General features: G+C 39.9%; 15 protein-coding genes and 1 long non-coding RNA gene across 30 annotated transcripts; 12 read left to right on the forward strand and 4 right to left on the reverse strand.

The window, feature by feature from the left end:
• The first annotated feature begins 2188 nt into the window (after nt 1–2188).
• Nucleotides 2189–4532, forward strand: LOC112198373 (probable carboxylesterase 11). Its single transcript, XM_024339486.2, has 2 exons — nt 2189–3052; nt 3677–4532. The coding sequence occupies exons 1-2, from the start codon at nt 2397–2399 to the stop codon at nt 4212–4214; spliced, it is 1194 nt and encodes a 397-aa protein (XP_024195254.1). The 5' UTR covers nt 2189–2396; the 3' UTR covers nt 4215–4532.
• A 530-nt stretch (nt 4533–5062) lies between these two features.
• LOC112198372 (GRAS family protein RAD1) lies at nt 5063–7082 on the forward strand. The gene has a single exon (XM_024339485.2). It carries the CDS (start codon nt 5306–5308, stop codon nt 6836–6838), a length of 1533 nt encoding a protein of 510 aa, XP_024195253.1. The 5' UTR covers nt 5063–5305; the 3' UTR covers nt 6839–7082.
• An 8147-nt stretch (nt 7083–15229) lies between these two features.
• Nucleotides 15230–16719, reverse strand: LOC121052873. Its single transcript, XM_040518804.1, has 2 exons — nt 15726–16719; nt 15230–15486 (listed from the first exon to the last, which is right to left on the reverse strand). The coding sequence occupies exons 1-2, from the start codon at nt 16717–16719 to the stop codon at nt 15446–15448; spliced, it is 1035 nt and encodes a 344-aa protein (XP_040374738.1). The 3' UTR covers nt 15230–15445.
• Nucleotides 16720–17913: 1194 nt separating this feature from the next.
• Nucleotides 17914–20205, forward strand: LOC112198444 (protein HHL1, chloroplastic). Its single transcript, XM_024339569.2, has 6 exons — nt 17914–18286; nt 18414–18551; nt 19099–19185; nt 19335–19382; nt 19606–19751; nt 19928–20205. Exons 1-6 carry the CDS (start codon nt 18011–18013, stop codon nt 19938–19940), a joined length of 708 nt encoding a protein of 235 aa, XP_024195337.1. The 5' UTR covers nt 17914–18010; the 3' UTR covers nt 19941–20205.
• Nucleotides 20206–21555: 1350 nt separating this feature from the next.
• LOC112198445 (small heat shock protein, chloroplastic) lies at nt 21556–22700 on the forward strand. Its single transcript, XM_024339570.2, has 2 exons — nt 21556–21874; nt 21969–22700. Exons 1-2 carry the CDS (start codon nt 21661–21663, stop codon nt 22454–22456), a joined length of 702 nt encoding a protein of 233 aa, XP_024195338.1. The 5' UTR covers nt 21556–21660; the 3' UTR covers nt 22457–22700.
• A 4426-nt stretch (nt 22701–27126) lies between these two features.
• Nucleotides 27127–30933, forward strand: LOC112197749 (protein WVD2-like 4). 2 transcript variants are annotated; one of them, XM_040518597.1, is made up of 9 exons: nt 27127–27450; nt 27916–28542; nt 28627–28995; nt 29129–29205; nt 29293–29367; nt 29536–29632; nt 29726–29797; nt 30250–30351; nt 30438–30933. In XM_040518597.1, the coding sequence occupies exons 1-9, from the start codon at nt 27382–27384 to the stop codon at nt 30639–30641; spliced, it is 1692 nt and encodes a 563-aa protein (XP_040374531.1). In that variant the 5' UTR covers nt 27127–27381; the 3' UTR covers nt 30642–30933. The 2 variants fall into 2 exon arrangements, with proteins under 2 accessions (XP_040374531.1, XP_024194335.1); XM_024338567.2 differs by having other exon boundaries at nt 27128–27450; nt 29147–29205.
• Nucleotides 30934–31163: 230 nt separating this feature from the next.
• Nucleotides 31164–35695, reverse strand: LOC112197748 (two-component response regulator ARR11). 2 transcript variants are annotated; one of them, XM_024338566.2, is made up of 6 exons: nt 35297–35434; nt 34478–34566; nt 33745–33897; nt 33260–33646; nt 33006–33082; nt 31164–32487 (listed from the first exon to the last, which is right to left on the reverse strand). In XM_024338566.2, the coding sequence occupies exons 2-6, from the start codon at nt 34485–34487 to the stop codon at nt 31459–31461; spliced, it is 1656 nt and encodes a 551-aa protein (XP_024194334.1). In that variant the 5' UTR covers nt 34488–34566; nt 35297–35434; the 3' UTR covers nt 31164–31458. The 2 variants fall into 2 exon arrangements, with proteins under 2 accessions (XP_024194334.1, XP_024194331.1); XM_024338563.2 differs by lacking the exon at nt 34478–34566 and having other exon boundaries at nt 35297–35695.
• Nucleotides 35696–39805: 4110 nt separating this feature from the next.
• Nucleotides 39806–42425, reverse strand: LOC112197931 (E3 ubiquitin-protein ligase AIRP2). Of its 2 annotated transcripts, XM_024338907.2 has the most exons (5): nt 42011–42415; nt 41351–41513; nt 41167–41233; nt 40546–40759; nt 39806–40449 (listed from the first exon to the last, which is right to left on the reverse strand). In XM_024338907.2, exons 1-5 carry the CDS (start codon nt 42091–42093, stop codon nt 40242–40244), a joined length of 735 nt encoding a protein of 244 aa, XP_024194675.1. In that variant the 5' UTR covers nt 42094–42415; the 3' UTR covers nt 39806–40241. The 2 variants fall into 2 exon arrangements, with proteins under 2 accessions (XP_024194675.1, XP_040373631.1); XM_040517697.1 differs by lacking the exons at nt 41167–41233; nt 41351–41513 and having other exon boundaries at nt 42011–42425.
• A 2800-nt stretch (nt 42426–45225) lies between these two features.
• On the forward strand, nt 45226–50593 carry LOC112196017 (probable LRR receptor-like serine/threonine-protein kinase At1g67720). 2 transcript variants are annotated; one of them, XM_024336274.2, is made up of 14 exons: nt 45226–45716; nt 45831–46368; nt 46501–47012; nt 47098–47227; nt 47855–47926; nt 48026–48094; nt 48197–48268; nt 48427–48495; nt 48677–48837; nt 48909–49286; nt 49396–49461; nt 49543–49714; nt 49820–49952; nt 50066–50593. In XM_024336274.2, the coding sequence occupies exons 1-14, from the start codon at nt 45647–45649 to the stop codon at nt 50390–50392; spliced, it is 2769 nt and encodes a 922-aa protein (XP_024192042.1). In that variant the 5' UTR covers nt 45226–45646; the 3' UTR covers nt 50393–50593. The 2 variants fall into 2 exon arrangements, with proteins under 2 accessions (XP_024192042.1, XP_024192041.1); XM_024336273.2 differs by having other exon boundaries at nt 45228–45716; nt 49543–49729.
• Nucleotides 50594–51225: 632 nt separating this feature from the next.
• On the forward strand, nt 51226–53318 carry LOC112196018 (E3 ubiquitin-protein ligase AIRP2). The gene is made up of 5 exons (XM_024336276.2): nt 51226–51679; nt 51997–52159; nt 52257–52323; nt 52430–52700; nt 52862–53318. The coding sequence occupies exons 1-5, from the start codon at nt 51600–51602 to the stop codon at nt 53076–53078; spliced, it is 798 nt and encodes a 265-aa protein (XP_024192044.1). The 5' UTR covers nt 51226–51599; the 3' UTR covers nt 53079–53318.
• Nucleotides 53319–54342: 1024 nt separating this feature from the next.
• Nucleotides 54343–59609, forward strand: LOC112196020 (transcription initiation factor TFIID subunit 7). 8 transcript variants are annotated; one of them, XM_024336278.2, is made up of 8 exons: nt 54343–54599; nt 56420–56509; nt 56613–56660; nt 57381–57494; nt 58003–58136; nt 58231–58350; nt 58607–58676; nt 59133–59609. In XM_024336278.2, exons 2-8 carry the CDS (start codon nt 56425–56427, stop codon nt 59306–59308), a joined length of 747 nt encoding a protein of 248 aa, XP_024192046.1. In that variant the 5' UTR covers nt 54343–54599; nt 56420–56424; the 3' UTR covers nt 59309–59609. The 8 variants fall into 8 exon arrangements, with proteins under 8 accessions (XP_024192046.1, XP_024192047.1, XP_024192048.1 ...); XM_024336279.2 differs by lacking the exon at nt 56420–56509 and adding an exon at nt 56954–57128; XM_024336280.2 differs by lacking the exon at nt 56420–56509 and adding an exon at nt 56954–57128 and having other exon boundaries at nt 56626–56660.
• A 16296-nt stretch (nt 59610–75905) lies between these two features.
• LOC112199612 (late embryogenesis abundant protein At1g64065-like) lies at nt 75906–76307 on the forward strand. Its single transcript, XM_024340597.1, has one exon. The coding sequence runs from the start codon at nt 75906–75908 to the stop codon at nt 76305–76307; it is 402 nt and encodes a 133-aa protein (XP_024196365.1).
• A 3091-nt stretch (nt 76308–79398) lies between these two features.
• On the reverse strand, nt 79399–79848 carry LOC112199613 (cell wall / vacuolar inhibitor of fructosidase 2-like). The gene has a single exon (XM_024340598.1). It carries the CDS (start codon nt 79846–79848, stop codon nt 79399–79401), a length of 450 nt encoding a protein of 149 aa, XP_024196366.1.
• A 14464-nt stretch (nt 79849–94312) lies between these two features.
• LOC112198035 (myosin-11) lies at nt 94313–102857 on the forward strand. Of its 2 annotated transcripts, XM_024339049.2 has the most exons (8): nt 94315–94762; nt 94858–95010; nt 95128–99345; nt 99824–100688; nt 100802–101454; nt 101760–101907; nt 102012–102093; nt 102429–102857. In XM_024339049.2, exons 1-8 carry the CDS (start codon nt 94661–94663, stop codon nt 102532–102534), a joined length of 6327 nt encoding a protein of 2108 aa, XP_024194817.1. In that variant the 5' UTR covers nt 94315–94660; the 3' UTR covers nt 102535–102857. The 2 variants fall into 2 exon arrangements, 1 of the variants encoding a protein (XP_024194817.1); XR_005810009.1 differs by lacking the exons at nt 102012–102093; nt 102429–102857 and adding an exon at nt 101584–101659 and having other exon boundaries at nt 94313–94762; nt 101760–101900.
• Nucleotides 102858–103008: 151 nt separating this feature from the next.
• Nucleotides 103009–106694, forward strand: LOC112198036. Of its 2 annotated transcripts, XM_040518364.1 has the most exons (10): nt 103009–103220; nt 103354–103412; nt 103509–103763; nt 104142–104202; nt 104426–104550; nt 104799–104861; nt 104945–105069; nt 105326–105931; nt 106061–106225; nt 106355–106694. In XM_040518364.1, the coding sequence occupies exons 1-8, from the start codon at nt 103154–103156 to the stop codon at nt 105471–105473; spliced, it is 903 nt and encodes a 300-aa protein (XP_040374298.1). In that variant the 5' UTR covers nt 103009–103153; the 3' UTR covers nt 105474–105931; nt 106061–106225; nt 106355–106694. The 2 variants fall into 2 exon arrangements, with proteins under 2 accessions (XP_040374298.1, XP_024194819.1); XM_024339051.2 differs by lacking the exon at nt 106061–106225.
• Nucleotides 106695–121031: 14337 nt separating this feature from the next.
• LOC121052616 lies at nt 121032–126600 on the forward strand. Of its 2 annotated transcripts, none has more exons than XR_005809633.1 (3): nt 121032–121448; nt 122728–124497; nt 126444–126600. It is a non-coding gene; the product is annotated as an uncharacterized LOC121052616 (long non-coding RNA). The 2 variants fall into 2 exon arrangements; XR_005809634.1 differs by lacking the exon at nt 126444–126600 and adding an exon at nt 125660–125813.
• The last annotated feature ends 2602 nt before the right edge of the window (nt 126601–129202 follow it).

The following is a 129202-nucleotide window of genomic DNA, read 5'->3' on the forward strand; positions in this document are numbered from 1 at the left end:
GTGTTAATTTCAAAAGTTTCTTGAATCAAAATGGCATACTACATCAGATTTCTTGTCCCTACACTCCTGAACAAAATGGCATCTCAGAAAGGAAAAATAGACATGTGAGGGAAACAGCAGTAACTCTGATGCAAACTGCATCTTTACCTCCCATGTTTTGGTATCATGCATGTGCTTTGACCACATATCTCATCAACAGAATGCCTACACCAGTGAACAATATGGAATCACCTTTTGCAAAACTCTATCACACTCAGCCTTCTTTGGAGTTGTTGAGAGTGTTTGGTTGTGCATGTTATCCACTACTGACACCATATAGAAGTGACAAGCTGCAATCAAAGACTGCAAAGTGTATCTTTCTGGGGTTTGCTGCTGGCTACAGGGGGTATATTTGTTATCATTTGAGCACAAAGAAATGTATTATTTCCAGGCATGTATTTTTTGATGAAGATTCTTTTCCTTTTGCTCAAGTGACTCAACATTTGTCCAGCTCTCAATCTTCAAGTGATTTGCAAAGATCATCATCATCCAAGTTTTCACTGTCAATGGCACAGCCTTATCTTCCTCAATCTCAGTCTTTTACTCAGTCTATTTTGCCCACACCTGTCCACCATACATCACCAGCTGCTGTGAACACTCATACAGGTCCATCTCCTAACTCTATCACTTCTTCACAATTTGATAACTCTTATTCAGAACATAATGCATCCTCTGATGGTTTACCTAATTTGACGCCTAATCCCTGAGGTATGATAAACTAAGGTCAAAATACTTCCCTTGACACGATTTGTACGCTTGCGAGAGTATATGCATCAAGTCAAGCTGGCTCCAAGTACAGTCCCTAGTTTAAATTGTAGACTGTAGCTCACCTAGCTATGTCTTAGTAATCGAGATTGAGGTATTGTTCGTGAACCTCGTACACTCCCTGCTAAGTGTCAACTCAGTCCCAATCGTCGGTTTCTTCATCGGATCCATTATTAGGATTGACCGCCTTGATTTTAAAGATATTTCACACAAGCAACTAAAATCTACTTATTGGTTAATCAAATTCAGATAGAGATCGAAAAACTTATGTAATGATAAAGATTCCGACCAGCATTCAAATAAGAAGAAAAAAGCAAAAAAAAAAAAAAAATTAAGAACAACGAGCCACTAATCAGTGTCATTTGTTACATTGTTGGTTTGTCTAACCAACTGAATGGTCCAAACCATGTTGACACTGAAGGTGTCGAAAGGTGAAGAACCAGTGACAATGTTCGGGTCTTTCAGTGCCAAAAGTGCACCTTTAGGGGAAAGATAGTCTCTTGTATATTCGTCATGCCACATACATGGTATGGCAGACTAATGAGCATTAGCAAAAGATCAATGAAGGTGGTTTTAGTATTTCATAGTGGATATGTAAGAACAATTTCAGAAACATAATAGAAATTGTTAGAACACACCATCTATGTGCCACGGCTGCCATATTGAAGACTTTCTCCACCCTTAGGTACCCATTGACGTACTAGAACGTCATCTGCCCAACATCTCAGTCCATTGGTATACACAACATAAACCTCAAGATATCCTAGGCTGTGTTCGATAATATTGTTCGCTAAAACTGTTTTCTATTCTACAAAATCAAAAAAGCATGTAAAACGCGTTCGGTCGTTCATGAGTAAACTTGAAAAACATATATACCACGTTTTCACCGTTTTTGAAGAATACGGGATATAACATTGAAACCACGAAGAAATATTCAGCAGTTCTTGTCGCGACACAACAAATTTAAACACCTCCTCTCTATATTCATTGATGTGTGCCACCAATTTCAACTTTGGCAATCAATTGATATCATCCATGAAATAGATTTTTCTGTTGAAAATTGGAGAAAGCTGTTCATACCGCTAGATTGAAGCTTTAAGTTGTTTAGTTTTCAATTTTCGTGAAACTCTTTTACAGACACGTTACCAGACACAGATTCAAATCCTAAAAATGCATAATTTAACCATTCATTTTCATTTTGTAAAACAATTTTTGAAAAAAATGACTTTGTAAAACATGGGCCCTTAAGAACAAGCCATATCCCAAAATCGGCCCAATATTCCGGCCGATAATTAACTCTGCCAGCGAAGAGACACACGTCAGCCTCCAGCCAATCATATTCCCCTCTGCTTCTCCTGCTTGTACCTTCAACTCTTAACTAAAGTACAAACACCTGATGATATCATAGCTCTCCTCATGCTCGAAGCTTCTACTCTGACCACCTCATTTCAACACGTCTGAAAAATCCAACCCAATCCAAGAACAACCAACGCTCTTTCAATGGCGGCCACCACCATAAATCTTTAATCTTTAACTAAATAACCCAAAACCCTCTTCTTCACCTGTGACCTCTGTTTTCATTTCCAAACTCAATGATGCCAAGCCTAAGCTTGCAGCTGCAGAGCTTGTTCTTCAAGTACCACCTCCGCCACCAACTACAGACTCTAACCCAAACTCAAACCCAAGAAGAGACCCGCGACCAATTCGGCACCACTTCCCGACCCCACCACCCGTCCTTTCCCGCCAACCCGACTTTCCAAAACGGCGTCGCCACCAAGGACCTCCACATCGACCCCTTATCCTCTCTCTCCCTCCGCATCTTCCTCCCCGAAACAGTCCTCGCCAAAGACTCCACCTTCGGCTCCGACGGCGTTGTCTACGGCGGATACTCTCCCCCGATCGGAAAGCGCCACCGCAAGCTGCCGATCATGCTGCAGTTCCACGGCGGCGGCTTTGTCATCGGGAGCAACGGCACGGCGTGTAACGATGCGTTTTGCAGGAGGATGGCGAAGCTGTGCGACGTGATTGTGGTGGCGGTGGGTTATAGGCTGGCGCCGGAGAGTCCGTACCCGGCGGCGTTTGAGGATGGGATGTTGGTGTTGAACTGGCTGGCCAAGCAGGCCAACTTGGCGGCGGTGAGAAATCGCAATGGGAGGAAGGGAAATGGTTCTGGTCATCCGGGTATTTTCGATAGCTTTGGGTCGTCCATGGTTGAGCCTTGGTTGGCTGCTCATGGTGAACCTTCTAGGTACTTGTTTTCTCCCCAGTTACTATTGAATTGTTGCTTATCGGTATTTATTTTTGTTTAAATTACATGTATTTGCTGAATTTGCACACTGTAAGCTTGTTTTAGTTGCTGAATTTGTGTACTCTAAACCCATTATGCATCGAACTTGGTGGTTCGGAAATGTTTGTCAGGTGTTTGTTCTTGGAGTTGAAAATAATCCCAATTGAAGTGCACATGTATTTGCTGAATTTGTAGAGTCTAAACTCTGTTATGTACATGAATGTCATGATTTACAGAATGTGTGTGTGTTTATGTGTGTCTATGTGGTATCGATATTTTTGGTGGTATAATTTTGGAAGTAGAGAATTCAAAATGGGAGGGAAACTATAATTGAGATTGGTGTTGTGTAATTACAAAATGTAATTGAACCTTTGAAGGAAAAAGATTTATGGCCTAGAAGCCAAATGATGTCATGAATAAGACAATTGCAGTGGTATTTCTGAATCAATGGTTTTTCCTAGCCTCTAAATAATGCATCCCTCTCTTATACAGATAAAGCTGGTTAGATTTGTGTTCCTTTTGTATGATGGAATTGATGACACTGTCACTAATTGGGTTGTTGGCATGGTTTTGATATCAGAGCAGGTGTATACTCCTCGGAGTGAGCTGTGGTGCTAACATAGCAGATTATGTAGCTCGGAAGGCTGTGGAAGCGAGCAGCCTCTTGGATCCTCTAAAAGTGGTGGCTCAAATCCTGATGTACCCTTTCTTCATTGGAAGCGTTCCCACCAAGTCCGAGATTAAGTTGGCAAATTCCTACTTTTATGACAAGGCTACTTGTATGATGGCATGGAAGCTATTTCTACCCAAGGAAGAGTTTTATTTAGACCACCCAGCTGGCAACCCTCTCGTTCCTGGGAGAGGGCCGCCCTTAAAGACCATGCCTCCCACACTTACAATTGTTGCAGAGCATGACTGGATGCGTGACCAGGGAATTGCTTACTCAGAAGCATTGCGGAAGGCTAATGTGGATGCACCTCTTCTTGAGTACAAGAATGCTGTTCATGAGTTTGCTACTCTTGATGTGCTCCTCCAGACACCCCAGGCCCTGGCTTGTGCTGATGATATCACAATATGGGTCAAGAAGTATATATCACTCAGAGGTGGTGAGTTTTCTTATTGATTTGTACAGAGAAAACATAAAAAAGAATGTTGAAGCTTGAGGAAGCACATTTATCAGCTTTGGGAGAACTTTTCGGTGTACAGCATGATGTTACTTCCATTTGTTGGGATCTCTGTAGTGGTCCACTCTACTCTTCACTCAACATAGCTATAGTTTTTTTGCCTGAACATATATTGCCTTTGCTAGGATTTGTAAATGTTCATTAGCACAATTTTGAGATGTAATATAGTGATGCCTGGCACGAAACTTAATTATTCAAATTTTTTATTCTTTCATTCTAATAATAAAGATCAGTTCTGTTTCTTGCTCTGCCATCTTTATCAATTGTGCATTTGAATGCAGTGGTTCATGAGCAGACCTTGCATCACATATTTGTCTAGTCACCTGACTCAGCTAAAAATTTATTATGGTTGTTATTCTTTTGGAGTTATTCACATGACTGCCACTTAATTCCAAGATTATCCAAATATATGAATGTTGCTGTTTCCAGTTGAATATCCTGTACAGGTTGCCTTGTACACTATGCATATATAGTATTCCCATAACGACAGCATCTAATCTGGTCGGCAAAGACAGATTGGTGGCTTTACTTGGTCATACTACACAACCTAGTTTTTCAATATGTTGAGCTTATTCTAGATATTACAAGACTATTACAGGCCACATTACCTGGTGGCCGGACTTGGTGAAAGGAATGTCTAGAATAAGATTAATGACCACAAGAAGCATGCCAAAAATTCTTTATCTGCGAAAATTATAGTCACATATCGATAAACCCCCTAGACTATGGACAAAGACAGGTTACAATACTCCCAAATCCTAGGGATTCCGTGAAAACGATGGCAATGTGTGTTCCCTGATTAGTAATTGCTCTATGCATGCATTGCTCTATGCCTGCTGGAAGTAAGACCACTTCTTTAAGTACTTACCTTTCTACATGCTTGTCTGTAGGTTCATTTTAAATACTTTACAACATAGTAATCGTCATCAATTCGAACAAGGAAGCTTCAAGTTACAGTATATATGCCCTGCTGAGTAAAGGGTCTTTAGACTTGATTGCCGAAGCTTTTGATACATTAGAAAGCTACAATATGACATCTGGTTTCTATGTGCAACCTTGTGAAGTCTATGGCAATAACAAATGTGATGAGGTTATTGGTCTTGATCTCAATCTCTCATCCATGTCATGCCTTCCCTTCCCTTCTCTTTCGACTCTGGAGAACAATTCCGCTGTCTGGGAGATTCCGTTCATAGATGAAACAAGAAATCATAAGAGGGTAAAGCTTGAAGATAGTGCCAATGAATCCATTATAAGTACTAATTATAGTCTTTACAGTGGCAGTGGCACTGGCAGCATGTATACTAGTGGCTTCAATAGCTTGTCAAGAATTCAATTCCGGGATCACATATCAGCTTACACCCGGAGATACTTGGCAGCAGAGAAAATGGAAGAAGAAGCTTCAACCTTGCTGGGAGGCGAGCCCGAGGAAGAAGGAAGTGGAGATGGAATGAAACTAGTTCAAAAACTCATTTCATGCGCTGAGGCTGTGGCTTGTCGTGACAAAACTCATGCTTCAGCATTACTTTCTGAGCTTAGAACTAATGCCCAAGTCTTTGGGACATCATTCCAGCGAGTAGCTTCCTGCTTTATCCAAGCTCTCACTGACCGTCTTGCTCTCGTTCAACCACTGGGGGCTGTGGGAGTTACAACAAAGATGATTGCTGTTTCCTCAGAGAAGGATGAGGCTTTGCACCTTGTTTATGAGATTTGTCCACATATCCAGTTTAGTCATTTTGTAGCAAACACATCAATATTGGAAGCCTTTGAGGGGGAGAGCTATGTTCATGTCATAGACTTGGGCATGACCCTAGGCCTCCTTCATGGCTACCAATGGCTCAACTTGATGGAAAGTCTAGCCAGCCGAACGGGACAACCCTTACGCCGGCTTCGAATAACTGGTGTTGGTGACTCTGGTGAACGCCTGGAAGCGATTGGTAATGAACTAAAGTTGTATGCACAAAGCATGGAGCTGGATTTTGGTTTTTTAGCTGTGGAAAGCAACTTGGAAAACCTGAAGGCCGAAGATTTCAATCTCATTGATGGGGAGGTTTTAATCATCAATAGCATACTCCAGCTGCATTGTCTTGTGAAAGAGAGTAGAGGAGCATTGAACTCGGTTCTACAAACACTATATGACCTATCACCAAAGCTAATGGTTCTAGTTGAGCAGGACTCGAGCCACAATGGGCCTTTCTTTCTTGGGAGGTTCATGGAGGCATTACATAATTACTCTGCCATCTTCGACTCCTTAGATGCAATGCTGCCCAGATATGACACAAGGAGAGCTAAAATGGAGCAGTTTTATTTCGGAGAGGAGATTAAGAACATAGTAAGCTGCGAGGGACCTGCGCGAGTGGAGCGGCACGAAAGAGTTGATCAATGGCGCAGGAGGATGAGGCGCGCTGGGTTCCAACCGGCACCCCTGAAGATGATTACACAGGCTACAAAATGGCTAGAAATGAATGCTAGTGAGGGTTACACAATTGTGGAAGACAAGGGTTGCTTTGTTCTTGGGTGGAAGTCGAAGCCTATCATTGCAGTTTCTTGCTGGAGATGTTTTTGAATCAAACCTCGTTTAACATTGTGACTTTGGAGGCTTTCTGCCTCTCTTAATCTCCAGTTTGCCAAAAAAAAAAAAACATTGTGACTTTGTTGGCCGTAAAAAACTTGTGAAACTCACTATGTTCCTACCTCTTGTCAAGGTGGGTTAATTGCCGTCAACGTTGTACCTGAATTCATCTGTTGTATAGTTATACCTCTGGTCCAGGTGTTTGGGTATCTATTTGAGTTTGAATTTGTGTGTATTGGATGACGTGTTTGTATTTTGTTATGCTTCTTCCCGGGTGCAGAGGTAGGTTCACTAACAAAGCTTTAATAAAAAGTTTCTATGTGGTCTGACCTTAATCAAAGGTAGAAGTTTGTGTGTATTGGATGACGTGGAAATCAATTACCTCTTTTGTCTTTTGTTAATGTTGTTGCATGGTACAGAGGTTGCTTTGCTAATCAAAGGTTTTCTTTTTCTTTGGTCTGACCTTGATCAACGGTTTATCCGAATATGGATCCGAATACAAGCTCTCGAATGAAGACCGGGACTTGCTTATCTGGTTGGGAGATAACTCTGTTGAACATTTTCCTATAAGATCTAACAAGGAATGTCCACAACAAGATTCTGGAAGCTAATGTAGGCATTTGTTGTTATTATTAGCAATTCAAGTTTGTGTTAATACGAGCTTAACATAGTTGGTTTGCATTGTACAGTGTGGATTGTGAGATTGGAGTGATGTACATTGTCAAGAGATTATCAGAAGGGGGAGTGGTGGAATCTACCTTTACCAAAGGTATAATGGCGAATATGAGGGTACATCTTTTAGAAAGATTCTTAAATATGCCGAATGGTGCCTAGAACTGTGAAAAGAAGTAAGGAGTGTAGCTTGAAGGGATTTTTTAGCATGTTGTTTATTTTAATTTTGGTGAATAATGTATCCCCTTAAATTGGAGGGCAGCAATTTGAATTGCATGTTTTTGGAAACTACCTTTGTTTTTAGTTAATAATACTTGAAGATTGTCCAATTGTTGCATGTGGTTTTCGTGTGATCTGGTTTCATCTCTCTCTCTCTCTCTCTCTCTCTCTCTCTCTCTCTCTCTCTCTCTCTCTCTCTCTCTCTCTCGCTCTCTCTCAATATATATATATATATATATACATATATATATCATATCCAGAGCGGAGTTCCGCTTTGAAATTACGGAGTGAACTTCGAGTTTTGGGTCACTTGTAGGTCTCATATCGCATATCCACATCTCGACCATTCAGTTTTTAGGTACTAGTGTATAGATCATCTCAGCAAATTTTCAGCCAAATTGATGATCGTAAAGGCATTGATAACTACCTTAAAGCTAGTACGGTTCAGGTTGATAGATTCAGTTCGTCCATTGGTTTAAACGAGTTAGATACTTTAACGATCATCAATTTTGCTGAAAATTTACAGAGATGATCTATACACTAGAACCTAAAAACTGAACGGTCGAGATATGGATATGAGACCTAAAAGTGACCCAAAACTCGAAGTTTACTCCGTAATTTCAAAGTGGAACTCCGCTCTAGATAGGATCTGATATATATATATATATATATATATATATATATATATATATATTGTAGCCCAACAGAGACACGCATCTATATATATTGTATCTGTAGTCTGGTGCATAGATAGTGTGAAGCCATATTGAACATTGTGAAAACTATTGCAATGCTATATATACATGACTGGATGGCTGTTAACTCCTAAGAGCAAGTTCAACGGAGGCCCTGGGGCCCGGGCACCACGTCAAACGGTGACCCAAGTCGCCAAAATTCTATTGTTGTTCCTTCCATCGGGGCTGGGGCAAGAGAGCAGTGGGTGACCCAAGTCAAGAGCTCGGGCAGCATGGTGACTGAGTTGATGACCCAGGTCTCCACTGTGGTGACTGAGGATAGACGCGCCTGGCAATGGAGGTGAGCTGCAGTTTCTTGTCGTGTAGCGGATAGGAGGCTGCTTGCGTGTGGAAGCCCAGAAGCTGTCGGCTAGTGGCAAGTGGAGATGTGACGTGGCAATTAGCCATTGGGTGCTTTGCAAATTTAAATGCAACGGTCCACAGATCTGGACCATTGGTTCTAATTATATGAGGGATCCTATGGTATATAATTAAGGAGATATTTACATTATTTGTTGCGGTGATTTAAAAAAAAAAAAAAATTATTAACGATTACATTTACAACGGTAACAAAAAAATATAACCAAAATTTTCTATAAATACCTCACCTCCTATTTTACTTCTCACACCAAAAAAATCATCTTTCTTCCTTAAAAAAAATAAATCAATGAACAGTAACTGACTGGTGACCCTAACCCAACTGGTGGAAGCAAAGATCCAGTGGCAGTGAATAGTTTCCTGCCCTGGTGACCCAACAGGTGAACTTGCTCTAATAGTGTGTTGAGAAAAGGTAGTTGTTGGGAGTCTCGTGATGTCGGTAATTAGAGTGGACCTATAATATAGGAATGGTGATCCTAATGTAGAGGTATAGCAGCTGTAATATTGTCTTGAAGAAAGGTTGGTCGTTTGACCTCGTGAGTAAATTTCTGTTACCTACAAATCTACAATCTAGAAAGAGGTAAAATCTTGGTTGATTGTACTGAAGCTGGATACAGCAAGTATTGATTCCACACTATTAATTAGAGTGGACCTATAATATAGGAATGGTGATCCTAATGCAGAGGTTTTGCAGCTGTAATATTGTCTTGAAGAAAGGTTGGTCGCTTGACCTCGTGTGTAAATTTTTGTTACCTACACTTTAGAGAAAGGTAAAATCTTGGTTGATTGTAGTGAACTTGGTGTACAGAAAGTATTTTTTCCACACCATTTAGGTTTGCAACTTTGACAATATTTAGTCAACAAATAGTGCACGTTGAACACATTCAATCAACATCCCACTCAACAACCAAAAATTAGCTGCGAAGAAGTGAAAATTAGACCAATGGAATTCCTATTGTCGTTAAATTGGATCTAAGAAATAATTATTGGAAAGATTTGATTTATAGAATAACCAACATTTTGATGTGTTAATTATTCAAAAAGCAATGCAAATGCTAACAAAAGTATACACAATATGGAAGTTCTTATATTGCAGATGTGCAAGTTTTCCGATTACGTCGTCCATTCACTAGACAAAAAAGAAAGAATATAAGCATTACAAAACACATACCTATATGGTAGACATATATTAATTATGAGATAAGAGAACCATTACCTCAATTTGACTTGGAAGATTTACTGATTGAGATGTAACATATATATTACATATATATAGAAACAAAAGATAAATTATATCATAATTGTAGACACTCAAATCATGGAATTAATTGTAAAATTTGTGATTCAATTGGCATATGATGTTGCCTGACATGAATCATGAATGTGTTTTTGTCAATGGTTGTGATTAGAAAATATCATAATTGCAGATCACTAATTATGGAACGATTATAAAGTTTACGTTTTTAGATTGAAGGTAATATACTTTAGTTATTAATTTCAAGTAATCAATTGGACAATAAAATAGTGCTAATGTTACGTTTTTCCATAAATTTCAAAATATTGATTACATTGAAATTAATCAAGAATACAATAAATGCCTTTAAACTTAGTATTTTCAGCTTTTAAGGTATTTAATAAGGGTATATTTGGAATGCACGAAAATGAAAATTGATATTGTTGAGTCAGCAAAATATAAATGGAAAGAAATCCAATGTGGCAGTTGAGTCATAGGACCGCGATTAACAAAAAAAAATTAACCGGACTATATCTAATAAGGGGTGTGGATTTTGTACTTAGATCTAAAGTAATACTGATGGTGCTTGGGGTAGCTGAGTCACTAAAGTAATACTGATGGTGCTTGGGGTAGCTCTTCTGGACATGCGGGTTGTGGTGGCATCTTTGGAGATTTGAGAAGTGGTATTATGGATGTCTTTTGCTCTAATCTTAATATTCCGAGCTCTGTGACAGCGAAGGTTATGGCAGTCATCAAGGCTCTTGAGTTAGCTTGGGTCCGGGACCGGCATGGAAACATATATGGTTAGAAGTGGACTCGGCTCTTGTTCTTTCATTTCTTCATTCTCCTCACTTAGTACCTTGGTAGTGACGAATTGAGTGGCATAATTGTTTGCTTTGTATCTCTCAGATGCATTTTCATTCTTCACATATCTATCGTGAAGGAAACCAAGCTGCAGATGCTCTTGCTAACATGGGTCTCTATTCTGATAGTTTAACGTGGTGGGACATGCCCCTGGATCTTATTCGCTTTTATTGTCGGAAGGATTACTTGGGGTTGCCCAATTTTCGATTTCGTTAGTTTCACTTTCTTTTTGTATTTATCATATGTTTTTTTTTTTTTATTACTTTCTCTTGAGGAGTTTGGATTTTTGTCCCCTCCTCGCTCTTGTACTTTTTTCTTTTCTTATTATTCGGAATAAAATTCAAGAGGAGATAAGCCATCTAGGGCTCTAGGCTACTCCACTGTTTATTAAATAAATAAAAAAACAATCAAAACAATGTTGATTTCGAGCTTGTATCTGATCTCAAAATGCACCATTTTGGTGATTATAAAGCCCTCACTTCTCAAATATTTGGTTATAAAAACACAACACTATAGGTAGTGAGACATGAAAATGTAATTAGATGCCACAAAAAAAAAAATCATAAACACATACAAAATAGTAGTGACTTAATTCGTGGTTCTTTTACACTAGAAATGTGTCCATAGTCTTCATTTTCTATTATCGCAAGTATTACTACAACACATTTCCTTAATCATGTTTGATGGCTTGACAATAATTCCGTTCTACTCAAATCGATTGAGCTCACTCATGAGATCTATTGTTATAACTTGTAGCGTTTGTTAATAAGAAAGTGGTGAGTCTTATTAGACCATCTCTAATGGATATGTCAAATCTATGTGGAGATCTCTACTGGTAACAAAAGACATACCAAATTACTTCAACCCATGTGTCATATCCTATGTGTAAATGACCTATGGACTTGGTCTGTCAAATTTGACAGAGGCAAAGAAACTGTCATTTTATTTTTTTATTGTTTCTCTCTCCTCCCTCTTGCCCTCTCTTCTTCTCTTCACTCTCTCTTTCTTCCAGACCGAAGCGCCCCTTTCTCATTCTCTTCTTCCTCTTCACTCTCTTTCTTTCTATCAGAACCCATACCAAAACACAGCTACTGCAGCTGCCCAGAAATTCATGGATTTAGAAAGAAAAGCTCATCAATTCGACTGAATTAGATCAAGCTCCTACCATCAGACAAGAATAAATTGATGGGGAAGATTCTTACCTTGGTGATGGGTTGTTGGTATTGGTGTTGAGAAAGATATGATTGAGCTCAAAACCACACAGAATGCTTGTGGGTTATGTGATGTATTTATATTGATATGTACACGAGTTACAATAGAACTCAATCAACAAAGCGATAACTGAATACAAAGAGATAAGATATGTACAACTGAACAATTATCTATTGTTGATAATGACTAATCTAAGAAGCTTCAGGTGACTGTGGCAGAGATACATCTAACATGATTAGCTTGAGTAACTGAATCTTTATCATGTGAAACAACCGAAACACTTGGAGAGAGAAAGGTAGATAAGGACAAAGGTGAATCAGATGATGATGAAGAAGATTGTCTCTTATCATGCCCCCGCAAGCGAACAGGCCGAGGACGGACAGGAAGCTTGGAGACCAGAAACTCAAAACGAGGAGTTGGAAGGCCTTTTGTGAAAAGATCAGCAGTCTGATCGTCAGTGCAGACATAATGCACATCAAGTTCCTTGTGCACAACCTTATCTCGAACATAATGATAATCAACTTCGATGTGCTTGGTTCGAGAGTGAAAAACCGGATTAGATGCCAAAGAGATAGAACTGATATTGTCACACCATATTCTTGGAGTAGTGAGATAAACATTTAAATCTCGAAATAAAGATCGTAGCCATGACAATTCAACAGCGGTGTAGGCAAGCTGGCGGTACTCTGCCTCTGCACTGGACCGCGAAACAGTTTTATGTTTCTTAGAGCTCCAAGAAATCAGATTGGCACCAAGGTAAACACAATACCCACCGGTAGAATAACGGTGATCGGGATCACCGGCATAATCAGCATCAGAGTAGGCAGTGAGCCGCATAGTCCCAGGTTTATAGACCAAACCATGATCAACAGTTTTCTTAAGATAACGCAAAATGCGTTTAACAGCAGTCCAATGCACAGTAGTAGGAGAATGCATAACTGACAAACTTGGTTCACAGAAAAACATATATCTGGACGAGTAAGTGTTAAGTACTGAAGAGCTCCAACAATACTTCTATATTCACTTGGATCAGATAACAGATCTCCCTCATATAAACTAAGCTTTGTGCCACATTGAACAGGAGTAGACATTGGTTTAACATCATGAAGCTTAGACCGTTTTAGAAGATCAACAATATATTTATGTTGAGTGAGATGTAACTGATCGCCATTGTACACAGCCTCAATACCCAAGAAATAATGAATGGTACCCAAGTCCTTCATGGAGAATAAGCTACTCAAATTTGTAATGAGATGAGAGATGTGAGTAGAATTATTACCCGTGACTAAGATATCATCAACATAGATAAGAAGGATGAGGTAGACACCATGCTTGTTGAATGTGAACATAGAGTAATCTGCCCTTGATTCTTGAAAGCCCAAGTCTTCTAGATAGTCTGAAAAGCACTGAAACCAGGCTCTTGGAGCCTGCTTGAGACCATATAAAGAACGATGCAATCGACAAACATGATTGGGAAACTGAGAATTAACAAACCCAATTGGTTGCTTCATGTACACTTCTTCATTTAAGTAACCATGAAGAAATGCATTTTGGACGTCCAACTGTCGAATTGGCCATTTGTGACTAACAGCAATAGCAAGAACAAGACGAATGGTAGAATGTTTGACAACCGGGCTGAAAGTTTCAGTATAGTCGAGTCCTTCTTGTTGGTGAATCCCATTTGCCACTAATCGAGCCTTATAGCGCTCGATACTGCCATCAGATCGTCGTTTAATCCGGAAGACCCACTTGTTGGGAAGAATGTTCATGCCAGAAGTAGGTGGGACAAGGGACCAGGTGCCAGATCGTTGTAGTGCATCAAACTCATTACCCATGGCTATTCTCCAATCCTTGTGCTTGACAGCTTGACTGTAACTAGTAGATTCAATATCAGTAGCAATAGCAGATGCAGATAAAGCATATTTAGGATTGGGTTTACGAATCCCACCCTTGCCACGAGTAACCATCAAATGATCATTAGTAACATTGTTGACCACAGGCGAAAAAGTGGGTGGTGATGGCAGTAATGATTATGGGGCTGAAGAGGTGGGTGACGAGAGATTTGGTAGTGAGAGATTTGGAGAAGAGGTGTGAGTAGGTGATGAAGGGTTTGGAGGTGAGAGATTAGCAGAAGATAGAGTTGGTGGTAGAATAGGTGACGTGATATTAATGGGAGAAGATAGAGTTGGTGGTGAGGTAGGTGACAGCATAGGGGGACTAGGAGGATGGGTCGAATTTGTGGGGTGAGATAATGTAAGACGTGAAAAGAGAAGAGTAGGGTGATGGAATGAAGATGATGGTGAAGAGGCACGTGGAGATGAGGGAAGAATGGGCTCTGAGAATGGGAAGGTTGCTTCATCAAACAAAACATGACGAGATAAATAGACACGACCAGTAGAGGGATCTAAACAACGATAACCTTGATGATTAAGAGCATAGCCCAAAAAAAGACAACGTTTTGACCGTATTTGCAATTTTGAATTATTATATGGACGAAGATACGGAAAACAGGTACAACCAAAAACTTTAAAGAAATCATACTGAGGAACTCGATGAAATAGTTTTTGGTATGGAGACACATATCCTAGAACACTTGATGGAAGTCGATTGATAATATACACAGCGGTGTTGAAGGCATCAACCCAAAAATTTGAGGGCATGTGTGCATGAGCTAATAGAGTAAGCCCAGTATCGACGATATGTCGATGTTTACGCTCAGCCAATCCATTTTGTTCAGGATGTTTAGGACACGAAAATCTTTGATATATGCCATGAGTAGATAAATAAGTACGGAAAGCATTACTCATATATTCACCACCTTCATAAGTTTGAAGTACTTTAATTGGACGATTGAATTGTTTTTCAACATGGGTAAGAAAGGTGATAAATAGATTAAACACTTCATGCTTATGTTTCATAGGAAATAACCAAGAATATCTAGAATAATCATCAACAAATAATAGATAATACTTGAAACCTTGATTGGAAAAAGTTGTAGACGACCAAACGTCAGAATGGATTAATTCCAAAGGAAAATTTGAAACAGACTCAGACAAAGCAAAGGGAAGTTTTGTACTCTTCCCTAATGGACATGAATGACAAAAAGACATTTTGTTTGAACCTAATACAGGGACAGCTGTACTGGCTAAGACTTTATTCAAAATGGACGACGATGCATGACCAAGACGTGAATGCCAGACTTGAGCGGAATCTCGGGCACCAACAAAAGCAAATCGACTAGATGGACTCAAACTCGTTTGATGAAGTCGCAACGGATAGAGCCCATTTTCACTCTTCCCTCGGAAAAGCGTCCTCTTGGTTGTGAGATCCTTGACACAAAAAGAATCAGGATATAAGATAAAATAGCAATTATTATCAATGGTAAACTTGTTGATGGAAAGTAAGTTGGCAGAAGCAGATGGACAATGAAGAATATCATGTAAGGGAAAGGTGGAGGAACGTGTGTGAAGAAGAGAAGAACCAATGTGTTTGATGGAAAGGCTAGAATCATTACCAATACCACCAAGATTGTCGATACCGTGATATGGCTTAGGAGAAGCAATGTTACCTATATTAGGAGTCACATGGGTATTGGCACCACTATCAGCAAGCCAAGTCACACCATCAGCCGAAGAGAGAGTATTAGAAGCAGCCATTGCAGTGAGACGAGATGAGGGAACACGCCCTTCAAAAGCCATGTTCATGCGATTGTAATAATCAAGAGCAGAGTGTCCAGGACGGCCACAAATTTGGCAATGGATGCGACTTCCGGAATGAAAAATGGAATGACCTGTGTTAGAAGCTGGAGCTGTAGGTGCAGGACCAAGAAGAGAAGAGGAGCCACGTTGACCAAAATTGTTATTAGTGCCACGAGAACTAGGAAGACCACGACCTAACAATGAGGACCCGCGACTAACAAAACTATTACCCCGAGAACCATAAGAGCCACCGCAACCAGGCCCAATGAGTGAGGAAGGACCACTACGGCCACGACCGCGAGATCGTGAAGCATGAAGAGCGGAAGCTTGACCACCAAGATCAAGGGAAGGAAGACTATGTTCAGCATAACGGCGCTCGGCATTGAGTAGAAGAGCTTCAAGCGAGTCATAGGTTATGGGGGTGTCTCGGGCTTGTGCAGAGCTGACGGTGGTCTCATAAAGAGGACCAACATTATTCATGATTATGCTAACAAGATCATTATCAGACACAGCATCTCCAACAAGGGCTAAATTATCAACAATAGCATTAATTTTGTCAAGAAAATCAGAAATTGACAAATTACCACGAACAGTACAGAGAAGATCACTACGCAGCTGGAGGATCCTATTGTGAGACTTGGAGGCATATCTGGTAGCCAAGGAATCCCACGTAGCAGCGGAAGAAGTAGAACGGGCAACGGTCGAGAGCACGGTTGGGGTCAGAGAGCCATTAATCCAACCTAACACCATTTGATCTTTTTCCATCCAGTTTTCATAACATGGATTAACCGTCTCCGTCAACTTGCCTTCTTTGTCTGAGAGAAAGCAGGGAGGGCAGGGTTCAGTACCATCAGCAATACCCATCAGCTAGCGGCTTTTGAGAAGGGGGGAGATTTGAGCAAGCCATAAGGGATAGTTGGGTTGGGAGGAGTCAGAGGAGGGGGCCATTGGAAAAGAGAGCTTTGGTATGTTTTCTTTCTGTTTATGTCGTCAGACGTTTTGTTCTCTTAATACCATGAAAGATATGATTGAGCTCAAAACCACACAGAATGCTTGTGAGTTATGTGATGTATTTATATTGATATGTACACGAGTTACAATAGAACTCAATCAACAAAGCGATAACTGAATACAAAGAGATAAGATATGTACAATTGAACAATTATCTATTGTTGATAATGACTAATCTAAGAAGCTTCAGGTGACTGTGGCAGAGATACATCTAACATGATTAGCTTGAGTAACTGAATCTTTATCATGTGAAACAACTGAAACACTTGGAGAGAGAAAGGTAGATAAGGACAAAGGTGAATCAGATGATGATGAAGAAGATTGTCTCTTATCAGGTGTTGGTGAGATAAAGCTTATTGTGTTGACTGAAAAAGAAGTGGAAGAAGATGAAGAGCTCGAATATGGAGGATTTTATTTGTCTTGGGTTGTTGGATCTGTTCTTGGAATGGGCATTGATGTTTCTGGTAAAAAAAAACCGAATGGAGAGTTGAGAAGGAGAAATTATTTAGAAATTAAGGATTCAATTGAGGCATCTGATGATGTTTCTGGGCATCTGATATTTCTCGTCAAAGAACCAAAAACAAAACCCAGAAGGAGAGGATAATTAAGGAATTAAGAAGGAGAAGTGGTGAAGGAGATGAAGAACATAAGGAGAAGAAGTCGGGAAGGAGGATGAGAGAGAAAAAAGAAGGTTCATTATTTGTAGATAAAATAATTTTAAAAAGAAATAAAATATTGATATTATTTGACATATCTATTGAAGAAGAAATTGAATAAAAATAACATTGACACATCATCCTTCAAATTTAATTTTAACACATTTCAATTGACTATATCATTAGGGATGCTCTTAAGTTCAAATCTCCTGGATGGCGAATGGTGCATGAAACCAAACATCTATTACGCTGAGCACCATCGTGGCACAATAGATGGCCACATCAGCAGCTTCCCATGTGGGCCCCGGCATCTCCTATCCCATTCATTATGGGCTGCCACGTGTATGGCGGCAAAACAACTGTCCTTCGGAATCGAAAACCAGAGTCTGAAGAAGAAGCTGTGGATAAGACCTTGAAGGTTTCACTGGGACATTTCCAGCGAGCTCTTTTTCTGAAAAACCAAGACTCCTAGCAAAGTCGAACTGAAAATGGAAGTGGGTATGTCTTTGTCTTTAAACGCAGTGGTTCGGCTTCCACTAGCGAATTCAAGAACCCATGAAGACGGTTTGGTCAGGCACTCACTGGTGTCCTCAAAAACGACCCAGAAAGCTTGTAAGCAAAGCCATGGCCAAGCACTGGTGATTGAAGCAAAGGGCAAAAAGGGAATGCAAGATCGTCAGTTCCAGAGGCGTCAACCTCCTCCAATGCCCAAGATTGAAGACGATGGCAACCCACGTTTTGTTGTGTTTATTCGAATGGCCAATGTTTGTTCTCTAACTTTAAGCTTCAAAGCTCATTGCTTTATCCTTTTCAATTGCAAAAGTTGTCAACTTTCTGTGTTCTTTGTGATTTTGTTTGATGGTTTTGGATTATATTTTGGGGTTGGAGTAGGTTTACCTATGGTACCCACTTAGTGTGATCTCTGGTGGAACCACCGCAAAAATCATGCTTGCAGCGAAAGATAATTTTCTGGGGAAATATATTTACAAAGATACACTTGCTAGAAATCTTGCAGCAGTTATTTACCGAGTAAGTTATGTTTTCTTAATGTAAATAGATTTCAACATTTTTGCAGTCTAGTTGGTTTATTACTAATTCATGGCTTCATGCTCATCTCTCTGTAATTTACCACTTTCTCATCTCATTACTCGTTGCAACTTTTGTGTTGATTAGTTATGTTGTATACATACAAATGGTTTGACAGAGCAATGTGAAGTTGAAACTCTATTAACAATTGTAGAGACTTGATTAAAAAAGCTGATTTTGAGCATATTTAAAGATAATCAATGTTCTTTCATGCCTCATTTGTTTCACGGATTTGAGGCAGGGAAATGGGAGTGCTATGAATTGGAATAATTTGCGAAAATCTTTGAACAGTCTCTGTTGCTATGAATTGAAGCAACTGATGCATGCCTTGTTGTGGTTGAAACCTTTTCTCTGATTGTAGACCAATCCTCATTTAGAGGATGTATTCTGTCTTCATCAACTGAATGTGATGGTTAAACATTTTGTGCATAGGAATTGTAGTTTCTCATTTACTGTTTTTCTTAGTTGCTGTTTCTTTTAACTTAAACAGGATGAGAAGGAAATACAGAAGACGGCGTTCAAGCAGTATCGTGTATTGCGGTCAGCGACTGAGTTTAGATATGGCTACAAGATTGTGGTAATGCTCTTATAATCTCACACACTGCATTGAAACTTCATTTATGATTTTATCCCTTTCCCACCATTGAAGTGGGATGAAAGTTAACAAATATGACAAAGTTAAAATATGTGATTTTGGTGTCTTAAGTATAGTTTGCCAATTTGTAGGAAAATGGTAATATGAGAGCAGCACTTTCAACGTCAGATGTAATTGAGGTAATTGTTTTATATTATTGGTTATGCTTGCGTATGCCATTGTCTTTGTCTTGAGATTATGAAGCATTATACATTCGGATGCTCAAAAGATTTGAGCTTTGAGCTGGAGGTCTCCATCATTCTTCATGAGCTAATAGTTTATGCTGAGTAAATTTATGTTCTCATCAAATTGTCAGAATATTGTTTGCGCTAATTTCTTTTTCATTCTGAAACCAAATTGTAGCTTCCAACACCAGACCAGCTTAGAACCACTCTTGATAAAGTGAAAGATTTTTTTGGGGAAGCAAAGGAATCTTTTGGCAAGCTGACGGCTATAAGTTCATCCGAGTCTGAGGAATCAGAACAAAAAATTGAAAAACCCAAGGAAAAGTGAGTTATAGTTTTTAAGTTTTGTTTTCCAATTATACTAGTAGAATTTTCTGTTATTAGACAATTCTCAAACTTAAGACCTGCTCGAATTGATCTCGTTCCTGTCAACATCCTTTTCGTTTGTCTTTTATATCAATCACTTTACATGGCTAAAATGATTGTTGGTTATTTGCCAGGGTTAAACGCTGAAGAGAAGAAGCAATCACTCGGCCTGTTGCAGTGGAAGATAGAGAAGCCTAATCTGCTGCATAGACATTTCCTTAAAAGGTGGTTTAGGATTCTACACACGGTTTTGTTCATAGTTCTATGTTCATCCCAGAAATTTATGTTATTTTCCAATAACATCTAATACAAATTTAGCCCTGTTCCATGCTTGTATTTTTCACAATCTCTTGAAAGCTGAATTTAAGCAAAAACGCTTTAACCAAGATTCATGGAACACCTTTTGTAGTCTTCTTTGTTGTTGTTTTTATTGTTAATTACTAGAATTGCAATACTAGGTAATTATACATTGCACTAGGATATGCTTTAATTTGGACTGGATTCTTCCCTGAATTGGCTTGTTGGCTGTTGGGACTAGAACAAGAACAGACTTCTTTCTTGTGGCAAGGCCGAAAATCTCATCAAGGTCTACCTCATCTGGTTCAACTCATTGATGCAATGCCCAGTCAAAGTGATACAAGAGGTGAGCTAATGCAATCTCTAGGTACAGTTGCAGTTGCAGTTGCTAAGCCAAAAACCAGAACAAGGACAACCTCTTCCTCTCCCAAATGGTAGAAACCTGGAATCTAGATCTTTGACATTTTCACTGTTTCCATCCTCAAACCTCTAGGGTTGTCCCATGCTTCTGCTGGGTCTCTTCCTATCCCATAGGCGTTGATCAGAACCCGAGTTTTTTCAGGTATTTCATAGCCGTCCAGAATGCACTTCTCTATTGATTCTCTAGGAACCAGTAGAGGAACTGGTGGTTGCAATCGCGTTGCCTCCTTTATTACAGCTTTCAAGTGATGAGTGTGTGGAAGGTGGGATTCATCAACTTTTCCGGCAGCGGATGCAACTTTTCGAACTTGTTCCTGTGTTTCTTCATCACTTTTGGGTATCTAACCAGCTCCATTGTCCATTCTAGTGTGGCACTTCTAAATCTTCTCTTTGTTGCACTGTTAGCAAACATCCACAAAGTCTTCTATGCCCTTTGTGAAAGTCATTATAGAGTGAGAGCCTAAAATGAAATCATGATTCAACGTGGTCTTTGCATTTCACCATTCAATGTGCCCACACTTACCAAGCTCCAACGACATCGATGGACGAACAGAGGTCCGTTCCCGGCGACCCCAATAGTTTTCCGATGAAATCCGTGACTTCAGTCAATGTTAACAGTAAAAGAGGTGTCTAACAAATTTTAGGCTCGTGTTTATGGTTTACCGTTTACGTGTTTATGGCCTTGGATTTTCCAGCATACGATTACAAAATGACACTGTGTGACAGATTGATGCATAAATTTTTCCACAATTTTTTTAATGGAATTAGTGCATTTTCACGCCGATCCAGACACGTCAAATGCATAGATCACGTGGAAACTAAACACTACACAAACTTCTCCCTCAGAGTAATGCTCTTAAAAAATCTAAAAGACAAATCATACCCTACCACAAGTTGTCAACACGTACCATTCTACAGATGACCCTGACCTTAACCAAGGGAGGTTTCTGGACTCCTCCAGAAATGGTCCGAATATTTCTTCATCCCTCTATTCCTCTTCTGGAAATGTCCACTCTTCCCTTTAAATCATGGAAATCCCATTCTCCTTTTCACAGAATGCACTCTCTTTCTACTACAATTCCATCCCTACCAAACAGATCACCCTAGCACGTACAGCTCCATTTTCGCTCAAACAGTTTAACCGGCAACAATGTCACAAGCTCTATCCAATTTCAGCCTCTTTCTCCCCTTGTCACCTGGGAGAAGAACCAAAACTCTTCCAATCAATGGTGGAGGTTTGAGCTTGAAGGCCATGGCAAACGAAGCCAGAGACAACCTCGACCACTTGCAGAGAGTCACCAAGCAACACCAACAACCACAGCAAAACCAATCCAAGAAGAGAGTCGCCCCTACCCCGCCCGTAGGTAATCAACCCCTCATCGAACCCAAAACTCCCACCTCAAAAAGTTTCAAACTTTTTCGCCAAATGATTAATCTTTCGAGTTTCATCTTTTGCAGGACTATGGGACCGGTTTCCAACTGCAAGGACAGTTCAGCAGATGATGGAGACCATGGAGAGGATGATGGACAACCCGCTTGTCTATTCGGGTCAGTCGGGCGTGTGGGCTCCGCCGTTGCCGACCGAGACTGGCGGGTACAGCAGGGGAAGGACACCGTGGGAGATCAAAGAAGCTGAAACAGAGTACAAGATGAGGTTCGACATGCCCGGAATGACCAAAGAGGATGTCAAGGTTTGGGTGGAGGAGAAAATGCTGGTCGTTACGGCTGAGAAGGCGGTCAAGAAGAAAGATGGTGGTGGAGTCGAGGAAGAAGAACAAGGTGAAGAGTGGTCGGCTAAGAGTTATGGAAAGTATAGTAGTAGAATTGCATTGCCGGAGAATATTCAGTTTGAGAAGATTAAGGCTGAGGTTAAGGATGGGGTTTTGTATATCACTATTCCTAAAGCTATGAGCAGCACCAAGATTTTGGACGTCAATGTTCAATGATAGAATCACATGTAGCAGAGGATTAGGATTATGTTTCTCTTGTATTTAATTCAAGTTTTGAAATTGTTAGAACTTTGGAAGCATGAGCTTTTGTGGTTGCCTCTAACTAGTCTGTGAGGTCGATGTTAAAACTCTATGACATGTAATAGATATCGGTGTTCGATTCGAGTGACTGCGAATGTGACCAAATGGTAAAGAATCGGTTCTATGAAATTTCAGATAATAAACAGGAACTTGTTTTGAATTATCAGGGTACACTGATTCATACGATAGCTCAATTTTGCCTCAAAATGTCAAAACGTAGATTGAAGATTGCATACATTTGACTGAAAAAAAGAAGAGAACTCTTTTCCACTTTGTCAATTGTCATTTAGGATATGAAGATCTAGCTCCACGTTCTTAACTTAGAGCCGAACCCTAATTCTAAGGTTGTGATTCCAACTAAAAGAACGAAATATACATTCTCATGTTCAGTTCATTTTATTTCATTTCCTGTTGTAGTAGATTTTTTTTTTCTTTGGTAATGGTTGTAATAGATATTTTTATAGATTAAAGATTCCTCATGACGAACGGTCTATTGGTGGTGCACTCCAAAAATAAAAATATTCATATTTTGCTTGGTGGGCAGCACCATTTAGTTCTAGCTCTTCCGCTTGCTGGTGTCTTAAAGATGACTTATTTTGTTCCTATGATTCCATACTTATGAGTCGTTGTGTGATTTTTCGTTCTCAATTGCAATGTGCATTGAGAATAATTTAATGAAAAATGCTTTGGCACATGGTTTCTATTAAGCACTTGGATCCATTATAATAACATAATCGTTTGTGTTAGTCTACAACTCGAATTGAATAGAGATTTATACTGCTGGACTAAATATCATCATTTTTCTTAATTTATTTGTTAGTACTATGGGTGATAGTAACATTTATGATTTGGCTAAATAATGATTACTATCCTGTGGTTTAGGTCCAAAATCAATTAAGTCCCTGGACTTCTAATTTTATCAAAAACACCCATGCAGTTTCAATTTTGATCTAATAGGTCCAATCTGTAGTATTCCGATAATTGAGTCATTTAACTTGTTGACGTGGCTCATATATGGCCTATATTTTATGATGTGGTGTTAAAGTGGCATGCATAGTCAATTTAGGAGTGGGTCTCACTATTAGAAATCTATCAAATAAAAAGTTTTTCATCAAATAATCCAATTATAAGTTGAACCTATAGCAGAATATTAACGAATTGAACCTATTAGATCAAAATTGAAAGTACAAGGGTGTTTTTGATGAAATTAGAAGTACATGGACTGAATTGATTTTCAACCTAAACTACAGGGTAGTAACTAGTATTTAGCCCTGATTTTTCACATGGAAAAGGAAATGCTAGCTATACGAAAATAGTGTCATACCAAACATCCTTAGACCAAATATTTTGTCTGGCTACTCATTAAATATTTTTTCATTCTCAATTATACTGTGTATATTTTTGAATGAAATATTAATATATGAGTTTCTATAATTAATTGAAGGGTAATTGAATTCACTATATCAGCAAACAACGGTATCATACATTGTACTTGTAAATGATAAACTTATAACTTTTTGTTCTATCGTATGAATCATGAACATATGACTTTCTACAAGTACTTAAAATCACTACAATAGGATAACATAATATTCAATTTTTTGTTGTCTATTCATATATAAGATATCATTTGTTGAACTTTTCATTCTCACTTACAAGTGTATTTCTGAGCGAATGATTTTTGAATAAGGGAAAATGTATATTCGTCACAAGCCAAAATATGTCGTTACATACTCTTCCGCTATCATTTAAGGCCATAGACAGACAATAAGCTAGTGGTAGTACCCATAAGTGGTAGATACATATAGTCCTACTCATTATACATTCAAATACGTAGAGGTAGTGGAGATCTTCTTTTGGTACTACTTCAGAGATGCTAAAATGATTAATATATGGCTTTCTATAAGTACTTAAAATTCAATAGAATAGAATAGCATTGCAATCAATTTTGAGTCTATCTTCTCATAAGATGTTACATATTAAAATTTTTCATTTTTAACTACAACGTGTGTTGTTGAATGAATCATTGATATATGGCGTTCTTTAAGTACATAAAATCCATCAAAACATGATAACATTGGCTTCAATTTTTAGTCTGTCAATCTCATAAGATATATCTATTAAAACTTTTCATTCTTAACTACAACATGTATTATCGAATGAATCATTAACATCTAATTCTATATAATCCAATAAAACAGGATAACATCACATTCAATTTTTAGTCTGTCTTCTCATAAGATATAACGTGTTAAAACTTTTTATTTTTAACTACAACATGTATTTTTGAATTTATCATTAATTTATGACTTTCTATAAATACTTAAAAGGGTCCTTGCTCAAAAGCACCAAAATGAGCCAAACTTTTCCCACTTACCCAACAACAAATTTTGATTCTCACTAACCCAATTTAGAGTACAATGACAAATATACCCTCAGTCTAATTAAACAACTTCATTTTATGCCATTCTCTCATCTCTCTCTCTCCAGCACAGCACGATTCTCTCTCTCTCTCTCTCTCTCTCTCTCTCTCTCTCCATAATCACGTACAGATCACCAGCCACCTTCACCGGAGAAAGTTTCACGGTGACATGGAGATCTATTCTTCCCGGACGGCGACTAATTCAACCGCGGAGGTGACGTAGAAGACCCATGGCTCTACATTGTTCGACGCCATTTGATTTGGACCAGACGATTTGCAGAACGGCAGCAGGGATCTGTCTGACTCGCGACATCATTGAGGAGATCATCACCGGCTTCGATGAGATCGATCTCCACCGCTCGACCCTCAGACCAAATCCGGCGAGGGCCTTAGCTTCGTTTTGCAGAACCACCAGCCGCCGTCATTTCAGCCTTGGGCTCCGGCGAGTTTGGATTTGTTTCAGTGACCAGTCAGATCGAATTCGATTCAAGCCTCGTCTCCAATTCGATCCTTTCAGCGCTAGAGGAGGAGTCGTGGACGAAGGTCCGGTGCTTTAGAAGGTGAGGCTGAAACGAAGAGTATGGTTTTCAATAGACTGGGGGATTTGGTGCAGCAAGAAGAGAGGGTTCCGGTCAATCGGGGAAGAAGAAGATTGGGTGCCCAAATTAGATCAGATCAGATCAGATTTTTTTTTTTTTTAAGTAACGGGACAGAAGGAAAGGAAAAAAGAAGTTTTGAATGTCTATTGGGGGGCAATAAACGGAAAGGAAAAAAGAAGTTTTGAATGTCTATTGGGGGGCAATAAAGGTTTATTGCCCCTCTATTGGAGGGCAATAGACGGCTATTGGGGTGCAATAGACGGCTATTGGGGCGCAATAGACGGCTATTGGGGCGCAATAGACGTTTTGAATTGATGTAATCTCCTTTTTTTTTTTTTTCCTTTATCAAAGTTGTATTTGTCTAAATTTAGGGAGATTAGTTTCCATTTTGGCGACTGAAAGTCCTATTGGGGGGCAATAGACGTCTATTGGAGAACAATACATGGCTGATAGTTGTCTATTGGGGGGCAATAGACGTCTATTCGGGGCAATAGACTATTGGGGTAATAGACGTCTATTGGGGGTAAAACAACATTTCCGGTGAGATTTTCAGCAAATTTAGGTAAGCGGCAGCCGGTGACCGGAATCTGACGACAGGTGACCGGAATCAGGCGAAAGTTGGCCGGAATCCAGCTGCCGATGACCGGACTCCGACGAAGTCTTTATGGTTTCTCTCTCTTCCATTCTCTCTCTCTCTCTCTCTAAGTAACAAAGGGGTGAGGGCAAAATGGTATTAAAAAAAATTTAAAAAAAAAAAATCTTAATGGGGTATTAGGGAAGACCTCCTTAGAGTGTTTTGGGTAAGAGGAAATTAAAAAAACTTAATGGGGTAAGTGAGAAAAAAATCTCTAAAAATGGGGTAAATGGACAAAAACTCTACTTAAAATCCACTACAACAGCATAACATGTTATCCAATTTTTTGTCTATCTGCTCATAAGATGTCACCTGCCAAACTTTTTATTCTCAACTACAGCGTGTATTCTCGAATGAATGATTAATATATGACTTTCTTCATCTAATTTAAATCCACCATAATAGGATAACTCGCATTAAATTTTTAGTTTGTTAACTTTTCATTCTTATCTAAAACGTGTTTTCGAATGAGTCATTAACATATGGCTTTCTATACATCCTTAAAATCCACCGGAACAACATGACAATGGACAATGATACCATACAATGTATTATGCAACTCATTCAATAAATGTTTCGTTTTGTTTTTCGAAAGAAAAAAAATGTAAAGAACAACACTAAAAAGTCGTTGAAAAACCTCTAGAATTAGACTTCTCTTGAAACAATTAGAAAAGGGTCTTGATTGTGATTTTAGATTCGAAATCTACCATTAGAATGTAAAATATGGTGCTAAACTAATCAAAATAGCTAACAAAAATCCAATTTCAAACCGAACGGTATGCAAAAGAGGAACTAGACGTTGGAGCCAATGTGGCCCCAAGTCTTAAACAAAAAGGTTGGAACTTTTAACGTTGATTTGATGATCCATAGAGAGAGAGAGAGAGATTCAAATAAAATCAAAGATGGAAAAAAAATAAAACCTACGTTTTAAAGGCACAACCAAGAAACCAACACAGGCGAGAAATGATTCTGTGTATCCCACCTAGACAGACACTCTCCTTCTCTGGCACAAATGCTTCCTTTTCTGTTCGGTTATAAACCAGACCATGCAGTGTACCCAATAGGGAGCCTTGCTTGAGTTGACTTGGTTTTCATTTCTGAAGCCACCCTTTGCTTTGTGAGTTGTGACAGAGTGAAACACAGTTTTGAAGAGTGAAAGAGTGCAACTTTCATTGTTTTGAAGGAGATGGGTGACTCTTCGTGTCTAATGAGGTCGTTTTCTGGGCCTTCTGAGCGTTCCGGTGATGTCAAAGAGGTTAGTCTCTGCAAGGTTTCAGATTTCTTGGATTGTTTTTTGAGGGTTTTCAGTTAATGGGGGCTTCATGTTTTGCTTAATCTTTGATGGGTTTTGTTTGTTTGATCAGAAATTGTGGGAAAAATGAGAACTTGAAAATGGGTTTGGATTCAGTAGTGGATGGTTCATGCTTCGTTTCGTTTGTTTGTAACAATTTTAACATGAAAAGTTGGATTCTTTTGAGCATGTTATGTTTTTCTTTGATTAAGTTCTTGATAATCCTGCAACACATTTCTTTAGGATTAAGAAACTGAACAACTTCATGGTGGTTTTAGATGTTATGGGTACCTCTCGTTTTTCTTGTTGAAATGATGCAATTTTGTTTCTTGATGTATCTTTTGTGTATGAGTTTGGTGCTTATGAGTCGGTTTCCAGAATTGAATGAGAAAATTGAGATATATGCTATGCTATGGTTTTCGATTGCAGGGGGGCCTCCTTCGGTGTCTAGGAGAATCAGTCTCATTCGGTAGGTATGCTTCAGAACCTCTTGATTGGGAAAAATGGTCGACATTTTCTCACAATCGGTATCTGGAAGAAGTGGAGAAGTTTTCCAAACCGGGCTCGGTTGCACAGAAGAAAGCCTACTTTGAAGCACACTACAAAAAGAAGGCTGCTGAGAAAGCAGCAGCTTTGGCTGAGGTCGCAAATACTTGTGATAGCAAAGAACCCGAGTCAGTTTCTATGCACAAGAGTTGTCAAAGCTCCTCTGTCAACATGGAGTTGGCAAATGGAGAGAGCCTGATGGTTGAGGAAAATATAGTTCCAAGTACTGAGGTGGTATACTCAGCTGTTGTGAATGACCACAATCCAGATGTTGAAGGGACTCAATTGGAAAATGCAAAGGTGGATGGAGCAGAGGCGGTCATTCAAGAAAGCGTTACCGTGGAGGATGCTATTCAGGTTGAGGTGGAGAATTCTATGCAGGATGAAATGGATACTTCGATTCAGGTTCAGATGGAGAGTTCTACTCGAGTTGAAATCTCAAACCAGTTTGAAAATGACCAAAAAGAGATTGTTAACGGTGCCACCCAAGAAGAGAAGATGCCTGATAAGGTAAACTTTTGAGTGTGGTCCCTGTATTTATATTTAGAACTACAAATTTTCACAGCTCAAATTATCATGTTATTGATCATGCAGGAAGCTGCGAGTGAGGAAAATCTAGCTTCAACAAGCAAGAAAAGATCGGTGAACTCTTCTCCCTCAAGGTTATCTACTCAATGTAGAGCATCCAAGATCCAATCTTTTCCTGCCAAACAACTTGCTGGTGTTCCAACTGGAAAGAAGAACAATGCCACCCCAAAGAGTAAGAATTCTGAGGCTGACTTAGTTGACAAGAGGAGATCAACAAAAAAATCACTCCACATGTCAATCAATTTCAGCTCTCATGCTGGTGAAACCAGTAAAAGAACTTCGCCGTTCCTGGAGAAGATAAAAAACTTAAGAGTTGATGCTACTGCACTTAATGTGCCTGTTAAAAACTCAGCTTCCCTACAAACTGCAACTAGGGTATGTTCTTTCTTATCATGCTTGTTATCCATTTTTATTCATAATATTGTTTGTCCTCCTCTATTCACAAACACAAACAAATGACATGCCTGTGACATTTTCAATATGGGAACATTGTTAACACTTATAACAGAACTTTGGCCAACTGCAGGCATCTGTTAATGGGGTATTGAAGCAATCTTCAGTAAACCCATGGTCCAAAGATAGAAGGTAACAATCTTGCTTTCTACTTGTTGTGTGTGTTATTTAATGCATTCAGTTCTCTTAACTTGCATGATCACAATATTTTGTTGACAGGGCAAAAACAGTACTTAATAAGTCAGTAACTGGGAGTGTAGCTGCAGATGGGGTATGCAAGTCACCCTCAAAAGAGTAAGAATTCTGCTAATTAAGTAATTATGTACTGCAAGGTTTCGTTTATGTAGGCGGGGGGTTGCAACTTAACTTGATTGTGCTGTTGCTATGTTCTACTTTACTTCAAGGAACTAATTACTTAACTGGCAACAATTTTATAACATCATGGAACTGATTGTTTGGCAGTCAATCTCTTGCTGCAAATGGAAGCAAACCACGAGGTCCTATCAAGTCCTGTCCTTTTAGCCTTAGGAGTGAAGAAAGAGCAGCAAAACGGAAAGAGGTAAGATTTGATATTATGGTTATTTTTTTCCTCCTCCTGCAAATAGTTTTGGGTTTTTTTTATTCAGTTAGTTAATGTCAATTTCTATGCCAGTTCTTTCAGAGGCTGGAAGAGAAGAAAAATGGAGAGACAGAAAGTAAGCAGCTGCCAATGAGATCTAATAAGGTTAGTTTCTTATAACTTTTAAGTATATATTCAGTTACTATTTGCTTTAGGACAAATGCAACTTTAGAAATGCTACATGGGTACCGGGATAATTTGAAAAGGTGAAATTTACTAATGCTGATAAGGAATCCCATGACTTGAGCGGATTAGGCTTATTTACTGAAGTTTCTCAACTTGATTGAGTATAATTTATCCCAGATCTGTGTAAAATATTCTTTTTGATCTTTCTATTAGTTAGTACAAATAAAAAGGGTTGGGGGTTGCCTAACAGCATAAATGGCATAAGACGTGCAAATAGCATAGGTGATGGGGCAACTTTTACTATTAGTGTGGCAAGATCTGATTCTTTCCACATAAAATTTCCTTCTCATTTCTTTTTTATGCCTTTTCTTTTTTATTGCTTGGTCAAACAATGCAAAAGTTATACTTACAAGAAAGAAAATCTTATGCAGGAAAAAGCGGTGAATGATGTTAAAAAATTGCGTCAGAGTACAGGCTTAAAAGCCAAAGATCTGTCTTCTGGATCACAATTGCTAAATAATAAAGTGAAGAAGGTATGCGCAATTACGTTTGTTTGGGCAATAACCTTTCCATTTATATCCATGAATATCATCTTGATTTGTAGATGACACTTATACAGGTTCCACCGACCCGGAGTCAGTCACAGAAACTCGAGAGGCAGTCTACTACCAGCAAGGTCTTGGACCCAAGCACTCGGCCTTTGGTCAATTCTCACAGCTCTAAGCATGTCACACAGAAATATAACCCAAGGACCAGCCAGTCAGTCACTTCCCTTCCAAAGAAGAATGCTCATGAGAATTCTTCTCCCAATATTCAGAGTTGAGGATGTCTAGTGACAGAATATATACGTATATGAATGGAGATTAATTCACCCACAGCCGGTTAACAACACACCCTGAACTACTTTCAGTAACTATGCAACTAGAATGCAGGGTAGTCTGGTCTTCATTGGCAGATCTGTTGAGTTCTGCCAACTAGAGATTACATTCCCTATGGCTTATCTCTTGTTTCTATCTTTGCTTCATTAGGTGGTTCAGGTTGTAGATGAATTTCACCAGTTTTGTTCAAAGGGTTACTAAATATAATGGTCACATAGTTCGGTTTATTGCACTCAACTAGATCTCTACAGAAGTGTATGGGCAGAATGAGTTTACTTGAAGATGCTACAAGTGACTGCTAACCAAAACTAAACCCAGATCTGGGGTCTCAAAATAGTTTTGGCAGGATGAACTTGATACCTTGAAATGCATCAGCCCATTTAAGCTTCAACAAGAAACAAAGAAGGAAATAAATTTTACATGACTTGTTTGCTAATTACTTACTTATAATTATTCTAGTTTCATAATTTGTGAGGACAATGAATGTCATACTAACTTTTATATGGCAGCATACCTCTCTACATTCGTATAGATACAAGAAATCTAATGCACATCCCAATTAAAGATGACTTATTATGCTAGAGTTTGCCATCACTCCTAATATACACATTCCAATAGTCAAATCCAATCTATCTAGTCAGAGAAATAATATCCAGATTCATTTGGTTGGATACTCGACTTATATCGGTTTACCACACAGAATACCATAGGATCGTTCTTCATGAAGATGTGCAAAAGTGCAGGGCTGGCTCGGGGGCCAGTTTATGCTATGAAAAGACTCTGATCTGCCAGAGAATATTCCGATGACTCACATGGATACTCACAGCCAAATCTCATTGCCTCATACAAGTGAGCAGGAACTTCAGCATCATTATACTCCGAAACCTCAAGGTTCATACCAAAATAATCAGCTGGACACAAACAAATTTGCAACTCGTCGTCCAAAGAAGCAAAAGATGAACCACTTCCAAAGAATAGGTTCTTTTGGCCAGGTTCGAAATTAGTAAGGTAACTCAGATTGAAGCCCTGGTTTTTCATGTTTGATAAACTGCCGGAACTGGGGTCAAAACCTTGGTCCACCACACAGCTCTTGGTCTGTTCTGAAAAGGAGTCTGCTGCAGTTATTGTTGGACTTACATGGCTAATGTGACTGTTTCTGTACGCAGCTTGTGAAGGCTTATTCTTAATGGGACGATTTGTTTCTTCATCTAAGATGGATGGTCTTGGACTAATGGAAGGAATTGGCTGTAGTAGATCAGCTTGGAGGTGGTGCTGTACACCAGGCGGTTGTGGCTTGTTGAAGCCATTATCTAACTGAACAACCGGCTTGTGCTCTTGTTTCATTTGAGCTTCAATCCAAGAATACTTTGTTGGTATAGTGAAGTTTATTTCAGATTCCACTGATGCAAATGAATGATTGACTCCCATCTGTGAACTCCTGATCTTCAGAGAATCAGCAACATTACCAATCAAGCCTTTCTTGGTTTCTGCATAAGAATGACTTAAGTCCACTTGTGAACTTCTGGTCTTGGGTTCTGCTACAGGCTCCGGAATAATTCCCTTTACATCATCTTCAAGTCTCTTTGGATCCACCACAGTCGGAGCAACCAAGCTATTGCCAGAAAATCTGTAGCTGCCATTTGTAACATCATTTTGTGGAATGCTAATCGAGTTCTGAACACCAAAGATTCCTTGAGGATCTTTTGTGGCATAATCAGAATGCTTCATCCCGCCAAAAGAAGATTTAAGGTCATTTTCCTTTTGCAGCCTACTCAAATAGAGCCGATACTTCTGCATGGGAAATTTACTCAATGAGAATGAATATTCATGGCAAGAAAACATGTTATCTATTATAGGAAACTTCCAAACCATTAGTGTACTAGAAGGGACTGTGTGCTCATACACAAATATTGAGGAATTTCACACTTTTTGGTGAAGAATTCATTACTTTTTGGGTGATGAAAAAACTACTATTTTTGTTTATTCTAAAGAAGAACGGACTAGAAAAGAAAATGTCCTTCCTCAAACATTTGGTGCAACTAGCTGTTCAAACCTTCAGGTGTATAATGTCAAGAACAGAAAATCAAAAACATCAAATTGTTGTTAAAAGAGTTAATAGTTTTATCTGATTACTGCTTATTTCTTAGAAAATGAATCAGTCCCTAAATATCTTCTACAATCTATGTCGAAAACAAGTGCACAGTATTCTGGCTATCAAAATTCTGCCATGAAAATGATGCAGTGTACAAATTGTACTAAATAAGCAGTTTTGATTGTATCAGAAGAAAGCTTAAGAATTATCTATGTACCTGCAAGTGGCTTGCAACATTTTCCCTGGTCAACCAGGGCACGTTCATCAGGTCAAGTATTTTCTTTGGACCAACTTCTGCCAAACAGATATTATACATCATCGCTCTGTAGAAACATAATAAAGATGGTGGCTATATCATTGAAAGCCAACACCAATGTCAAACGGACTTTTGAAAAGTAGCAGAATATGTGTTGACTTATAGTTCATGATGGTGATCCAAAACCCATGCTTTATAAATATAAATAGACTTACTGTCAAATCCAATCTGATGCACCGCTTTTACAAATTTCTGATGAAGATCAACAGACCAGACTACCCTAGCTTTTTTCGTAGATGAAGAATCACCAAAGTCTTTGTCATCATATTTGTTTTCGATGTCCTTTCTTTTTCTTGATGAAATGAGGTCGTCGGCACCAAGGAAGTATCCATCATCATAGAGATCTGATCCATTTCTCGTCAGCTGAATACCATCGATGCTTTCATGACCCTCTATGTCTCTTATCTCATGTATCTTTTTTCTGAAGACATGCTGCCATATGTTTCTCAGTTCTTTCATTCTTATAGGCTTAAGAAGATAATCACATGCTCCATGTTGAACTCCTTTCATAACCCTACTTGTTTCGCCATCAACAGACATCACTGCATAGGTAGGATGAATATGATTGTCAGAAACTAGCTGGTAAAGGAAACTTCCTTAATGAAGACAAAGCTTTATATGTCAAGGGAAGAGTACTGACTAATAACAGGAAGATCCATCTCAAGTCCAACATGCTCGAGAAGTTTAAAACCATCCATGTCAGGCATGTTCACATCACTGATTACAATGTCATATCCATCTTTCTTTTCTCGAAGCAAGTATAAAGCATCTCTTGCCAAACCACATGTAGTCACTGAAACACAGAAAACGGAAGAAAAGGAAAAATATCAGAACTATGGAAAATTTGAGGCTGACATTATAGAGTGGGTTGGCAATCTGAATATATTGTCAGATTCGCCAAAGCCATTCTGGGTGATAGTTGGATAAAAAAAAAAATCCAGTTATATTGACTACAGGAATGAGACTTTATCAAGACTTGAAAAGCAAAATGAACTATCCACTTTACAAATGGAAGCCTTCTCTATCTTTGTTTACATGTGCAAGAAATAAAAAATGAGAACATCCCCATATAATCAAAGGAACTGACGATGAAGAGGAGGTTCAGAGAGGAAAGTACTTCATTGTCCTTAGAAGGACTAAAATTTGATTCAGCAAGTCTGATACCACATAAAAGAAGTAGCATATCAAAAGCCCTATTCAAACCCGCACAGCCAGGCCAGGAATATAATCGACAAAGATAACATTGAAGGCTGTATTGCTAGAAAGGTCTTTGATGGCAACAGTTGAAACAAGGATAGAAAGGAAATGTGCTAAAGGAGTCTTGACATCAGAAATCCAAGAACCGGTGCAGGAGGATTAGCGCAGTACTTAACTAGTGATCATTTTATCATGAAGCTGATCTGGATAAGAACAAGTCCACTGGGAAGACTACCAAAGGCACCAGGGAATACTCATCTGTTGCCTGGATTTGAGTAAGTTTATATATCATTCAAAACCATCAAACATAAACTTTCCCCATCAAAGCTTATAAATAATAGAGAAATAAATGTTTAGTAGTCAAACAAGCTAATAAATGAAACACCTGTAATCAATTGGACTTGTATCACATTATCATTATATCCTGTGTAATAGTCAATAGAAATGCACAAATCAAAAGTCTGGCTGGCACTTCTGATATGCATTTATGCTCACCCAAAATCAGCAACTTTTGAAGAAGGGAAATGCAATAAAATACACTTCACAATCAAACCCTGATCATTTTGATAATCAATTTGCTTAAACAAACTAGAAAAAAGCCTTGCACTCCAAGAAACCCATATGGTTGGATACCAAATAAGATCAGAAGCCATTCTAAAACCACAGCCATAAACCCAAGCATCATCAGCCAGCCTAAGACCAACTTCTACTTCATTTTTGCTGTTAACCATAGAATAGTCTAAACACAATCATAGAAGCCATCCATATTAAAACTCTACATGCAAAGAGTGCCTAGATAAACATTTTCTAAACAACCACACCTACATAGAAATGGAACATACCCATGAAACCTTGTAGTCCAAGATTAACCCATAAATAACAAAACCCATCTCAGGATCACCAAAGTTCAACCAAATACAACAAACAATTGATGAAAAACACAAAGCCTTAAGAATTAGTGGAACAGAGGAACAGTGACAAAGTTGATTCATAACCTTCATAGGAGCACTTCTTGAGCATCTTTTCCAAGATCTTAAGCCAAGTTGGGTCATCGTCGACGACGAGAACCCGGAGGCCGGCCGGAAACGAATCGTTCCGGGGAGAAGAGAAGCTACTCTCCATGGGGAAAGAGTTAAAGGACTTGCTTGATTGAAGTGAATTGGGGCTAGAGTTGGGACTTACACAGCTCCAAAATGAGAGACTACTACTATATAACTTGGAGTGCCTCTTGAATTTTTTTTAAAAAATGGCTGCTTTTGGAGTTTTATGGGAAGCTTTTGAGAGAGAGAGAGAGAGTGTGTGTGTGTGATGGAAACAGAGAGAAACCCACGAATATTTTGGCGCCGGATAGCTTAACGGTCCCGGTGGCTCACATTTGCCATTAACGACCTTTTTGGTTAGGGACCTTTTGTGGCTGCACAACCCAAAAAGATGGGGTCATGGGGACTATGTACGGAAAGAAATGGTTTTTACTAGATAAAGATTGTAACTTTGAGCAAATGGGGGGTAGAATCTTAGGCTAACCAAATAAAGAGGTAGAATCTAAAGTTGGGTGGGTGTGAAAGAATGTTTTTTTTCGAAAGGGATATCTTCACAAATGGTGTATGAACTTTAGGCATTTCTACACTTTGGTGTATCAACTTTCATAACTATCAGAATGGTGTATCAAGTTTGCTCCAATATTTCATTTTAGTGTACGCCGTTAAATTTTCCGTTATCTTTGCAAAAAAAAAAAAAAATCCGTTATCTTTCCTTTAGCTTTGTCAGTTTTTTTTTTTGTAAAGATAACTGAAAATTTAACGGCTTACACTAAAATGAAAGATTGGAGCAAACTTGATACACTATTCTGATAGTTATGAAAGTTGGTACACCAAAATGTAGAAATGCCTAAAGTTCATACACAATTTGTGATGTTTTCCCTTTTCGAAAATATGTGTGTGAAAGAATGCTGGAATGAATAAGCATGTAGCATCTAATAATATATACTATAGGTAGCTTAATGCAGAATGTTTGATTTAACCATATTGTACTGTGTTCTATAGTTCCCTCCATTTACAGGGATGGGATAGGACCATGAGTGGACCTTAGGAGGAGGAAGAAACAATTTGAAGTTCATATATAATATCATATGATAACCAAAATGGGTGGAGAATACATTTTGATACCTAGATAATTTGACATCTTGTCACTTTCATGTTTCACTGAATACATAAAACAAAAGCCATGCACATATTGTGTATTTATAAAGCTATCTAACTCTCATGAAATCAATATAAACTCAATTTATTAGTTTGATATAAATCATTGTTCTATTAAATTTATGAGGTATTGTTGATTTCTAACACTAATAGCAATAATTGATTCTTTCCGACAAAAAATGGAAAGCGTAAATAAATTTTTTACTGGTTTTGTAATGTCTTGGCCTAGAATAATTATCTTAAATAATCTCTATGTACTTCATGAGCGTAAGCACTAAGCAGGGCTTAACGTTTAAGGCAAATACAAGGTACATTATGATTATGTGACACAAAAACCATGCCCTAGTTAGGACCTCTTAGTGGATTATGGACCCGTATGATAGTTTTAAAGAACACAAATCCAATAACAGAGGGACAAAACACCCTTGTCACTTCAGATAGCATTAGCACCCAGTTGACAGAGTGCGTTCTGTCTCCATGTCATTTTGTTCGTGTCTTTCACGCGTTGGTCTTTCTCATCTTTTCAACATGAAATAGAACTAGGAGATTAGGAGCAGGTTTATGGCTAATTATAATTTTATCCCCTTAAAAAATACGTAGTTTCAATGTCACGATACGATGTTAAGAACATTTCAATTTCATTCTGATAGAATTGTAAGGAAGATTGAAGAAGATGATGAAAAATCCAGAAAAGAGAGAGAGCTTTGTATCAATGCAGAAAAAATACAATCTTGGACACAATATATATCAGACTTGTTGCTTGTTTTTCTACTTTATACTTCTACATTTACTTAATATAAGTAACTTTCCCTGTTTACCCTTAACATCCTCCCTCAAGCTGATGGTAGGAAACTATCATCAGATTGCAATAGTAATAAAATGTTGTGATTATAATAGAAGTGAAGATTCTTGCTTCAGCTAGGAGGAATGAGTGGCAGTAACTGAGAAGCATTGTCATGTGGCCAACGTAGACATATACTTGGTTGAGAGGAGAAGGAAGCAGCCTTAGCTTGAAGTTCTGAAGAAGATGGTAATTGAAAATCATAGTGATGCCTGTGAAAACATTCTGCAGCACTGTGACCCCTCTTGAAGCAAATCTGACATTGTAAAGAAAAACCAATAGCAACAACTTGCCTAGGAGCAGATCTTTGGGGACAAGTTTTAGCAATATGACCAAATTGTGAGCATATTTGACAATTATCACTAGGGAAAGAAACACTCTAATGTCAAACTCCACCAGAAAAATCACAATCATGACAACCATTTGAATTCCTCTAGTCTTTGGACTTCACAGAGCCAAGATTGTTGGAAATACCACCAGTGTTGTAACACATTCTCCAAGTAACGAAAAATAGTATTATATTCATGACAAATGTTTAATGCGATTTGAGATAAGTTTTGATAGTGTGTCAATTGACATATCCCCTTCAAATATAAAAGAAATAGTTCGAAATTCACGCAATATTTTACACAAATTAATCTCATGAGTCCATCAAAACGCATTTCATGACTTTCTAGAAACTCTTACTTTTGAAAATAAGAATACGATGGACTTCACCTGCATATTTTAAATGTGGTTCCATGGAACATTAGCTTTGAACAAAAGAAGTTCCTTAATCAAACTTCTTTCTAATTACTCCAATAGCTTCGCACTGCCTCTGAGCAGATGACATGCACTCAATGACATAAGGATTCATGAAAATGACAAAGCTAATAGCAGAGTAATTTCCCTCAATTTTTATGACTTTGGAATAAACCCATTGGAAAGATGACTGAGGCTAGCTAATCATTATCGTTAATAGAGGCCACGATACCCCCTATGGCAGAAAAAGATTGAGGCTCCCATTAGTGCCATTTGCTCCATATTGGCGCCACATAAAGTGGCATATATCTTTTCTGCAACTCCATTTCAAAGAATGATTTATTAGTGCCAATCACCACTTAATTAAGTTTTCTTGAGCGGCAACTCACCCAGCAAATATCTGACATAAAAAATAAAAAAATAAAAAAATAAATAAAAAACTCACCCAGCGGAGAGCAGCAAAACATTGACATTGATTGTGAACCTGTATACATCTTGAGCCTCATTAGTGCTGAACCTTTAATCTAAAACCCTTAATGTTTCTACTTTCTTCAACTCAGAAAAAGAACAAGGGTTTAAAGCCTGTAAAGGTATGCTTTAGGGGAGTGGGGTAGAGAAGGACTCTGAACAAATAAAAACTCAATGGCTCTAAAAGGAAATGCCCACTTAGAAATTCTTTATCTTGAGATCAATTATTTACTGAAGAGAGTGAGCATCATTGGTTTCAAACAATTTAGGAGGATGCACTCCATGCAACTTCTCATAAGTGGAGTCCCCCTTTTCATTTGTTTATTTTAAAGTTGATAGAATATGGCTCCTGCCCTATGATGCTCTCCTATGATGCTTCTCTGCTTATTCTTTTTTTTTTTTTTACTTTTTTTTTTTCCTTTTTTACTCCCTCTTGTTAACTGTTATATTGATGCTGAATAATGCAGTGAGCAAGAATATGCCTAAAGTTTGGCACCACTTATCTTAATGCTTCAGATGGGTTCTAGTTTTCTGTTTTGCCCATCTTCATTTTGAGAAATGAGATTCTTATGCAGCAGTGATTATGCTATGCAGTATGTTTTTAATCAAACAAAGCCTGTCATGTGTTATGAGGTGCATGGTTGTATGAGCTACAGCTAGATTTGGATTCATGGGCCTAATTTAAATAATTTCATTGGCAATTTGCTAGTTCCTTTCAACAATGATAGAGACATTGAAACCTACTTTGGCCCTGTATTTAACTTGTCTGACATTCGGTGGAATAGCATTTTGATGGTAAAAGTTAAGCCCTATCAGCAATGCAGCTTATAGTTTAAGATGAGTGACAGAGCAACTGAACCAGGTTCAGATTTTTGTTTAAACTTCTTCCCCAGATCCCTTAAGGAAGCAGTCGAGGTATTTTAAGCCCATATACCGAGGCTCAAACAGCAGAGTTCAAGGCAAAGCATGAATAGTTTGCTTCCTCTTGAGGCTTAAAAATGTGTTTATTCATCATCACAAGGTAGGCACAGATATTTCACCTCTTAAAGCATTCTGCTGAGCTTAATGTTCCGATAATTACAGTGGAGAATTCAGCTATTGGTGACTTCAACAGTATCATCAGTGCAATTCAACCTCAGGTTTACTCTCTCAGTCGTTTCATGAGAACTTGGTCAAAGCCACAACCAATGTGGAAAGTTATGTTCTATCACACCTTGACATTAATAATACTTGGTAACCTCTTATCTTTTAAAAGATTCATAGGTAAGTATGGTAGCTTTTATCATTAATTGTATGGTAAATTATGAAGTAATCAGAAGATTACATAATTCCAGCAAACTGCTTGCCATTTCCATTGCAACACTCAGGTTTCAAAATGCTGAGTTGAATGGCAGGCATAACTGTTACATATATCAATACTAGTATATCCAGCGCTGTCACAGACTCTCAGGTGCATTATTCGATGGTGGCTGGCAGCTGCTCCTTGATGTAGCTCAATCAAGAATCTTCAAAGTCCAAAGCTAGGTTTTCACCTGGAAATAGGCTTTTCACTATTTCAGTTGCTATATACAGCCACCATGAAACAGCTTGTCAACCTTCCATGGTGATTTACATTAACTTCTCTGTATTATACTATATGTACAGGGGTATTCAGCATTTTGTGTAGATTGCAACTTCATTTTCATCTCCAAGTCAGAGCATGTAATCATATACCACAACATGTGTTGCTGGCATAACAACAGGAATATTTTCAACATAAAGATAGAAGCGTCTAAGGTTCTCTTTTGCAAGGGTTACGGCATCAATCACGTCGCTGTTTCTAGTGAGTACCCACAAATCTGTAGAGCTAACTCTCTTGAGGTTGCCACGGCAAAAAGGGCAGGACTGTGATCGCGCATTCCTGTAATCAGGTACATTGTAGATCACCAGCAGTGAGTAAACGCACACTAGTTCTTATTGAAACTAGTAAATAAATGAAGATGGAAAGTGCTTATACCAATCATGGAAGCAGGTGATGCACATAGAATGCCCACAATTCGGCAACACCATCTTTGCATAGTTTTCCATACATATACCACATTCATCATCTCTTTCTAGATCCTGATCAGAGAGGTTTTTCCTGTCTTCCATCCTCTTTTGGCTTCTCTTCTTATTATCTTCCAGTTCGTTAAACTCGCCTTCAAGTTGTCTAAGATAAGGGTATATTACAGCTGCAATGGTTTTCCAGCAGAAACACTGATATGTCAAAACAAATTTCCAAGAGGCAAGGAATTTTTTTCAGTAAGAAAACAAGAGTTTAAGCATAAGAAGCTAACAGTGGAAGAATAATGTTGAGAATATATATATCCCACATGGGTTGAGAATATATACATCCCACATGGGAAAAATGGGACCTTGCCTATGAGTTTATAAGGGTTTGGGCCACTCCATCCATTGCCAATTGGTTTTGGATGTGAACCTCAGATTACTTTATCATGGTATCAGAGTGGGTTGTCCACGTGTATGGCTTGAAAATTTGCCACACTGCGGGGGTGTGTTGAGAATATATACATCCCACATGGGAAAAATGGGACCTTGCCTATGGGTTTATAAGGGTTACTTTATCAAATAAACATACCATAAAATTCCCTTATAGTGACCTTTTGTTCTTTGGAGGATATTGAAGGAACCCCATCAACATATACCTGCACCATTATGCACAGCTTAATTTGTGTTTTTAGGCAACAGGAGAAGTCTTTTCTTTCTGGTTTGGCAGGAAGTCAACAAAAAAAGATGATAAAACCAAAAGATTAATAGCCAACCTTGTATACAATTATGTGGAGGAGGCCCAAGTAATTGGGAAGTATATCAGTGCAACTATAATCCATCCATTCAATGAAATAAAGGAAAAGAGGGGCAAAGGGGCTGTAAGACAATCTCATTTGGATAGAATTCCCACCATAATCTCTGGGAAGAGAAGCTGCCCTGCAAAACCCGTTTCATAAACCAATGAAAAAAAAAATATCAAATTTACATATGCACTGGTGAATTGACCACTATAACAACTCAATTTCACACAATTTTTTTTTGGAAATAAAAGCAACCCAAGAAAAGGACTTTTTTTTTTTGCGATTTTGGAGCTGAAGGATTGGCAACATAATTGCTGTGAACTTATGATATGTGTGAAGTTTAAGAATTTCTCACCTACAAGGCCCTTAGGATAACATTACTAAACTTAACATGCATTACACCAAACTATACTTTTCTTCTCAAATGACAAATACCATCTAACAACCACAATTGAGTTGAGTTAACCACACAACAAACTACCCAGAAGAGGAAAACAGGTAAGGCAAATGCATATATGATTCCACAGTTTTGATTGATCAACAACAAAGAACCAAACTTTAATTCACAACAAATGAAGGAGCCAAACTTGAATATAAATACATAACTAAAGAAAATAAAAAGAATAGACTCACAAGCTATTGGCATGTTGTATATCAGCCTCAAGAGCCTTGATAGATTCTCCGAAACAAGACTTTCTGGGCTGATCTTGCCACATGTGTTCTCCCTCCCTTTTGAGTTATGAGGAGAAAAGAAGAAGGGAAGAAACAAAGACAAAAAGAGGGAAAGAGGGTGTGGGATAAGATGAAAAGAGTGACTTTGTTTTGGTGGGATGAGTAAGTTCTGGTTTTGTTTCTGTTGAGGAATGTTTGAGGTGGGAGACATTAGATGGTGGGGTTTTAAAAAGAAAGAGAGAGAGACGGGCAAAGTTAGAGCCAAAGCTTTGCTTAGTGTTCAAACCTTTCCCCCTTCAAGGAAAGAAAGGGATGCCTTCTCTTTCTCATGTTGCCTACATTATTGTATCAACTGCTTCAGGCTTGGGCTTTACCATTATCTGCAAGGCCAACTCTGACTTTTGGGATACTTTGGACCTGAAGTCTCCCTTAATCAATGTTGTCAAAGAATAAAACCACCTACGTCACAGTTGCATTTCAGGAATATTCAACTTGGCAAAAATTTCCAAGTAGTAAATAAGGCTCTTCCTCAACACTTGTTATCGAACAAAAGGACGGTGTTACTCAATATTGAAAACATGAACTATACATTTGTTCGATATAGTTGGTTAACTAAACCGTTCTTAACATGATACAGCAATCCAAAATATATACCGAATCAAGAGAGTTTGAACCAGCATATCCAAACTCATTCGCACAAGAGTATTATCCATCAATAATGCCAGAAAAGTTATTGACTTGTTAAGAAAGTTTTCTTGAAGACACACACAATTCTTACATTCGAGTAAGGATGACTTCCAGAAGAGTCAAACTTGGATAGAGGAAAAACATAATTTGCTTAGCATATGCATGTATGGTTGGCTCCAAGAAAAATTCAAACTTGGGTTGCGACAGTTGACTGGCATTGATCCCCACGAATGGGACTTCTCAAATATTTTAGGGTTAGTAGGTGATCTAATTCCTACAATCCTACTATAGTTTAAGTGGAAGTTATTAGTGCGTTAAACACATCACAACTATAATCAATTTGGTTTTGCTGGAACAGCAACTTAGACAGGACAGATTGACTGCAACGTGTGGCGCGTGGAGCCCGGAATCGACTTTACTATTAATGACTGCTTTACCAATGATCAAGTTTAGGTATTAGTGGACTCTCCAAAATTAATTTTAGCCCATCATTGTTTGCTTTGGGAGTTTGGGGGCTTTAGCCTTTAAATTTTGTCTCTTTTCTTCAACTGCATTGCTGCTTTAACATGCTTCATAATCAAGTTCTGGGCCCAAAATGGATATAAAGCATTTTCTGCAGCTGGCAGAACTAGGGATGTTGATGATGATGGCATTTTACCCCTGTCGATTTGATGAGTATTTAGGTGAGATGTTTGTTAAAACATCTTATAAGAACTTACGTGTGAAGCGAAGCATATTAAGAGAGTAAGGATGTTCGACGAATTACCTTAATAACACGAAGGTGAAAATAATCGAGTAAACAAAAGCAAGAGGACTTGCGAGCTTATTTTCTGCTTTCATGGGTCGTTCGAGTCAATCTGCAACAACTAGACACAATAAATGTGATTTTACATCTATTTGGGTCCCTTGGCCCTTAACTTTTGTATCTATTTTGTAACTGCATCAAAAGTTATGTTTGTTTCACAATCAAATCCTGGGCCCAATTAATATAGAGGGGAACCATTGTCTACTGTCGGCAGAAGTAGGGCTGTCAATGTACGATCACATATGCATTTGCCCCATCTCGACTTCATGTGTGAGTGTGTCTGTCTTCGTTAAAATGCCTCTAAGAAACTTAAACATAGAAAAAAGTTTTATAAGAATGAAGTGTTTGACAAATTACCAAATAAAACAAAAGAAAACATGAGCGGACTCGTGAGTTTCTTCATCTCGCTTGGAACAAAAATTGTAAGCAGCCGTGTGTGCGTGCTGCTATCATTGGCCTCTGAGTCAATTTGCAACAATAAACGCAATTAATGTGTTTCTACAGGTATCTACTGGGATCAGTGGGTGAGTGTATTTGTTTTGATGACGATGAGATGATAGAGATAGTGATAGAGTTGGGGACCATATAAGGTGATTCTGTCCAAGATATAAACAATGGTGCATGTAAGCATCATCTTCAATTCTTCATACTTTTGCAAAGTTGAGAAAAGCTAGAGACAAGTTGGTCCAATGGGATGAGAAAGGAGATTTCGTTGTAAGCTAAAGCAAAAGCCAATAAAGCAAAGAGGATATTTTATATGCCGTGTTAGTTTTCCCAGTAGTGTTGGTAGCTCCCATTCATTTCATCAAAACCTTATGCTTTTATCATCGTCAAAATTCTCATCCTAATTCCCGTGACAAATTATGAATATAGTAATAATTTATCTCTATCGTGATAAAGATTTTTGCATCGTTAAAATTCTTATCCTAATTCTCGTGACAAATTATGAATTTAGTAGTATGTAATCTCAACACGCGTCTACACGTGTGACTCATACACGTGCAGAGCGTATATTGGGTGATGAGGGTGTGGTCAATAAATTTGACTCACAATCATGACGATTGAACCCCGCCATGAATATACGAGTAAATATGACTATGAATACGGTAATAATTACGATTGTAAATGTTGCGGAACGGCTATTAAGCGCAGCTACGTGGGATAATCTGATCTGATACCATTCATAACATATATGATCTTCACATCCAAATTCTTAAAAATAAAAAATAAAAAAAACTCTTAGCCCACCCCACACACCCCACATTTATATATGTAAGTAAGAATCGAACCTATAACCTTTACAATGTTGAATTTATAACTTACCAACAAGTAACATCCAAAACCAATTAATAATAGATGAAGTTGATCAAAATCCTTATAAACTTATACACAAAGTCTTCATTTTTCCATGTGGGATATATAATTTCAACATATTGATGAATAAAAGTTTTAAATTGAATCTCTCGTTCTTAAGATAGAATTAAGAATAATAACATTCAGTAATTTTTTGATGATTATTGATTTTTTCAGTCTCCACTCAATATTACGTCTGATATAAGCATATGAAGGCGGTACTTGCACAATCGGTAATTCACAGACATTGGCGTTGGAGTGAGGGCACAGTGGGCACTCACTTTTGGCCAAGAAATTATGCACAAACATTAGTTTGGAGTGAGGGCAGTAATCAACAAAAGTCTTTGCTTTAAAATCAAGTGTTGATACTTTGATAGAAATGATTTGTGCAGAGCAAAGATTTTGGAAACACAAAATAAACTTCCAAGTTTGGATCTTTTGCATTGTAGACTGAGCTTCTGTCACTCTTTTCCAAACTTAAAAAACACGAAAAATAAAAAGACAAACCTAAACCGCGTATCTAAAAGCCTCCAGAAATCATCAATTTTTTGTAGGGGGAAAAAAGAAGATTCCAAAATCACAAAGAGAGAGCCAACGTGATTGAAACCATCGTCTGTCAAAAAAAAGTGAAAGGTAAGTGGAGAGTGTACTAGACAAACACAGATCCTTAAACATTAAGCTTAACAAACAGTTTCGGTTTCATCAACCTCAAATTCCCAACTCTGAAAAAGCTCATTTCTTTCTCATTTTCAATGGGTTCATTATTTTACCTCATGTTCATGTTTCTTTACCTAGTCTCCTCTGTTGAGTCCCAAGTTCAAGGTATGTTCTTTGCCTCTTTAGTAGATTCTCAGTTGTAAACTATGAAATACAAAGTAGGTTCTTTTATGGTGCAAATTGAGTAACATCTGCTTGAATTCTGTTCATTATATACAGAGTTTGTTAGTATTGATTGTGGGGGTTCAAGTAATTCCAGTGACCCAAGTACTGGACTTTCATGGATTTCAGACATGGGTCTTATGAAACAGGGGACGTCAGTCCCATTACAAAACCCAAATGGAAACTTGGTACAGTATCAAACCCGCAGAGACTTTCCCATAGACAACAAAAAGTACTGCTACACCTTAAGCACACAAGAGAGGAGAAGGTATCTAGTTCGTGCAACGTTTCAATATGGCAGCCTGAAAAGCGAGGAGACATACCCAAAATTCGAGCTCTATTTGGATGCAACTATGTGGTCTACTGTTACTATTTTCGAGGCCTCGAGAACATATGTGAATGAAATGATCATTAGGGCGGCGTCGAATTCGGTTGATGTTTGCATGTGTTGTGCTACAACGGGTTTCCCATTCATTTCCACTTTGGAGTTGAGGCCTTTGAACATTTCTATGTATGCCACTGATTTTGAGGATGATTTCTTCTTGAAAGTGGCTGCTAGGGTGAATTTCGGTGCTCCGAGCACGGATGCCATAAGGTAAGTTGAGCATTGTTTGTGTGGAGTGAAAGGCCTGAATGAACTAGTTGTTTTGTGACTGAATTACTTTGGATGATAATGAATGTGGTGATTTGATACCTACATTGCAAATGTACATAATGTTTCTCTCAGGTACCCTGATGATCCCTATGACCGGATTTGGGATTCTGATCTTGTGAAAAGGCAAAACTATCTGGTAGGGGTGGCTCCTGGTACAGAAAGAATCAATACATCTAGGAATGTGAATACAGGGAGCAGAGAATACCCACCTATGAAGGTGATGCAGACCGCGGTGGTTGGCACAAAAGGAACACTGAGCTACAGATTGAATCTAGATGGTTTCCCAGCAAATGCTAGAGCTTATGCTTACTTTGCGGAAATAGAGGATTTGGGTGCCAATGAGAGTAGGAAATTCAGATTGGAGCAACCTATCTTGCCGGAGTATAACAGTGCGGTGGTGAATATTGCTGAGAATGCAAATGGGATGTACACTCTTTATGAACCAAGCTACATGAATGTGAGTCTGGAGTTTGTTCTGTCATTTGCCTTTGTTAAGACCCCGGATTCTACTCGAGGACCACTTCTAAATGCAATTGAAATAAGTAAATATGTGCCGATTGCTGCAAAGACGGATAGGCAAGATTGTAAGTTCCATGATCTTATTGTTGTGTTACCTGAGAATTTGCATCAGATTGGCTGTCGATCACCAGTCTTGGTTTTTGATTGTAGTGGCTGTTCTCAATATCCTTCGTCTCATGTCCTCCGAGAGTCTGTCACTAGATGAAGGTGATCCGTGTGTCCCGACTCCCTGGGAATGGGTGAATTGTAGTTCTACATCACCATCGAGAATTACAAAAATGTAAGTTCTTCATACCTTCCTTCTCCTGAAAACTCTCCTTCACATTTGTTATTGTTGAACTTTCGTTCTATATATGTTTTTCGAAGATCCAACAATCAAATAAGTTTTATTGATTCTTAAGCCAGTAGATGTGTTACCAACAAATATTACTGAATACCACAGCAAACTACTTAGAACTTGCAAACCATTAGAAAGGACATATAGAAAGTCTGAAAGGATCTTTGTAGACTTTAAGACAATGGTTCAAGGTCAGAGTCATCATATAGGTAGCTTCCACTGTTCATCAAATGCACCTTTGGTAGTGCAGTGCTAATATTACATAAGCTGAATTCAATTGACAGAATTGCTTCGCACACATCAAGAATTCAAATTTCAGATCTTCAACTTCATCTTGCATTCAGCAGAGTTGCTTGCTTATTGGTTTGTTGATGGATGTCTGTATAAAGTCCTTTTGCAAACAACAAAAGGTATTGCATCGATAGATCAATGTAGGTTGAAAAACACTTTCTGGTGACCAATACTGGAACTTAGACATTGGTCCTAACTCTGCAGTTCTAAAAATTATTTAGCATTCATAGTTTAAGAGCTTATTAGCTGCAGATCCAACTCTCTGACATATGGGTACAGTGACTTATCAGGGAAAAATATGAAGGGTGAGATTCCATTGGAGCTTAATAACATGCAGGAGTTGACAGAGTTGTAAGTTTAATTATCTTCTAAACATTAGTGTGCTTTATTTTTTTTTTCATTTTTACTGTTTTATTAATTGCTCTTGCAATTGATTTCTTTGTCACTTAGGTGGTTGGATGGTAACTCCTTCAGTGGACCGTTTCCTGACATCAGTAATCTTATCAATATAAGGATTCTGTAAGCTTTTCAACTCTTGAAACAAAATTTACATATTTGAATTGAGACACCATCTTAGTGTTTCAGTATTGATTCTTGTTTTTATTTTTCGTCAACATGGAGGCATCTAGAGAATAACAAGTTGACTGGTGCACTACCTTCTTACCTGGATAGCTTGTCAAATTTGCAAGAACTGTAAGTAGTAATCTACTTTTAGTGTGCTATCTTTGTGTTGAATGCTTCATATATTGTTAAGATTTTAAAATTCCCTTATCTACCTTACTCGAATATGAGCATGTTTTTCTTTGATACACGTTTTGAAGGTGCTGTAAATGTGAATCCACATGTGGCAGGTACATACAAAACAATTCTTTCAGTGGGGAAATTCCTGCAGGACTGTTAACGGGGAAAGTCACTTTTGAGTAAGTGTGTCTCTAATAGACATCCAATGCTATAAATACGATACTAGGAAAAAAGCTATGGACAACAATGTATATGCTTTGCTTTCAATTGACTACACATCCGTACACATGAATGATAACATTAAAGTATAGGTCTTAGCCTTGAAAAGTTTATCAACAGAGATGCTACTCCCTTTTTCAGATATAAAGATAATCCCGGGTTACACAAGGGAGCACAAAAGCAGAAGCATTTTAAGTTGATAATTGGAATTTCAGTTGGAGTACTAGTGGTTGTAACCATTTTAATCTTGGGGGGTCTAATGCTATTACGTAGTCTTCGAGAAAAGTCACGTCATCAGAAAGGTTTGTACTCCAAGAATCTGTTGTACTACTATCACAGTTTCTGCAATCCAACATCTTTTCTTGTGCATCAGGTGATTCTCTGCGCGCCAGCACCAAGCCTTCAACAGCCTATTCAGTTTCCCGGGGGCATTTGAGGGATGAAGGCATAGCTTGCTACATTACGCTCCCTGATCTGGAAGAAGCCACGAACAGTTTTTCAAAGAAAATTGGGAAAGGAAGCTTTGGAACTGTCTATTATGGGAGGATGAAAGACGGAAAAGAGGTGGCAGTTAAAATGATGGCGGATTCCTCTGCCCACATGAATAAGCAATTTGTGACTGAGATAGCTCTCTTATCAAGGATTCATCATAGGAACTTGGTTCCTTTAATTGGATACTGTGAAGAAGAACATCAATGCATTCTGGTTTATGAGTATATGCACAATGGGACATTACGGGATCACTTACATGGTCTGCTCTCTCATCTAATACAAGTTAAAATCTGTTCTTTGAGTTAATATTCTCTTGTGTTTTTTGGAAGCAGTCTGATCAACTCCATGACGTAATTTGTTGACAACAGGTTCTACTGTCCCCAAGCACTTGGATTGGTTAACTCGCCTTCAGATAGCAGAAGATGCAGCAAAAGGTTCAATTGGAACTTCCTACTAGTTTATGCTTACATTCATTTTTCATAGTTCAACTTACGGACACAAATTTACATCTGCAGGTCTTGAGTACTTGCACACTGGATGCAATCCTAGTATTATCCATCGTGATGTAAAGACAAGCAATATTCTGCTGGACATTAACATGAGAGCCAAGGTATCAGATTTTGGATTGTCTAGACAAGCAGAAGAAGATCTAACTCATATATCAAGCGTTGCTCGAGGAACAGTAGGGTACTTGGATCCTGAGTAAGCCATAGTTATGATATATGCACGAATGTTGGTCGATTATGTTCTCTCTTGGATGCACTTAGTCAAACATGTATTTACTCTTAACAGGTATTATGCTAGTCAGCAATTGACCGAAAAAAGTGATGTATATAGTTTTGGGGTTGTTCTGCTAGAACTGATTTCGGGAAAAAAGCCTGTGTCACCAGAAGACTTTGGTCCTGAATTGAACATTGTTCACTGGGTATGCCTCCTACTCCACTCGAAAATTCTCTTGAAGTTCAATGCTGATCATCTTGCACTTTAGAATTACCTGTTGAAAACTATTGTAATCACTTGAAAATTGTTGATTTCCAGGCTAAATCCTTAATTCGTAAAGGGGATGTAGTAAGCATCACGGATCCATTTCTAGAAGGGGGTGTCAAGATCGAGTCCATTTGGAGAATTGCTGAAGTTGCAATACAATGTGTCGAGCAACATGGAGTTTCTCGGCCGAGAATGCAGGAGATCATTGTGGCCATACAAGAGGCTATGAAGATTGAAAAAGGCAGTGAAGCCAACCAGAGAATATCTTCAAGTAGTTCTTCCAAAGCACAATCTTCCCGGAAAACTTTACTCACAAGCTTCCTTGAAATCGAGAGCCCTGACATATCAAAAGATTGCCTAACTCCATCTGCAAGATGATTCTGTATCATCTTCTATTTTGCTTTCAACAATACTCCATTCTAACAACAATCATAGGCCTTTGATCTCATTATATTTTGCACATAATGTATGGTAATGTTGCTGGGGGCATAAAAATGAGCTGACTAAGGTGATGAAAGGAATATGTACCTTACTAAAACTTGTTTTAGAATGAAATATTGCAATTGCAAGATTCTGTTATTATCAAATGAGTAAATTAAGAATCATGCCCCAGAGGAGAATGTGAACTACTTGAGTGAGAAGCCACCATAAAATATGATAGTAGACCCCATTTTCAAGTTAGGAAAAAATAATTGAGCTAATTTTGAGGCCTAAATTTTCTTTTGTAATGCCACCACATCAATACTTTCATAACGTAAAGTATTATATCTGCTTTCCTTATGGGATTCTCCACCTGATGTGTTCTGTGGATAAACTACCCCAAAAGTGGGACCCACATAATACTGATTAGTGGTACAAGATGATTGTATAATGAGTCGGTAAGTACTGTAATACACATAAGAGAACCTCACCACCAAATGAAATCATACAAAAAACAAGTAGTTGAATTGAAAGGTTGGAATTGTTCCTAAAATTAGCTCAAACCATATAAAATAATGCACCATTCAGAAATGGTAAATAACATTTCATTAGAAAAATCAAGCAAAAGGTGCTTTGGCAATATTAAAAGAGAACCAAATTTGTAAAAGCAAGATTAGATAACAAACCAAAATATCATTTCTTTTTATCGAATTTGACCTTCCAAGAAATTTAAAAAGCATATATGATATGAACTTAAATAAAACGAGGGCATCCTTCCCCAAATTCCCAAGAAAAAAACCATCTTCAATTCATCATCATCATCATCATCATCTTAGAAAAAGACCAAGTTTTTATGATATACGTATTTTATTTGGGACCATAAAAAGCAGGCAACACCGAAAACAGTCAATCTCAGCCGCCTATATGTCAGAGAGGGTAAAGATAGATAAAAAGCAGAGAGGTAGGGGAACAAAGCCTTTCTGTTTGTCTTGTCTTTGGTGCTGGGTATTAAGCTCTCCCTGAACACAGACCAAAACACCCAGAAAGATTAAAGCTTTTGTTGGTTTTGGGTTGTGGGTTTCACCCAGAAAGATTAAAGCTTTTTAGAACATAGAGACGAGTTGTTGCTTTCTCTCTGCTCTTGGTTCTCTGTGTTTTTTGTGTGATGGAGATGATATATTACCAGTCTTCTTACCAGGAGTCTTTGAATGTTATAGAGGCTGATGTACAGCATGCCAATTCTCTGTGAGTACAACTTTACTTCTTGTTAATTGCTGTGGTTCCTGTTTTTAGTTTGTCCTGCATATCTTTTTCTCAAGTGGCAAGTTTTGTGTTTTGGGTCCAAGTCCTAATTTAAGCCTTTTAATCATGGTCAAAGATTATAATTTGCTAATTGAGGCAAGAATAAGCAAAACCCATATTGTCTAGTGCATTATAGACTGTATTTTGTCAATTTGGGAGCATGGTTGAGTTATTGATTGAATTGGAAAGGTGGATACTTTGCTCGTTGTTTGTGCTATTTTAGTGATTGTAAATTTGTTTGGATTATGGTTTATGTGTAGAGCTGCTGCAATTCCAAGAGCCAAGGGTGGTGTTCGTTTTGAAATGAAATTGGTTTACAATCATTGGGCTCCCCTCTTCCTGTTCTTGTTACAGTGGATTGATTCCTCTTGCACTTGTCTACTTCCAAGATATCTAAATTTCTTCCATATACTTGTCTACAAGGTTGGTTTCTCTTCTCTAGTCTATTGGTGTATAATGATTGTTGGAAAGGAGTTTACTTTGTTTGTTATGGATTTTAAGCATGCCCTTTTTGATTCAGGTATACACAGATGGCAGGCCGAACATTTCAACCCATGGAAGGAAGGCAACTATAAGGGATTTCTATTGTATGTTAAGTAGCTCAGTTCTTCAATTTGCCAGTGACACGAGTTGAATTGATATTTGCTTCACTAAATTGATTCTAACTTTGTTTGTTTGAAAAATGATCTGCAGCTGTTATCTTACCTTCTCTTCAGCGGCTTCATGGGGATTTTGGGGAATTAGATGATGCTGAGGAAGAGCATCCTAGCATGAAAATTTCTGGAAAGAAGTTAACTAAAGGAGATAGTAGTCTTGGCAGTGCAAAGATAGCTAAAGGAGATAGCAGTCTTGGCAATGCTGAGTTGGAGAGAGAAGAGGAGTGTGGGATTTGCTTAGAGCCGTGCACCAAAATGGTCTTGCCTAACTGCTGTCATGAAATGTGCATCAAATGTTACCGAAACTGGTATGTACAAGGATTAATTCAAATTGAAATGCGTCCCCTGTATCATGTGTGGACTCTATAGCATTAATCATGAGTGGTTGTCTTCAAAAGTCGTTTTTTGCACTTGAAACCTTTTGTTGGTTTCTAGTTTACTAAAACAATCTATGCTTTGTGAATTGCAGGAACAGAAAGTCAGAGGCCTGTCCTTTCTGTCGTGGTAATATAAAGAGAGTAAATTCAGAAGACTTATGGGTGCTCACTTGTAATGATGACGTTGTTGACACTGAAACGGTTTCAAGGGAGGACTTGTTGCGATTCTACCTCTACATCAACAGCCTGCCAAAAGACTATCCAGATGCTCTTTTCTTGGTGTATTATGAGTACTCTAATTTGATTTGAAAAAGAAGAACAAATGAAGATCAGGCGATGTACAGAAAGAAAAGAGGCTCCTGTCAAATGTAAATAGAATCTGGTAAGGAACTTTTATTTGATTCTTACCCAGAATAACAGTTCTATGTTATCCTTATTTAAGTTTAGAAGTCAAGTGTAAGATTGCTTCTTTAGTAATATCAAAATTCTCATTTCAGAGATTTGGGTTTCATCAGACAATACAAATCCATTAGTAAGCACAAAAAAAAACTTGTTAATACAATGGCTAAATGGCAGCGATGAGGAACTCCATGTAGAACACTAGTGTGGTGTGGGATGCAACTGGGTTTGCCTCATAGATGCTTTATCTTACAGCAACTTACTTACTTATGGGCTTGCCTCATAATATGTAGCTTCCCTTTTTGGTGGTATATATATATGGTTTGCTCCCCTAACAATCAGGAAATGAAAGGTTGGAGCCAGATTATTTAAATAAAGTGGGTTTTCTTTTCCGCATGAACTTTGTGTTCAGTGTGTTTGAATTCCTCATGAGCTTTGTCTTCAGTGCTGCTCTGCTTCTTTTGGTGAAAAACTCACTTTCATTAGTGAAGGCATAATGTTCACAATGAGATTCATTAGACGATATCCTTGGGGGCTTCTCTGTGATGAAACTACTGATTGAATCCAATTGTATTACAAATTTTGTTTCTCGTTGTTCCTTATCATCGCTAGGTTTCTTGCCTAATTGGTTTGTTTGCCAGAAATTTGGGCCTGATCTAGGGAGTAATTTAAAGTTTTGATCATTTTGAATGATTCAAAATGAAATTAAAACTGGTATGGCCGCTGGCCTGAGTCACGAGTTTGACACTGCAATGAAAATTAACAGAAAAGGAACTCCTTTTCCTTCAATGTTTTTGTTTTTGCTTTGTTTTTTTAAAGCATACGACTGGGAGTAATAACTAACAAGAGCTTACTCAAAAAACAATTAAGAGTGCTGGTTTATTACATAACAATAAGTTTGAACATCCTTTGTTGTAGACAAACCTAAGCGCTAAAGCGATTTTATTGATTAATTTAGATAACACAGTTAAAAGCACAACGACAGGGAGTACGGACACTACATTTACTATTCGCAGGATCAGACACTTTTGAACACATTTACTATTTACTATAAACCAAAGATGAGTTACTGTTAACTCAGGCCCGAAATGAAGTGACGCTTTTGCCCTTGCTTTTTTCTTCAATTACAATTTGCCATTATTCTATGACGTTCTTATTCCCCGCCAACCTGAGCCTTCGCACACTATCGAGAGAGAGAGAGACAGAAACTCTGAGAGCGACAGTGAAAGAGATAATAGAGATTTGGATTTGTTTTGGAAGAGGTCTGATTTCAGTTGATCGACAGAAACACTGAGAGAGAAGTAGAGATCGATAGCAAGATTTGGATCCATATTAAGCCAAGATTGTGGTGTTTTGATAGAAAGAGAAGTAAGAGTGTTTGGTTTCAATTATCTTTTGTGTTGGTGGGTTTCGGGAGAGTCAGGATTGCAGGTATGGAACTTTTCTTTTGCTGTGGTTGTTGTTAGTTGTCGTTTCCGTTGATTGGGTGTTGTTGGTTTTGGATTAATCTAAGTCTTTATGTCTTGGGGGTTTTCTTCGTCTTTGGATTTGGAATCTGGGTAATCGATTGAGAGGGTTTCAGATTGTAGTTTTATTGATACGTGGTGGTTCACTTGATTTCATGGATTTGTTTTGTGAGTTTTCGTTGGTATTAATTTTTGATCAAATTCTGCACCAATTTGTAGTTTATGTAAAGGGATGAGTTTAGGTGGCTAATTAATTACATATTAATTAATGTATATAGAGCTCGATCAATTAAGGGAAATGAGAGATCTGGGTAGGGAAGACTATAGAGATTGTAGCAGGTTATGCCGGGTGCAACGTATGTATCTGAAATTTTCTGTTTCTTGGTTTCTGCATTTTGGGCCTCTTCTTCCGTTTCCTGCGTTTTCCTTTTGCTGCAATTGTGGCCATGTATATTGTTTTACAGTAAAAGGGTATCCCATTGGGTTAACTGGGCTAATTGAGTAGGTATGTTATGGTCAGCTCTTTTGGTAAAATAGCAATGTGAAAATCAGGAAAGCAACGAAAAAGAAAATGAACTGTATTTGTTTGACTTCTTTCCATACAATTTGTTTTTTGAGTTTGATCATTTTGTTTGTTTTTTTTTCAGTTCAGTCTTTATGATCACTTTTTAATCGCTGCATGTATCTGCTTTGTTTTCTGCATGAAATTAACTTCAGACATTTTATGTTAATCTTTCATCATTCGATGTCTGCTTGCTCGAATCAAGGGATTTAAATTGGACTTCTTCTCTAAAGCCAGTCTGCATGTATGGACTATTGAACTACAATCCTGTTTAAGAGTACATGGTTCTTTCACTGGTTGAAAGCTGCCTTCCCAATTCCAGTTCCAAACTTGGGAATACAATTATATCAACTTGGTCATATTATGGTAAAATGATGTCAAAATCTTTGAATGTCCTTTTCAGTAATGGCTGCAACATTATTGGAGCTTTATTTAATCATTTGTTTTGCAAGCAACCACATTTAATTTGGTTCTTCATAATGGAAAGGCCAGCTTGGCCAGAAGTGTTCAACTGTGTGTTGATTGTTTAATATATATACATTTTTTCAGATTGACCGAATGGGCCGAATGGTTCCATCTTTTCTTCTAAGTTCATAAGTACAAATACTGGTTTACAATGTTGATTGTTGTGCTTTCTATAAGTTGCTAAGCTCATGTATATATAGATATTGGTAACTTACAGTGTATGTAGAAGGTAATATATTGGTCTCAAATAGCTCATTGATTTCGAGAAGAGCATAATTGGAACAATTGGTTAAAATATGCTAAACAGAATAGGAAGTTGGTATCATGTTTTTCTTATTTTGCAAAGAGCTGTCTAAAATATTATAGATTTTTTTTTTCCTCTTTTCAAGTGAGTGACTCCTTTATCACTGGAAATGAGGAAAACAATTGTTTTTGTAAGGTTTGTAAAAAGAGAAGCAGCCATTTCAGATCATCATTTGCATATGAATTGATCATGGCTTCATGGTGTCACATAATAGTTTCAGAGTTTAATGATGAAGTAATTTTACAGTTTAATGATGAAGTGGAAATGAAACAAGAATAATATGTAAAGAAGTTTGATCTAATTAACAATTTGTTCAGATAGTTCCATGTTTTGTGTGAAAAAAATGTTTCTTTTCTTTTCTGCAGTGTACGTACATCCAAAAATTCTTTTTGGTTGTCTGTATATATTTTGTTTTCTTTACATTCAAATATTCAAAATTGTTTTGTTCTTGCAGATTATATGCAAAAAACTTTTGGCAACATTTTTCTGCTGCTGTCCCTTTGTCTGCTGCTCAATATTATCTTGGTTTTGTATTTTTATTCAAGTATGAAGTATAAAGTACTGTTAAAATATTTCTGTATTCCCTGTATAATATGTACGGCTAATGTAATATCAAATTTTTTAACTGTTGTCATTTTATTTTCGAGATTTGGAGAACAGATTGCAGTCAGATTCCTTAACTGTTATTGATCCAGGTAAACAAATTTTTGAGGCTATGCATTACAACTGTACAGCTTACTGATTGTATTTGGCTTCTTTTTTTTTTTTTTTTGTTTGATGAGAACTGATTGTATTTGGTTTGTAATTATATTTTCGCAAACCTGCTGGCTCTATCTGAATTTTTGCTTTTGTGTTTTCTTTCTTTTCTATTTTTTAATATCTTGGCATGTATAATAGGTATATATTCATTTTGGCATGTACGTACACTGCAGAAAAGAAAAGAAACATTTTTATACTGATTTCCAATTTCTATGCGATGTGATGTTAGCATCTGATTTCGCAACCCGCCGTCCACCTTGATAGTCTGCAAGACTTGATGTCCGTCTACAGGTGTATGAATCTAAGAACCATCCAACCATGGCACAATTTAGGCACAAATTACCTCATCTGTAATACACAAGCGCGTCCTCTCCTTCCCTCTCTATTCTGCTTCACCGCCAAAAGTACAGAACCTTCTCCCTCCTTCTCTGCTTCACTTCCAGCCACCTCTGAATCTCTCTATCTCTCTCTTTGCATTTGAATTTCCCACGGGTAATCTCATCGGCCACCAAAGACTTCAATTTCTCAATCAATTTTACATTCGGAGGTCAATTTCTCCATCAATTTTACATTTGGTTCGGCTCTAGGGTTAGGGTTTTGGTTTTGTGCATTTGCGTTTTGTGGTTTTAAAGATGGGGTCTTTTTTGGTTTTGTAGTGATGGAGGAGCAATTCGTACTCAGAGTCCCACCTTCAGTTGCAGAGAGATTAGATCGTCTTCTCAGTGAGAATGCTTCTTCAGACGACAAGTCGTTGGATTTGTCTTTCGAAGGTCAGAGCAAATGTACTTTCTGGATTGTATGCATCCTCAGTAGAACTGTTTAGTCCTGCATTGCATTTCTGTTATATAAAAGGCAGAACCCTCTGATAGGATTAAAAATGGCTAGATTTTCGGTGTTGTTTCGTCAATGAGAGTTGATTAGGGTCTTTGTTATGAAGCTGCTTTGAGAATGGTGGCTAGTGATACATGGATAGTACTTTTGCATGGGAGTGATGCATTTGTTGGATTATATTGGAGGGTTTAGTAGCAATTGGTTTGGACTTGGGATGGCAATTCGGTGTGATGCTTTGTAAATTGTTCGATCTTTTGCCTGCTTAGTGTGCCTGTAGCTCTTGTTCATACCAGCATTGTGATTAATTATGATTTCGAGTATGTTATATGGACATGGCAACTGGCTAAGTAGAGAGGAAAACAGTAACGATGGTGTATGTGTGTAGTTTGTTTTTTCCTTACCCTGTTTCATCAAATGGTTTGCATGTAAGCTTGAAATATATTGCAGAGGATGGCCGGAGTGGAACATTTGTAATTGGCAATGACCGGTTCCCTGCATCGCTCTTGGATCTTCCTACTGTTGTGGAATCCTACAAAACGTATGACGATAGTGTGTTAATTAAGACTGCAGATATTGGTCAGGTGGGGTGCTGTATGTCAAAGGCATATTGAAACAGCTAATTATGTGAGTGCTTCATTTCAAAGGCATTTATGTGATATTTTTGGGTTTTGACAGATGATTATGGTTAGAGATCCAAATGATCCTGCTCCAGATACAGTTGAGTACAGGCATGGTCTCACCCCTCCGATGAGGGATGCTCGAAAGCGAAGATTTCGCAGGGAGCCTGATCTAAATGTAACATTACTATCTTTACATTGGATTTTTTATTTACTAATGCCATATATATTACGGTAGGAAAGAAGAAATCCAGTGTCGCTTGGTGTAAAAGTGTAAAAAAAAAAACATAAATAAATTGGAAAGAAATGTCTTCTGAGAGAGACTCCTATAATTGTTGAGGCCTTTCTTTTTTATTTTACAGCACAGTTATCTTACGCTCATATACTTCACATCTGGATGTTGTTGCTGATAGTGATATTGTTGCATTTTACAGCCTGAGCTTGTCCAGCGTGTTGAGCAAGATCTGCTGAACATTAGTGCTGGTGGACCAGCTGACAATGTGGATATCCTTTTATATAATGTTTGAACATTTTTTGTTAAAGTTTGGCAAAATGTGGAAATAGTAGATTTTGGTCAAGTGAGAAATAGAATCCCTCCTACTTTTGGTTTTAAACTTATACTGTTAAGCCTAGAATGCATCCCTATTTATGATGATTTACTAGGCCTTATTTTCATGAAGGCCGCATAAATTGCAATTGTATGTCTTTTTGTTTAGCTGAACATGTTATTTTCCTTGCCTTTTTCTCCTCTTTTATAAGAAATTTTTAGGCCTCTTGTTCATCAGGTTATGAAGCGTACTGTTACATCAATTGATATGTGACTCTATCTCACTGCTAATACAGAAACTTTTCTGGATCTGTGATGATGGATTTGGCGCTGTTGTCTTGTAACATTCAATCTGTATCATGTGCGAAGTTCTGTATGTTCTGTTTTGTTTATCCCTTGATTTGATAGCTCACATATTGAAGTAGCTGAGCAAGAGAAAAATCGAGATGGCAAGACTGGTAATACAAGTAAAAACCCTGCACCAGCACCTGAATCAAAAACTGATATTCCTGAGGCTGCTACAAACACAGGGGAGCCTGATGGAGAGCCTGATAGAAGTGATTCGGATGAATCTGACGATTCAATTTGAAGCAAGCCCTTGTGCTGATATCGTTTCCCCCGTCAAGCTTCTTGATGAAGTTAAGATGTGCATATCGAAAAGAACAGGGATGAAAGCTTGTTTTCTGAATGATAGCATAAATTTATGTTGTGTTGATAACATTAACATGTATGCTAACATTATTTTTGATCTCCTCCTAGTCGGTTTGCCAGTTCTGAATATCCTCAGGATTCTCAAAGAACTTGTATGATTTGGTAGTATATGGTGGAAAACTTGTCTACAAGTTTGTACTTTTGCAAAGCTATGCCAAGTTTCATTTCTTCGTTCCAAAGGCATTTATAGGCTGTGGTATTGTCTTTTTGAAGTGTTGCTTGAATGTTTGGGCTACCCACATCCACTATAAGTTACCGTCTACTCCTTCCTATTGGGCTGAACATGCAGCCTTTTCTTTCTACTGAATGCTAAAATTAATTTTGAGCGAGTGTATGCGCAATAGACTAACTTGGTTTGACATATTCGTATCTGGGAATCAACAAATACAACTCCACATCGTTCACATGCTTCACCATTTTTTGTTCTTGAGTTCAAGATGACCCCTAAACCTTATTCCGGTATGCTACTTTTCCTAAACAATAAAATTTCCCATCATACCATGAAGTTAAATGTGCAAACCAATTCGAAATTAAATTGTAATTCCCGCATGAGCCATGAGATGAATTGATATAAGAAAGAGTGTTGCAGCAGAGAGCCAGCTAATGTTGTGAGGATCGATCATGGCGGAAAATCCTAGAACTTGTCTTGAAGACTTAAACATAGTTCTAATTTTCCATGTGATCCATGGACCATGAGCCTAGTTCTAGTAGCTAGCTAAGCTACGCTGCTTAAACAAATTGATTATTTCCCTTTTCAGATCTGATTTTCCGTAGTACTACTCCCATTATGTGAAACTCGGATTCTTTAGTAGCAACGGTCGGTCACTCATTCCTATACACCCCACATTAAAAAATGAACAAAGACATCCTGTTATGATGAGTAATGAGCATTAGTCACCTTCACTCGTATTCCTATTCGTCATATTTTTTTCCCTTCTTCTTCTTCTTTTTCTGCGGCCGTCTTTCGGATGAGATCGAACAAGCACATGAAGGTAAGCCTATAAATCAATTAAGAAAAACTAATCACGAAGTTACTAATGTTTAACAATTAAGACTCCACCGGGGCATGCACCAACCCCCTGGGTTTATGCATATCCTTAACACCATAATCGAGCTCGTGATGCATAGACTAAACTTGAGGACATGCATAGACTTTATATTCATGTAGTAAACTGTATATGATTGCTGGAATTCAAGGTGGATGTTATCCAAATGTGAATGGAGCCAAATTGCAATATGGTTACCAAAACCTAGTCCTGCGTTTCTCACTGTTTGGCTCCAAAAACCAGCTGGTGTGCAAACAGTCTCTTTTGGGGCGAGTGGTTGCGCAGGCGTGCCAGCACCGCGGGGTGCAGTCGTTGGGGTAGTCCCGTGACCTGACTTCTTCTTCAAGCGCTGTGGACGAGGAGAGCACCAACCTCGTCACAGGGTTCTTTTCTTGCCTTCCGGAAAAGGACTTCTTGCCTTACGCGGGTAAGGGCTTTGGTTGTGGTCTCTTTGCGTTCACTGAATCGATACTCAACTTGAAAGCTGAGCAGAGCAATCACTGGGAAGTTTGAGAGGAACACGGATTCGCTAAAGCGTGACTTTAGCTTCGCTGGGTTGCGAGGGCGTTACCCTTGCTTCGCTGGAAGTAACAGTGGCGGTTGTGCTCGCAGTCGGCTCCCGGGGAGACTGGGACTGGAAGTACGGTCGCCGGGTTGATCTGGTGAGGCTGACAGTCGGCTCGCGAGGAGACTAGGACTGGCGAGCGGTCACCGGGTTTCAACAAGGTTGAGGGTTTGCTCTGGGGAGGCTTTGTAATCGCTGGGATTGATTGATTAGAGAGAGGTCTCTTTCTGTATCGTCTTTAGCCTCTATATATAGGCTACTGCAGATTCATTTTCCAAATAGGAATGGAATACTATATTTTAGGCCACAGTTATTGGCCTTGAATCAAATCAAAACTCTTAATAGTTTTGATATTATCGTAAGTAATAAAAGATTGACTCTGTTATCGCTTAGAATATAGGTCAAGATTAATTGCCTCTTAGAGTCCTAGATGTGATCGCTGGATGCGAGCAGTAGGATCCACACGTATTAATTGCAAATATATCTTCACGCCTTCACGAGCGCTCATATCTTCATACAATTAAGGCTGATATCTCCTTCTGAAACACGGGATGAGCAGCATCACAAACCAAGTCCATGTAGTCCCATTTTTGGGCCGCAAGTATCGGCCCACTGGCTCAGACCCACTAAAGGATTTTGCCAAACTATGTTTTGGGCTCAAACATTGCCCCCCAGGCCCCGAAATCAGGCCTGCTAAAATGCAACTGATTGAAGGGGACTTAGAAAGACGCGTCGGTCGCTTGAAACGATGCCATCAATGAGGGTCGCGTCCCTTCATTTGTGAAACGCTTTCTGTCGCATCGTTTCCCTCACAAAGTTCTTTATTTAAACGTACAGCCGCAACCCTGTCACATCAGACACTCCGTCAAACTCTAAACCCAGAAAAACCCATCTCTGCTCCATCTTCTTTGCAAACGTTCCAGAAATGGCTCCCCCTAAGAAAATCATCATCGATCAGGAAGAAGAATTGAACGAAACGGCTGCTCGGACCTGGGGCACCAGTATCGGTGCTCGCATTCATCTAGAGACCACTATTCACCGACCCCTACTCCTTCGTTTTTCCGATCACCACACCGGATTAGGCCCAGCACCGCAAGGTGTTATCCCAGATGATGCCATCGCTATGTACTGTCTTCCTGTCCGACGACCCATTCTAGTCCTCCGAAGGACTCCCGGAGACTTTAGCGGTTGGGGTGTCCAAAACCATCGAGCCAAGATAGGGAATTGGCCATCCTCCATTAGTGCACAGGAAACTTCTTGGTATCGCGAGGCGCGGGCGCGAGATCTAGGTCGCTGGAATGCTGCAGGTATCACCCACGCTATTGATCTGTGCTTCCATCTTCCTCGCGGTGGTAATCGTTCGCCACTCGCTGCTTTCCTCTGTTTCTGGAATACCGCCACCAACACATTTGACTTCAGATTTGGTCAAATGAGCATTACCCTGTTGGACATTCTCGCCATCACTGGCCTTCCCATCGATGGCGAGCCGTATGTGCATGGTCAATTTGACTCTATCGACTTTACTTTGACCATGGCTCAGCAAGGCCGCAGCGCTCATAGCGGTTCATACCCAAGATGGCTGGCATATTACAGTCGGGAACACAATGCGACCGGAGGAATCGCTTTCCTCGAATATTGGCTCTGTAAATTCATATTCTGCACCTCCTCTTGCAAACCCACTGGCACCTGGACCTATTTAGCAACGGCCCTCTACAATGGCCGCAACATCGGGCTCGGACAACCAGTCTTGGGCGCCATTTATCGCATGCTGTACCAAGCGACGATGCATCCCTTTGAGATCAACATTTCCGGACCTTTCTGGATCTTGGACTTCTGGATCCAGACCTACTTCCCATTCTTCCGTCGTGAAGATATCCTGCAATCCCCGCCGGTCGATCAATTGGTAGGTCGATGGTTTTGTCGCGAGGACAAGTACTCATCTCCCCCTTACTCTGAATGCTTTTCTTATCTGTACTTGCTAGACGACATGCCATACTGTGATTTAATTCTGGGGAGAAGATTCCCTTATGTGCTTCAATATGGCTTCCTCCCTGGCGATCCTCGTTATCCTGACCGCGCTCGCCTGGCGTTCCGCCGCGCTATCTCCTGTTCAGACATCCGGATTGCTGCCGAGGAACTCAGCTATGAGCTCTACGCTCCTAATCATTTCGCCCGCCAATTTGGTCTTGTCCAATTGGTACCAGTCCCTCTGTATGATGCCTGGAATTACAACACTTCCTGGCGAAGATTCGGTCCACCTTCCGGGCCCTCGCCGGCGCAAAGTATGCTCGTGCTGGTCGACCTTCCCGATTGGGCCCAAAACCTAGAGGCTGTCGACGGAACCGAAGAAGGGTATGAGATTTGGTGGAGAGAAGTCTCTGTCAACTGCTGGACTCAACCAGATGACGAACTCTTCGCTACTCTCTTTGGCGAGCTCAGGAAACCATACCCCGCTGATATTGAATTGCTCGCTCGCTTTTCTGAAGACGCCAACAGGCCTCGACCCCTCTAAGTGGTCAGACCTACGCGAGCTCCTCGCCCGGCCCAGGCTGGCATCGTAATTCGTGAACCACCTCCAGAAGTAAGTACTGCAACTCTAATCTCTGCAAACTCCCTCATTGTTCCTTTATTCATTCTTGTTTGTATTAGGGGAGTGCGCCGCGCCCTGGCCGCCGCACAAACCATGCTTCACCGGTCGCTGGACAAACTGGAAAACAGAAGGCAGTACTTGCTGAAGCTACAGCTGAGGGTTCTTCTTCCTCTTCTGATGACGACGATCTACAAACCGTAAGAACCCTTTGTCTTCAGGACCAACTTTGTGATTTGAATGCTAACCTCTTGCTTCTCCCAGGTCGTGGCTGCTATAGCCCGCAAGCGTAGTCGCTCAGATACTCATGCTGACCCCTGGGAAGGAGATGAACCGATGGCTGACCGGCTGGTAAGAGGCAAAGAGCCTATGTTAGAAATTATCCCTGTCTCTGCCCATATCTCACACCCTTCTCCTTTACAGGTTCGTCGCAGACCATCTACATACGCTGGGGAAGGCTCTTCGGCTGCCATTCAAGGAACAACTGCTTCGCGAGCGCCAACACCCGTGGGCCCTGAAAATCTTCCACCTCCTGTCAGCACTGATGGTGGCTCAGCCCCTATTCCTGTGCAAATCATAGCGGATAGCTCCGATGAAACGGAAGAGAATGCGCCCCTTCCGGACGCACCACATGAGGATTTGATCGCTACACAACCACCAGCGCTCGCGTCACCTGATCACAATCCTGATGAGGAAGCTCAGGAATCCGCGCCAGTAAATGTCTCAGGCGAGGGCCCTGTCGCAGAGGTATTCTTAATTGAAAATTGATGCCTTAGTTCTTGTCCTTCTTTGTATACCTGACCGTCTTTCCTCATTGCAGAGTGATGTCCCTGCTGAGGAGGTCGCTGTCCTGTCGCAGACCCTGCTGAGCCAGCTGATGAAGGCATGGCGAATCGAGAACCTGCCCCCAGATTCTAGAAATAGGTGTTGATATGGATGCAGTACCCGAACAAGTTGCGGCCCCGACCGTCGAACCTCAAGTAGGCCCTGCTGCTGCTGCCGCTGATGCCGATATCATCGCTGAAGTTCCTCCTCCTGAGCCTCCTAATAGGCTGGAAAGACTTGTTCGCGTACTCGAAGTGGCTCCTCCGAGGGTCGCAGATGAAGCGAGGGACAATCTGCAGCGACTCCTGGGTCCTGACATTTTACTGCCGGGCGCAGCTGCCAGAGCTCAAGAGTATCTGATGGTACTTCGCCGCGAACGTGCCATCACTGAAGACGAATTTGTTGAGATATATGAGCTCTTGCAAAATCTTCCTGCACGGATCAATGATAGGACGACCGCGGCCGCACAGGCCAGGCAGGTTCAGGCTCACTATCGCGGCCTTGCACAACAAGCAGAGGTATCTCGCGACTCTCTAGGCGAACAAGCGATTCGCGTCAGGGATCTAAGGATCTCACAGAATCACCTTCGGACCCACATTCAGGACCTCCAAGCCCAACTAATCGAAGCCCAGGCCCAATTAGTGACGGTCACGGCCCAACTGGCGCAAGAGGAGCCTCAGATAGAACAGCCCTTAACGGCGCTAGAAGTGATGTCTCAGAACCTGGCTCAAGCGCGCGAAGCAGTTCGACAAGCAGAGCACGCTGCTGCCGACGCTAGCTTTCGTCTGGATGAGCACTTGCTTCGCTTGACCCATGCGGGTCGAAAACTTTAGGCCTCCTGTTTTAGGCCCATCTTACTTTGTATAAGGATATGTTTAATAGATACAATATTCAGCCCGCTTTGTTCGGCCCAAATATCATTTAAGGTTTGCCAATTAATGAACAGCAAGACCGTTGAGAAGATAATCCCATTTTGGGCGGTTGCTTTCTTGGAGACCGTCCTGCTTCCCACGCGTTTTCAATATCTTCCATTTCCGAGATAATCGCATTTAACCGCATTGATTCTCTTATTGATGGCGTTGAAAGCGTCTCAACTGCTTACCGCACGGTGTGAGATCAACCCTATAAATACCAGCATCCAAAGAAGAGCGATAACCAAACCACCATGTTCCTTCCGCCGATAAACTCGCAAGCCCTGTTGCTTTTCCTCCAATTTCTAAAATCTTCCCACCGTGATCTCACCCTTAGCCACAGATTCCTAGGCTTCATGGCTTAATCTCAAGACCTGGTTAGGCTTCATGGCCTAATCTCAGGTCCGGCGGCGTGTCTTTGGTTACTGAAAATCTAGATGTACTTGCCAGTCTCAGTTAAACCGAAGAACACGCCGCGCTCCTAACGCGGCAGAACCACATTCTGAGGAGTCCAACTTTTCAGATTGCCCGAGCGGAGCAAACGGAGGAAGGGAGGAAGGCCATTTTGAGGCTTACCTTTCTGCTTCCGCGGTCTATCTCTGGGGCCTGAGTACGCACTTTCTGATTTACCCCAGGAGGTAGATGTGGTTGTGAGTCGCGCCTGCTCTGGAGCCCAACTCTTGCCTGGAGGAGAGGCCCCACAAAGGGGAATGAAGGCTCTCTTTTTCCCTTCTTCCTCCAGTACCGATGACAGCAGCGGCGACTTAGATGGGAGGAGGATCTGATCGTAGGGGGAAGAATGCTCTGGGGTGGTAGCGTCCAGATCCTTCTCACACGGCCACAACGAACACTTTGAACTTTTATGTCTGTAGCCTCGCATGTGAAACTGTATTGCCCTATTCTGTTGTATGCTTCTGGCCGCAAAGCCACTTTATGAATAAAATGCTTGATTTACTCAAAAATCTATACTCAAAAATCTGCAAAAACACAAAAGCCTCTTGTATAGGAAATAATCCAAAATAAAGCCTCTTGTATAGGCCTTTGTATTTATTCTTAACACGTTTTGTCAAGACAGTGAATAAAAACCAAGTAACTGGTAATATGGACTATAATCATAAACAAAACCTCTTGTATAGGTTCTTACAAAATAAGTCCAAAATAAAGCCTCTTGTATAGGCCCTAATAGATATTGAGGTGCCCCCCAATGTTCAGCGGGGAGCAGAGACAAAAACAAAAAGGCCACAGAGAAAAGGCCGAATAACCATAACGCTGCGAGCCGATGAAGATTAAGGTTGCCCCCCAGTCGGAGCAAGAACAGAGTCGGGAGGATCGTCAAACTCCCAGACACTTGGATAATATTTCTTCAAAAAACGACCGTTAATAGGGTTGCGATGGATATCACCGTCGATGTCTTTGAGGTGAAAAGCCCCGCGCTCCAATATTCGGTGGATAACAAAGGGTCCCTCCCATCGCGGCGTCCATTTACCGCGACCGGTTACCTTTTCACCTAAGGGTAAAATGGCCTTCCAAACGAGGTCACCTTCTTTGAAACTGCGACCCCGCTTCCTCTTGTCATAGGCGCGGGCGATACGCTGTTTGTCCATCACCAAATTGTCCAAAGCGGCCAAGCGCTGCTCGCCTAAGTCTTCGTGCTCCTGCCACATAACTTGAACATAATCCTCGCCAATCAAGTGATGCCGATCTTGGACTCGTAAGGAATGAACATTAATTTCTAATGGTAAGACAACGTCATGTCCAAACATAAGCGCGTACGGCGTCGTGGCGGTGGGATTACGTTTAGAAGTGCGATAGGCCCAAAGTGTCTCGTACAAAGTATCATGCCACTGTCGAGGATTCTCCACCAACATCTTCTTCAGTAAGGTGATGATTATCTTGTTGCTCGCCTCCGCCTGACCGTTAGATTGAGCATAGTACGGAGTACTATGTGTGAATTGAATGCCAAAGTCATTCACCAGTTCGTCAACGGGGCCTCCCATGAACGCTGCCCCCTTGTCCGACACCAACACTTCAGGGATGCCAAACCTGCAGAGAATATTACGGAAAATAAACTGGCGAATGGTAGTGCCGGAGGCCTCATTCAAAGGCTCTGCTTCAACCCATTTCGTGAAGTAATCAGTAGCGACGATGATAAACTTGTGCTGTAGGGAAGAATGAGGATGGATCATCCCAATCAAGTCCAGTGCCCAGCCTCGCGCAGGCCAAGGTTTAATGATAGGTTGCATAGGAATGTTAGGAACATGCTGGACAGGACCGTGTGCTTGACAGTCCGCACAGCCTTTGGCGAATGCAATACAATCCTTCAAAATGCTGGGCCAATAATAACCATGACGTCGGAGGAGCCAACGCATCTTAGGGCCGGCTTGATGAGATCCACATATCCCCGTGTGCACCTCGCGCATCAATCGCTTGGCTTCGCGACCGTAAACACATCGAAAATCTATACCATCTTCGCCACGTCTGCGCAGTTCATCGCCTCTAAGGAAGTAATTCAATGCGAGGAAATGAATTTTCCTATCAACGCTGGAGTCTGGTTGTTTGAGGTATTCAATCAGTGGAATCCGCCAATCGACATCAATGGGCTCTAGTACCGCAACCACGGGATCATCTGGAGGATCAGGTCGAGCAAGCCACGAAGGTAGTGTGCGACGCTCAACTTTCAGAATGCGCTCGCGCACTCCGTACTTCAAGCTGATGCCTGTAGCCAACTGAGCGAGCTCATTGGCAGCAAAGTTACGTTCACGTGGTATATGTTCCATATCAACATCTGTAAATTGGTCCAGAAGCTCAATGGCGTGATTCAGGTATGGGATAAGCAGCCAACTCGTACAGCGATATTTTTCCAGAAGCTGATTGATAACGAGCTGAGAATCGCCGCGAATCTGAACGTCCCGGACGCCCATTTCCAACAGGACTTCGAGTCCAATGATAAGAGCTTCATATTCGGCCTGATTATTAGTACATTGGAACGTGAGCTGGAAAGAATAAGAGAAACGATCCCCGGCAGGGTTTTCCAGAACAATCCCTGCGCCGGCCAGAGTATCTGTTCTTGAGCCATCAAAGAATAACACCCAGGGTTGCAGAGAGATAGTAGCCTGATTCCAGACCGCGTATTCAGGGATGCATGCTTTATCTGGTCGAGTCGTGGCGTTGCAGGCAATTTCCAACTCTTTCAGTACGGGTATTTCTAGCGGAGGATGATGCGCTAGAAAATCTGCGATAGCCTGCCCTTTGACCGCCTTCTGGGGTACATACTGGAGCGAAAACTCTGAAAGTGCCAATACCCATTTGCCAATGCGGCCTCTCAAGATAGGCCGGGACAACATATATTTGACCAAATCGGTCTGAGCGATGATGCAAGTAGTAAAGGATAACATATAATGTCGCAACTTGCACGCCGAAAAGTATAGGGTTAAGCACAGCTTTTCCATAGGGGTGTACCTTGTCTCGCAATCCGTCAGTATACGGCTGAGATAAGATAAAATATAGCGTGCTCGACACCGTCCTCATCGTCCTGAGCGAGCAGGCTACCAATGGAGGCGTCGGCTGCTGCGATATATAGCTTTAACGGGACCCCGGTTCTCGGTGGAACCAAGACTGGTGGGTTTGCCAGATAGGCCTTGATACTGTCGAAAGCGTCTTGATGCTTGGGTTCCTACACAAATTCATTCTGTCCTTGTAGTCTCTGCAAGGGTGAGAAGGGCTGGATTTTCCCTGCAGAATTAGAGATGAAACGCCTTAGAAAATTAATCTTACCCAAAAGACGCTGTAATTCCTTCTTCGTCCGTGGGTGAGACGCATTAATGACTGCGCTTGCCTTGTCCTCGGGGACCTCAATTCCTCGCTGGTGGACTATAAACCCCAGAAAGTCCCCTGCTTGAACCCCGAACACACACTTGGCCGGGTTCATTTTGAGTCTATGTCGGCGCATGCGCTCAAACACTTTCCTGAGATCCGTGATGTGATCCCCTCGCTTCTGGGACTTGACGACTACGTCATCAATGTATATCTCTAAAACCTTTCCCAGTAGGTCGTGGAAGATCAAGTTCATGGCTCTTTGATACGTCGCACCGGCGTTCTTCAGGCCAAAAGGCATGACCACATATTCGAAAACTCCCACGAAGCCAGGGCAGCGGAAAGCAGTCTTGTGTCTGTCTTCTTCAGCGACCGGAATCTGGTGATATCCTGCGGTGCCGTCCATGAAGGACAACAGTTCATGGCCTGCCACCGCGTCCACCAACATATCCGCGACCGGCATGGGGTAAACGTCTTTAGGTGTGGCGAGATTCAAGTCTCTATAATCAACGCAGACTCTCATCTTGCCATTTTTCTTTCGGACAGGCACTATATTAGATAACCACTGGTTATACTTGGCAACCCTTATGATGCCGGATTTGTGCATTTTCTCTACCTCCTCCTTTACCAGAATCTGGGTCTCGGAGTTCATTCGTCGAGGTTCCTGCTTGACGGGCCTCTTTTCGGCAAGAGTTGGTAATTGATGACAAACCAAGTCTGGTGACAGGCCGGGCATGTCCTCATACTTCTCCGCGAAGCAATCCTTGAACTCTAGCAATAGTTCGATGAGCCTCTGTTTCTCGTTAGGCTCTAGGTAAGCACTGATCAATACTTCCATAGGCTCGCTTACAGTACCCAGGTTGATCTTCTCAATAGGGTCTTTGACCTTGGGAGGTGTATCGTCCAGCGCCGCCGGAGCGAGCTGAATATGGACTTCCTCGTCATCCTCCGGATCAGCAAGTTCTTCATTGACGACCTCTAAGGTCGCAGCGCGATCGTAAGCCTCTTTTTCCACCATGTATTCATGTATCGAGTGGAAGGCTTCCATTCCCTCTTCAATGAGGTCGTAATCCATTAATCAGTTAAAGGTTTGGGCACAGCATGGCCGGGCCGCTCCAAGCCTTCTTTTGCGAGCGTGAGACCCCACTGTGCCAGTTCAGAGGCCGTCACCCCTGTGGGGAGGCCCTTATCATCGATGCCACTAACCTGCAATGGAGTGATAGGCTCCAAATAGTATCTGACATCTACATAATTTGCGGAGACCGGGAACGGACGGGGATCTGCTGGGACCACCTCTGCCGTGTCTGTTTCTCTATTCCACATAACCAACTCTTGGTGGAGTGTCGACGGAACACAGTAACTCCGATGGATCCAATCCCTGCCCAAAATGGCGCTGTAGGCCGCATAACAATCCGTCACAAAGAAAGCATAAACTCCCTCTGCTGGTCCGACTTTAATACGCAAGAACAATAACCCTAGGGTTTTGGTTACAGTTCCTGCGAAATTTTTGAGCGCAAGAGATGTGGATTGGATTATCTCCCGCTTGATTCCAAGCAAGTGCATGGTCCGAGTAGTGACAACATTAACGGCCGCTCCGGTGTCAATCATGATTTTGCTGACTTTGATACCACCGATGTCTGCCGTAATGTATAGCGGCCGCATGTGTTGGACCATGGCTGGTGTTGGCCTAGAGAAGTGCATGAGTGACCCCTTGTCTGGAACCCCCGCTGGTTCTGGTAAGGCCCCGTCTTCTACCGGTGTTGCGGCTGCTGAAGTGACCTGCAATGGTTGCGCACCCTCTTCTTCTGTCTCTACGCAATCCTGAGCCGCGACCGGCAAGGCATATTTCGCGGGGAGCACGTAAACCATGTTGCAAGAAACATTATCTGACTCAGTCCCCTCCACGTCGACATTCAGATCAATCTTGGGTTCTTCCAACGGGATATCAGTCTGAAACTGCCGAGCCAAGCGATCTACTAACGACTCCTCTGTAAGGCCTTTTACCTGGCAATGTTTAGGCCCTTGTGACTCGAGTTCTTGCTCACCTGCCAACGACTTAGGGTTTTCCGGTTCCCTACACTCTTTTAGGGCGGAAATGACCGTACTTTGGACTTTCTTAGGTCGCCATTGCAAGGTGCTAACCACTCTGTCCTTGCCCCCCAACCTGTCGAAGACTGAAGCCTTGACCGCCGGTGCTTCATGGGAGAGTATGCGCCTGATATGCGGTCGCTGAGTTGGCGAGCCATTCCTTTGGGTAGGCAGCGGTGAGATCTCTTTAGTAATCCTGCAAAACACACTGGGCTTTGAAGCCCCCATTAGCAAATCTGTTTGTTTGTCAAGACCACAGAGAGGTCTCAGTGGTTTAGCGGCCAGTGCCTCCATTTCTTTCTGGTATCGTTCAGGCGACTTGACCAATTGGGAAGGTTTGATTAGGCCTTGGTCTAAGGCCTCTAGAGTGCGCTTGGCTTCACCGAACCTGCGCTGTAGCTTCCTCTTCCTGGACGGGCTAATCTCCACTGCCTTCCCCTTTTCCCTGGTGTACCATCTGCCTTCTTTGATAGGATTAGCTGCTGCAGGTGGTATATAGGGCTTGGTCAGAACATCTTTGCAGCCGCTCCTGACCTTTTCCTGCTTTGGTTCTTTCGCGGTTGCTTTTAAGTTCAGGAATAAATTGGAGTCTCTGGGGGGTGGTGGTGATGTCACTTTCTCCCGTTCCCTTGGGCTGGTAGGCTGATAGTTCCGCGACGGGGAAGCCCACTTGACTGGTGGCAGGGAACCAAAGCGAAATGTCTGCTCGACTTCCTCATGCGGCATGTGGATACCACATTCCTCTTTACATCGCGAACACAGAACCACGGGTGAGGCCTGGTTGGTTGTCGCAATTTTATCCTTAACAGATGCCTCATCTGCGGTGGATTTATAACCCTGTTTGCTCGTGGCCAAATCCAGTGTTGGTTTCCGTTGCTGCTTTCTATTCCAGTCTACGTTGACTATATTGACCCCAGTATCAGGGAAGGGGTCCACATCCACCAGTGCCGTCGCGGTGACTGGAGCTTCGACCTGCAAGTTACTGTTATTAAGCCATACCTGAATTTGGTCCTTGAGCTTTACGCAGTCCGCAGTGTTGTGGTTCCACAGGTTATGGAACTTGCAGTATTTCTTTCCTTTCAACTGCTCTGGCCGCGGAAACGGCCCAAAATCAGCCTTCACCATCTTCGCAGCAATCATTTCGTCGAGAATCTCGTGCGCTTTGTTGGCATCGTAGGTATATGCTGCGAACTCGGGCTTAGTGAAGGCCATCGACTTGAGCTTAAAAGGCTCCTTGGCAATCTTCAACTGTTTCAAAGACGAGCTTTTCTTCCCAGTCAGTTCGTAGGCTGCTATATCATTATCCTCATCCTCTTCATCGTCCTGGCTCACCTCTCCAATACCGCGATGATAATAAGGGTCGTAAGTGGTCGGCTGGTAGCTCAGGGCCGCTACCGTACGGTGTTTACCGGGCACATACGTTCTTTTGGAAGCATTCTTCCTTGCATCTGTCTCTCGAAGGAGATGCTCAAAACTGCCTACTTCCGTGATGAGTTCTCCCATCGAGTGTATCATGCTGCCATGCTGCTTCTTTCTTTGCCGGGGTTCCAAGCCTTTAACCGCCAACTTGACCAACTCCTTCTCAGGCAGAATGATATTCAGTTTGGCTTTCTGGATTTGAAAGCGCTAAAGATAAGAGACTGCTGATTCTGTAGGCTGTTGGGCCATCTAAGTAAGAGAGGCCAGATCTACTTCAGGCTCAATATTCCCAAATGTTTCCCGGAAAAGTAGTTCCATCGCCGGCCAATCCGTCACTGTTCCTGGCCTAAGTTTGGAGAACCATCTGAAGGCAGCGCCGGATAGGGAGGTACCAAAGATCCTACACTTGAGGACGTCATCATTCTGATATTGGCCGCACTGCACCCTAAATCTGGCCAAATGAGTGGCCGCATCTTCCGTGTCTTCCCCTGAAAAAGTAGAAAAAATAATGTTCTTATAACCTCGAGGGAAAGGTGCGAGCATGATGTTTGGCGGGAAAGGTCCCTCGTACACTCCATCTGGCTGGGCCCTAGGGTTTGCCAATCTGATCATCTCCTCTACCTCCTCACGTCTCACGTACTCCGGACCCGGAGGCGGAGGGGGTATGACCGCAGCTCGGTGAGCAGTATGTCCAGGGGCTGCCTGGTTTACTATTGTTGATCCTTCCCCGACATGTACAGTGTGGGTAGCCGCTTTTGGCTGGAGAGTCACTGCAGGGTTAATCTCTTCCTTTGACAAAGCGGTTATCCTGATCGGAGTACCAGTTTGGTCGAGCGCATAATAGCTTCCTGGCAATTCTTGATATACTATTTCCGCTCTGTCACTGTCGTACTGGATGAAAGTCGTAGGCTCTGACGCAGCTCCTATACCCTTCGAGGCTTGATGCTTCTTGGCGGCCTGTCCACTCGATGAAGCAGCCTTTTCCTTGCTGCCAGGAATAACCAAGGCCTGCTCCTTGTTCTTTGATGGAGTAGCAGCAGCCATCGTCGACGAAGAACCGACGTTCTGGTTGGCCTTGTCGCGCTGATTTGGTGGCACGTACTTGCCTGAACCGGACGGCTGGCCAAGAGAACCAAGGATAGTATTAGGGTCTCCTAAAGCCGTGTGCATCACCTCCTTCGCATGGTTCAATTCAGCTCTCTGCATAGCCACTTCAGTTGCCAAGTTGGCTCCATCCTTGCGGAGATCGGCTATGTTTGATGCGGTTTGCTTGGAATGATCCGCTATAGCGTTCAGAATTGTCTTATGACGCTCATCTTGTGCGGCAGCGATAGTTATAGCTTGTGCTTTCAAGGCGCCCTCTGTCTGTGTGACCTGCTGCTTGGTGTTCTCCGCATAGAGAGTCATGCGCTGCTCAAACTCGCGGAGGAGCCTTTCTGATTTTGCAGTTTCTCTGGCGAGGTCCGCATCCATCTTCTTGCGATGATTCTCGACATTCTCCATAAGGATCGCGATAGTCTCATCGATGGTTGCTCCTTCCGGGATAGGCTTCGAAACAAAAGCCTCTTCCTCTTCACCCTCCACTACAGTGTTGACAGTGGAGGGATTGACAGGCTCGTTGGCTTGATTAGTGTTAACGCTCTGACCCTCAGTTGCGGCCGAGCGATTCTCACCTTGAGAAGTTGACATACTGGATGATTGAGTCTGCAGAGAGAATCGTAGCGTCACTTGTTCCTCAGATAGACCACGACAGTCCGCACGAGAATGCGATCTATAGCTGGAGGTCTTATGCTTTGGGCAGCTAGCGTAACCTTTGTGGTAAGGGTTATCGCTGGGCTTCCCAATGGTTGCGTTCAGAAAGAAACCCTAGTTTGATGTCCCACTGGGCGTGCCAAAATGTTTGGCTCCAAAAACCAGCTGGTGTGCAAACAGTCTCTTTTGGGGCGAGTGGTTGCGCAGGCGTGCCAGCACCGCGGGGTGCAGTCGTTGGGGTAGTCCCGTGACCTGACTTCTTCTTCAAGCGCTGTGGACGAGGAGAGCACCAACCTCGTCACAGGGTTCTTTTCTTGCCTTCCGGAAAAGGACTTCTTGCCTTACGCGGGTAAGGGCTTTGGTTGTGGTCTCTTTGCGTTCACTGAATCGATACTCAACTTGAAAGCTGAGCAGAGCAATCACTGGGAAGTTTGAGAGGAACACGGATTCGCTAAAGCGTGACTTTAGCTTCGCTGGGTTGCGAGGGCGTTACCCTTGCTTCGCTGGAAGTAACAGTGGCGGTTGTGCTCGCAGTCGGCTCCCGGGGAGACTGGGACTGGAAGTACGGTCGCCGGGTTGATCTGGTGAGGCTGACAGTCGGCTCGCGAGGAGACTAGGACTGGCGGGCCGTCACCGGGTTTCAACAAGGTTGAGGGTTTGCTCCGGGGAGGCTTTGTAATCGCTGGGATTGATTGATTAGAGAGAGGTCTCTTTCTGTATCGTCTTTAGCCTCTATATATAGGCTACTGCAGATTCATTTTCCAAATAGGAATGGAATACTATATTTTAGGCCACAGTTATTGGCCTTGAATCAAATCAAAACTCTTAATAGTTTTGATATTATCGTAAGTAATAAAAGATTGACTCTGTTATCGCTTAGAATATAGGTCAAGATTAATTGCCTCTTAGAGTCCTAGATGTGATCGCTGGATGCGAGCAGTAGGATCCGCACGTATTAATTGCAAATATATCTTCACGCCTTCACGAGCGCTCATATCTTCATACAATTAAGGCTGATATCTCCTTCTGAAACACGGGATGAGCAGCATCACAAACCAAGTCCGTGTAGTCCCATTTTTGGGCCGCAAGTATCGGCCCACTGGCTCAGACCCACTAAAGGATTTTGCCAAACTATGTTTTGGGCTCAAACACTCACAAAGACATTGCCCATTCTATTAGAGATCGAAGCTTCATTATGTAAAACCAATTCCCTCTACCGTGTTTGAAATTGTCTGATATGGAGTGCTTAAGCAGCTTTAATTAACCCCAAGGATTCGCTTAACATTTCTTTAAATATGGAAGGTCTAACTTTTGAGTTTTGACCACCTTATGAAATATTAATATATGTCGCCGGCTAAAGTCTGTGCATTATATATATATATATGCTATACCTCATCTGAATCTCCACTTCATATCCCTAATCTCACTCAATCATTTCAAAATTTTGAAGATTGTAAGCCAAAGCAAAAATGGCAGAGAGGAATCAAGAGGCTTACCCTTTCGCACCATACGCTAATGGGCAAGCCATGGCCAGAAGCGATGCAGAATCTTCGAGAGCTCACTCCGATGGTGAGCTACGCAGAAAGAAGCGCATCAAATGTCTAATCTACATCGCGGTTTTCGCTGTGTTCCAGATCATAGTCATAACTGTTTTCGTACTCACTGCCATGCGTGTCAAGAGCCCCAAGTTCCGTATCCAAGCCATCACGGTTGAGGAACTCAACACCACGGGCAATCCCTCGCTTACTATGAGGTTCATTGCTGAAGTTTCGGTCAAGAACCCTAATTTCGGGCGGTACAAGTATGATCAGACCTCCATTAGCTTTATTTATAAGGGCACCCAAGTTGGGGATGCTGTTGTTCCTCAGTAAACGGCTAGGACTAAAGCGACCAGGAAGACGATCGTGGCCGGGGCCGTGACTACCGTTAATTCGAACTTGGCCAGTGATATAAGTTCAGGGTCTGTGACGCTTAGCACGTACTCGAAGATAAACGGGAAGGTGTACTTGATGAACATGATCAAGAAGAAGTCAGCTGAGATGAAATGCACCATGATCGTTAATTTGACAAATAAACAAGTCCACGATAGCATATGCAATTAGACTATCATTTGCGGGTTAGTACTTGAGATAATTGGAATATATATATATATATATATATATATATATATATATATTCATTTATTTGTGTGATTTGTGAAATAAATAAAGCAAATAAGCTTGTTTTTGTATACTCTTATCAGCCTTATCTATATCATCTGAATCTGATATGTACTATAAAAATTGGGTTCGAATGGATCAAGCTCCTCACGAGGAAGACCTTGCCCCTTAACTTAGAGTACGCTCTAAGCCCCGCAACCCCTGAAGTTATCTGACCAGGGACCTTCAAATGGAGGGCTGTGAGGTTCGTCATCACCGTCACGGTCGTGTTCTTAGTTGCACTAGAAGGAGCTATTGCCGTCGGCACCTTAACATCACCGACTTGCAGGGTGCCCATATAAGTACTAGTGAACGCAATGGAGCTATTTTCGAATTTGTAGCGTCCGAAATTAGTTTTCTTATTGAGGGACACCTCGGCGTTGAAGTGTTGAACTTCATGCTAATAGCGGGAATAGCGCGCTGTGTGGACAGTACCGACGTATTCGATCCTGAAGTTGCCAATACGGAACTATGGGGACTTGACATGCAGGAGAGTGATGACCAAGACAAGTGTTGTTATGACTATGATCAGGAAAGCTGCAAAAACAGTGACGTATGCAACACATTTTATGCGTTTCTTTCCCTCAGCTGCCATATTGGTATATGCGCATATTCCTATTGATAATATATCAGCCATGGTCAAACTCTGAGAGCAAATATGCCATTCTTCTTGTACTGCACATTAATGCCAAGGAAGTAAGAAAGTGATCCCAAATCTTTGAGAGATTATTCATAACACCGCCGTGCACTTGCACCAACATAAATGAATGGTTAGATTGCATTAAATACACTTTTTGTTTATTAAAAATAAAGTTGATAATAAATATCAAAGGTTGAGATTATTTTATAAGGGTTGGGTTACTTACACCGTCGGTGCATAGAATAATTTCCACAAATCTTTCATGTCAAACACTTCACTCAACTCAGCTATTACAGTATTAATTCCTTCAGTGTCTGAACCTGTGACAACAATGTCATCCACATACAGGAGGAGTGCAACAACACCTTTTTCACTGCTCTTGATAAACAAACTAGGATCTGAGAGTGAGAAATGAAAACCTAGAGCTAGTAGGAAAGTAGTGAATTTTTCATTCCAAGCTCTAGGTGCCTGCTTTAATCCATAAAGCGACTTCTTAAGTAGACAAACATACTCAGGATGTGTAGTATCAATAACATATCAGCCATGGTCAAACTCTGAGAGCAAAGTCAAGCTTTGAAAAGAGAGAAATGAGAGAAAACCTGAACTAGAATACTCTCAAAGTTTTTACGAATTGAATCACACACCAAGTTATTACAGACTTAGCTATTTATAGTTAGGACAATCCCTAACAATTATTACAACTAAAAATATGCAAAATATCTGAAACTTTCCACACCACACAATGACTAGTACATGCGCTACAGCAGGAATACATGTCATTGGTCAACTTGACCCTTCCATGCTCATCTCGTTCAGGTCAACACCTATATGGCGGTATGCTCTGCTTAATTTCAAGAAATGCTCAAATTAGTTAAGGTTGTATGTGGTGGCGTGAACTGTGAAGTGAAGAGTCAAATGAACTATAGGCTATATAAATCACCTACATCAATAGTTAATTTGTACATTGCTGTTGGTCGATCATATTCATATATATATATATATATATATATATATATATATTATATGTTATCTAACCATTTTGTTTAATATTTGCCTGGTTAGCTACATTTTTTGTAACAATAGGCCATGATTGGGTGATATCATTCAATTAGGTAGAGAGATATCTGAGCTTTTGATTTTGATACCTTGAGAGAATTTGAAACTGAGAATTTGAAATGGAAAACTGAGAATGATCGAAGAGCGATAGTACTTGGAGATGAGTTGATGGCGGGAGGGAAGGACTACTTGAAGTTTGAAATGACTAGGTGGCTCCGACACCGTCGAACATTATGAAGGTCACCGTCGACTATGGCAAGAGCTTTTGGCTCGACTAGGGCGTTTAGTGACTTTGTAAAAACTAGGTCTAACCAAATTTCAAATTTTCCCTAAAATTTAGAATAAAACGGATAGCTCCCCTCATAATTTTATATATATATTTTTTTATCTCAAAGTTTTAACAGCGTTCGTCACATGTTTGTCATTCTGAAAAATTTTCAACAACGTGCACACCTGCTTGTTGATAACTTAATTGACAACTTGCAGATAACAACACACAAAGTAGGTTGTTGATAACCAAATTAACAACATACAAATGACGCATATGGTGTTAAATTGTTTACTACGTACAACGCACATTATTTGCTCGTTGTGGAATACTGTAAGTAGCAACGAGCATTTGGAGCATGTTGTTATTGTGATGTTGTGGTAGACTACTTTTCTTGTAGTGTATAGACACTCCTTCGACGCACTTGTCTAATACAGGAGAACCTTGTAAACTGATGATAGCTGATTGACATTCATCGATCAGCGAAACAGATACATTTTTGCGGTGCAGTCCTAGTATCACGAGATTCAAGTGCTTTTCTAGCTAGTTCGATATTCTCCTCTTGTGGCCGGAATACATTGCATCCCAAAATGAGAATTCCAAAGATGCATGTGTGATGTTCTAATCCTTCTTTCCATTGCTAATAAATCTTATGCTCTACTTTTTGACATGGTAATATGATATGTTGCATGCAAGACAAAAACATATATGAAAGACCTAAACAATTTTATTGATTTGCATGTCACCAAAGAAAAGGGAATATAGTGAGAAATGAAACAACACTAGCTAGGTAGTACATATCAGGGCAATTGTTTCACTATTGCTTTAGTCACAGTCGCAAGATCAGCCACATTGGTGTTCATACCAATCAGAGGAGTGCCGGGCAAAGAATGTTCCAAACCACTGTTACAGTCATTGAGCAAAGAGACAGTATCAACCATGGCTTGCTCCGTCTTCAAAGGCTGATCATCCTTCAATCCATCATTGACTGCTTTGATTTTATCATTTATAATTAGGCTATAAGTCTGTGCGCATGTGAGTAATGACTGTGGTCTAGTGCCCTGCTTAATAAGCAGATCGATCTTGGTATGAACTTCTTGTGCTTTGGTCCTGAGTACGACGTCATTCATTATGTGCGCTAAGCCTTTGACGTCTGCACTGGCGCTCTGAGGAACCGAGTAAAGAGAATCGACACAAAGTTTGGGTTTTGGTGTGTTGCGGCATGTTTCCTCGATGAGATTCACATCCATGGGAGGGGAAACACGGCCGCAATGACATATTGGAATAAGCGAAATTTGAAAGAAACATATGAGAACTGCAGCTACGGATGTTAAACTCTTCATCTTTGAGTTTGCAAGAAAGACAAAAATTAGGGTTTGAAGATGTGGTTGAAGGTTTGAGTTATCTGGGTGCTCTTATCTAGAGAGCGATGGAGTCTGAGGAGCTCATAACAGGACGAGCTTTCCATTTAGTTCATTTTAAAGTCAACTCATGCATTTAATCATTGGGAATGGCACATATGTTCTTTATGGCAATAGTTTAATTAGCAAGCTCGCGTGAGTTGACTGTTGAATCTTTTAAATTCTTTGAATCTTTTAAACCTTTTGAATTCTTTTTTCGATTATATATAAAAATAAATTCATTAGAGGCTACAAAAAGTCACGTTTAACGGTTTAATACAAACAAAATAAAGAGTAAGAGCAGCTTGAAAAAACAAATGAGATAATGTTAAGGCTATCTCCAGTAATTAGGTCTAAAGGGTCATTTTCTTAAATTGTAACCACTTTTTGATCTCCAACAACAACCAATAAAAGGGTTAAAGGGCCATAAAATTGCCAAAGGGCTTAGCAGAAGGCCAAATGTAGCTCTTTGACTAGCCCAGGTCAAATTTAAAGGGACCAAATGAATGGCTAGGATTACTTGCAACGCCTAGTTAATTATTTTTTCTTGTAATTTTTTTTATCAAAACGGTAAGATTTTTTTAAATCTCATTTCTCCTATAAATACATATATCATTTCTCTTTTGTAAAAATGAGAAAACATATATCATTTCTCTATTATTTCACACATTCTATTTTCCTTTTATAATTCACCTCAACATAGATATTTGGGTCCTTGACCCAAAGCCCCAAAATAAGCCAAAGTTATCCCACTTACCCCAGCAACAGATTTTTATTCCCCACTACCCGATTTAAATTAAAAAGACAATTTTACCCTCAGTCAAATTAATAAATTACACCATATGCCATCGAGCTCTCTCTCCTCCCTCCCCTTCGATCTGACTCTCTCTCCTCTTCGATCTGATTCTCTCTCTCTCTCTCTCTCTCTCTCTCTCTCTCTCTCTCTCTCTCTCTCTCTCTCTCTCTCTCTCTCTCTCATCCGGCAATAGTCGTGCAGCCCAGAAACCGGCGCTCGTGCAGCCCAGAAACCGGCGCTCGTGCAGTTGGTGACGAGTTTCTGCAACCCAGAAGACGGCGGCGAGTTCGTGCAGCCGGCGCCATCGATCGTACAGCCGGCGGCGAGCTCGGAGTTCCTTTACGTCACCTCCGTGCAGCTAGGTCGGAGTTCCGGTTAGTGCAGCGAGCTCGGAGTTCGCGCCATCGATTGCCGGCGGCGAGTTCGTGCTGAAGACTGAACTCACCGGTTGCTTGGCTTCGCCGATCACGAAATCAAAACCGCAACTCATCTCCGGCGGGAATTGGCGCTCGAGCTCGACCTCTGGTGCTCGACCCAGGCTCTCCGGCCTCGACACAGGCCTGTGGTAGAGGAGAACATGGATCTGGTATGCCGGTGGTGGAGGAGAACCACGATTTGGTGCCCAGAGCTTTTCTCTGGGTGCCCAAATCAAATTTTTTTTTTTTTTTTGCCGTAAATTGGTTCAGAAGCCCAAAATGAAAAGAAAGAAAGAAAAAAAAAAGTTTCTATTGGGGCAATAGAGGCCTCTTAAATATCTATTGGGGGGCAATAGACGTCTATTGGAGGGCAGTAGACGTTTTGAATTGATGTAATCTCCTCTCTTTTTTTCGTTAATCAAAGTTTTATTTATCTAATTTTAATAAATAAATGGGTATTAGGAGGTAATAGACATCTATTGGAGGGCAATAGACGTCTATTGTGGGGCAATAGACGTCTATTGGGGGGCAATACATGGCTGATAGTCGTCTATTGAGAGGGCAATACATGGTTAATGGAGGCAATACATGGTTGATAGTCGTCTAATGCCCCTTTATTGGGGGGCAATAGACGTCTATTGGGGGGCAATACATGGCTGATAGTCGTCTATTGGGGGCAATACATGGCTGATAGTCGTCTATTGGGGGGCAATAGACGTCTATTAGGGGGCAATAGACGTCTATTGGGGGCAAAAAATTTTCCGGTGGGTGGTAGTCGGTGATCGGAATCCTGCGGCCGGTGACCGGATTCCGGCGGCCGGTGGCCGGAATCCGGCGGCCGGTGACCGGATTCAGGCGACCGCTCACCGGATTCCGGTGAAGTTGGCCGGAATCCGGCGGCCGGTGACCGGACTCCGGCGAAGTCCCCTATGGTTTCTCTCTCTTCCATTCTCTCTCTCTCTCTCTAAGTAACAAAGGTGAGGGTAAAATGGTATTAAAAAAATAATAAAAACAAAAAAAAAATCTTAATGGGGTATTAGGAAAGACCTCCTTAGAGTGTTTGGAGTAAGAGGGAATTAAAAAAACTTAGTGGGGTAAGTGGGAAAAAAATCTCTAAAAATGGTGTAAATGGACAAAATCCCTAGATATTTTATCTTGTCGAAATTTTGTACGTTAGAAAAAATATTTATATCTCAAAATATAATCTAATTTAGAATAACTACAACTAATAAGATAATAATTTTTTAAAAAATTTAATCAAACAATAATAAGATATTAGAAAGAACTAAAATATGGCTCTGCGTTGCTGGAGACCATTTATTAAATAATTATATTTTGAGGGCTAAGATTTAGACCCAGACCCAATATAGCCCTCCATTACTGGAGATGGCATAAGGAAAATGATTTGTGGCCTCAATGAGGCCTAAGATTTGTGGCTCAATTTTAGGTGTCATATCATGTCACCTATACACATCACATATTTGTCAAATCATGCCATGTAATTCTTGAGAAAAAGACCATCTTAGCATCTCCAACAGTGATACTTATATTCATAGCTAAAAGTGAAATATAACTAGTTAGCTATTGAGTTATGCTTCAGTAGAATACCTAAATCCCAAGTTAAATTTAGGTTTTAGTTAAATTCTCTCTCATCTTTAGCTAAATATAGCTAGAGAATTTAGCAATAGTTAAATTTAACTTTTGTATAAGTATTCTTCTCGAGTAGAATAAAAATATTAAATTTATTTTAAAATAAGTAGTCTCTTGGCTTTCTTTCATTTTTTTTTTAATTTTCATTACACTCATGTTTAGATTTAAACAACTTTTTTTTTCCTTCAATCAAGAATAAATATTTTTTTTTTGGGTAACCAAAAGAAAAAAGAATAGATATTTTTTTTTATGTAATTTAGTCAATAGATTTGCACGTACATTCGATCAATATATTTGCATAACACATGTATATGAATTCAACCTTTGTTAGGTTCTTGTAAATTTTGAAAATCTAATGTGAAAAATACATATTCATATGATTATAAATATTCTTTGGTGTTAAAGGAAAATAACGTTATGTGCCTTCGTCAAAGTATCTGCCTTCGTCAAAGTAACTGAAGAAGAGGGAATCAAGGAATCAGTGATTACCAATCAATCAGCATCGAAGACGGATCAATTAGCATTTAATATCATCATTGTAATCGATATTTCCGTTGTAATTCATTCCCTATATAAAAGGGGTTATGAAATGAAATGAGTAGACCAATTCCAATCTCAATTTTACTTTTACACATTATCAGCACTCTCAGAGCAAATAGCCAAGAGGAAAAAACCCTAGATTAAAAAAAAACAAAACCCTAGAAAAAAAAAATTTTCTTTGCAGCCACCCTAAACAAAAGAAAAAAAAATTTCCGGCTTTTTCCTTTTGTTGCCAGCCCACACAGGCCTCGACCCCAACCTACCTGCACGCGGCATCTCCCAGTAGTCCAATGCCTGCAACAACGTTGCTCCCTACCGGCATCCGGCGCACATCCTCGCAGGCTAGACCGGCCTCCAGCGCGCGTCCTACAGCCCACGCAGACCTCGCTGCAGACCTGCGCCCAGCAGCCCATCCCAGCACCGATCCGGCAATCCCTGCAGCACCAGACCACAGTGCCTAGCCCAGCACGTACGGCCCTCCCCGCAGCCTGCACGCCCAGCCCCGTGCACCAATAGCAGCATCCCTGTGCCCACCTCATCGGCCTCCATCTCGATCCGGCGACCTTCCCACTCGATCCCAGCCCACCGGGCTGAGCACCGCAGCATCCAGCCTCCTACCCCCGCTTGTCTGTGGCAGCCCCTAGTGCCTTGCAGCAGCAACCCACCCTCGCAACAACCCGCTTGCAGCAGCCCCACGCCTCCACCATACCTGCAAACCCTCAAGCAGCAACTCACAGAGAAAAAAAATTTCTCTTCTAAGTATGTCCTTTTATTTAATATATATATTTTTTGGCTGCTTATTTATTTTTCACTTTTCATATAGGGTTCATATATCTTACTATATGTGTTTATATGATTGCGGAATTTAGTGCACTTGTTTTATGATTTTAATTTCTATTTTACATAATTATGTTTTAATTATTTATGTATTATATGATTATCTTTAAGCATAATTTATAATTATGTTTAAGCATGCTGTATATTTTATTGCTTATGTTTTTATTATGAAATTTTAAGCATGTTTCGTGATTTTTCTTTTACTCATGATATATTATTGCTCTCATTATGTGTAGCATATATTTTGTTGTATATTTGTGAAATTTATTTTTTATATGCTATGTTTTATTTATTATTAAATGTGTTATGGTTATTTTTGTAATGCAACATATAAATTCCATTTTTCCATGATAATGAAAATTCATGCGCATTATACACACTTACCACGATAAAACATTTTCACATAGCATCGAAAAATGTGACCATTACGAATCTTGGTCTTGAAATCTAATTCATATGTTTTGGAAAATAATTAACGTGGATGTTTTTATGACTGCGTAATTTATTTCTTCTTTCTTGTTTATGTAGATGGCTGATCCAACTCGACCTGAATTTGACATTTTGGACTCAGAAGGACTTGAGTACCACCGTTGGGTTTCCGATGTAGAAACTGCCTTTGTGGCAAAAGACTACACTGCCACCATCAAAACTCTCACTAACCCCAAAGATCATGGACCGTCTGATAAGGTGAAAGTAAATGCCTTAATGTTTCTGAGGCGACATATTGATCCTAGCCTACGCTGGGAATACCTTCATTTGAAGACACCTAAAGAACTGTGAGATGCCCTTAAGGGACGTTTTGGGAACATTCATGACACCTTGCTCCAGAACTGACCGTTCAGTGGAATGAAATATGTTTGCTTGACTACATACAAAAGGGTCAATGACTTCAACAATGACATGTTGCGCCTAAAGGCACGTCTAAATTTCTGTGGAAAGGAACTCACAGAAGATGATATGATCCAGAAGACTCTTTCCACTTTTCCTACTTTAGCAATTATACTAGCGAACCAGTATAGGCTGGAGTATGATAACAAAAGAATCACAACCTTCAATAAGCTGATCAACCTACTGCAAGTGGCTGAGAGGCATGATGAGGTTCTTTTGAGAAACAATGCCAGGCCCGTTGGGACAAAGAAAATTCCTTAGGCTAATTATGGCAGTCAAAGGTGGAAAGAACCCTAATGTAAAGGGGGTTAGACGTGCTGATCCCTACCCACGTGGCAACAATGCACCACGTGGCAAGGGACGTGGGGGTCGTGGTATGGGCCGTGGAGGCCCTCCCAATGTATGGCGCAGAGATGGTGGTGCTGGCCCTAGTGGTCATGGAAACAAGGTGCAAAAGGCACCTAAGAACCTTTCAGTTAAACAGGGTAGAGATGGCAATGAACCATGCTATAGATGTGGAGTCATGGGGCATTGGTACAAGAACTGCCAAGCAAGCAACAGAGTAGCAGCCAATTACAAGAGGTATAGGGAGTCTAAAGAACAAGAGGCTCACTATATGGAAGAAGGAGGCCATGACCCAGACGTCAACCTCACAATTGCAGACTTCAATGGCAACAAGGAACTTACTCAGTCAATGGATGCTTTAGATTGTGACTGATTTGCATTATTTATTTTATTTTCCAAAAACAGTTGTGAAGGCATAATGCCTCATTTTTAATTAGACTATTACTTGGTCTTAAAGTTTATTTCAATAATAGTTTGATGAATTAGATTTCTGAACAAGATCTTGATTTGATTATCGTTGGCTTATTAATAAATTTCAGATTTTATTCTGAAGCATTGAATTTATTCGATTTTTATTTACTACACATATTCACATGGTTCGAAAAAGCACTATAAAGATGTAAAGCAATACATCTAGAGAAAAATTATTAGAATGAAAAAAAATTATCATTATACTAAAATAGACATGCTCTAAAGAATATGAGTAATATTTTCTAAATTAATTAATAATACCTCCCATTTATTTGTAGGAATGAATCGAGGAGAACTTGAGTGCTTAGTTGATAGTGGGACTACCCACACCATATTAAGGAATAGGCAATTATTCATTGAATTAATAACCTATAATTCCTCTGTGAATACGATGATTGGATCATCACAAGTAATAATATAAAAGGGCGAGGAACTGCCAAATTTTTGCTGCCTAATGGCACAACATTTAAAGTCACAGACGCTCTATATGCACCAAGAGCTAATCGAACCTTGTTAAGTTTCAAAGATATTCGTGCCAACGGTTATCATGTAGAAACACACTGTGAGAATGGAACTGAATACCTTTATATTACCTCTAATGAATGTGGAAGGAAACGCATTTTAAAGAAACTTATGAGTCAATCTAGTGGACTGTACCTCACTACGATTCGGATCATTGAATCATATGTTGTCACCAACAATGAAATGTGGGACACTGACTCATACAGGCTTTGACATGACCGCCTAGGGCACCCTGGTCATGACATGATGATCAGTATTTTAAAGAACTCATACGTACATCCCTTCTTTCGAGTGAAAAATAAAATGGGAGAACAAAATTCCACACTGCAAGGTGGGGTGGGTCCTAGTATTGCTCAAATGCAACCATTGCCTTCTGAAGTACCAGAAGCACTACCTGCCTCCTATTATGCCTCATTGACTATTTCAAAGGCACATCACTCGTTTTGCAAAGCCTGCTCTTTAGCAAAAACAGGATCGAGACCTTCCTATGCTAAAGATACAAAACAAAACATTCCATTCTTACAAAGGATACAAGGAGATATCTGTGGACCTATCCATCAAGAATGCGGACCATTCAAGTACTTTATGGTTCTGGTGGATGCCTCGACACGCTGGTCACATATCGTTTTATTGTCCACAAGAAATGCTGCATTTGCAAAACTCCTAGCACAGATTATACACTTAAGGGCTCACCACCCTGATCACCTTATCAAGTCTATAAGGCTTGATAACGCTGGAGAGTTTACATCAAAAGTATTTGATGATTATTGCATGTCTATTGGGATCTATGTAGAGCATCTTGTACCTCATGTGCATACACAAAATAGTCTCGCAGAAGCCACTATCAAAAGGCTACAGATGGTGGCTAGGGCATTGGTTATGCACACCAACCTGCCTATATCTGCATGAGGTTATGTAATATTGCACGCAGCTTTACTCATTCGTTTCAGACCCACTGCTAGCTAACCATTTTCTGCGTACCAGTTGGTAACTGGATATGAGCCTTACATTTCACACTTACGCATATTTGGTTGCCCAGTATATGTGCCTATTGCGCCCCCATAGCGCACCAAAATGGGTCCTCAGAGACGATTAAGTATTTATGTTGGATACGAATCTCCAACGATTATCCTATATTTGGAACCCTTGACAGGCGATCTCTTTACCGCTAGAATTGAGGATTGTCACTTTGATGAGACAGTCTTCCCGTCGTTAGGGGGAGATAGGAAAAAGGATTTTTCAAGGGAACGACAGGAATTGTCATGGTTTGTCCCCACTCTGTCTCATTTTGATCCTCGCACTCCACAATGTGAAAGTGAAGTGAAAAGAATAATCGATCTTCAGAACGTAGCAGATTCGATGCCTGATGCGTTTACTGATATAGCAAAAGTGACGAGATCACATATACCAGCTGCAAATGTGCTTGCAAGGTTAGAAGTCCCCAACAAGGGGCATGGTGCCTCAGATAGAGGCACTGCAACCACACTTAGTGGAGGTGTGGTTGAGGCCGTGGCTCCCCAAAGGAAGAAGGGGAGGCCACTTAGTTCGATTGACACTCACCCAAGGAAGAAGAGAGCGAGTAAGGCACAAACCGATCCATTAATCATCAATGTAAAGAATTCCTCTCATGAGATTGTCTCTGATTATAGTTATATCCATGAATCAATATTGGAGGACGCTCCGATGTTTGAAATAATTCCAGAGAACAAAGAAATCTCAATAGATTATGAGAGTGTGTATGAGTTGATAGAAAGATCTTCCATACACATTGATGATGTATTTGCATACACTGTTGCTCAAGAAATCATAGAGCACGATGATATCGAACCACACTCTGTTGCAGAATGTCAACAAAGAGCAGATTGGCCTAAATGGAAAGAAGCAATCCAGGCAGAATTCGATTCTCTGACAAAGAGACGGGTATTTGGTCCGGTAGTGCTAACCCCACCAAGTGTAAAGCCTGTAGGACATAAATGCGTCTTTGTCAAAAAGCGTAATGAGAAGAATGAAGTCTTGAGGTACAAGGCTCGCCTTGTGGCGCAAGGTTTCTCACAACGCCCTGGAATTGACTACGAGGAGACATACTCTCCCGTAATGGACGTTATAACGTTTCGCTACTTAGTTAGCTTAGTAGTTTTCGAATGACTGGAAATGCAGCTCATGGATGTGGTTACTGCATATCTCTATGGGGATCTAGATTCAGAGATATATATATATGAAAGTGCCTGATGGCCTTACATTACCCAAGTCAAGTGACTCTAAACCACAGAGTGCGTTTGCAATTAGGTTGAAACGCTCATTTTACGGATTGAAACAATCCGGGTGGATGTGGTATACCTGTCTAAGTGACTACTTAATTGGGAAGGGATATAAGAACGATGAATTATGCCCATGCGTATTCATAAAGAAAACAAGTTCCGGATTTGCAATTGTAGTAGTATATGTCGATGATATGAACATAATTGGTACTCTTGATGAAATAAGAGAAACCACGAGCTACTTGAAATCCGAATTTGAGATGAAGGATCTTGGGAAAACTCGATTCTGTCTAGGCCTTGAACTAGAACACCAAGTTTGTGGAATACTAATCCACCAGTCTGCATATGTCCAAAAGATGCTCAGGCGATTTAACATGGACAAAGCGCATCCTGCTAGCACTCCCATGATCGGTAGAAGTTTGAATGCAAGGAAAGATCCATTTCGTCCAAAGGAAGATGACGAAGAGGTGTTGGAATCTGAAATTCCCTATTTAAGTGCAATAGGCGCATTATTGTACTTAGCCCAATGTACTCGACCAGACATTGCATTCTCAGTGAACTTGTTATCTAGATTTAGCTCAACGCCAACGCAGCGTCACTGGAATGGTATCAAGAACATTTTCTGATACCTAAAAGGAACCATTGACTTGGGACTGTTCTTTCCCTACAGAGAGACAAAAAGGGCCGCAGATGGAACTGCAATCCCTAAAGGAAATGTTGATGGCGAAAGCGCCACTCACTACACCTAAACGCCAAATGACGTTTTGGTTGGTTTTGCAAATGCTGGGTACCTCTCTGACCCACATAAAGGACATTCCCAAACTGGTTATGTATTTACCATTGGGAACACGACGATATCTTGGAGATCAACCAAGTAAACCCTTGTGGCTACCTCCTCGAATCACTTAGACATCATTGCTCTACATGAGGCGATTCGTGAGTGTGTATGGTTAAGATCTATCATCACACATATTCAAGGGACTAGTGGTTTGAGTTCTACCACTGAAGAGCCTATTTGTATTTATGAAGATAATGCAGCTTGCATCGAACAGATGAAGCTAGGATATGTCAAGGGTGATAATACAAAACACATATCGCCAAAGTTTTTCTACAATCAGCAACAACAGGCCCTCCTCAAGATTCAAGTGAATCAAGTAAGGTCTGAGGAGAATGTGGCAGATTTGTTCACCAAATCATTGCCTAAGGCCATATTTGAGAAACATGTGAAAAGCATAGGAATGCGAAGACTTTCCAAGTTGCCCTGATTAATTAATGTAAGTATCAGGGGGAGTCTAACACACACATGTCATCCTCAAATATAAAAAGGGTGCGTTGTGTTCTTTTCCTTAGACCAAGGTGTATTTTTTTGTCCCACAGGGTTTTTATTGTTACTTGGCAAGGTTTTTAGTGAGGCAACAACTCATGCACCATTTCGTCTTTGACTTAGCACAAGGGGGAGTATTAAAGGAAAATAACATTATGTGCCTTTGTCAAAATAACTGACGAAGAGGGAATTAAGGAATCAGTGATTACCAATCAATCAGCATCAAAGACTGATCAATCAGCATTTAATATCATCATTGTAATCGATATTTCCATTGTAATTCCTTCCCTATATAAAGGGGCTATGAAATGAAATGAGTAGACCAATTCCAATCTCAATTTTACTTTTACATTTTGTTCATTGTTTTCTCTTCATGTAGCTAGGGTTTAAACGTTAGATTTGAGTTATTATTTTTTATTTATTTTTCCTTATATTTATATTGTAGATGATAATTAATGGCTACTACTAACGTATTATATTTTTATTTTTATTACCTTTAATTAATGGCTACTTATATTTATATTTTTCCATATATTGTATATGTGAAAAATTAATGGCGGCTTATATTTATATTTTTCTTACCTTTAATTTAGATATACGTATTTTCCAAATTCAATTTACTAATGCTATTTTTTTTTAATGAAATAAATCAATATTTGGAAAGAAAAGTTAATATCTATTTCTTGACACCTAATTCAATATATTAATGCTATTTAGAAAGTTATAGAAAAAAATTTAATTAAATGAAGAAAAATATTGGTCAAAGGATCCATAAAACCAACTCTAACTGAGATGTTTATAAAAGAAGATAACCTCACCCACCAACCACTGCTCCTTTTAGACCATCGTCTCCGACCCAAAATCAGACAGGAACGAACCTCCAGAAGGCCAAAACGATGATTGCCTCTACTTTAGCTTGATGTGCACCAGACCCAACTACTAACACTTATCAAAACTAAACAACTTAAACGACTAAAATGAATCCTTCCCCAGATCAAACAGGGAGAGCATGCCAGCCAACAATCCCAACCACCTACCCAATCCCAATTTGCCCAATCCCAATTTGTGAATTCGGACCACGCCAACTGCAGCACCGCCGCCGCCACCATCCCACCTCCAAGGTCGTTGTGCCACCGTCGCTTTTGGACCCCTACTGCCTTCGAATAAACCTCGCCGACAGAGAACTAGCAGCCGCCATCCCCCTCCACCACACTCTCAAATCCCAAGCGCCCAAATCAAAAACGCAGATCAACACGAAAACTTGGACACCTACTGCAACCCTCCCCAAATCCACCAACAATGATCAATAAGCCTACCTCACAATCTGAAACCACACCTGCTACCCCAAGACTAGTCACCCATGTCTGCCACGCACCTTTCCCATGCAGCCACCGGCACCAACAGAAAGCCAGCTAGCTTGGAACCACTTCCCCCCAGACGCTGATCACTAGATCCAACCCCTAAGACAACAACCCTTTCTGATCGCACTCGACGCACACTCATGAGACCAGAGGCCTGCGCCAACTCCTACTATAGTTTACTTTTTTTTTTTTAAGGGTTAAATACTATTTACTCCTTGAACTTTCAAGGAAAAAACAGTTCAGTCCTTGCCTTTTCAATTTCACACGTTTACTCCCTCATCTCTCAATTTTGGACCAATAGGTCCAATTTGTTATTCTCCGACCAAAATGTCTATTCCACCCTCAAAATTTTTAATTAATTAATTAATTTTTTTTGAAAAGATTTTTTCTCTTTTGTTTTTTTTTTCCTTTTTTGATTGAGCAGATGAAGAGAGGTTTTGTGTTTCGGATTGATTTGGTCGCTTTAGAAATTTTGATGTTGAAGGAGAAGAGAGGTGGAAGAAGAAGAGATAAACGGAAAAGGAAAAAAAAAAAATAAAAAAAATTAAGAAAAAGAAAAAAGATGAACTGAGGGTATAATAGACATTTTAGTAGAGTTTTTTGACGGAATTGACCTATTGGTTCAAAATTGAGAGATGATATAATAAACGTGTGAAATTGAAAAGGTAGGGACTGAACTGTTTTTCCCTGAAAGTATTGTGACACAAATTTATATTGTTTACTTAAATATTTAATAAAAGGGTAAATGATCATTTACCCAATTTTGGAGTTAATTAACCCCACTTGCATTTACCCAAACACTCTAAGAGATTGCCTATTTACCCAAACACCCTGAGAGATTATTTCCCTAATACCCAATAATTAATTCTTTTTTATTTATTTTTGGGACTTTTTTGCCCTCTCATTCTTTCTCACTTAGAGAGAAGTCATTGGAGACCTTACTGGACTCCGGTGACCAGTGGCAGGCCGCAGACTCCGGTGACTGACTCCGGCGACTAGTGACTGGAATCCGGCGACCGTTCACCGGAATCCCTAATCCAGCTACCGGACTAGTGATCGGATTCCGGCGTATGAATTTATTGCCCCCCAATAAGGCTCAGTAATCATATTATTGCCCCTCAATGAACATATTATTGCCCCCCAGTAACAAGTTTATTAGGGATCAATAATTAATAAAAAATGAAGATGTTTATAATTTTGAAAGTTTTTATAGGTTTATCCAAATAAATAATCTTATTATTGCCCCAATAACCATATTATTGACCCCTAATAATCGTATTATTGACCCGCAATATACATGTATAACTCCTCAATAAAACCTTTTTGTCATTTTTCATTCTTCTTTCTTCTTTCCTTCCTGACATGTATAACTTCAGCCGCCTTGAGCACGCCATCCTCCCCATCAAAAAATTGCTCGGCTTCAAATCTAGATGCACGATGTCATCAAAAAAAAAATCCCAGATGCACGATCATATTCCAATGACACGCATCGATCCCAGACAGCATCTGCAGCATCCACCTCTTGACCTCGCCGTAGCCCATCCCGCCCTCCTTCTTCTTTGTTGCTCTGATTAGTGGCCAGAAACTCGAGCACGAGCACATCGTCCTCGTCCTTGCGCCAGAAGTACTCGTACAAAACGACGACGTTGGGGTAGTTGTGGAGCGTCTGGAGCGCCTCGATTTCGTGGAAGGCCGACTGGTAGTCGTGGACCTCCTTAAGAGCGACGTTGAGGTTGTCGGCGAGACGGCGGGCGCGGTAGACGTCGAAGTAGGCGCCGGATTTGACCCGCTCGAGGATCTAGTACTTGGCGATTATCTCGGGTCGAGTGTGGATGCTCCAGCTCTTCGCCGGTGGAGATCGATCAGTTTCAGTTGAGAGAGAGAGAGAGAGTCTGAGAGGAGAGATCGAGCAGTTTCAATTTAATTAATAGGGGTAAAATTGTCAGTTGATGTTAGACTGGGTAAATGGGGTTAAAAGACTCTTAGTGGAGTAAATGAACAATTTTAAGCTGAAATTGGGTAAGTGGTCACTGCTGGAGGAATCGCTTCTGGAGATCAAGAAGTGAAGGTCGGCGCTTATGGGTTAATTAACTCCGGTGGGTGACCAGATCACTTTTTTTTTTGTATACTTTGAGTTCCGAGAATGGGGAAGGAAAAAAATGAACCTGTACAATTGAACAATTGTGTCTGTAGTGTGTTGTTCATTTTGGTTTTGGGTGTTTATGCAATTCACTTGAGGGCAAAAATATGATTATTGGGGGGCAATAATATGGTTATTAGGAGGTAATGATATGATTACTGGGAGACAATAATGTGATTATTGAGGGGCAATAATATGGTTATTGGGGGGCAATAATATTGTTACTGGGTATTATTAGGGGGCAATAAATTCAGACGCAGGAATCCGGTCATTAGTCCGGTCGCCGGATTCAGGATTTCGATGAACGGTCGCTGGATTTCGATCACCGGTCGCCGGATTTCGATCACTGAAGTCGGCGGCTGGCCACTGGTCACCAGAGTCCGGCAAGGTCTCCGATGACTTGTCCCTCTAAGTGAGAAAGAAGAAGAGGGCAAAAAAGTCCCAAAAATAAATTAAAAAAAAGAATTAATTGAGTATTAGGGAAATAATCTCTTAGAGTGTTTGGGTAAGTGTGCAATCTTTTAGAGTGTTTGGGCAAGTGAAGTTAATTAACTCTAAAATTAGGTAAATGATCATTTCCCCTAAAATTTAAACATAATGTACAGATCAAATTAACGAACGAGCAAACGATACAGATTTAAATTTTATTTATTTATCATAATATAGATTTAGATTTGGTCATCAATAATTGGCTGAATTATCAGATTTAAATGAATTCAAATTTAGATGGATCGGTCCGCATCCCAATTTATTAACTGATTAGAAAGTTTTGGTATGAAAAGTAAGAGATACAAAACTTGAATTTTTCAGATAGAGACCAAAAATATAGAACGTTTAGGCATGTCGATACTGAATGCAGCAAAGACAGTAACGTGATAACAAGGACAATTGTAATCGACACGGAGATCTGAAGCCCAAAGCAGCATAAACACTCACGGTGCTCCTTCCTTCTTTCTCAGACACCGCACCGGAGCAACTCCTTCTTCTTCTTCTGATTCATTCTCACGCGTTCACAAAGCCTGTACCTTTCGTCCTGTACCACAGGTCAAAGTCTGTTAATTCCCGCCGATTCCGTCTCAATTAGCAATTGCGAGGGTTATGAGCAGCCGCTGCGATGTCTGAGAAGAGCGATTCCGGCCAGCTTCCGGACGGTGCTGCAGCTGCAGATTCGAATGCGATTTGGAACGACGTCGTTTCACCGGCGAACAAAACCGAGGTAAAGGCGATTCTCGCGGTTTCAATTTTTGATCGCTGTGGCTGAGTTGGTTGCAATTTTGATCTGAAGATGTGGTTTTGGATTTTTGGTTACAGGAATTGGGGAAAGTGTTGGAGGACGCGGGGTCAGGGAAGGAGGACATGTTCGAAGATTGCCCCGACGATATCTTGGTGGATGAGGTCGAACGTTTACGACTTCAGCTGGATACTAGTATTGCAGAGAAAGATGACTTTGCTCGCAAATTTAAGGTACGTAACTTTGTTCAATTAATAAAAAAATTTGATGTTTTTCGAGTAATTTTTTGTGGTTTCGAGTAGTGTTTTTGGGGTTGAATGTGGTTGTTATATGTATTGGGGTGCTTGCAGGAAGAGAGAGAGTCTTTTGTTAGAGAAGTTGGTACTCTTCGAATTCAGCTTAGGGGTCTCACTGATCAACAGCCATTGGTGGGTGAAAATGGCGGTGATTTTTGTAATAATGAGGCTGAAAGTGGAGATAATGGAGAAAAGACTGCAGTGGTGGACAAGGGTACACCGTGGATTGACTTGATAAAGGAGTGTTCTGGGTTTGTTAACAAGGCGTTGGAGGAACAGTCTCAGATTGAGGCCAGGGTGAGAGAGCTCGATGGAATTGTGTATATGAAGGATCAAGAAATCGAGGGTCTCAATGCCAATGTGAAAGTTTTATATGAGAGTCACCATGAGAAGGATGCATATTTTGAAGCTCTGGCAAATAGGATGTTGGCTTCCCTTAGCGGTGTAGTTGGTCAACAAGAACTGCTGGATGATTCTATTGGTGGAAAACTAGTACATGTTGAGAATGGCACATCTATGGTAGTTGGGAATTTCACCCGGATGCTTTCTGAAATTGAACATTTCAGACAGTGTTTGCCTGAGACCGGGTTTGATCATAGTTCGCAGGAGGTGGGGGGCATTTTTGCTGCTGCTCGTAATGAGTTACTTGAGCTCAGAAGAAAGGAAGCAGAATTTGTTGAAAGACTGAGTCTTCTAGAAGATTCAAATAGGAAATTGGTTGAAGAACTGGACAATCAGAGAGCGATAGCTGAAAGGCTGAATGCAGAACTTGGACAAACAAAAATGGAGCTGGAGCAGGAGAAGAATAGGTGTGCTAATACTAGAGAGAAGCTTACTATCGCTGTGCAGAAAGGCAAGGGATTGGTACAGCAAAGAGACTCATTGAAGCAGTCCATTGCTGAAAAACTGAGTGAGCTTGAGAAGTGTCGGACTGAATTGCAGGAGAAGTCAAGTGCTCTTGAAGCTGCTGAATTAAGCAAGGAGGAATTGATTAGGAGTGAAAACTCAGTTGCATCACTGCAAGAAACACTTTCCCAAAATAATGTAATTCTTCAGAAACTTGAAGAAATGTTGTCTCAGACTGGTGTACCTGAAGAGCTTCAATCTACGGATATTGTAGAGAGACTTCGATGGCTTGTGGATGAAAGTGTTAAACTCAAGGAAATTTCTATGGAATTCCAAACCTTGAAAGATGCTATGTATGCTATTGGTCTACCAGAAGTTATTTCATCTTCTAGTTTGGAATCTCAAGTAAGTTGGCTTCGCGAATCATATTCTCAGGCGAATGAGGAAGTGCTTTTGCTACGTAATGAAATTACTGCAACTAAGGAAGTGGCACATAAAAATATTGACCAGTTAACTGAATCACTTTCAGCTGAATTGCGGGCAAAAGAACATCTCCAAGCAGAGTTGGACAACATAACATCGGAATACAATGAGATTATCAAGAAAGAGCATCAAGTGTCTTTAGAGAAAGCTCAGATGGTCAGAAGGTTACTTGATGTGTCTGGAGTTGTAATGGACAATGAGGATGTCTCTCAACTTTCCTCAGACATTGCCACACTCATTGACACATGTATTGAGAAGATAAAAGAACAGAGCTCTGCTTCACTTTCGGCTGAAATGCAGGCAAAGGAAGTTCTCCAAGTGGAGTTAGACAGTCTTACATCAAAGTACAAAGAGATAGTTGAAAAGGAGCGTCAAGTATCTTCTGAGAATGCTGAGATGGTCAAAATGTTACTTGATGTCTCTGGAATTGTGATTGACAATGAGGATGTCTCTCAGCTTTCCTCAGACATTGGCACGTTTATTGACACATGTATTGGGAAGATAAAAGAACAGAGCAGTGCTTCATTTGAACAGTCAACTGCTTCGCTTTCAGCTGAAATGCAAGCAAAGGAATTTCTCCAAGTAGAGTTGGAGAGTCTAACATCGAAGTACAAAGAGATTGTTGAGAAAGAGCGTCAAGTGTCTTCAGAGAAGGCTGAGATGGTCAAAATGTTACTTGATGTCTCTGGAATTGTGATTGACAATGAAGATGTCTCTCAGCTTTCCTCAGACACTGCCACGCTCATTGATAGATGCGTTCAGAAGATAAAAGAACAGAGCAGTGCCTCACTTGATTCTCCAAGTTTCGATGTGGAGCTATTTGAAACAATTCAAAGCCACTTGTACGTAAGAGATCAGGAGTTGATGCTCTGTCGGAATATTCTAGAAGAGGAGATGGTGATGAAATCAGAGGTGAATAAACTGTCGGAGGAATTACGAATTGTGTCTCAACAAGTTGAGGCATTGAAGGAGGAAAAAGGGTCCCTACAGAGAGATATTGAACGGTCAGAACAGGAGAATGCTATGATAAGGGAGAAGTTATCCGTGGCAGTCAAGGAAGGTAAGGAAATGGTTCAAGAGCGGGGAAATGCTTCATTTGAACAGAGCAGTGCTTCATTTGAACAGTTAACTGCTTCTCTTTCAGCTGAAATGCAGGCAAAGGAATATCTCCAAGTAGAGTTGGAGAGTCTAACATTGAAGTACAAAGAGATTGTTGAGAAAGAGCGTCAAGCGTCTTCAGAGAAGGCTGAGATGGTCAAAATGTTACTTGATGTCTCTGGAATTGTGATTGACAATGAAGATGTCTCTCAGCTTTCCTCAGACACTGCCACGCTCATTGATAGATGCGTTCAGAAGATAAAAGAACAGAGCAGTGCCTCACTTGATTCTCCAAGTTTCGATGTGGAGCTATTTGAAACAATTCAAAGCCACTTGTACGTAAGAGATCAGGAGTTGATGCTCTGTCAGAATATTCTAGAAGAGGAGATGGTGGTGAAATCAGAGGTGAATAAACTGTTGGAGGAATTACAAATTGTGTCTCAACAAGTTGAGGCATTGAAGGAGGAAAAAGGATCCTTACAGAGAGATATTGAACGGTCAGAAGAGAAGAATGCTATGATAAGGGAGAAGTTATCCATGGCAGTCAAGAAAGGTAAGGGAATGGTTCAAGAGCGGGAAAACTTGAAACTTCGTGTGGAAGAAAAGAACTCGGAGATTGAGAAGCTAAGGCTTGAGTTACAGCAGGAACAATCCACACTGTCTGAATGCAGGGACAAGATAAATAGCTTGTCTGCTGATACAGACTGCATTCCAAAGTTAGCAGCTGATCTTGTTGCTATGAAGGAACAAAGGGATCAACTCGAACAGTTCTTACTGGAGAGCAATAACATGTTACAGAGAGTAACTAAAGCGATTGATGCAATTGTGCTTCCTGTTGATTCTTTTGAAGAACCTTTGGGGAAGGTGAACTGGCTTGCAGGATACCTGAGTGAATGTCATGATGCTGAGGCAAAAGCAAAGCAAGAGTTGGGAAAAGTACAAGAGGAAACAAGTAATCTTGTGTTTAAGTTGGAAGAAGCCCATTCAACAATAAATTCACTGGAAAATGAATTATCAGTGGCGGAGAATAGTTTGTCACAACTTGCTGAAGAAAAGAGGGAAATGGAAGTCAGTAAGACCAGTGTTGAAAAAGAGTTACAGAGAGCATCAGAAGAAGCTGTTTCCCAGGCTAGCAAGTTTAGCGAGGTTTCTGCAGCTAAAAAGTCGCTGGAAGAGGCATTATCACTTGCAGAAAATAATATATCTGTTCTTGTCAGTGAAAAGGAGGGGGCTTTAGTCAGTAGAGCCACTGCAGATACAGAGCTAGGAAAGGTCAAAGAGGAAGTTGATATACAGACCAGCAAACTAACAGATGCCTACAAGACCATAGAGTCACTTGAAGTTGCACTTTCTCAGGTACAGGCCAACGTTTCTTTACTTACTGAACAAAACAATGGTGCTCAAATTGGTAGATCCAATTTAGAGGCTGAGCTAAAGAAACTGCAAGAGGAAGCTAGGTTGCAGGATAACAAGCTTGCAGATGCCAGTGCAACCATAAATAAACTGGAAGATGCACTGTTGAAAGCAGGGAATGATATATCTGAACTTGAAACTGGAAAGAAAAATGCTGAAGAGGAGATATTAAAACTCAGTTCCAAGTTAAATGCATCCATCGAAGAGTTGCCTGGAACTAATGGCAACACAGAAAACAGGTCCTTAGAGCTCACTGATCACCTTGATAATCTTCAAGTGCTAATGAAGGACGAGACTATGTTGTCCACAATGAAAAGATGTTTTGCGAACAAGTTTGAGAGCCTGAAAGATATGGATCTCATTCTTAAAAATATAAGAGACCAGTGTGTTTCAGGGGGTTTAGCTGAGCTGCAAGGTCAGCAAGTACTGGAGGTATGCACAAGGTTTCTTCAATACTGCTGACTTGCTCTTACTTTTTTGCTTGCTATGCCAGGGGATCAACATTTGTCTGCTTTTGGAGCTTACTTGTTTCAATCATTATGTTTACCAATCACATACTTCTTCCCAGGAAGGATATGTTTGCTAGTATATCCCAAGGTTAATACTTTACATCGAACACGGTCCTCAGATTGCATATTAGTTTTTTATTAGCTCTGATAAAGTCCAATTCCTTCAAATGTTTCCATAAAATGGTTCCTGACGACTGAAAATCTTTGTGATGATTACCCTTAGTATCTGTGAGAACTTATAGGTTGTAGGTATCTCTCTCCTCCTATGTTTGTCTTTGCATTCACATACCCTCTCTAAATGTCTATGGTATAATATAACACAAGATTTTTACTGTTTTGTTTATTCTTTCAATCTTTCGTACTGCTCAGGTCTAATTAGCTCCTTTCATTACTTATTTCAGGAAGATTCATATGTGACCAAATCTTTTTCAGATGGTCTTGTCAATATTGTCAGTGTTGAAAAGGACAATGCTGAGGTCAATGGTGCAGATGGTAATGATATATCTTCATATTTGAAGACGACTGTGGAAAGGTTGCAGTTACGCGACATGGTTCTGTCACAAAATTTTGAACGCTTCTCTTCTTTTATAGATGAGTTTATTGAAACTCTGTTAAGAAATTTACAGGCACGAAGTGATGAAGTAGCAATTATGTTCGAGCACATGCAGTCTTTTAAACAAAAAGCAAATAATTTGGAAATATATAAACATGAACAGGAGAATACCATAGCCATTTTAGAAAATGATCTCAAGTCTCTTGTCTCTGCTTGTACTGATGCAACCAGAGAACTGCAATTTGAAGCTAAGAACAAGTTACTTGAACTCCGCTCTGTTCCTGAACTTGAGGAATTGAGACATAATTTGCCCCAAGAAGCAGGAGCAACTGATGGAGAGACCACGGAAACACATGAGCAAGGTATTGATGGCAGCAACTATGGTAAAACAGCAGGAATGTTGCCAGTTGCTTGCAGAAATGTTCAAGCTTTGGTCAGACAGTTTGAGATCACAAGTAAAGTGGCCGCGTCTACAATTGAAGATTTGCAGAAGAAACTGAAAGAAGCTAGAACTACTTCTGAAAAAGCCATTGAAGAAAGGGATCTAAGACAAAATAGGATTTCCAAGTTGGAGGCGGATATATATGCGTTAGAAAGTTCTTGCACTAATCTGACGCTTAAACTAGAGGATTATCAAGCAAAAGAGGATAGATTGAAGGAAAGGGAGGCAGAACTTTCATCACTACACAATACTTTGTCAATGAAAGAACAAGGTAAATACCTCTTTCCTCTTCTTTTCTTTTCTTTTCCTGATATTTCTGGACATATCTACCTAGGCTGTTCTAATGATGTCTAATATTTTATTCGCTCACATTTTGCCTTTCAGAGAATGAAGACTCCCTCCTATCAGCATCAGAAGTCAAAATCCTCTTTGACAAAATCAAAGGGATTGAAATCCCTAAACCAGAGTCAGAAGTAGGAGACTTAGAATCCCATAATTCAACTCATGTGAAGAAGCTCTTTTGCGTTATCGATAATATTAGTAACTTTCAGCATCAGATAAACTCACTGTCTTGCGAAAAAGAAGAGCTTCAGTCAACACTCCGAACGCAGTTGCTTGAAATAGAGCATCTAAAGGAGGAGGTGGAAAACCATGTCAGAGATGGACAAGATACTGAGAAGATGAAAAATGAACTGTCTGTGCTGATATATGCTTTGCAAAAAATTATAGATATGTCGGGAGGTGATGATTTAGTTGGAGACGAGAAGTCTGCTGGTGTGAAGGGACTTGTGTCGGTGTTAGAGAAGCAGGTTATGGCTTTGCTACTTGAATCTAAAAATTCAAAATCAAAAGCTCAGGAACTTGGCACTAAGTTGGCCGAGAGCCAAAAGGTTGTGGATGAATTATCAACCAAGGTTAATTTACTTGAAGTTTCAGCTCAAGGAAGGGTTGCTCAGCCAGAGATTGTCCAGGAAAGGAGCATCTTTGAAGCACCTTCCTTGCCTACTGGTTCAGAGATATCTGAAATTGAAGATGTGGTAAGTAGTTAGTTTCCTTCTTTCTGCATAGTTTTATTGATTCTGTTTTACTAGTGATATTTGATACAAGTTTTTCCCGTTAAGTTGAGATGTTTTATGGTAATATTATACACACTTAAACTTCCATAGGCGATTGCGGTTTTGGCTCATTAAGGTGCTTACTATTAGTTGGATGCTGACCAATGTGCTTTAGAGATGAACTGTGGTAGTCGCTTTGTTTCAACATCTTTGTAATGTTGGGAGGGATTCTTTGTATGGAGATCTGTTAGGACTGAAGTGTTTCTTATATTTCAATTATTATTTAGGGATCACTTGGAAGCAAAACGATATCCCCTGTTCCATCAGCAGCTCATGTGCGCATGATGCGAAAGGGTTCCACTGACCATCTTGCAATTGATATCGATCCCAAATCTACTCGTTTAATCAGCACTGAAGAAACTGACGAGGACAAAGGTTTGAACTCTAGGATGTCTGCCATTTCTAATTTCTAGTAGCTTTAAAGTCTGCTAACTTATCTCTTTCCTTCTTGTTTTTTTTGTTTTCGTCCTATTATCCAGGCCATGTATTCAAGTCTCTCAATGCATCTGGTATCATTCCAAGACAAGGAAAGTTGATTGCAGATCGAATTGATGGAATTTGGTATAGTCCTAAACCTGTTCTATAAAGAAGAGGGTGTGGTGGAAAATATCAGACCATGCTAGACATCTTTTTCTTGTCCTTAGAAAATTAATGATATTTCTTTCCGAAACATATTAGAGGAAAAGTCCATAGGAGGTACCTAGCATCTAAGAGTTTGGTATTTGGTTGTCTTTGATCAATGTTGGCCACCACCCTTCTAATGGAATCGAGTTTGATTGGCCTGGCTATGGGTAGTCAATTTGGTCATGGTCTTATTTTACAATATAAAGTTGAATTAGGGTGCGTATTTGGATATACCTACAGAACCCTAAGTTGATTATGATATCTATGTGCAGGGTATCTGGTGGTCGAAGTTTGATGAGTCGCCCAAGGGCTAGGCTAGGCGTCATTGCCTACTGGCTTGTCTTGCATCTGTGGCTGCTAGGAGTCATCATTCTGTAAAGAAGCCTTTGATAGATTACACCCTCGACTTCTCATTTGGGTCTGCAAGCAAAATTGTATCATAGATAGATGACATTTTGTAATTTTTTTTTCTCCCATTCTTTTTTGCCACTTTGCATTATGCCCCATCCCCAAATTACTTCTCTCCGATCACATTTTTAGGTTGCAGAGAATCAAATCAAAAGGCTCTATGCCCGTGGAAAATGTTACACATTTGTTACTTGTTCGTCAGATTCAATCTTAGTTCAGTAGGCGACAGAGTAACAGACAGTGTTTGTAGTTACTAGTTAGTGAAGTAAAGTGATAGCTCTCTCAAGTTTCGACATTTTTTCTTTAGATTTTCCGTTTTAATGTGAATGGATTTTACATATTTTTGTTGTAATAAGACCTTAAAAAATTAAAAATATGAAGAGCTTAGCCTCAAACAAAAACCTCTAAAAATGAAAAACGTTAATGGCCTCACATTTCTGCTAATATCATAAATCCCGAAACTACCCGTTCAACTAGAACCCTGCATCGGTTTTGACTTTTGACAGATGAGTGATCTATCATCATCTAATTTTTCTGGAAAATGGACTAACTGGGTTTCAGCAGGCATCAAAGAGCATCCATTAAACAAATGGGTTGGCTTACAGTAAACAATGCATCTACAACCTCATTGAATTGGGGGAACTCTATCTTCACTTGTAAGGCTTCATCACACCTCTTGAGTTTTATCTTTATTTTTCTGGGCTTCTCCAGGTTGTTTAAGATACTGACCAACTGTTATGGTATTGCTTCCTGCTTTGATTGAACAAAAACCCTGAAATATGTGATCAGGTGGGAAGTGTATTGGCCTCTATGATGTGCAAAAGTGTTTGCCAGCCAAATCATGCAGTGTGAGACTTTCATAGTTGCACTGTTTGGCCTATAATCTTAAGTACTTGATTTTTCATGTATCATTTCAATGGAAATATGAGTTTCTGTATTAGCAGGGAGTTGCATTTAGCCCAAGAGCTTTTGCAAGCCGGAATTCGCTGAAGAAGTTGAGAAGGGAGAGACTAGCAAGCGAAAGGGTAGCCGATAAAACTACTGCTAGTTCTGAAAATGTTCAAAATGACAACAAGGTGGAGCTTTCTGATGATTCAGCTGCAGAGAAAGGGGTTAATATCCCTTCCAGAGGTGCTGTGCTTCAGGCTTGCACTGTTACTTCCGGGTTGATAGCTGCTTTGGGTATACTAATTCGACAGGTAGGAGTTTCTTCTAGGAATGATGTATGATCAGTAGATTATATACCGGTTTTGCATTTCTGAATCGATGTTGTTATGGAATCCTAAGCTTGCCTTCTTTTATAGTTTGTAATGTTGATGTATGATTGATCTCATTGAAAGCTTCATCTTCTTGCTATGAGACAAACTGTCCTACTATTTATGGTAAGGCTCGGCAGTTTTTCGCTGACTAGCAACTATTCATGACCACACCACAGATTTGTCATAAGAAATTGAACTATGAATTAAAAGTCCAAATATCTTAGTTAGGACAAGATTCTTGTCTCTTGCTAATAGAGGTTTGCTTAACTTGTTAATTATTCTGCATTTTACATTTTGTTCCTATATGTTTACTTGCAGGCATCTCATGTTGCATCGGTTGAAGGATTACCAGTCCTTGACTGCTCATTGGAAGTATCATGTACGCACTCTTCACAAACTCTTCTCTGTGCAAAAATGTCAAATCATTCAAACTCTATTTTCGTTCATCTTTATGAGGAGCCCTGCATCTCTGGCAGAGAGACAGCCAATGAGAAAGCTATTCTGAAATAGATTTAAAAAAAAAAAAATGCAAATAACTAATGGAATTTGCTGCAGTGATCATTAGTATAAAGAGTACAACTTTTTGCCTCCCTTCTGTACAGTTGATTTTGAGGTGTGGCATCTTCAGTTGATTGCCGGATTGGTTATTTTGATATCATCATCCCGATATATATTACTGAAGACATGGCCAGAATTTGCAGAGTCTAGCAATGCAGCCAATCAACAGGTATCTACTATTTCACTTTCTGTACCCAGAACTGTCTCTAGTCAACTACTAGCTATAAATTTCTTAACATTGTGTTGAAGGTAGAATACTTGAAAAACAAAAATGTCCTAGCTATTTGGTAAGTGATATCATATAGTAAGTCAGCTGGACTTGCTGGCTGTCGCCTGTCGGAATCCTTTAAAGTTAAAATGAGGGTATTATCCATGTCTGCTTCTGCATCTCTGACATAATTCAATTCTGTAATTTAGGTCCTTACTTCACTTCAACCTTTGGATTTCATAATCGTTGCATTTTTACCTGGGGTCAGCGAGGTGGGCAGATTATACTTAACCACATTTTTTTTCTCTTCCATGTTCAGCTACTTAAACTAATTCATTGTGCATTATCTGGACAGGAACTTCTTTTCCGGGGTGCGCTGCAGCCTCTTTTTGGATCCAATTTGAGTAGTGCAGTGGTGGTTGCCCTCGTCTTTGGTGTTCTACACCTGGGCAGTGGCCGAAAGTATTCCTTTGCAGTCTGGTACTTATCTTCTCAAGCCACACATTAATTAACTGCAATAACCTTAACCTTCTTTTGGTATCTTTTTTTTTGTTTTTTTTTCCATTATAACAACTAAAAGAAAGGAAAAATAAATTAAAAAAAGAGGAAAGAAAAAACTATCTCAATTTCTTAGTGTTATGCAATTTTATTCCCCAAAAAGAAAAAGCTGAAAGATATGTGACAGGTTCAATGGTTCAATATTTTGGCCAAGTGATGATTTGATTTGTTGTTACAGGGCAAGTTTGGTTGGGTTTGTGTATGGTTACGCAGCCATTGCATCTTCTAGCCTTGTTGTGCCAATGGTTTCTCATGCAGTGAACAATTTGGTGGGAGGGATTTTATGGCAATACAGTTCAGATTCATCAGGAGAGATATCAGATTAAACTAGAAGTAAATGCTGTTAGCTAGAATAGGGAAAGATTAAAATGATACACGTACAAAATTCAAGATGAAATGAACTTGTCTGCCCTTTTAAAGTTTTAATATGAATGCACTAATGGCATTTCTTTTTCTGTTCAAAGGTGTCGATTTGATTCGATATCATCAAGATGTAATTCATCCCATTGAATTTACAAATGTGATAATTTGTCATTAAATTTCAAGGTGCTATAAATAGAGGAGAAAAATGCTTTCTTGCAAAGCAGTGTGCAAATTAACCTTAAGCACTAGTATCTTATAGTTAGCTGAAAGAGAATCAACAAGATGATGAAGTCATCATTGGCAATCATGTTTCAGTTGTTCTCTGTCGTTCTGATGGCTAACATGGGCCAAATGAAATTAGTAGAAGCCAGCGGTAACAGGATGCTTTCGCAAGCTGCTGATCAGAACGGCATTGTTCTTCGTATGTACTCTTACCTCTTTGATGGATCTATATATCCACTGTTCTTAACTTTAGTTGTAATATATATACAGTTGCTAATTAATCTTGCACTTGTATGTTCTTCTATATGGATTTTGAATGATGGATCAGCTTGCCCGCCCGGCTGTCCGCACAATCATACTCATCCTAATTGCTGCGACTGTGATACGACCAAAGGTTCCTGCAACGAGTGTTGCAAAACCAGCACTCCATTGATTGTAAGGCGCAACAAACGTCCTTTATTCCCAGATGCTGATCAGAACGGCATTGTTCTTCGTATGTACTCTTACCTCTGTGATGGATCTATATATCCACTGTTCTTAACTTTAGTTGTAATATATATACAGTTGCTAATTAATATTGCACTTATATGTTCTTGTATGTGGATTTTGAATGATGGATCAGCTTGCCCGCCCGGCTGTCCGCACAATCATACTCATCCTGATTGCTGCGACTGTGATTTCACCAAAGGTTCCTGCAAGAGGTGTTGCTAAATTTAATTCCCTTGAATTAATCCTAGCTGCTGTTGCAATTACGCTTCCCCAATTATCAAAGTGCCTAGCTTGTTCTGCTCAGCTCCAATAGTCAAGTCTGGCCGCTTGTTTGCTAAATTTGGGTTTCGTTTTGTTTATGCCTTGTGCCCTCTAATGGACCACAATAAACTACTATCATCATTATGTTGTTTTTGTTATGAACAAATAATCTCTACATCTACAAGCAATTTGCAGATTAATTTCTCATCAAATAGTGCAATTTAATTTTCACTTGTATTGTTACTCTTTTGAGGACTTATTTTGTTGTGGGATGACAAGTTAGACTACTTGGGCAAAAGAAACTTCATATTCAGAAGGACCGATATGAAGATCGGAAATTTACAAATTTAAAGGCTTATAGATTCTAGAAACTAGTATGGAATGATGTTTTTCGAGTTGCTAGAGTCAAAGTTCAGTTGGTACGGTGGACAACTTTAGGCTCTGTCATCGATTTAGGGAATCAAAAGATGAAAATTTATCGAATCCAAAGCGCATCAAGTCTCGCTCCGACAGAAATTAGTTTGAATTCTTGGTTATGGAGAGAGGTCGATCTGGCCTCTGGGGGATAAGGTTACAACTATAGCACGGTGGGCAGCCCCCCAGCGGATTTGCTTAATGTGGCATCCATAGCCCCTGTCATTTCAACATTTCAATCCAGATAGACGGATAGTCTTTCGTGAGTCGAACTCACAATCTCTTACTTACAAATAGGAGAATAATGTCACTAGACCAAATTGTACCGAGCGTAATAATTCTAATTGAGCATATTTGTTTGATTTATTGAATATATACATCCCATTAAGATGGGAAAGAATCCAACCACAGAAATTTATCAATTGGGATTATTTGATCTCAATTTGACATAATATATATATATATACACATTTTTTTTTTTGAAAGAAATGTGGATTTCATTAAAACGCATGCCAAGATGGTCATTACATATCCTTCTGCTGCCTTCAACTAGACAGATCAAGAAATTGTAGTAGGAGACTAGGAGAAATTACTGTGATACATAGAGATAAACCACCTATATTCGAATAAATGCTCATTTATTAAAGTGAGCCTATAAACTATGGAGATTCTGAGACATGGCACATAGGCCCAACGCCGCAAGAACCTAGATTTCTAGGGCTAGAAGGTTTGGCCATGTAGGTCAGCCATAGAACTTCTTCCGCACCAACTTTTCTTGGTTTAGGCTCCAAAGGAGAGGTCTGACCCAATATGAAGTGGGTCCGAAAACAGCCCAACAATTTGACAAGCCCTTTTGATATGGAAGAACTAACCTGGCCCAAACAAAAGCTCATTTTGACATAACATTGGACACCCTAGTTACTATGGGCACCCAAGCCTTTGAAAGCCGGCCACTGATAGTCAGACTCGCAGCGCCACCGATCACCGCCGTCATCCTCAACTTAGTTGCAGCCTCACTAGCGCTACTGTATTCTAGCACTTGCAGTGCACCTCCGATTGCCCCAAGCACTCTATTCCGTATAAAACCCGATGTGCCCAACCCAAAGTTAGCATCATCCAGGCGAGAATAGAGCCGTTGAGATTCAGGCCATCGCATGGGTACCTTTATTAGTTCAGTGACAATTGCAAACAGAAGCAATAATGTCCAAAGTTGTTCCAAGTTTGATCCATTGAGACTTTGACCTTGAACAACATTGCAAGGAAATACCAGAAGCGGCGTCACCTCCATCTCAACCTTGTAGGGAACCATCATGCCAGTCGCCAGTGAATCTGGCCACCATCTCGACTTGGATTCAGGTCGTCTCCCTGATTTGGATCCCACCAGACAACCCCATGATGATCATCAGGCTAATCAAATTGCCAATACTTTGAACCCGCCATAGACATCAATAGTAGAGCTTGAGAGGTGTAGATGAGACGGTACCCAATAAGATGGATTGAATGATAGGAAAGGACCCAAATAGACATGCCCTGGGTTTGGAAGTCAGCCGGAGCCGCTATGTTTGTCTCTACCACAAGAAAGCAGCGCTAGTGTTAGCGCGAGAAGCGTCGCTGGGAGCGCTAGGGTTTTCCTTCCAATTATGTATATATAATAGGGGTCGTGACCATTTACCCAATTTTAGCCTAAAAATTGCTTATTTACTCCACTAAGAGTTTTTTGACCCCATTTACCTAATCCAACAGTATTACCCCTATTAATTAACTCTCTCCTCTCAGACTCTCTCTCTCTCCCCCCTCTTCGATCTATTTTCTCTCTCATCCCCCTCACCGATCTCTCTCTCTCTCTCTCTCTCTCTCTCTATGTCTGCAGATCTGACGCTGAATTCTAGATCGGATGCACACCTACAGTAACGATACACACCTCTCTCGCTCTCTCTCTCTCTCTACCCCCACCCTCGAGACGGATTTTGAACCCGACGTCTCTGACCCCAGCTCACTCCACGAAGGAGGCTCCGGTGAGCTCGCGACTGCGCTGCAGGTCATCGTTCATCTAGGCTGAGCGAGGCGGAGCTCTGAAACACCGGCGATCTAATCTAGGAAGACGAACCAATGTTCGAACCCGAGGTCTCCGACCGCGGCTCACTCCAAGATGGAGGCTTCGGTGAGCTCGCGACGGCACTGCAGGTCATCGTTCGCCTGGGCTGAGCGAGGCGGAGCTCTGAAGCACCGGCGATCTGATCTCTTTCAACGAACCAATGTTGACAGGAGGTTTGAAGGAGGAGAAGGATCTTCTCCGACTGGTGCCCAAAGCTTTTTTTTTTGGGTAAACTGTGGGCAGAAGAAGGAAAGAAAAAATGGAAAGTCATGACTGGGCTTGGAGTCGAGTTGCCGGAAGAATGGGTGCATGTTTATTGCCCCAATAATATGTTTATTGGAGGGCAATAATATTATTATTGGGGAGCAGTAATTTGACTATTGAGGGTAATAATATGATTACTGGGAGGCAATAATATGATTATTGGGGGAAATAATATGATTATTGGGAGGCAATAATATGATTATTAGGGGGAAATAATATGGTTACTGGGTATTATTAGGGGGCAATAAATTCAGATGCCGGAATCTGATCATTAGTCAGGTCGCCGGATTCGGGATTCCAATGAACTGTTGCTGGATTCCAGTCACCGGTCACCAGAGTCCGCGGCCGGCCACTGGTCACCGGAGTCCAGCAAGGTCTCCTATCACTTCTCTCTTTAAGTGACAAAAAAGGAGAGGGCAAAATTATCCCAACAATAAATAAAAAAGAATAAAGAAATACTTAATTGGGTAATAGGGAAATAATCTCTTAGAGTGTTTGGGTAAGTGGGCAATCTCTTAAATTAGTTTGAGACTACTATCTCTATATCAAATTATTCTACCTCAGGAGTTACCAAGGCTACATTGGGTCTAAAAACCCTAGCCCTTGTGCCGCAGGAGAGGAAAACACCAACAAACCGTTCCCTGTCCGGCGGCGGCCATGGACTGCGCTAGCTTCGCTGCGTGGTCTTTGGGCTAGCTGCCGGACGGGCACTTCAAATGCCCTGGGCTGATTCGGGGGAGCAGTTGTTCGGCTTGCGGTTTAGGCAGGCTGTGTTGATGTAGGTCAGATGGTTTTTGGGTGTTTGTGGTGGTTTCTGTATAGGAACGGCTGCGAGCTGGTGGCGGAGGCAATCGTAGGCGGATCTAGCGACGGTGTGGCCTATGAGGTTCGGGTCTAAGCGACAGTGTGGCTTGCGGGTCTCTGATCCAGTCTTGGCGTTGCACGACACTGGTTGGGGGAATCGGAGCGGTGCTAGCTTCTGGCGGAGTTCGACGGCACGGATCGTGGTGAGGCGAGTCTTGGGGCGAGACTCGTGGCCGGTACTGCACAGGCTGCTGCAGGAGTGGTGGAGGGGTGGTCTCGGCCTGGGTCAACCATGTCCTACTCGGCCTAGAGTTTGGGCCTCTTCCCATTGGGCTGCCCTGGTGGGCTCTCTAATTTCGGCTAGGGTTTTTGCCCTAAGCCCTTTCTATGTTTTTTAGATACGTCTATTTTACAATAATTTCCTTGTTTTTAGGAAGCTAAGAACCACTATGATACACTCTATGTATCTCTAGCGCCTCTGGAGTAGTACCAAATGAGGGTGGGTTTCCGCTACCTCTGCGTATTTGAATGTATAATGAGTAGGACTATATGTACATACCACTTGTGGGTACTATCACTAGCTTCTTGTCTATCTCTGCTAGGGCTGTCACTCGGTCGGTTCGAATCGATTATAAGTGTGAAGACCCGAAATTCTCCGTTAAATATTTTGGAATCCGATATTTGTTCAATTAGATGAAATATGAATTGTGGGCATAATTCGTATGTCGTTGTATGAGAAAGTTGGTTTCGAATGAGTTTATTTTCGAAACAAACGTTATTTAGGGGGGTCACTAAAATCGACTTTTTATACGTACGGAAATTGGGAAAACTTCCTTCACGAAAGTTGCAGAGTTCGTCGATACGAGTTCGTGCATATGCGGAACGTAAGAATCGGGGTTCGTACGAAGAAATTATCGCGTTTGGAAAAGTTTCCATTTTGGGTATATATACCTAGCTATTTTGGGAATTTTCAAAAGTAGCTAGGGTTTCCATTTTGGGCAGTCGGTATTGTGCATCTCTCTCTCTCTCTCTCTCGCGCGCACCCGAGCTGAAAACAGAGCAAGGTTTCTCCGATTGATTTCTCCCTCCTCCGGCAACCTCACGATGCCAGACTACGTCCCACGCCTTCGCCTCGACCTTGCGCAGCTGCCAGTGGCAGCCTTACGCCTCCCCATGGCCTGTAGCGGCGGCGGGAAGCTAGGGTCGGTTTGAGCCTGTTTTGAGTTCAACGTTGATTTCTCCTTGTACCGGCCACCAAAACTCGAGATTCTTGGCTCATTAGACTCGCATCAACTTTCTGAAAAAGCACCAAGAAGGCCCGGACATGGGGAGATCGATTTCACGCTCGTCGGAGGCTTCGCCGTTTTCTGCAAATTTTTCGGCCAAATCGGACTGTTTTGGTAATTTTCGACCACTTCCACTCGTTTTCTGACTTCATGATGGTTATGAAAGTTGCTCAAAATGATTAAACGAAGAGGAAAAGCCCGGCCCCGACACCATTGGCGGCGGGTCTGTCCCTACCTCTGGCAGCCTTTTCCGGCCACCTCCGGGGGTCCCAAGGGAAGTTTCTGCTCATTTTTATGTTCTACATGTTGATACAATCATTTCGATATGTAGCATGTGAATTTTGGAGATGGTATGATTAAGTTATGAATTTCACAATTTCGATCGATTTCGATCGTTCGATTTGTGATCTATGAAGATCGGACCATCAGTTAGACTTGTAGTTTGTTATGATGATCGTAGGACTGTCCCGATGACTTTATGTGGTCACAGGTGAAGATCCGACCGTTGGATCTTTATATAAGTGCGTTTTTGAATTGTACGCTAAGTTAATTATCGTATTTGGTTAGGTGATTGACGATTTGAGTTGGGGACGATTGTGAACCGTATTTTAAGCTGTTTAGAAGACGGAGCGGGATTGGAGGTGAGTAAATCTCACATGGTTCATTTACGAACCGAATTTCCTTATTTCACAATTAATTGTTATGTGTTAGAAAATGGTTTTAAGAAAATGAGATTTAAAGTATATAAGAAAATGAATTTCTTAGTTTTACTACGTGTGAACTATAGTTGGTATTAGTGGTCATTCCTGAGTGGATGATTACATATATATATTTATTTATTTATTTACGTGATTTTATATGGAATGGTGTGACATTGAAATATGTGGTTTTTTTATGATTTCGTTTATATACTTAAATGAAAGATTTATTTGCCATGAATATTATGATAATTGGTATTGTTGTGAGTATGATTTGGGTGGAGACGTGATATTGTGAGTCGGGTGGGATTCTGTTTATATTTTGTTCTGTGATACCCCGGAAATTCGTATTTATTTTCTGAGGATTTTCCGGAATCTAAATTATGGTTATTGGACGGTTTCGTGGCTCGTAGATGGAGCGGAAGTGTTTCGGGTGAATAATTAATTGAAGAATATGGTTTTAGGGGGTTTGCCAAAGGTTGACTTTTTATACGTTGGGATTCTCCAAAAACTTCCTTCACAAAAGTTGTAGAGCGCGTTGATACGAGTTCGTGGATATGTGGAACGCGGGAATCGGAGTTCGTATGAGAAAGTTATGGCCATTGGAAGAAATTTCCATTTTGGTATAAATAGAAGTTTCCCGAAGGAGAAACTTACTATTTTCATAATTTCCTTTTCCGGAAACCATTCCTTTCTCTCTCTTCTCTCTCGTTCGCACCTTCATAATCGAAATTATTCGACTGACCTGACCCGAACTCGGACGATCGGACCTGACTTTTCCGGCGAACTGCGGCAGTCTCCGGCGACGAAACTTTCCAGATCAGTTCGTCTCCTCCGTCTGGTCATCCCTGTGGTGTCCTCTAGCACCGATTCTCGGTGGTGGAGGCAGTAGAAGGCGGTGCAGGTTGGCGTTTTCGGACCCGGTCGGAAATCCTTGTTCCGACGTCGGCGAGGCTTCAATTCTTCTTGGTTGAGCTCAGAGCAGCCTCGTTGATCGATCCTTGGTGGTTGTTTGGATCGATTCACGTGAAACTTCGATCAACTCGGATTGGATTACTCTTCACGGCTTGTGAGGTAGTTTTCGATCCCTTAAGCTTGTTTTCTGACTTCGAGCCAGTTATGAAAGTTCACAAGCATGCTTAGATGAAGAACTTTGATGTTGGGAGTTTTGTAAAATATTGAGTTTTGGCCGGCGGCGGTGCGCCACCGTCTGTAGCAGTGTTCCGGCCACTTAAGGAACTGTTTTTGGTATTATATATGTTCTACTCGTTGATACGAGCGTTTTGTTATATAATATTCAAATTTTGGAGTTCGTATGGAATTGTTATGATTTTTGCAGTTTCATACCGATTGATTTATTCTATCCGTGAGGATTTGAGCGTCCGATTGACTTGTGGTTTGGTCACATCGATCGTGGACGTATTCCGGAGACTTTGGGAGGTCTCGGATGTGGTTTCGCCTCGATTGGCGCCACTTTGGGGATTTTAGTTCAAAATAGGGGTTTCGAACTTTAATCAAATGTGAATCGTTACTGATTTGAGATCATTGGTGATTAGGTGCTTCTAAAGGTGGATTGGACGAGTTGTTGGTGTTAGTGCTAGTTCGGTTCTGTATAGAAGACGCAGCGGGAATCTGAGGTGAGTAATCTCACGAAGTTCATTCACGAACAGGCTTACATTTATCGTTTTGAGAGTTATTTAGTTAACTGCAAACTATAGTTGGTATTAATAGGCATTCCTGAGCGGATGACTACGTATATATATAATTACGTGAAATATATGTGTTTTTGTGGTTTTTGGATTTTGAAACAATATGCATGAAATGATGCTTTTTATTGTTTTGGGTTGTGGCTTTTGGAAAACAAATGATTGTGAAAATGTTAATTTCGATTTGTTTTGAAAAGCGTTGAGATTTGTGTATTTGAGGAACATTTTAGTTTCGCGGGTGGTTTATTTAAATATGGGTTTTTACCGGGAGTAATTGATAGGGGTCAATTACGGGGAATCTTTCATTTTCGATTCGTGTAACATTTTGGGTCCACTGTGACTCCTTTAATGTTTTGGTATTTATACCGCGGGTCCAAAGACTTACGAGTTGAGGATCGTGGGTGGGAAAATAGGCCTTTGGCCGGGTTAGTGAATACGATCAGTTAGAGCTCTAGTCTGTCTGCCGCGCTTGTTTATTGATTTAAACGTGTGAGTTTATCTCGTGATTTGTGTGAGTTTATCTCGTGCTTTGTTTATTGATTTAAACGTGTGAGTTTATCTCGTGCTTTGTTTATTGATTTAAATGTGTGAGTTTATCTCGTGCTTTGTTTATTGATTTAAACGTGTGAGTTATTCTCGTGATTGGCTTGAGTTGTATGTGGTTTGAGTTACTCATACGGGCTTGCAAAAGCTTACCGGGTTTATTGTGTGACAACCCGGTACACTATTCAAACGGTGTAGGGGTTAATCCTGCAGGTTAGGATAATCGAGGTTGAGGCAGCGAGCTAGCAGCTTTACAGTAGGAAGCCTCCTTTGTGACTTTACATTTGATAAGGACTTCCGTTGTATAGTTACTCTGAGCAGCCTTTACGTTTTATTTTGTTGTTGACAATTTAATTCGTAATCTTGTGTTAATATATAACTCTATGGAGCGAGTGTATATTAACTTTGAGGGTTCAGGGCATCAATATGTGTGTAAGTTAAAGGGAAAAAGATTCCAGGTATTTGGTATTGATGACTGAACGTTCACGCATGTATAATTATGAGATTATATATATCGATTTTCATGTGTGTAAAATCAGGGGCGTGACATGTTCTGCGGACTGAAATGTCCAAAGTTCGATGGTTATAATAACCAGAGTGTTTTGTTCTGAGGGCAGAAATGTCCAAAGTTCGACGGTTATCATTGTGATAAACGAAGTATTTTTGTTCTGCGGGCAGAAATGCCCAAAGTTCGACGATTATAGTAGTAACCGAAGTATATCGGATGCTTGCACCTAGGCCAAGGTGACAGGTAACGATTCAGATAGAGCTCTAGTCTGTTGTGGGAGTACGGTCATGGTGGTAACTAGGTTATTGCATTGTGAGTACTTTGTGCCACGTGAGTTGGGTTGATGATTAAATTGTTGGGGTTGTTGTGTGTGTTTAGATTGTTGGATTGTTTTACTTGAATTAAAAGAATTGTGATTTAAAAATCAATCGTTCATTTCTTATTTACTCACACGAGCTTTCAGAAAGCTTACTGGGTTTGGTGTTGTTACAATCCCGGTACACTATTCAAACAGTGTAGTGGATAATCCTGCAGGTCAGGATAATCAGGGTGGAGAGCGAGCTGAGTAGGGTAGCGGGGTTGACGCCAGCACTTGGTCTATTTTGGTGTTTTTAATAGACTCTTTTGAGCGTAACTTTTTATTTATGTTGGTATTGTAATAATTGACTCGAGAGATAGTTTGCTACGAGGTTTGTATTATGGTTTGTGAGACGTTGGTTAAGAAAAAATTCAAGATGTTATTTGCATTGGTTATTATTCATGTTTCGGATTTGAATTTGTTATTCAAAATTCGGGGCGTGACAATAGGTATTGCCAACTTCAAAACCAAAGCTTTCGGTTTCAAAACTGAGTTACCAATTACCAATCAAAATTTTCAGTTGTTAATTATATCTACCAAATTCGGTATTTCAGTTTTCGGTATTAACTTTAGAACAACTAATTCTTTATAATATAAATTAGAATGAACAAAACTAGGTTTTTGAATTTTATAGTCATAAACTTTGTATTCATGTACTAATTATAGCTTTCTTTTGTATATATGACATCAAGTTTTAGCAATTTTCAATAAAACTAGGTTATTTAACCATTTTTGAAAGAAATAGGTCAGCCCTTTCATTAGATTCAGCAAGCAGTGCAAAAACGAAACACCCCTATGGGGTCGACAGAAAGCAATCGTTCCTTAGAACCTTATGACACCCTATTCTAGAATAATAAAATCCCAAAAAATCCCGAGTACACCCACCTTTTAGGAAGTCTACGCACCATTATTCTGACAAAAACCAGAAACCTCGAAGCAGAGGATGACAAACCATCCTCCAAGCATAAATAATAACTAAGGCACTAATTTTTGCGACCCAAAAAGAAATTAAATTAAAATAGCAATAAAAGGTGGCAGACTACCTTCCACATTATCCTCTCAAAATGGGCCTAAAACCCTATCAAAATTAACCACCTCCAAGGCCCAAGTTGGGTAAACCCTAGAGCCCAGCAAGCCAGTTTAGGAGAAACCCTAGCCTCCCCAACAATTTTGCCGTCGCAGTCATCCCAGCTGGCCCAGTAGGGCGAAATTGTTAAGGGCACCTCAACCACTCCATCACAGCCGTGCAAGCTGCCGCTGCCACCGCCGTGGGTCACAACCCCAAGGGGATCAGATTCCAACCAGAAACCATCGCCGCCTCCCGATAAAGTACCACCTCCACCATCGAAGACCAGATACTCTGCCGTCATGAACCAGAGGCAATCCCCTGCACCACCACCATCGTCTGAATACAACGAGAAGATGGAGCAGAGAACGAAACGAACAGCTCGCCTAGGTTCGTCATTCGGAGGCACACAGCCCCGCCACCAAGCCTTACCACCTCCAACAGAAGCAATCTTGCCACCGCGTCGGTCGCTACCACCACCATCAATCGACGGATCAAGAGCAGATCCATCATCACTAACAACAGGACTACCAAACCAGATCTGAACGATCACGATTCCAATCCCAATCCCACCAACATCAGCTAAATCGCCTCCCCAAACCGAAGATAGAGGAAGACGAAGAGATTTATCACCGCTGCCATAAGAAGAGAGAAGCAAGTGAGAAAGTTTGTCGCCGCCGCTCGCGAAGAGAGGAGACGACGATATTTCTCTCTCTCGAGAGTTAGAGCCATCAATATTTGTACATAGCTCCCAAACTTGATCAACAGCAAAAATTAAGTTATTTAACCATCGTTGACTAGGTTACTTAAAATACAAATACTATTAATGTAGTATATGTAGTAATGTTTATACTATTATAAAAGTTTTTATGTTTATTTCTTAATATACATGTATGTGTATTGAAAACTGTAGTATATAAATCTAATATTTAGATAATCGGTAGATTTGGTATTTACCAAAACTAAACCAACTTTTTCGATAATTTTCGATTTCGGTTTTATTGGTGTCGGTTACCAAAAAGTTGGTTTACCAAACCTAAAACATCAGTTGGTATTCGGTCAGTTTGGTAATTACCAAACCAAGTGGCAGCCCTAGATCTCTGCCCTTAAATGACAGCGGAATGGTATGTAACGATCTATTCTGGTTTCAGATGAATATATGTTTCCTTAACTCAAAAAAAAATAAAAAAAGTGGGCAATCTCTTAGAGTGTTTGAGTAAGTGGGCAATTTTTAAGCTAAAATTGTGTAAATAATCATTTCCCCTATATAATATTATGCATGGCTCTTGTAACTGTATTTAGACCATAACATTTTATTTAACCCTCAGAAAAAATATAAAACAATAAATACACGATTCCTGATTTATTCATTTTGCAGAGATAGAAGGGTTTATTAATCAATCATTAATAGTTAATTCTCAGAACAAATATACAACGGATAAAAACGTTGTTTATTAATTTATTCATTTTGCACAGGTCAACGAACCCATCGGTCAATCCTCAGCTGAACTTGCAACACCTTGTGCAAACAGGTGGGATCACGCTGACATCACAGTCGCAGCACTGAGGATAAGTTTTGTTCTTTGGGCAGCTTGGGGGGAGGATTCTATGCACCGTCAGTGCACTTGCACTGACTAATATTTTAATATTAAAAGATAATCTCAGCCATTCATTTGTAGGCTCGGTTATTTATGTAATCTGAGTCATCCATATATACAAAGTTTTTGTTAACAGATGTTTTTTTTTTTTTGAAAGGGTTAACAGATGTTAACTTTGCTGAAATTGAATCAAAAAAAAAAAAAAAAAAGGTAAAGAAGGTAAAATTTATCAAAAGGGTTTAAAACCATGGTAAGTTTCAAGCCAAAACCAACAGAGAGGAGAGAGAGAGGGAGTAGAACAGTCGACCGGCGATCTCAAATATGTTTTGGGAATGGACGAATTGCTCTGTTTCTGGTTTCAATTTCAAAACCCCAACACTTCAAATTCACAGAGAGAGTGAATTATGGCAGGATTGCTATCATGGGCCGCAGACTTAGTCGGAGCCGGCGGCGGTCAAGGCGACGATGACAAGAATCCCAATCCAATCCCACTGATATTCAGATCGGAGCAGCTTTTAACTTGTCCCATGGACCTTCAAGTTGAAGGAAGACATCGAAGAAGAGAGGAACAATAAACAAACATGAATTCTGGGTTTTCTGGGTATTTCTGGGCATGGTGGAATCTGATAATCAGAGAGCTAACACTTATATATAGAAAGGAAGCAATATTTCTCGCTAACAACAATTGGTACAGCGGTAGAGGCACATAATTATGCACTTTCTGATGCGGGTTCGAACCACCACAACGTCAGAGTGTTTGTTTCATGTTTTCATTTTATTCTATATTAATTTCTCGCGTTTTCACCTTCTTCTTTCTTCGTCTTATTATTATTATTTTTTTTCAAAATTACAATATTTTAAAAAGACCTCCAAATACATATATAAACAAACTACATTAATTAGTTTTTCAATTTTCTTAATTGTGTTTTGTGTTTATCTTTTTTTTTTTAATAACTAAGATACTTAGACTTCAAATTACATAAATAAACAAACTATATTAACTACAAAAATATGAAGTAAAAATATTTTCATTGGACATTTTATTTAACTTTGAATATCATTTTCCCTCTGTAGGTTCGGGCTGCTTCCACCTTAAACTCTATGTTTGTTGTTTTTTTCCGTTAATAAAGAATATACTGAAATAAAATTTTATTGTTTCAATCATTAAAAAGAAAGAATTCTATAACCGCATTACTTGCTCGACCTCTTCTTAACAAATTTTTTTTTTTTTTTAAAATCGTTCTTTAGAAATCTATGTTGCTTAAATAAAATTTTGGTTACGGCCATTTTAGTTTAATTAATATAATATAGTTGACAAATGTGGATCGACATCTAAGCAAATACTGAAGAAGGAAATTTTTTTACCTTAGCCATTTTATCCCGTAATGATCACATCCAACGGTCAAGTTGTGAATGCTGTGAAACTGTTAGAACTAGGAATGTAGTTGTTACTTCCTAATTGTTTTCTTTGTCTTTGTTCTTTGGGCCTTTTGGCCCCCATATATCCAAAATAAATTAGCAAATTTCTTTTCTGTTCACGTTGTTTATCTTGGAAGATGTACGCTTGTATATAAGTAGTAAAAAAGTCTGACCACACTAGTAGGCATGTAGAGATTTCGTGCGATTTGAAACATCGATAATGACATAAAAGAGATTTGCCATTGTTTATATATATATTCAGCACATAGTAATATGCACCATGTGAAACAATTAGCCTTGTTTGTCATCATTTAGGCCTTGATTGAGATAGTGAACCGTTGATTATGGTTATTTACCAAAAAAAAAAAACTTTTTCTTTCTAAAATATTAACAAAACATTGAGAAAACAATTTTCAAAAAAGTTTGCGACCACAAGTTTTAATGTCGAAGCTTCAACTATTATTGTACAAATTTTCAACCTAGGAGCTCATTTGAATTAAATTGCTTGTTAAAAATTCTAATGAATAAATACAAGGGTATAAATTAATGAATAGTAGGTTCGTTCTAAAAAAAAGAGTATAGTAGGTTGGATCGAGTCAAATAGAGAACGAACGTGACTAAGATTTTTACCATATGCATGTAAAATCCTGATCGATCATCATATCCAACGGTCGATTTGACCAATCTCTTTCTTGTTCACCATGTTCATTTTGAAAGGCATACATTTCTATTTAACCAATGAAGAAGTTGGACAATCCTACTAGAAATATCAATATTTAGTTGATATGAGAAATGAAAAATGAAAATTGGTTCAACTTTGTCCGTGTATCCTCCATGCAGTAATATCACTACTATGCTTAGTGTGAAAAAGATTGGCCTTGTACATTGTCATTTCGGCCACGATCAAGGCAGTCAACTTTCATTCAAGATATTATAAAAATATCATTTTTTTAAAAATGCTGATAATGGCTGTGTTATGACTCTGATTTTCAAGAGGTTCACGACCACACTCTCATATGGATGAGCTCAATCAACCAGCGTAAAAATGTTCAGTCTAGCATCTGCTCTCTTTAAAACTAGTCTTCGAAAAATATAATGAATAAATATAAGTGTATAAATGTAGATTAAATTGGCCATATAAATCAAGATTGAAATGAATATGACAATAGGTCAGAATTTTACCATGTTCATATAACATCCAATGGTCGGTTTGACCGTATTTATGATCAAAGACCGTTTTGATATTTAACAGTATACAATTATTTATAACCAATGAATAAGTCAGACAAAGTTAATAGACACATCTTTATTTTGTGATTTTGTAAAAAATCTAAAATTATAAATGGTAAATTCAACCTCATATATATATATATATATATATATATATATGTAAGTCATATAGTGTATTGTGAAAAAAAGAAGAAAAAGAGATTAACCTTCTGAGATGTTAATCTTCAAACTAAAATAACTATACAGAATATTCAGAACTTAGAATTAACACGAAAATTTTCTACTCGAAAGCTTGTCATGAACATGATATGTATTTATATATAAATATATATATATATATATATATATATTTTATGACCATGAGATGTCAGGTTTAGGGTTGCGCTGTTGGGGTTAGAGTATTAGGCGGGATTGACCAAAAAAAAGGCGGGATATTCAAATTATTACAACGTTTTAATTTTTTCATATACGGGCATGAAAGAGAATATGCAACGACATCGTTTTGATGGTGGTCGGAATATTTAACTCTACTCTTGCTGGGTTGTTTGTTGGTCCCGAAATATAGAAATAGAATTCGAGAAGTCCAAAAGTCCCACCGTCTTCACACAATTCAGAAACTCAATTTGGAAGTTGCCCGTGAAGCGTAGCCAGAGGCGTCTGACAAAAGGTCATCTACACAGGCAAAGGAGAGAAGGAGGAACTATCACCGGCACCCCTCCTCCTCAGTTCGAGCTGCTAGACTTCTCCTATTCGCGAGAGTTTCACTTGCTCAGATTTGTTGTTTTTGGTGAATTTCATTCCCTTTATTTAATTGGTTTTGTTTGCCTCAAGCATTAAATTTTAGCACTGTATGCATCTTATTGTTTGGGTTCACAGGTTCTTTGCATATTACTCGGAGGCTTGACAGAAGAATTGAGATTTCAAACCGCTGAGCTTCTCTCTATTTTGCATCAATATCAGAAAGTTACATTCTTTTGGTAAGAATATCTAGTTTTAGTTAAACTTCTGTTCTTAAATCTTTTCAAGGTTGTTGTGGATACACTTTTGATTATTACTTAGATTTGGTAACTCCATTAGGATGAATAGAACTGGAAAAGATCAAAGTTCAAATACTGCACACCATGTGCTTGATGATATGCCTCAAAGACAACAACCAAGCTGAACCAGTGGGCTATTCTATTATTTTCGAAAAACCTATACTTCTTTTTTTAATCTCAGTTTTCGACACCTTAAAGTAGACTCTTCAATGATCATTTTGAACTTGGTTTCATGAAAAACGGAATTAAAATGAGATAATTATGCTATTTTGAAGTTTGTATACTGTTTCCGGATTTCTGCAGAAATCAGCATTTTATGTTACTTTGTATTCTTGTTTGACCATTCTTTAGAACTGTGAATGACATGAACTTCTGCGAAATAATAGCTTTACATGTCTACGTCAAATCTGGAGAGTTGTGCTTGAAATCACTGAAAGAATAGTTGTTGGTGAATTTTTCTTTCTTCTTACCAGTTTTTTGAAAAATTTGGGTGTACTCTTGCAGCAACCTTGTTACAAAACAATTGATTTGAAAAAATTTCACACTTTTTTCATTCCTTAAACTTTAGTATGTTAAATTAGACATTTAAAGCATGCTTTGAAACTTAATCTTTAGTCCAACAAGCTTGTCCTGATTGAAAAGTAACAGCAAACTGTTTAGCTTTCAATCTACGTATTCTGTGCAAATCTGTTTGAAAGGCTCATTTGGTTTTGGGAAGTTAAACTTAGAAATTTGTTTGAAAGGATCATTTGGTCTCGTATAAACATCTAGAACAGCCATCTAATGAGTCACTCTTAGTACTCTTTTTTGAACCACGTAAACAATATAACCATGTCACTTTAAACTCCTATTGTGTTCAGCTTTGTGTCCTTTTATTTTTTATTTCTTTGTTGTTAGTTAGTCGATCATGTTATCCTTTCTGTTGGACTGATCCGTCTTGTTGCTTGGAAAGTGTCCTCAAAGTGTACATGTGATTCTCAGATTTTAGACCATTTAATTGTCAATTATTGTGATATTCTTCAACACCAGGTTATATTTACTAAATTTGGATTTGAACTTATTTATTATTGTGATATTCTTCAACACCAGGTTATAACTATCTTTTCTTTTGTAGAAATTCAATATAATTGCTAAGGATAAAGTGTGGACATAGATTTGTGGTTCTGTTGAATAGTTTGTTGTTATTTAATTAGACACTAACACATGGTTTGCTTACCAGGTTTTAGTTGATGGAGAGTGGATTGCGATATTCTGAACATAAGTACTATGATTCTCTCATGGATCTGAACAGTGAGGAAGGATCTATCAATGGAAGTTCAGATGCAGATATGGAAGACACAGATTTTACAAAAGAAGGTTCATTTGCAGGATTTCACATTATTCAGAGGGAAGCCATATCAGGATTTGACATTAGATGATTTGAAGGAAGTTGAGTTTAATACGATTGAGGAGGTCGACAGATTCTACAATTACTATTCATTGGCAAAGGGGTTCAGTATGAGGAAGTGTAAGCAGGTCAAGAACCGTGCGGGTACACTGATCATTCGAAGGCAGCTTGTGTGTTCGAGGCAAGGACAGAGAAAACAGTCAGGCCCGGATAGTGGTAAGCAGGATAGTTGGAAGGACTCCTTTGTTAAGGATTGTCGACATAGATCAGATGGGAAGAAAGACATCATGGGCCAGCACCCTCATAAAAAACCAAGGACAAAGAATCGCCGAATAACCAGATGTAACTGTCCAGCAAGTTTAACAGTTAGGCTGTGTACCAAAAGAGGGGTCTACTATGCCTCATAATTCTCCACTGAGCACAACCATGCATTGACTAGACCTGAGCACCGTCATTTTTTAAGATCGCAGCGGCATGTTAGTGACTACAACCTTGCTCAAGTTAATACATTGAGGAAGGTTTCAGTGAGAACTTGCCGTGCATATGAATTCCTCTTACACCAAGCCGGGGGCTATGAGTTTGTTGGATTTCAAGTGAGGGACCTGTACAATAAAATGCAGGGTGAACGGAGAGAAATCATGATGGATGGGGATGCACAGTCTTCAATAACGTGGATGAATTTGAAAGCATTGCGGGACCCCCATTTTTATTGCATATTCAGTGTTGATGAAGAGGGGAGGCTTGCAAATATGTTTGGGCGAGATGGGCAGTCTTTAATCGATTACAATGCTTTTGGAGATGTTTTGATTTTCGATAGCACTTACAAGACCAAGATATATGGAAGACCCTTGGCTGTATTTGTTGGGTGTAACAACCACAGAGCAACTGTTCTTTTTGGTTGTGCACTATTAGTTGATGAAACTGAGTAAACTTACCATTGGGCCATCACAGCATTTCTCACCTCTATGTACGGCAAAAAACTAATTTCTGTAATCACTGATAGTGATGAAGCTATGCGTAATGCAGTGACTAATCTCATACCGGAGGCAAGACACCGTCTTTGTGCATGGCATATTGTGAGAAACGTGTGTCAGCATTTGAAAAACCCAAAAACCCAGACAGATTTCTTTAATTTGATATTTGCTGGTCTTACTGTTGAGTGTTGAGCAATGGGAATCTGCATGGCAGTATTTTGTGGTGATGAATCGGCTTGAGAACAACACATGGGTGGCTGGTATGTACAACAAACATCATAGATGGGGGGAAGCCTTTTTTCGAGACCATTTTTTTGCGGGAATTTGCAGCACCCAATGATGTGAGGGGATGCACAGAAATCTGAAATGAGTTATTGGCCGTTGTATGAGGTTGTACGAGGTGTTACCTAGGATGGAAAAAACAGTTCAACGGATCAGACAACAGGTTCTATATGATGATTATTGCTCGGAGAACTGTGAACCAGTGTATGGATATAAGTGAAAATGATGGTTCTAACCCAAACTGTACCAGAGTTCCCAATTTCTTTCAACATTTCAGGCCCTTCCCCAACGATGAGGGCTACGATGGTGCGTCACACAGTGATGACAATTAATATTTTGACTCCAGGTACCAGTTCAGTTCTAATAAGTAAATGTATGATAATTATTGCTGCAACTATCAAATTTTTTGATACGTAATTGTTATAGTTGCGGTGTTATGACGTTTGTATCAGCTCTGTTTAACCTTGTTCACTAGAGTGGTAGTTTCATTTCAGGTGGTATGTTGGGTAGCTAAGGATATTTTTGCGTTTTGGTTTGCACTGTATCTATCGTCTTTGTCTGTTTTGCTATGATGCATTTCTTTTGATGGTTGAGTTAATTTTTTTAGTCTTATTGATTTCTTAATTTAAAATAGAACTCCGTAATTGCTTTTGGTTGCCTTAGTAAATTGATATATATTTCTTTACACTTATTGTTTGTGTTTACAGTTCAAATTTGAAGCATGAGATAGCTGCATTTTTCTTTCTTTTGAAAAATGAAGGCGTCTCTTGTTTTTCTTACTTTAGTTTATATGTGATAGCTGAAATTTACTTTCCTTAAATGTGTTTTACAGATTTGAATTTGTTGAGTCTGCTTAACGATCTTTGTAGATTAGTCCTCAGCAAATATTGGTTGTTTTAGTTTGTTCTGCTTTGTTTATGCCTTGATAGGTTTTTTGCTCTATTGCTGATTATCAATAATTGATTGTAGTTGTAGTTTGGGTGTATTGCAATCCAGGTTTCCTAGTCACAGTAGTTTGGTTTTGTTTTTTTTTTTGTCTGCGGTAGTTAGTCTAGAGATTGTAAACATTGTGTAGCTTTAACAATTGGCAAATTCCATCAATTACCTGCATCAACGTTGTTTTCGTTCTGATATTACTTTGAGTTTTTAAAAGGCATTGACGTTTGGTTATTCTAAATGAGTATGAAAATCAGTTTTTCTAGGCTCAAATAGCTTTCTTCATTGAAAAAACCGTTAGTTATTCTATCTGTGATTACTTGAGTTTATATGTGATATATGAAATTGTGCTTTTTATTGATTTAGTACTGTTTCCATCGTTGTTTCTGGAATTAGTCTTGTGAATGTGAGGTTTCCTATCAATATCAATGCTTTATGAGATTATGATTTGGGCGGATAGTTTCATTCCTTCTTTTTTTTTTTTTTTTTTTTCCATCTCTAAGTTTCACATATGTTTATTTGTAGCTAGTAAGAGCAAGCATTTGCTCATTGAACCTGCTTCATTTCTCCAGGCACCTATTCTTGAGATTTTAAGGTTTCTGCTAAATCACATCCATTTTGCAAATGGCAACTTCAAATCAGCACCGGATAAAAGAAAGCTACTTTTCTTTTTAAGCCAGAGCGATTGAATGCACACTCTCTATTTGTTTAAAAGAATTATTTTGGTTCTGCTGGACTCAGTGCTACATGCACTTGAAGGCTTCATGTTTTCAGCTTGGACCCCAAAAATAAGTCTGTTTACTTGCAAAACAGTTTTGAAATTCGTAGATTATAACATTAACATTAAATTGTGTATGAGGTTGGCAATAAGAAACTTTGATGTTTGTTTTTGATCGATAGCAAATTCATGTTTAAAATGTTTGGTTTACATTCATTCAAATATTCAACGAAAATTCATTTTTATCAACTATTTCATTATGTGTTGCTGTCATTGAATAGGGAAAATTATGTCATTGTGTTCTTGAAATTTTTCAAGATGTAATATAAGCCTCTTATTCCTCTTATTTAAAATTAGCTTTTGATGCTCTTATTGCTTCACTTTATTGCTGCAGCTGAGGCTCACTACTTTCAATTGTTTTCATTCTCTATCTACATTTAGTTGTATCAATTTTCTGAATTCAAGTTTCATCCATATTATCTCTTCATTGGGGTTTGAAATAACTGGCCATGTAAATATGAAAATATGGTTTTCTGTTAAATTACATTTTTCTCTTTTTGTGGTTGGATATTTTGAGCAAGTGTGGTGTGAAATTTTGGGACGATTTTTCTCATATGACAGATTATACTTTTCTGTAGGTTGCTTTCCAAAGTACAGGAAATGGTTCGGTCAGGATTGACAAAGTGTTCAGGGATGAGTCTTTGAAAAATCTATAATTGTCAGTTGTTTTGGTGGACATAGATTACTGTTCCAGTAAATGAACAGTATAGATGTGTAGTTCTAGGATACTTTATGTTCAGGACAATGGGTTTTATGGAAATAACAATGACCTTTCGAGTTCAGACTGCTGTTGTTTTTGTATGTTACCTCATGGAGGATTCATTTCAAAACTTCCCACTTACGTTACCTTATGGATAGTAGGTTGAATGTGTTTCCATTCAATACTATTGCTCTTGTGTTTTTGATTTATGGTTGCCATATTTTCAGTTCTATATCTATTTAATAGAAAATTTGTTGAACAATAACATGGCAACAATAGAAACTAAGGAGTAAGGAATAATAAAGCTCTGCGATCAATGAGATATAATTTCTGGTTCTCTGTTTCAATAAAGCTTGTTTCTTTGTTTCTGTTTTTTTTTTTCCTTTTTTTTTCATCAAATCATCACTTCAAAATTGTGCACTATTAGGATAGTAGTTTGCGCTTTCTAATAGTTCAGAGAACAATGAGGTTATTTCAATTCAAGCAGCTAAGAAAATCCAGGGTGAAGAAGTTCCAAAGTTAGAAAATGCAATACATTCAATTCAGCGTACAGATCAAGTAACTTCCCTCCTATATTGAAACATGCAACCTCCATAATTTGAATATAAGACATTTTGATAATCCACATTTCACGTATAATCAGCCCCCTTACATAGACTAGGCAAAATCTGACCGACAATATGACTAGTTTTAGGCACTAACATCTCCGTGTTAGATTGGTGTCTTGACAAAAATATAATTTCCGTGAATTCACAAAATACATGTCGGCAGTGGGCAACACTAACTGATCATTTCATTCGGACTGTCGGAGTGACCATTTTCTCTTGATTAGGCTTGGTACCGCTGGGGTTGGAGTCATCAGAGACATCTATGACTGCAGATGCTATATGCCCCGGCTTTCCTTGCACAGTTCCCCTCCAAAGAGCCAATGCATGGTCCACCTTTACATGCAGATCAGGTACATCATTTCTTTGATGAAGAAGACACTCCAACACCAAACTTGCACGCTCACCATCAGAATCATACTGCAAAATATTTTTGGTTCATGAGCATGCTAAAAAATGCATAACATGAATTTGCACAAAAAGTTCATTTGTGTTAAGTAATTCCATTAGCTTGGCAACCCAATCAGTACCATAATGCCGCATATTTCTTATCACAAACACTCCGCAATCTGTAGTATTTCGTTGGATTTGACCAAATGAAGACATATCAAAAGGGAGAGTACCTAATGATACATGTGGATTTAAATCCTCCGCTATGTCTCTCACAAATACACGGTCCAACATGTTCATCTGCATGAAAACATTGATAATGAAGTTTTCATCTAAGTTGAGACATCACATAAAGGGTGACAAAGCCAATTTGCGAGAGAAATGGCTAACATACCGCCAAACGTGCAACTTGTATCCTTGACATTGTCTTTCCATTAGCTGGATAACTATCCAGGATCTCTGCATGTCTATCACGCACATGTAATACCAACAAACACCAGTGTCCATGTCTCTTATTTGTCCCTTCTTCGTGCATAGGTATGAAAATCTGTTTGTGCAGTACCATGTTATTGTCAGCGGCCATAACCCAAATTTCAGTTTCAGTTATTAGAGAAATTCTATAATTGAAAACTAATTTTATACAAACAAAATTCCAATACCCTTCTACAGGCAGATAGCCGCCCATCAAAGCTAGCAACTCCAATAAGTAGCTCAGATAATTTTCCTTGCATATATTATTTGTAGGCTGATCACACTTTATTCTAGCACATGATTCCGCTTAAGGCAGCGGTCACTTATTTGGACACGTTACTTTCTCAAGATCAAATATACATGTAAGATGAAACAATAATATGCAGATCTAATCTAAGCCACTGTCAGGACAAAAATACATGTACTTTAAGTAGAGGCAATAGCCAATTTCCATGTCTCCTAAAAAAATAAAAAATAGTATTTCAAAAGAAAAAGAAATAGAGTTGGAAATTGGAGGTTTTTGGGTAAATACATGTTCATTAACAGAATTTTTTGTTGTTTTTTTGTTTAATTTTACTTGTTATAGTTAACATTTACATTACCTGGGATCATCTACTCCGTTGTCTCCATTGTCAAATAGGAATTTCAATATCTTTGAGTCCTTCTTTGAAAGATTTCTCATTGACGGAAATCTGTTGTTTTTGTTTTTAACCTTCGAGTCGTTGAACCCCGTCAAAGTTTTTTTGTCGGCCGATTCTGTCACCTTCTCATCTGCCATATGATCAACCTGTGTAGATACAATCAAATGATAACACATGGTTACTACTTCAAAATTGTTCTGCCAAACAATTAAAATTTGCCTCCTATTAGTTACCTTCTCGTGTGGAGCTTTGTCAGAAATTTTCATCTGCAGAAGGCCATCAGTAGCTATTGGGGTGCATGGACATAACTTTCTCGGTTCTTTCTCCTTAGTGATGTCTGTCCACGAATTATGGCCATCTATGTCCTCCTTGGATTCTAGTACCTTTTCCCCTACCTGAGGCACACTGTACGAACTTGTTGTCTTCAGAACTTTAATAACATCGGCAACAATAGATTCCATAGCACCAACCTTCATGTCAGATAAGGACTGTTCAATTTCGCAGATTTTCTTTCTCATAGTTTCCATGTT

Source organism: Rosa chinensis, chromosome 4 (genome assembly GCF_002994745.2).
Source record: "Rosa chinensis cultivar Old Blush chromosome 4, RchiOBHm-V2, whole genome shotgun sequence".
NCBI classification, from domain to species: domain Eukaryota; kingdom Viridiplantae; phylum Streptophyta; class Magnoliopsida; order Rosales; family Rosaceae; genus Rosa; species Rosa chinensis.

Excerpts from the sequence above, each read along its gene's own strand:
- LOC112198445 (XM_024339570.2), top strand. The coding sequence starts at position 21,661 with ATGTCACAAGCTCTATCCAATTTCAGCCTCTTTCTCCCCTTGTCACCT. Across the intron at positions 21,875-21,968 it reads CGCCCCTACCCCGCCCGTAG|GACTATGGGACCGGTTTCCA; the intron begins GTAATCAACCCC and ends CATCTTTTGCAG.
- LOC112198373 (XM_024339486.2), top strand. The coding sequence starts at position 2,397 with ATGATGCCAAGCCTAAGCTTGCAGCTGCAGAGCTTGTTCTTCAAGTAC. Across the intron at positions 3,053-3,676 it reads GCTCATGGTGAACCTTCTAG|GTGTATACTCCTCGGAGTGA; the intron begins GTACTTGTTTTC and ends ATATCAGAGCAG.
- LOC112198036 (XM_040518364.1), top strand. The coding sequence starts at position 103,154 with ATGGGTTGGCTTACAGTAAACAATGCATCTACAACCTCATTGAATTGG. Across the intron at positions 103,221-103,353 it reads GGGGAACTCTATCTTCACTT|GTGGGAAGTGTATTGGCCTC; the intron begins GTAAGGCTTCAT and ends ATATGTGATCAG. Across the intron at positions 104,862-104,944 it reads TTTTACCTGGGGTCAGCGAG|GAACTTCTTTTCCGGGGTGC; the intron begins GTGGGCAGATTA and ends TTATCTGGACAG.
- LOC112197748 (XM_024338563.2), bottom strand. The coding sequence starts at position 35,423 with ATGGAGAGTAGCTTCTCTTCTCCCCGGAACGATTCGTTTCCGGCCGGC. Across the intron at positions 33,083-33,259 it reads GCATCAGATTGGATTTGACA|AAGTTGGTCCAAAGAAAATA; the intron begins GTAAGTCTATTT and ends TCTGTTTGGCAG. Across the intron at positions 32,488-33,005 it reads ATGTTGCAAGCCACTTGCAG|AAGTATCGGCTCTATTTGAG; the intron begins GTACATAGATAA and ends TTTCCCATGCAG.
- LOC112198035 (XM_024339049.2), top strand. The coding sequence starts at position 94,661 with ATGTCTGAGAAGAGCGATTCCGGCCAGCTTCCGGACGGTGCTGCAGCT. Across the intron at positions 94,763-94,857 it reads CACCGGCGAACAAAACCGAG|GAATTGGGGAAAGTGTTGGA; the intron begins GTAAAGGCGATT and ends TTTTGGTTACAG. Across the intron at positions 101,908-102,011 it reads AGAAACTGACGAGGACAAAG|GCCATGTATTCAAGTCTCTC; the intron begins GTTTGAACTCTA and ends CCTATTATCCAG.
- LOC121052873 (XM_040518804.1), bottom strand. The coding sequence starts at position 16,719 with ATGGGTATTGCTGATGGTACTGAACCCTGCCCTCCCTGCTTTCTCTCA. Across the intron at positions 15,487-15,725 it reads CCATGTGACTCCTAATATAG|GATCTCACAACCAAGAGGAC; the intron begins GTAACATTGCTT and ends TTTTGTGTCAAG.
- LOC112197931 (XM_024338907.2), bottom strand. The coding sequence starts at position 42,093 with ATGTGGCAAGATCAGCCCAGAAAGTCTTGTTTCGGAGAATCTATCAAG. Across the intron at positions 41,514-42,010 it reads ATACAACATGCCAATAGCTT|GGCAGCTTCTCTTCCCAGAG; the intron begins GTGAGTCTATTC and ends CGGGTTTTGCAG. Across the intron at positions 40,450-40,545 it reads ATCACCTGCTTCCATGATTG|GAATGCGCGATCACAGTCCT; the intron begins GTATAAGCACTT and ends ACCTGATTACAG.
- LOC112197749 (XM_040518597.1), top strand. The coding sequence starts at position 27,382 with ATGGGTGACTCTTCGTGTCTAATGAGGTCGTTTTCTGGGCCTTCTGAG. Across the intron at positions 28,543-28,626 it reads AAGAGAAGATGCCTGATAAG|GAAGCTGCGAGTGAGGAAAA; the intron begins GTAAACTTTTGA and ends TTGATCATGCAG. Across the intron at positions 30,352-30,437 it reads TAAATAATAAAGTGAAGAAG|GTTCCACCGACCCGGAGTCA; the intron begins GTATGCGCAATT and ends ACACTTATACAG.
- LOC112199613 (XM_024340598.1), bottom strand. The coding sequence starts at position 79,848 with ATGGATGTGAATCTCATCGAGGAAACATGCCGCAACACACCAAAACCC.
- LOC112198372 (XM_024339485.2), top strand. The coding sequence starts at position 5,306 with ATGACATCTGGTTTCTATGTGCAACCTTGTGAAGTCTATGGCAATAAC.
- LOC112198444 (XM_024339569.2), top strand. The coding sequence starts at position 18,011 with ATGGAAGTGGGTATGTCTTTGTCTTTAAACGCAGTGGTTCGGCTTCCA. Across the intron at positions 18,287-18,413 it reads TGTTTATTCGAATGGCCAAT|GTTTACCTATGGTACCCACT; the intron begins GTTTGTTCTCTA and ends GGGTTGGAGTAG. Across the intron at positions 19,383-19,605 it reads CAACGTCAGATGTAATTGAG|CTTCCAACACCAGACCAGCT; the intron begins GTAATTGTTTTA and ends ACCAAATTGTAG.
- LOC112196017 (XM_024336273.2), top strand. The coding sequence starts at position 45,647 with ATGGGTTCATTATTTTACCTCATGTTCATGTTTCTTTACCTAGTCTCC. Across the intron at positions 47,228-47,854 it reads CCATCGAGAATTACAAAAAT|TGACTTATCAGGGAAAAATA; the intron begins GTAAGTTCTTCA and ends ATATGGGTACAG. Across the intron at positions 49,953-50,065 it reads AATTGAACATTGTTCACTGG|GCTAAATCCTTAATTCGTAA; the intron begins GTATGCCTCCTA and ends GTTGATTTCCAG.
- LOC112196020 (XM_024336278.2), top strand. The coding sequence starts at position 56,425 with ATGCAAAAAACTTTTGGCAACATTTTTCTGCTGCTGTCCCTTTGTCTG. Across the intron at positions 56,661-57,380 it reads CTTAACTGTTATTGATCCAG|TGATGGAGGAGCAATTCGTA; the intron begins GTAAACAAATTT and ends TTGGTTTTGTAG. Across the intron at positions 57,495-58,002 it reads GTTGGATTTGTCTTTCGAAG|AGGATGGCCGGAGTGGAACA; the intron begins GTCAGAGCAAAT and ends AATATATTGCAG.
- LOC112199612 (XM_024340597.1), top strand. The coding sequence starts at position 75,906 with ATGGCAGAGAGGAATCAAGAGGCTTACCCTTTCGCACCATACGCTAAT.
- LOC112196018 (XM_024336276.2), top strand. The coding sequence starts at position 51,600 with ATGGAGATGATATATTACCAGTCTTCTTACCAGGAGTCTTTGAATGTT. Across the intron at positions 52,160-52,256 it reads TCCATATACTTGTCTACAAG|GTATACACAGATGGCAGGCC; the intron begins GTTGGTTTCTCT and ends TTTTTGATTCAG. Across the intron at positions 52,324-52,429 it reads AACTATAAGGGATTTCTATT|CTGTTATCTTACCTTCTCTT; the intron begins GTATGTTAAGTA and ends AATGATCTGCAG.